Consider the following 144179-nt stretch of genomic DNA (forward strand, 5'->3'; position numbering starts at 1 on the left):
AAGGTTAGTGTCATCACGAGCAGAGCCTTATTCACTGCACGGCTTCCCCTTAATCCAAAGAGAGAGAAGAGAGCTGTGGGGAAAACCTAGAAAACATTCAACACAAACATTTGGAGAACGTGAAGCTTTCTCAAACTGCAGGATTTTTCTGCTGTTGTGATAGTTGGACATGAAGACTGGTTTTAGTATATCACCACAGGTTTCATTTCAGTTTTGTTATATATTTGTGAAGTGTAAATTATGTCATCTTATCATTACACTTTTTCTTTTGTCATACAATGGCAAAAATGTGCAATGTATGCATCATATTTTGTCAATTGAAACAGATATTACACAGCAGTCACGCTCTCAAATGACAGAAACTGACTACACTTGATGTCTATAATATGATTAGTATGTTTTCTGTAACAAAATCCTATCTACATGTTGCTCCTATGGAGAGTTTATGTGAAAAGATAAATAATTTAATTTAATTTAATTTAATTTACTAACTGAACAACGCGTTTCGAAGAAGAAAAGAGACTGTATTTCATCTGTACTGCACAGCAGACTTGGGAATCTGGTGTTTAAAAAAACTTAATGGTTCACTTTTGCATTGATTTAATATGACAAAATGTTAAATAAATAAATAAATAAATAAATAAATAAATGAATAAAAGCAGCTTCACCAGATTAGAAATGTAGGAAGCCAGAGGAAGTCAGTACATTGCAGTGGTCTCCCATTGGGTCCTGCTTTATCATGCCTCAGTCTAATGTTGACAACATCAACCAGCTTGTAAAAAGCTCAATAATGAGCCCCTCCTGCTGCAACTGGGGGAGATCTAAAACATGCAGGACACCAGCCCTCAAGGACCACAACTGGAGAACATGGTATATTATAGTATTTGTGTTAGTGGGACTTTTTACAAGCTGATCAACTTCAGTTGAGTGGTTAATGGTAGAATGGTAACAGTTTCAGCAGCCTTAAAGCTATTAGTGCCATTCCACCAGTGCATCAAGCTCCACTTGCTGTGCCTCCTTTTGAAATATTTCCATAGAGTCTTGCTAAAGAATAATATGGAGCCACGGGGGATCAAACCAACAGCACTGCAATTAGAACATGACTTGCTGAACCAGCTGAGCCACAAAGGGTCGATCATGACTGGTATAGCATTAAAACTATTCAAATAATTTAAAAGGCAAATAATAACTTATTGCCTAGTAATATTCAGAAACTGTTCTATAGCAGAAGTAATGGTTAAGATCTCAGAGGAGAGTTTCAGTTTGAAATTCACAATATCCTGTACAACTCTAAAAGGTTTCAGTGTTACAATTTGTGGTGAAAACTGTGGAATAAATTATGCTTGGAGGTAAAAGTATTGTCAAATGTATGCCAGTTCAAAAATAGGCATAAAGAGTTGATTGTGGCATGGTACAGGGTTCTGACCATGACATAACATGTTTGTTCATGGTGATATTGATCGTTATTCGGGTGTGTTTTAATGGTTGACACTATTTTATATCACAGTATTGAATGCATTGATAGTAATGACAATTATAAAGATTTGTTGTTTTGCACATTAAGATAACAGAGATAATGTGAAGGCGTAGGGGTACGGTGAATACGTTTTCTTCTTCCTACCCCTTTTTTGTTCATGTCTTTTTTTTAACAACAAATATAGCTTTCAAATCAAATCAAATCCACCACTGAGAAGCCGTGTCTTGGCATTTCCACAGAGAAAAACGTGACACTATCACACGAACACACACAGCAGAAAATGTTAAATTCATATTGAACAAGAAGAAATGCTTGCTGAAGCAGTGGCGGTGATTTTCTGCATCATGGTGAGGAGTTACAGGACAGAGAGAGAAGGACAAAAACCTGTGAATTCACAGTCCGGCATCCTGCAGGAAGAGACAGACAGAGAGAGGACAGAGAGGGACAGAGGACAGAGACACAGTGATGGTGACATGAAGTGGTAACATATGACTGCATGGAGAGAAAAGGGAAGAAACTGAGAGACATGAAGAAGGTCTCCCACAAGTCTGAACATAAAGCAGCTTCACTAGAAAATTAAATTTCATCAGTAAGATGATTTTACTTTTCCACGAAGTAATTTTGTCTGTATTTTTCCTGCTTTACCGTTTTTTTATTGCTTTGAAACAACTGGGCTCATTGAACAATCAGTCAATATACTGAAAATTTTATTATTATTTTTTTTAATCTCCACCAGGCGTCCTCCTCCAGAGACAGGAGAGCTCCTCCCACCCCCCCCTCAGGCCTGCTGAGGCTCAAATCTATCAGCCGGCCTTGCAACCCTCTGAGTCCATCCCCCCTATAGGTACTCAAGAAAATGCTACAGTTCCATTTGATAAATGCATACATGTTTTACAAGTCTTTTTTAGCCGAGCCAATGCCAGATATGTGTTGGCTAGATTTAATTGAACAGTGATGCATAATGTTTAGGAAAATGTTCCCGACCACGTACATGAATATTCACTGCCATCAGGGTTGAATGTTGCATAAATGACATGTTTGTGTTGCTTTCAGGGACCTACATGCTGAGAAACCAAGCAGGGGAGCCGTGCGTCAAAGTCACTTTAGGAGTCGAGTACATTGTGGTGGAAAAAATGGTCAGAGGCTGTGTGTGTGTGTGTGTGTATGTGTGTGTCAGTGTCAGCGTTTGTACAGTGTTCCTGGTACTTCAGCATTTTTGCCTTATAAAAATGTGTTTGTTTCAGCAGCCTTTTTTCGTGAGGTGTCACAACAGCTCAAACTGTCCTCGAACCTCAAACATTAAGCGTTTCTGTGTGTTTCTGGGGATCAGCTAAATTTCAGGGAGATTTGCATCAGATTTTCAAGGTACTCCTTTTAAGATAGAATGCACTGGTCACAGGGAAGCAACATTTCACAAGATGATGACCAAATGTGATCCTGTCTGACTTTTCAAATGAAAACTGATATTTTCAGTCTTTCAAAGTAACGTTGCTTCTTTTTAGTTAGGTTAACGTATGGTTTCATTTAGCTTAACAGCTTGAAAACGTTTCATTTTACTTCTTAAATGTCCAATTTCCAATGATAATATAATTAAAAATAATGAAGCAAATTGCTGTGACTTAAGGAACAATACCTTTAATAAAAAGCATGTCCATGCTGGAAATGAACTGTTAAGTGCAGCTTTGCTGCACTTTTTTTTTTTTAATCACTCATGGGATTTGTTGAACTATGACTGAAGCTTGTTTTTCCTGTTTTCTCTCAGAAGTCCTGGTATTTCAGCATGGATCCAACCAGAGTTGGGACCAGCGGTTACTGTACCAACAACTTGGCTGTTCTTTCCCTCATGCTGCCACACAGCTCTGCTGGTCTGCAGTTCACCTTCATGAAGGTGAAGTAGCAAACATCCATCCATCCATCCATCCATCCATCCATCCATCCATCCATCCACTGTACTTCATGTTCTTCAGATATACAGGTGGAAATCACTGCCAAATGCAGAAGAATGTGCAACTTGGTATATTTGTAAAGAGTAAACTAAATATATGAAAAATAGGAAGATTATCCGTGTTGTTACAGACTGATATCATCCACGATTTATCTGTATCAAATGCTGAAATGACGTTCAACTCATGTTTTATATTTTCATTTCTCAGGAAAAGAAGACTTTCTATGTCCAGCAGCTCGAAGCTCACATATCTCCTCAGCCCATCTGTGAAAAATGTGCCAGTAAGAGCAATAACACACACACACACACACACACACACACACACAAACACACACACACACAGACTGTGTCTTTTGATTCAATGTGACGGCCTTCTTCTCTACAGATAAGACGTACGTGGGGCTGCTGGCTCAGAAGAAGCTCTTCGTCACGTCAGACGGCCAAAGCTTCAAGTGCGCCTCTGAGACTCTGCTTGTGTTGTCGCCTCAGCTGAAGATCAAGCTGGTTCCTCTGCAGATGCAGGCCTTCAGTCTGCCCAGAGGAGCGTACGGAACAGGTGAGAGAGAGGTGGCATGGATCAGCTTTCACACCAAGCCTACTTGTTCATGTTCGTCTTCTTGTGACTGCCCCTCTCGTAAGCCTCCTCTTCTGCCACACCAGCCATCTCCAGCACCTCCTTCCTTCTTCTCCCACTGCTGCTTCATTTTCAGCATCCATTGTTGCAATATTAACTGTTTCTCGAGACGACAGTTTGCTTTATTCAAAGCAAAAGAAACGTAGAGGAAGAAAGGTCCAAAACCCAACCAGAATTCCAAATTTCAAAACCTAAATAAGAGACCAAAATTCACAAAGAAAAGGAACGCAGAGAGCAGAGAACAGCAAACCGACACAGGAGAGGAAGTCAAGGAGCCTGAAACAAGAGAAAGGAAATAAAAAAGATTACAGAAGGAGTTCAGTAAGGACACGTATCAATGTTATTAAACTGCTTAAACTTTTGCATGGTATTAGCAAAGCATTCAAATGTACATGTTTTTTTGGTAGATAGTAATCTTTGTAAATATTCAAAGGTGCAATATGAGAAACACAGATGATATCCCTACCCGGTGACAGTCGTGAGAGACTATTCCTGAGAGTCTGAACAGTTTTTTTGTTGCCAGAAAGAGCTTCTCACCTTGGCCTTCCTCGTTGTTAGCATCTGTGGGTGTTTCTTCTTTCCCTGGTCTTGAATCTAAATGAGGAGAGACTCAGACTCACTGCAACATCTTTCGGTATAACGTGGTATTACAAAACATACTGAGCAGTGCTTTGCCATTTGTCTTGCTGATATTGGTAGATTTCTCTGACTGATGATCGATTTTGGATTTGTTTTAAACTGAAAATATGATGACATTTACCTTTACCTGTTTTTCTGTAGCTTCTTTTGAATTCCCTGCAGCACAATGAATTTCTTGTAAGTTGGGATTTGCAGCAAATATGGGATTTTTTGCCCCCCTCCTGGTTTTATATCTGTGAGTCAGCTGGACAGAAACCAGGATCTTGTGACTGATTAAACCAGGTCAAATCAATGCTAAAGTCCAGATGGTGACCCTTGTTTTATTGCTCAATAACCTGTGAGCAACACATTGGTTAACATGGAAACTTTTAGGATTGAGTGTTTGTTTTAAATTATTTGATGAATTCTATTATTGGACTCACTTCAGGTCCGCTAACTTCTGACCCTAAATAACCCCTTTCTACTGTAACAGGAGCACAAAAAGTACAAACACAAAACACTGAGACTCGGCCTGAACTGCAGACTGAAGCTTAATTAAAGAAGCAAATGTTGCTGCCTGGTCTTTTGTTTCAGAGCTGGAGTGTTGGGCTGATTATAACAAGAGAGTAATTCCTATTGTCATCGGCGCCGTGGTGGTGGGTCTCCTCCTGATTGCTATGCTGACTTTCCTCTTCATCAAAGACCGCCGCACGCAAGATTATGAGAGGCTCTGAATGTGCTCTGAAACCACCACTCAGACTTACTTCCAGCCTTTTTTTTTCTGAGAAAGAAAAGAATCATATGAGGAATTCTTTAAAGAACTAGTTAAGTAACTTCAGAACTTTAAGCATTACTTCTTAGATTGTGTGTGATAAAACTTCAATCTGTTTTTAAAGTGGTTTTCTTTTTCAAGGTTTTTCTTTTAATGAACTTGATTTGATACTTTTTTAGATTTTTTTTGTGTGTCATCTTGTATTCTGTCTTAACTAATATTTATCTCATTTTTTTATTCTGTTTATGTACCGCAGACAGTTTGAAAAGTAAGGCAGACATACATTTTTCTACATTTTAATTAAAATGATAAATCCTCAAAGTCTGCATTTTCATTGTGTTGCTTATAAAGTGATCTATTTATAAAGAAAAGTTAGAGAAATTAAGAATGCCTGATTGTTTCAAGGTGTCTGACAGTTTTAAAATGTGAGTTTCAAAATGTTTGAGGATTTTTGAACTGTGATCCTCAAACTGTGGGACTCCCTGCATCAGTGTAGCTCCCTGTAGTGGCAAAAGGGCGAAAGTCATTTTAAAATATATACTATAATGAAATAGTATAAAACTTAGAATCAGCAAAGGTATTATCTTATTAACAAGTATTTAAGCAATAAGCTGATAGCTAGCATTGTCGTAGGACCCAATAGCGTTACTATTTGTTACGTGAGCAATTTGCTTTTTTGTGGGCTTGTTTGCTTTTTTTGTGTTTAAAAACTCACCAAATTTGGTGGTAAAATCAGACTAAGTGTAATCCTTCATTTCTCTGGATTCAGAAATGAGAAGGACAACATGGCTCCACCAACACACCAGGTAAAATATTTATGGAATCAAATGTGTCTATACATGTCAAATAGGATCATTGCAACGGTTGGGAAGACGCGATAAACAAGGACCTTCCAGACACACATTTATAGTTATTTTAGACAATAGCATTAATTAAAAAAAAAAAAAAAACAGAAGTAAAACAGAAACAGACATGAATTACTTTGAAGAGGATGACAATGAAGACAATGACAATGCCTCCTGGCAATGTCATGTAGTGGTAAAAACAAATAAACAAGATTTGCCACACAACCTTCTGGCTGAATTGGTCCATAAAGACAACCTCTGGCCATGCCTTTCAAAAAATGTAATTTAATGCAGGTATTGAAGGGAAAACCTAAGACATTGGTGAACGATGTCACATTAAATCTACACACAATCTATAAGTTACATAGGTTGTGGCCTACAGACAGTCTGTAGATGAAGAAATATATGCATTTAACACATTGTACTGACATTATTTTATGAGTTGGCAGACCTGCAAATGGACCCTTTAACTTGCCACTGACTCGACAGTCAAACCCGAAATCAAAAGTTGAGACACACATCAAAACTACGAATGCATTGGCTCCATGAGGAGTGCAGGTATGGTGTGGGCAAGACTCTTGCTTTGTAGACCAGCTGCACTGAAACGAGGCCTGAAGAAGTGGTCTCAGTGCGACTCCAGTCTGGCTCCTGTCGTGTGCACCAACTGCCTCACAGACTCACAAATTTGAAAGGCCAATGAGCTCCGAGTTGTGGCTTGTTCCCTGCGAATCACAACATGATCAAACGCAGTGAACAATAAGGTTACAACCCGGCATCCGAACCAGACTGAATGCCTCGTCCCTGTTCAGTGTAGAAGATGCTAAACTGCCATTTTCTTCACAGTCCTGTGGGAAAAGATCCTCCCTGAATGTCCCTGTTAATGTGGATGAGATAAAGTTTGTAAATGTCTCTGATGTGTGTATTTCATCACTTTGTCTCAATGTGAGACTGTAAATCCTTTCTGTGTGTCGTCCTCCATCCACAGGAGATGTCATAACACTAAAGAGCCAAAAAGCAACAGGACTGATCTTTTTTTAGTGTAAATTTATCTTGTTAAAAAATGCAGTACATTTTTCTTTTGGCAAATGTTTGATTGCTTGTTTGATTGTTTGATTGAAAATGCAGTGAGAATAAAAATAAAAGACACAATACACAGCCACTACCAAAATAACAGCTCTTTGCAATGGGTGGGCTTTGATGAACCAGGAGAGAAAACACTATCATAAGGGGTCGTCCACACTGAAACAGCCCAGTGGGCTCCGCCACGAGGACCGCCCTGACCCAGACGCTGGAAACAGCTGCTAGTAAAAACTGAACTTCCATATAAACACCACAAGGAGGAATCAAATCACCAACCATGGATTTGTAAACCGATCCTCTTCAACAAGCGATGGCCACTGGTTGGAATTTTTGCATATTTTCTTTGTTACCTTGTGTTAAAAGTCTCACTTCTTATGTTTTCATTTAATACACAAACAAACTTTGAACTATGACTTTCTGGCTTGTGGCGGCCAAGTGTTCATATTCACGTTGCTTTTTGATCCTTCGATGTCGGCTCTTCCTATCATTGTGAAGCAGAAAGCGTTGGATTGGAGGAGAAATGCTGGAGTAAGAATAAGCTTGACAACATAAAGTAAGAGCTTAAAGTTACACTAAGGAACTTTCAGTTTTCGTTGATTTTGGCGGCGCCAGTGGACAAAAGCGGTAGTGTTTTGCCTGAAGTAACACTACAGTTCCCATGAGCACTAGCGCGTGGCGTCGTCAAATGCTGCTCCCGGTCGCATGCTGTTGGGCTGAACTCGCTCACATGTGTTTCCAGTGGCTGTGAAGGATGGACAGCGACGAGGTAATGAATCTAATGGTGGCTAAACAATGTTATATCATGATGCAGAAAATAAACGTTTAACTTTGGTAAACATAACTTTGTTTTTCTACCGCTTTTCCCCCCTCTGAGACCACAGACATCCACCAAGCAGCTCACATAAATAGTGATCCCCCCATCACTACAGTCCTATATTTATTGTAAACGCACATTGTTGAATGATATCAATCTGCATGAAGTGTGATTACTGTGCTCCGCTGTGCTTCCAGCGGGCGATATGGCCAGTCTGAAGGGACTGTGAGTGAGCAGGGCCGTTTCTATAATGTTAATCGGTTAATAGGCAATCCGGATCATTACTAAAATGTAATAATTTGTTCCCTTTACCAATTAGGACATTTCCTAAAAAAATAATTCAAATCAATTTTGTAGTTTTTGAGTTATCTTGCAAACAAAGAAATAAACAGCAGACGGCAAAAACATAACCTTCTTGGCGAAGGGAGGGTTAGAATAATTTCACAGTAAACACACACATACAGATCCTGGCAGGAAGGTGCTGCGTTGCCTGATTATTAATCCTGCACAATTTGCACAAATATACTTTGAAGTCTCTCAGGGAAAGTGCTACTACTCCGTTTCTTACCATTTTATTTTTTTCTGTTATAATTGTATTATTAGGATTCTATATGGCTAATTCTGCATTCATTTATTACTAAAATGATTCTGATGTTGATTAAACATAAAAAAAATGTTACGTTTGTGACTTTTTTTTTTCAGGAATTCCCTGTCCCAGAAACTACCTCCACCTCTTCTGAGTGTGAGCCCCCACGCACTAGTGCTGGCAGAGGGAGGGGCAGAGGGAGAAGTAGGACACCAGAAGACTTGAACCCCGAGACCCAGCAGAGAGTACAGGATCTGCACGAACGCAGAAACAGAGAGATGCAAGCCAGAATACAAGCACTGGACCACAATCAGAGGGGAGAGCTCCTATAAGTGTTCCTTTCAACACCTGGCTTGGTGTTCGACATTTTGGACCTGCTGGAGGACCCTAATCGTCAGAGAGTCCCAGGTGGAGGTGATCTACATCGGTGCTCCTGCGCAAACTGTAACGAGATGAACACTGACCTGGAGAGAGTTTTCCAGACCCAAGGGGGCAGTACACCGGATTCCTGGTCCGCAGACTAATGTAGCGTGTCATTGTTTGACTGCACTGTAATAAGTTTTTATAGTTTTTTTTGTACAGAATTTGCCTTTAGACTGTCCACTTGTTGTGTGTGTGTTTCAAAATAAATACATCTGTGCAAAACAAGACAAACGTTTATTTATACACCATCTTTCACTGTTTTCAAATTTCAAGTACTTTGTCTTTGGCACTTGTTCCTTCACAGTAAAGTGAGTAAGTAATAAAACAGGACCTAGAGAAAAAAGGAAAAACAGGCACATGCACACTCTTAGCGTGAATGCAATGTGCATTTTTACAATGGCAGGATATGTGTATGTTTTGATTGAACAAACTATGACAGTATAAATAAAAAAATACTGAATAATCTGTGTGACAATGTTAGAAGTTACTGAGAACAATTACAATAAGTACAGTAGCAGCAGTGTGGGTGGGGGTCCAGTAAAGCTGTCACTATGTGTCTGTAGTCAGCCTGTCAGAGTGATATGTTGTATTGATGTGCATTTATGAAAGCAGACAAGGAAGGATCGTCAGTGTTCACTTTGGGGAACACCTTCACCATATTTCACGTGCGTCCTCACAAGCTCAGCTGTTGGTGGCGGCTGTGTTGAAGCCAGAACCACGAAATTCCGGGGGTCATCTGGCCTCAGGGTCTGTGTCTTGGGAAGGCCACCTCCATTTTCAAGCCTCTTCCGAAGAATGCCTCTCTGCAGGTCTTGAATGTAGGAGTACTTCTTTTCCTTCACTGTGCAGACACTCCAGGATTTGGACTTCTTATTGTAGCATCGTCTGTAACTGAAAGGAAGCACAAATACTAGAACACACGTATTTCACAACTACAGTATCAGGCAAACACTATGATATTCCATTCTGGAGTTGTCCTTAGATACGCTAACAGCTTACATCTTGTGTCCATCTTTGTTTCGTGCCGGGGCGCGGCCATTGTCACAGTTGTAGTCTATCGCAGCAAGCAGAGTCCGCGTCCGGTACACTGCTGGAGTATAGGAGAACCGCTTTCCTGCATACATGAGTATGTGATTCTGGAAGCTTTCCAGATCGGATGTTGTCCTGTATAGTATGACAAGAAACATTTACAAATCATTGTACACAGACCAAAGTACCAATTATTACATAGATATCGACATTTGATATAACAGCAAAAAACACCAACTTTGCCATTTTAATCGTGTTTTTAGTCAAACACAGACGGTTGTGTTGATAAAAGGAAAAGTGCATACCTGAAGTTGATGAACTTCACAACATTCTTCAATCATCGCTTCTCCAGGACGATGGCTACAAGAGCCTGGTGAGCTGCTGAACCTGTAACCACACATCTCGTTGTGAGATGGATAAAATTCCAAGTAAAGCAACAAAAACACCCCTTGAAAATACATTACAATTACCTTGTTTTATCCATGGTTTTTCCTGTGTATCTTCACCCAGTGGCTCATGCTCACAAGATCCAGTGGCCCATGTGTGCTGGTTCCGAATGTGATGAATTACAGCATGCCATTTCATCTACAGCATTAAGAATCATGTGTGAACTTGTGTGATCTCACTTGCCTTCTCTTCACAATGAAAGCATGTTTTAGTTTACCTCACAACTTTACTTCCTACAGACATACCTTGAACTGCTCGACAGTGGATGCCTGCTTGGCACAGTACCAGAAATGGTTCACAATGTCTTTAATCCAAGGCAAGATTTCAGACTGGTCTCTGGCTGCACCAGCCTGAAACAAGGATGTGCTGTTGTTAGAAAGCCACCATAGAAATGCTGCTGTTTTTCTGCAAGGTATGAACACGCAGAAGTCACGTCAGTAAACAAAAGTAATAATGCAGTAACACTCTCACCCGTCTGAGCTGTGATGCACTGTTTGTGACAGAAGTCCCTCCCCTTCTGTCCTGCACCACTCAGCATACTGTTCCATGTGAGTCCTGTGCAATGTGCCTGAGCCCATGAGCAAACAGCATGGGACCTTTGGTGAATGACGCAACTCATTATGCCAGTGTTGTGAAACAGTAGGCAAGTGTTCCCAGACAGATGACCAAGGGCTCACACCATCAACCCATTTACAGAAACTCACCTGGCCTCTAATACACCAGCTTCTTCTGCCCCAGTGCCTTCTTCCAGGATTTGGACACCCTCTATCAGTTCTCCCCTGAGTCAAAACAGAAAACATTTGAAAAATACTAAACTCTGCCCAAAACAAACAAATGCAGGCCCTGGGAAAAGTACCTATCATGGTCCGACCTCTTCTGTTATGCTGGAAACTATACGCTGCAGTGGTTGGAGATGTTGCTTGTGGGGAGTAGAAGTTACTTGCTCCTTTTGATAGCTGTAGAGAAATAAGAAGTATGAAACTGATATAGATCAAGAGTAATACAAGAGAAACACAAAAATATACACACAGGAAATAAAAGCACTACATAACAATCATCAAAAAAACATCTTTTATGTCACAGTAGAGAATTATAAGATAAGAATAACAATAAGTAGGAATACAACATCAAATATAACAATAATTAGGGAACAACATTGTATACCTTACACAACACAATGTCCAATAGGCAAACATAACAACAACAAAACAATATCTTGTTTTCATTCTGACCTGAATATGTCATGTTTACTGGCTAACTGAGATTGTAATCTTCAAAGTTAGGCGCTTGGTGCTGCTGAAGTGAGCTACATAAGTGGCCTTCAGGACTGACTAAATAAACGTTACATGTAGAATTGCAAACATGCAACAATCCCTGTAATTTTACCGACAGCGCAAGGTGCTATTGATGAACAGGACTTTGAAAAGTCATACCTCAATGCACAGGTGTTTTGTTTTACTGATTATTTAGAGCAAACAACACGGTTTGTCTTGTTTTGCGATCACCGTTTGTCAACTAAACAAAAAGACGACCAGAATTCAGTTTTTCTCTGAAATTATTGCATAAGAATCATCAGAAGCTACTATCACGTACATACAAAATGACACGATAATACTACAATGGTTCTGTATGGCTGATCTTTCCACAGCAGGAACTTTATATTTGCATTTTGCAGTCATCGCATTGTTTTTACCTCCGCCAAGGATGTAAAGTTTTCGCCTGCGTCTGTCTGTTTGCTACAGCTTGTAGTAGCATCACTGTGAGCACACTGACGTCATAGAAACATGCAGGCAGCTCTGCTCGCTGGCACACATCGCCGAGTGAAAGCATCGCAGTAGTTTGTAGTTTGCTGTGTGGCTGTTCGTGTCGGTGTGTAACTGTGAAATATCAAGCTGATGGCTAATTACTGCTACCACGCAATTTTCCGATCGCTAGCATTAGCATTTGATTTGAGCATCGAAAGCTACTTACTAGTCCAGCAGGAACAGAGCCAAGGCAGCGTCGGTCGGAAATCCCTCCTGATCTTTCAGCTCACGCCAGCGAGTGAAAGCCGGGCCAATGTTGATCCTGGACTGTGCTTTTATCCGAGTAGCCTCTCTTTTTCTTTTTTTTTGCCTCCTCAGACAAAACTTTTGGCTTCTTTCTCTGTTGTCCACCTTCCGCCATGTTTGCAAAATCCCACACTGGAGTTCTGTCCTTATAACGACAGGGGAAGTGACGCATGCCGTAAAGCAGTCCGCACATTTTGTAGTTTTTTAGCGTGCAGGGTTCCTACCACCCTCCTCACAGTTTCTTAGTCAAAGTAAAAACAATACTGACGTCCTCAGCCCGTGAAAGAGGGGCCATTCAACTAGTTGTAAGCCGATGTATCATCACAAAAGATATTAAAATGTTTTATTAAGGTTGAAAAGTTCCTTAGTATCGCTTTAAACTAAAACTCTGGGTACATCATATTAAAATAAGTTAATTGAATACTTAGTTAAAAGCTCAATAATAAAGTGGGGCCTTCAACCTGCTCTGGAAAAACACCGTCAGTCTCGGAGACCCTTCGGCTGGCAGCTCCTCACATATGAGCCATAGTACCAGAACACAGCCCCTCATCGTTCTAACGTCAGAAAGCCTTAATTAAAAGCCACCGGAGAGCCTCAGGAACCTTGAGGGCTCAGAATATAAAAACAAGTCCGGTAAATAAGAGTGGCCAAGACGGTGAAGACACTTAAAAACTAGTAGGAAAACCTTGAAAACAGTCCTGAAACGCACTAAGAGCTGACGCAGTGATTCTAAGACAGGAGTGATCTTTGGGTCTTTGTCAGCACTCGTGCCGCTGAATTCTGGAGAGGCTGGTGATGCTCTCCATGTGAAGATTAGAAAGCCGGCCAGTACAACAGGCTAAATGTCTGGAGATAAAAGCATGCATCGACCTGAGCGAGAAGCAGGTGAACTCTGCTATATGTTCTTTAGGTGAAGGTTTGTCTTTGTTGAGCTTGAGGAAGTTGTCCACCACCCATGACTGTAAATCTAGAATACAGTTAAAGTCCTCTATGGGCCCTGTGTCACCAGGAATACAAATCAGCACAGATGTCCTCCTATGGAGGTCTTGAGAGCCTTTTTGAGTTCCTAAGCTCAGTAGCGCACTCTTTTTGTTTCTCAGAACGTACCACGCTGTTGAATTGGCCACTCCTAACATTTCTGCAATCTCTCTGACGGATTTCTTATTATTTTCCAGCCCAGGAAGATCTTTTTCACTTCCAGGTGTGGCATTCGGACGCTGTTGCTGTAAACACACAACATGCGGTCAAAGGAGCACTGAGTGCTCAATGCTCATGTGTTTGTGAATGTTATTATCGGTGTATAAAGGACAAACACTCCCCTCTGCTGGTCATGTGCGGTAACTACAGGATCCTCCCCGCCTCCCCGTTGCCACTTCTGATTGGCTGCTGTCACTACGAGTCCTTGGAAAGGTCATAAATGATAATAAAAACATTTTATTGAAGTTGGCGGTGAGTTTTAGCGCAACCGTGGCTCCGTGGTGGCCTGCAGTGTCTTATTTATTGTGTAGGTGATAGTTCCAAAGTCATCTAATTGTAAGTATAGGTTTATCGTGGCGCGTTAATAATCTTCGCTTCGCCTTTCCGTCCCCAGCTGGTGCTTCAGGCAGCTAGCCTGTTAGCACCGTTAGCCTCTGCTGCTGGTCGCCATGGCTGCAGTTATTCTGACTTTCCCAACTCTGCAGGGTCTGCGGAACTTCACACAGTGAGTGCACCGAACGCAGAGATGCCTCTCTTTTCTTTGCAACTAAGTTGGCATTTGTTGATAATAGTAAAGTTAGTCTTTAATGTCAACTTTGATTTCTTAGGCTAACAATTAGTCGTCTGCGCACAGCTAACCTCGCAGATGTGTTTGAGCTGAACGATTGTAACATTGTATGCAGATGTTTGAGGGTTTACGGCCTGAATCACACACAGTCGTTTTTAATTTGTACCGATAAAAAGTTGGCGAAAACGTTTTTCAGTGTGCGAGCTACAAAGTAGCACGCGAACTGAGCAAGGTTAAATAAAGGTAGCTGACTGGAAGCTAACGTGGCTAATGTTTTTGGTTTCCTTAGATAAATTAAATATCAGTCTTTTCCAAATATCTTGTTTGTTTTGATAAGTTCCCCATCGCCAGTAAAGTAACACAGAAAGATATACATCCTTGTGTTTTGCTCATAAGTGAAACTGAAGATGTTTATGTTCCTCAGAAAACTATCATGGACCAAAAGAGGTGTGAGGCTTGTTTCAGGAGGTGAGTGAACAACCTGAAACCTATGATGGAGGTGAATACTGTTGACAAGTAATTCTTTATTTTTCAAGGTAATATCATGGGCAAATACTTTTTTTTCTTAAGATATCCAAGTATATATTGAAAGGGAGTTTAAACTCTAGTTTGTCTGGTATAATAAGCAGCTGCTTCATGATAATAAACATAAATTTAGTGAAGTTATTTGAAAATGTTGTCATTTTAAATGTTGCGAAAGATGCAGATTTGTCTTTTGAGTCAGTTTAAATGTTGTGTTGTCAAAACAGGCAGAGGGAGTTGTAGCGATGATTTGTGTATTAAAATACTTAAAACAAACTGTTTTTAATGAACAAGTCAGTCTTGTTGGGAATAGATCAAAGCTCTTACAATTTTATGTTGGTCGAATCTGGGTTTTGCCACTGATCAATTCATAGAGGTGTGTGCTGTTTATGTGGCCTCTGGTTATTCTGTACACAAAATTGCACCATCTCCTCAAACCTAATTATAATTTTAATCTAATCACAAGTTCTTATACTTCAATTGATGGTTTATTTCAATTTCTTTAAAGTATTTTAGGTTCCTGTGCCTTTGTTTGCTCACTTTAAAAAACATCTTTTGTTGTCTCCAGGGGCAGGAAGGATAGAAAAGGTGCTGATTGCCAATCGAGGAGAGATTGCATGTCGTGTAATGCGAACAGCCAAGAAGATGGGTGTGCGATCTGTGGCCGTGTACAGCGACGCAGACAGACACTCGATGCATGTGGCAATGGTGAGTTGAATAGTTTTTCTGTTTGTACCACACAAATTTGAATTAACTTTCTCTATCCCTGCTCTAATGAATAACAGGATTTGTTATGAAGATGAAAAACTCTTTAATCCGACCTTGCTTTTGTTCTCTTAGGCAGATGAAGCATACCACATCGGCCCTGCTCCCTCCCAGCAGAGTTACCTCTCGATGGAGAAGGTTTTAGAGGTGGCCAAGAGGTCAGGATCACATGTGAGTATTCCTGCTGGAGAGGGAAGACTTCAAGCTCAAAGATTCAGGTCTCTTTGAGGTCTCTGTTTAATTCTTTCACTCGGGTTATTTTAATTTATCCCTGGAATTGTGTCGGTGTTTGTGTGTGTGCAGGCGGTCCATCCAGGTTATGGTTTTCTGTCAGAAAACACAGAGTTTGCAGAAGCATGTAAACAGGAAGGAATCATCTTTGTTGGGCCTCCTTCCTCTGCTATCCGAGACATGGGCATTAAGAGGTATCAAACACACACACACACACACACACACACACACACACACACACACACACACACCACCTCCACCACAGATTTTGAAAGCCCACTTGAATGATGTCTGAGTGAGTTTTGATTTAAATTTTTTTTCTGTATTTCCAGTAAAAATATATTTTTAGTGACAAGTCAGTCTGAATTTTCGTTACACTCCCACAGAGATATGTGTGAAGGTGACACTGGTGTTGAGCATAAATGTGAGCGTATAGTTAGTGACTGCTGTCGAGTTCAGGAGCAGGAAACCGTTCAGCCAGAGAGACATGGAGAAAATGTGACAAGAAAATACTCTGAGCATTTTTGTTTTGGTTGGTCTTCAATACTTCTGTTACTTATTTGTCAGTAATACGCATACTTAATAATAATAACAATAATAATAATAATAATAATAATATATTTTTTTTTTAGGTCCTGTTTATAATTTCTTTTCTTTTTTTTTTTTTTTTTACAATGGCACATACTCATGTGTTACAGAAACAAACTATTGAGGCAAAAGTATCAATAACCAAGTTGGTTTGATATTGTTTTTTGTACTTTTTTAGCACATCCAAACACATAATGTCAGCTGCTGGTGTGCCGATCATTGGCGGTTACCATGGAGAGGACCAATCAAATGAGAAGCTGCAGGCGGAGGCGGCCCGGATCGGATACCCAGTGATGATCAAGGCAGTTCGTGGAGGAGGAGGGAAGGTGAGGGGTCACACTCAAGGCCGAATTAATTTACACTGAACTGAACAGAGAGTTCAGTGAGTGCAAATACGTGTGTTTGTCAGGGTATGCGAATCGCTCGGTCAGACGCAGACTTCTTGGAGCAGTTGGAGTCGGCGAGACGTGAGGCCAGAAAGTCCTTCAACGACGACGTCATGCTGGTTGAGAAATTTGTCGAGGATCCCAGGTAACGGTCGCCCCTGCAGGTCAACACCACCGACACTTCTGTATGATGTTTAGTGGTCTGGCTGACAGTTAAATGTGTGCGTCTGACTCCTGCAGACATGTGGAGGTTCAGGTGTTCGGAGATATGCATGGGAATGCCGTCTACCTGTTTGAGAGGGACTGCAGCGTCCAGAGGAGACACCAGAAGATCATCGAGGAAGCACCAGGGGTGAGTGAGCTCTGGTGGGGACAGATATGCTGATGGGCTGTTTGTTGATAGAACAGGGCTCACAGATTCGTTAAAGTGTTTCTCTGGGGATCTGCAGGTAGAGGGTTTTATTCCAGATGTGGCCATTGGCCTTTTTGGGTTTCAGACATACGATACTCCTTTGTAAATAGATTCCTGCTTTGATAAATACGTGCAAAATTTCATCTTATAAAACTTACACTTTGAAACGGTTAAATTCAGCTTTGCTGCCACTAATAACTTTCATTGTGGGTGATGTGGGGCTGCAGTTATGAGATACTAGCAGTTGCAGAGTCTCTGGGTGACTTGTATCACATTCCTTCACTGTCTTGACAGATCTGCTTGAAAAAACCCCGATAATATAATTCAACTGTGTTTTTCACAGCCTGGAATAAGCCCCGAGGTCCGCAGGAAGCTGGGAGAGGCTGCAGTGAGAGCAGCTAAAGCCGTCAACTACGTGGGAGCAGGTAAGACACACACACACACACACACACACACACACACACACACACACACACACACACACACACACACACACAAAGCTCAGGTTCAGATGACACAGCTTCAGCACCATGGTCTCGTGTGGTTTGGCCTCCTTTGCAGGCACGGTGGAGTTTATCATGGACGCACAGCACAACTTCTACTTTATGGAGATGAACACCAGACTGCAGGTGGAGCACCCGGTCTCTGAGATGATCACCGGAACCGACCTGGTGGAGTGGCAGCTCAGGGTGAGACTGAGCGGCGAGAGGAGAGAGCAGCTGAAGCGGCGTGAAGCGAGGATTGAGTTGTGCTGACACTTTGTACAAACCTCCTCCAGGTGGCAGCAGGGGAGCGTCTGCCTCTGCTTCAGGATGACATCATCCTGAGAGGACACTCTTTCGAGGCTCGAATCTACGCCGAAGACCCAAACAACGACTTCCTTCCAGGGGCCGGGCCTCTGCTGCACCTCTCCACGCCGGCATCGGACTCTCACACACGCATCGAGACCGGAGTCAGGGAGGGTAAAGAGCGAAGCTTAGCATCTGATCGTTGGTTATAGGGTTGAATCTGGGATGAGACATAAAGCAGCGAAGGCAGAGCGGAAACCACGGTCAGAGTAGACAGGCCTCCATTAACAATATTTATTGGTGAAATGCAAGTTGTACAGTAGTGAATCACTTTCAGAGCTCATCAAGCGATCGTCTCAGGAGTGTGTTTGTGATCGGCTGTCATTAACTTGGAGTTCAGCGTCTGATCTACAACTTCATGCTCAAACAGACTTTAATACAGCTGCAGTTTCATTCACTGTCACAGTAATTACTTTCTGCCAGACAGGGAAAGAAAAAGTTTTCCTGAACTCACTGATGTGTGCCGTGGCTCACAGCATCTGTTTTATCTGTGTCTGCGATCAGGGGATGAAGTGTCGGCACATTATGACCCAATGATCGCCAAGCTTGTGGTCTGGGGCGAGGATCGCTCGGCGGCCTTGAAGAAACTGAGATACTGCCTACGACAATACAACGTGAGAAAAACAGAATAACAAATGCACGCAGAGCCTCGGCTCAGTGTTCTGCCTGTCTGAACATGTGTCGTCTCCTCAGATCGTCGGACTGAACACTAACATCGACTTCCTCTTGAGTCTTTCGGGCCACCCGGAGTTTGAGGCCGGTAACGTGACCACCAGCTTCATTCCTCAGCACTACGCCGACCTCTTCCCTGCTCCCAGGGCGCCGTCCGGGGCCGTGGTCTGCCAGGCGGCTCTGGGTCTGGTGCTGCAGGAGAGGAAGCAAACTCAGAGCTTCACACAGAGCGCCTCAGGTCAGGACATCAAGACGCCGTGATCAACATGAAGTGATGACAGAGGTCTGGAATCTTCAACATAGGTACACTTCAACTGTGAGAGAGAGAAAGAGGGGAAAAAAATCCAGAAAATCACATTGTAGAATTTTTTTTAAAGAATTTATTTGTAAACTATGGTGGAAAATAAGTATCCCAAAAACACCATCCCTGCTGTGAAGCACGGGGGTGGAAACATCTTGCTTTGAGGCTGTTTTTCTGCAAAGAGGACGGGACGACTGATCCGTGTAATGAATGAATGAATGGGGCCGTGTATGGTGAGGTTCTGAGCCAAATCCTTCTCCATCAGTGAGAGCAGGGAAGATGGAATGTGGCTGGGATCTCTAGAGGAGATCTGCAATGAGGAACGGGCCAAAACACCAGCGAGAGTCTGTGAAACCTGGTGAAGACCTTTGACCTCTGTTTTTAACAACAAATGTTATATCACAAAGTGTTGAGTTGAACTTCAGTTACTGACCAAATACTTATTTTCCACCATGATTTACTAATAAATACATTAAAAATCATGCAGTTTTTTTTTTCACATTCTCTCACAGTTGAAGTGAAGCTATGGTGGAAGTCAGACGTCTGTCTTCATCTTAAGGAAGAACTTGATCAATCGGTGGCTGGCTTAATTGTTATATATGTTCAGTTTGTCAGTATTTTTCTATTCTCGTGACAAAAGTAGAAAGATTTGAGCAGCTTTTTATATTTTCTTGTTTCAAAGGTGAAAGCATCAATTCCAATTATCTTTTTATTAGTCATTTATGACCTTTTTACAAATACAGATAGAAAATAATGCAAAAAAGGACAAAACAAAATATCAACAAACGAAAGAATTTAATGTATTTTCTGAATGGAATAATGGTGAAAAAGAATAAGTGGACTGTACATCTCTTTTGTAAGTATTTGTTGTTTTTTTATCTTGGAGTGAATTGAATTAAAGCATGTTGTTTTTTAGCAGTTTGCATGAATAAAAACAGTTGTGGTTTTAGAGTGAATCTAACAGGTGCAATAATCAAAAGCTACGTAGACACACTCAGTCAGAAATAAAAACTTCGAACTACCTCATGTTAGTACAATCTACTTTTTTCTGTTCTTCCCGAAAGCTGCTAAAGTTTTGTACTTTTGTTTTCGTGTGTTTCTCTCATGATCTGCAAATTGAAATGAAAAAGTTTTGTACATGGCGCAAAAGTGTGTTTAATTGCAGTTAATTCACAAAGGTTGTGTGTTAACGCAGTGAAAAATGTACACACCTAATTAAATAGCCTTAATTATTTCACAGCTGGACACAGAAAGGAGAAAATTATTTTGTTTGAAATTCTGCAACATTGCACACCGGTTCTAGCAGAGAGATGGTTTAACAGAACTGCTGTAAAGCTGCAGAGTGTGCAGCATGTTCTGTCATTTTTTTTTTATCTTAAGTGTGTGTTTGTGTGTGCGTGTGCGTGTGTGTGTTTGCAGACCCTGCTTCTCCGTTTGGCTCCAGCCTCGGCTACAGAAACAACATCCAGTTCAACAGAAATCTGACGCTGCAGCTGGGAGAGAAAAGTAGGTAAAAAGCCCCCCTGTGGAGCGTTACTGCCCCCTGCAGGAGGGTCGGGACAGCTGGTCTCATCTGGTAAATCGTTATATTCAGGGTCTATAATAGCAGGTAGATGTAGTGAAGGAAACACAGACAGAGGAATCTTCCACGTTGAGACGATGGATTTCACTTCATGTCACGTTGGACGGTAAAAACTAAACACTCCCAACTTTTAGAGGTTATTCCTTCACTTTTATTATATGATGTTTTGGAAAGTATGAAGCTGTGTTCAGTTGCTCAGTTTTCATGGTTTAAAGTGATCGTGTTTAAATCGGTCTGCTAACAGCAGCCATAGGGAAACACTGCTGTTATTCACATCAACATTATTTCTTTCGTTAAAAAACATTGATGTGATTGATTGTGTTCAATCTTATCAGTCTGTTAACTAGAATTAACAGGTGAGAGCAGTCCTAACTGAGTATCTGGTGTGTTTGATGACTGTTTGAATAATTGAGCTAAAGGTTGGTTTCCTCTGTGACACTTTATTAATGAACTTCTATTCATTATTCAGTGGTCCTATTAGAAACGGTGCCTTGAAGCCAGAAATGAGCCCCGCAGCTGCTACGGCCAGTGATTTTCAGCTGCAGATCTGAATTCCATCCTGTCTTTTGTTTTGTTTCCACGGTGTATGGATTCTTTATTTTTTCCTGAGAACTTTTATTGGTCTGTGTTTCCAGAAGTGAAGGTGACCGTTGTGTACAACAAAGACGGAAGCTACAACATGCAGGTGAGCTGTGACTCATTTTAATATCGGGTTTCTAAATATTATGGTTTTTACCAGTAAAGGTGGGACGGCGATCAGTTTAAATACATGTTTATTTATTAAAATTATTTCAGATTATTCACCTTGTGGCCCCAACAGGGATCACATCAGGAGAACAAGCACCCCGAAAGATATTTAGTCCATTTATTTTGAAGTGTTTATAATATCTTTTACAATCGATATCTGAACTGCTCATCATACAGTTTAAACATTCCAATAGAGACAGGAAGTAGTGAAAATAAGAGACGGACGGCACATGGACTCGATTAGAGAGAGTGACGTATCCATGTTGTCCATGAGTGGCTTCTGTGTTTACCTCATGTGTTTTTCTCATGAGATGTAACTGAATATTCATGTTTACGTTGTGTGTGTGCGTGTGCGTGTGTGGGTGTGTGTGTGTGCGTGTGTGTGTCGGTAGACCCAGTTTATCCGGTTTCCCTGGTTTTCAGCGTTGTTGATCTCTTCAGGTAGAAGGTGGTATGAAGCCGCGTGTTTGTGTTTTCAGAAGCAGTCTGGTACAGTTGAGTGTTTCTCACACTTATTGCAAATGAGTAATAGATGCAGTTTTCCTGCATGTAATTAAGGAAGTGTATATCTTTACAAGTCGCTGTGTTTGAGGGCCTCTGTATTAAAATGTGACGGTACCGCCGGGCCGTCCACATGACTGCACACCTGCTGCGAATCTAAATCACGAGGAGAATCCGGGAATTACAACCTCGGCTCCTGGTGCTGAAGAAGGCCTCGTGTGAACTCTTTCAGATCGGCGATGAGGTTTACCACGTGACCGGGGAGGTGGAGACGGAGGGCGGAGCGGCTTTCCTGCACTGTTCCATCAATGGAGTGAAATCTCGTCCCAAACTGGTGATTCTGGACAACACAGTGCACCTCTTCTCCACGGTACGCTGCACGGAAACGCAGACGCCCCACCACTCATCCACTATCCACAAAAATGGAGTCTGTCACTGACGGGTCTCCTGGTCTGCGTCCTGCAGGAGGGGAGCTCCCAGGTCTCAGCTCCGGTGCCAAAGTATCTGGGAGCCGTGAGCGGGGCCAGAGCTCAGGGAGGAGCCGTGGCCCCCATGACCGGAACCATCGAGAAGGTCAGTCTCACTTTATGGGATTTCTCTCACAGTAACTTGCTTCAGGCCTTTTAATCCACAGTTTCTAGGATTGTATTATTATTATTATTATTATTATTTTTTTTTTTTTTTTTGCACGGCCCCTCCTCATATTCAGTATTGAGGGCAACAGAGCAAAACCACTAAACCGCTCTGGAAAACCGCCCAGAAAAATCTCAGGAATTTCTTCCTCTAGCATGATTTAAATCCTTTTAAATTAAATTTTGAAGAATGAAAATGTAAATCCTTTCTCTAAGTTAATATGCAGTAATAATAAATGATGATAAATCACTTATTCAAGTTGAACTTGGACGCCCTCATGCATGAAAAAATACTGGTAAGAGCAGCCGGTAATTTAATGTTGAGGAGACGGATGTCAGTGCCGCACGAGAAACCCAATCTTAAAGAAATACTGAGACGATCTGATCCTGTTTTTTCAGTACTGGGCCTCATGGGAAAACATCCTTTGATCCCACTCGGTGCATGTTTAAAAAAAAATTAATAAAATGTTTCCACCTATTTAAACTGTAAAGAGCCTTGGCTGTTTGTGCTCGACTTCACCGCGTGGCGTCTTACTGTCATTTATGAATGACGTCAAGGATCCGGTTTCCTTTGTAATATGACTGACACCTGTGTGTGTGCGTGTGTGCGTGCGTGCGTGCGTGCGTGTGTTTTTTCAGGTGCTGGTGAAGCCTGGAGATAAAGTGACTGTTGGAGACCCTCTCATGGTGATGATCGCTATGAAAATGGAGGTGAGTCTCACACACTCTCACTTTAACATCACAGTTGTGTACACACACACACTGTTCATTCTTCTTTTTCATTTTTCTTCCGTCTCTGCAGCACACGATCCGAGCGCCTAAGTCGGGCGTGATCAAGAAGGTTTTCTTCAGCGAGGGCTCGCAGGCCAACCGCCACGCCGCTCTGGTGGAGCTGGAGGAGGAGGCGGAGGGGGCGGAGGAGGCGGGGAGCAGCCAGTGAACCACAGCTGCTCTGACAGGTCGGAGGGAGGAAGCCAGCCAGTGTCGTCGATGAGTTTGAAGATGGAAGCGTGTCTGGACGGTGCGGGTCAGACAGAGAATTTCAACATGAACCGAAGAGCTCGGACAGAGGGGTCAGGGGTCGCGGGGGTCACAGGGGTCGGGGATGTGAGTTGAGTCGAGCGGTAGAAGAGCACACGTAGCAGCTAATGAACATAATCTTTCCTCCAGTGGATGAATCATCTGTAATGTTGCCTTTTTACACAGCGGATTGTTGCATTTATCGTTTGTCTTTACGCTCTTAGTGTTGATTTCTGTTAGTTTTAGTTTCTTCTTCTTCTTTTTTTTTCCTGATCAGTACAGGTTGATGCACTCGGGCGGTGATGGTATCGATTGCAGCTGCTCTTTTCTGACCACTTCTCGACACTGTGTGTGTGTGTGTGTGTGTGTGTGTGCACAAATTGTGTGCTGATATAGTTACTGATAACTGCGGGAGATTGTTTCACATCCCCTGATATGAACCTGTAAATTTTAACCAGGAGTCCGTGAACGCGGCCGCCAGCACACAGGAGCACAGAGTTTGTTGCTGTTTTTCTGAATTAATGAGGTAACTTTAACATTGTCTCCAAATCATGAAGTTGTGTAAAAGTAGACGAATCGGGAGGATCTGTGGAGAATCTCACTGTTGCCGATGTGGTTCAGACTGACCTTCGACTGTCTCTCATGATTTAACACAGCGCTTCCAGACATTGTTTTTTTTTTTTGTTGGAGTTTCCTTTTGATTGCCTCGGAGCTACTGCAGACCAGATATTGTTTCACCTGAGAGGAAGAACTTGATAAGCTGATATTGTGCTCGCCATTCAGCCAACTGTTTTCCAGATAAATCTGCCTCAGTTCAACTTTTCTCGAAGTTTTCATCTTCATCTCAGGCTGAGATTTGCTGCTGAAGGATTCAGTCCTTCTTACTCCAGCTGCTAACATAATGTAAAGACAGGAGAGGGGCCCGTCAACAATGAGATGGACAATTAAAGACCGTAAAGCTTTGGTGTAAAGCGGTCCTCGTTTCTCTCTACGTCAGATGGTTGTTTGAGCCTGATTTCTGATCCACTGAACATCAGTGACGAGACACAAACCCATCCTCAGCTGGCCTCGGCTCCCAGAAAGGCTGTCAGTTATCTCTTTAATTCAGGAATGTTTTGTGCAATACATTTCCACACTTTAGACTTTAAATTCCCTCACTTCTGCCTCCGAACTGTCTATTTTACTGCGTTGCCGTCACAGTGAGCTTCGGCGCCGTTGTTCCAGAATTGAGCTGATTTATAAGAAAAAAAACCACACACTCCAGAATATGTTTTTGCTCTGGTAATGAGGAGCGTTCACTATTTTTTTGTGACCGTTTTTAGCCTTTGGGTTCAAAAACAAGGATGAAATGTCGGTCAGCGAGAGCTTTGAGTGGACAGATGTTTTTTTTTTTTTTTCGAGTAAATCCGCAGAGCGTGACCGCTCAACACACACGAGTTATGTGAAGTGCTGATCTCTCTCCCTCTCTCCCTCTCTCTCTCTCTCTCCCTCTTCCCCCCTCTCTGACTAACCCGTGTGCTCTGAGGCCTTTCAAACTGAAGCTGTTAATATCTGCATTCATCTCTGGACTGTTTGTACTCATGATTTGAAACGGACAAAGAGCCGATCGTGGATTAATCAAACACTGTAATAAATGTTTTTAAAAAGCTGAAATGGCCTGTGGGTGTGTTTCTGGGAGAGTTTGAGACACAGCCGGACAATCTCGGGTAGAAACCAGGCTCACGAGGAGTTCAAAGTTCATGAGTCTGAACTGATTGATCAGGAAACGGTTTCAGATCATGTTTGTAACATTTTTAATATACTTCTCTGTTTTTAATATGTTTAAATCAAAATGTCAAATTCGAACCAGTTAAATACCACACATAGCCCCGTTAATGAGCTGCAGAACTGACTACAGATGTGGATATTTTCAGCATTTTGAATTCTGGACAGCTCGCCATCAGCCGATCACAACAGGCAACTTATTGCATCACTTTTTCAGACGGCCGGAAAATGGTCACAGTGGTTAAATTGTTTTCTCTCATTTGTTAAATCTTTTAAAGCCAAAAACATTTATAAAATTTCTGTAAATTAAATTATTTCTCTTACATCAAGTGAAAAATGGTGCAACAGTTTTTGTGTGTGTTGTGTGAAAATCTATATTACTCACTTCTGTAAAATCATCATAATGCAACTGTGGTACCTCCGCTGGATCCCTGGAAAGTTTATTATTAAATTTTTTTTAACTTTGATTAATGAAGTGTAACCAGTGTCTGATGGGCTGGAATGATTTTAAAGATAAACCCATGAATCCTTTATTGTTTCACCACAAGAGGGAAATGAAAGTTAACTGTTTCATCAGCTGAAGATGTGAAATAAATGTCCTTATTTGCACCTGATCGGGACTTACAAGTTTCACCTGGTTAATTCCAGGCTCATTAAATGACTAATGGTGGCAGATTCATATATTCTTTGGGCATTTCTGAAGAGTTAATGGGTTTTGAGAAATATAAAAACTTTGCTTTCCAAGGAAAACTGTATTCTTAAAGACTAAATATTTAACCGGAGAGTATATTATTTAAAATGAGCATCACAGACAGCAGGCGATCACTTGATATTGTTTATTTGAATGAAAGCTGAACAAACCTCCAGATTTAAAGCCTCCGTCCAGACAGAGGTGACCTGGCTGTGAGCATCCAGCACGGCTCCTCAATTAAACCCGGGACGGCGCCGCTGACGCAGGACGTCATCTTCAGAGGTCGAGGCGAGATGAAATATTAAGTAACTGATGTGAGCTGTGAGGCTGAGCAATCTCCTGCTTCTAGAAATACTCCCGACGGCTGGAGATGGAGGCGGATGTTTGAGACCCCAAGAAAAACGAAATCGGCCGTGCAGAGAGGGAGAGTGTACTGATGTCCTGATCAGTATTTACAGTACACGGCGGGCTGATAGAGATCCAGCTAGTTATTTAATCTTCCACTGGATTTCAGAAGACGTCCACACAGTGAGTCACTGTTACAATAACATCTGGAATCACTTCTTAACGCCACAGACTGCCGTCGGTGCCGGTCCAGCGGTATTTCTGCCTCGGGGACTCCGGACCTGAAAATCTGGGGTGTCAAACACAGGGCCTGAAGGCCAGAGGTGGCTGTGGAAACACGGCACCACATCTTCACAAGGTACAACGGGTATTTTCATAAAAGCGACTGCTGTTTTAGAAGCGTTTCCTGACGTTACAACAGTGAGACTGACCAAAGTTAAAAGGGCATGTGGTGGAATAGTTTTAAGCCGGGACCAAACTGAAATAAAGAGAAAAGACAGGCTGCAAACAGAGGAAATGGTTTCTGGACTCTCACTGGATGCTGCTGTTAAAAAAGATTAATGGTGAAACTGCATCTCAACATTTCCAGTTTTTGTAATAAATTATCTCATTAAATGTTTCCCATGCCGTCCTCGCATTAAAACAAATGGAAACTTTGGCAGGTGTCATTATTCATAGTTAATTACGCTGTAGTTCCACCCGCTGAGCTGAAACCGGGCAGTGTGTGTGTGACCCCCCACCCCCCCGGCACCGTTGATAAGAGCAATATGATTTAAAATGGATCTGGCTCCGCTGTGTGCAGAAGATTGGCTGGACGGATAAATCAACAACTTTTGGTGACTGAGGATGGCGCTCCCCTCCAACAGCCACTGGCAGGTGAGAATAAACCCTTTTAAAAGTACAGCGTGGTTCCTTTTTGTGACTGTTCTTCACTTTAAACCCCAGGCTCAGGATAAGTAGGAGAAGAGGAGGCAAAATCTTTCAAGAAGAGCTTCTTCAATTCAATGTACAAGTCAGAGGTGTTTCAAGACAGATACTTTAATAACAGATATGAGGTCAACTGATTTAAAACATTGCTCATATAAATGAGGTCTAGAGACAAACCGTGTGATCGTCTGCTGGAGGGAGTGATCTCGCTCCCAACTCCAAATATCAGCCCACATATCAACAGCTCCTTTAGAGATGCGCCGATACAGAAAACACAAATACAGGAGGAAAACAAAACAAAACAAAAAGTACAACATTAATAAATACACTTCCACTGTCAGTTGCTTCTGTGTGAACAGAAAGAAAGGACACGTACCAAACCGTGAAATGGAAACATCAATAATATTCACTGCACCGACTGGAAATCATTGGAGCGACTTGAATGTGGAGGAGGCCTTCAGACCTCGGCTACACGAACTTCCCGCGACTCCACCTGCGGTCTAAAACGGTTGTCTTCAGAGGTCTCTACACCGCACGTCTGGCAGCAGCCTTCAGGAGTCAAACCCCTGTCCTTCGAGCACAGAATCAACCTCTGAACCTGGCAGGCGGCGTCCGTCTGAAGAGCCGCCGAGACGGACTTGCTTCGACCAGCATGACCGCCGTGCAGAAAAAAAAACAAAAACACATTCCCAGGTACGCTCACACACAAAACATCTCAACAGCTGGTGGATTAACACACGCATGACGAAAACAATGTAACAGCAAAAAAAAAAGTGATTTAAATGAGTCGAGATGAATGACGGCGCTTTGCAGAGGAAAAACAACTTCATGAAGGTGACTCTTGATATGTGATTTGTGCAAACGCTCTGCTTTTCCATACCTCTTTGAAGAGAGCAAAAATATATCGGTATTCATCCTTCTGAATGTGGAGACATTCGGCCGTCTGAGTCGAGACGCATCAGCCACGAGCCGGAGAAACAGCACCTCCGCATTAAAGCCACTCCTAGACTAAAACCCAAGAGACGGTTCCGTTTTCAGGCTCCTTCGCCTCACAGTGGGCACGGCTACACCAGGCTGCTTCACTCAGAATTATTCAGAACTACGCAATTTGGAATTAAAGCATTGTTTATGTGGGAACGGTAATTCTGAATTGATGGATGGAAAACACGTGTACGGCCATCGCAGCAGGAAAAGGAACGAACATGAGTAGAACGACTGGAATTTACCGAAAGTGGAATTGACGTATTCATAATGGAGGAATTATTTATTATTACATATTTCAGAATAGTCATTTTCATTCAGGATTAGGAGTTTACAAGGTAGTTTTTAATCTTAATGAGGATTTATTTTTTGTTTGGAACTGAAGGGGAATTAGAACTCCTGTAAAGGTGGCCACTGGTCCCTCGTCGTCTCGGACTTTAATGCAGAGATGCTGTCGGTCGTCGGGCTGATCAAGAAAAGGCATTCAAAGGGAACGAGTACAGAGAAACAACTGGCTCAAACAGCTTCCAACTGCAGTACCGTCGGTAATCTATCAATAATAAAACCTCTCCGAAGTGTATTATGGCTTTTTATAACGTCCGGCCTCCTTCTGAGCGACGCAGCGGGAAAGAAAGGAGGCCCAAACAGTCGAGACGAGAGAGCAGCACGAACAGTAACAAATCTTCCCAACAACAATATATAAGCTTCTGTACAGTCAGGCACAAAAATAAACACTTTTGAAATTCCAGTCTGAATCCTTTGGTCTTTGGTGCCGCGGCACGGGCGACTCTCAGAGTCCCGACGGGGCCCGGGGGTCTGCGAGGTACGAGATGCTACGGGACTGCGGGCGCCTCGGCTCTTTCCCTTTCAGTCTGAACGCCAAAGTGCAGCAGGAGTTTTCAGCGTAGCGGTTGGTGGAAGCTTAATGTGGTCCAACTCCGCAGAGCTTCATGCTACACAGAGGAGCCTGGTTTGTCAAAGCGAGTCCTACAGCGAGGCTGGTCGACCAGTCCGGACCTCTCACTCTCCACGTCCTTCTAACATCAGCGGCAAGATGAGAAAAAAAAAACAGCTTGTCAACTGATGTGAAACTGGGAAACCATACAGCTCCAGTAAAATAGTATAAGGTGGAGCTGAGACGGGTGAAACTCCGACCCGTAAAGACGCTTATAAAGGTCATGAATTCAAGTGAGCAAGCAGCAGGGAAGCGTTGGGATCTTCCAAAGTGGAGTCTGGCTGAATGCATCACATTTCATCTCCTTCAGTGTTGCAGTTTCTGTCTTATGTTCCTCTCAGTTCTGCCGAGAGTGGATCCACCGCAGGAACCGACCGGCCAAGGAAAAGCAGTCGTCTGTTTCGGCATCCAGCTGAGTTTGAAATGAAGTAAATTTCTAAAATGATGGCGGGGGGGGGGGGAATGGGCCGGGGGGTGATTATGAGTCATGGTGGAGCGGCAGCTCTTCCCCAAAGGGCTGTGTGTGTGCGTGTGTGTATGTGTATGTGTGTGGGTGCATGTGTGTTACAGTCTGTGGCCCGGGGAGTCAGCAGTGGGTGGCCTCGATGGGCGACAGCGTCAGGATGCTGCGATCGTTGGAGTAGAAGTTCTCCGTGTCGCTCCAAGACCTGAAAACAGGCAGCAGTGACTGAGGGTTAAGAGCCTGATGCAGCTTGTGTGTGTGTGTGTGTGTGTGTGTGTGTGTGTGTGTGTGTTCTGGGGTTTGCAGTATGACCTAGAGGAGTGGGCAGGACGAAGCAGAGAGCGGTGAGGTGGAGGGGTGAGGAGTTAGTAATGGTTTGATGGTGTTAGTGGTGAGTATCAAAAGCCTCTCCTCAAAGACTCACTGATCCTGTTTATCAGATGACACCCCCCAACCGGACCCCCAAAATTATTAATTGAGACTGGGGTTGGTTTTGTGACACTATTAGAAACCACATAATGAATTAAGTTGCAATAAAAGGTCCAATCAAATCTGCGGAGGAGTTGAGATGTTTGAGGCTATTTCCCATCAGATCCTGGTTTCAGTATCTGAGGTGAGACTTCAGCTACTCAATACACAGATTTAAATGAACACAATAAGCATAAATAACCAAAAGGAAAAAAATAATCATGATTAACAAGCAATCAGAATCATTCTTCATTTATCCCCTCAAAAAAATAAAGCATCAGTATCTATTTCAGCAGGTAGAATATACAAAGTAAAGGTCAGCTGGCTATCTAAATATCGGCTTATTTACTAGAAAAATAGGTGTCATACTGGATTATGTGTCAAAACAGCAAAGATAAATGCTTCATATAGTATAAAATGATATATTCAGAGATGACAGAGGCACAGTCCTTTCCTGTTATTAGCTTAACGAGCTGGATCTCCTTTGGAAACATCTAACAGAGACACAACATTCACACCAAGGCTGGAAACATTCTGGGAAAAACCGGTCAGAAAACACACACACACACACACACACACACGTCGCCCAACAAACCACCGCTTGACACGGTTTAAATCCACTGCTGAAGGTCACAGCGGAGCCAACCGTGCTGTGCCGACGCACAATAAAACCTGACCGGGAACTGAGGATCAGAGCTTCTCCCTCCAAGGTTCAAACGTGGCCCGCCGTTCCCGATCCTCCTGTGTGTGTGTGTGTGTGTGTGTGTGTGTGTGTGTGTGTACTTGATTTGTAGCTGGCGGTCACACTTGTAGCCATTAGTGCATTTCCCTCTGCACGTTTAGTAAATATCTTTGTTTCTACCTCAAACAGCTCTCTTGTCTTTTCATTTGGCACCGCTCTCTGAGATAAAGACAACCGTTTTAAGACCCGCTGAACGGAAAACCAGGACCGCCGGGGGACTTTAAATAGGCTGGTGACTCAAATGGTGGCCGGACCGGAGGCACGCTCGCGTGCTGCATCGCTGGCTCGGCTGTCTGGCGGGGTCCGGGGTCAAACTGAAACATCTCAGTGCTAAAACCATCTTTGCTCCCCGGGTAACAGCGAACCAAGAGAACATTAGCACCCAAAACACTTCGGTTTTTTTTTCGTTTTGGGAAAGGGGGCGGGGGGGGGGGAATTGGCCAGCAGGAACATGAACCCAGGAAAGGAACAGGACAGGCAGATTTCTGACAAGATCAAGCTCACAGGGGACGTTAACAGCACATGAATAATTAATCCAGAAGGTTGAACAACATTATGCAGATTTCAGACACAGAAGGACAAAGACACAGAGAGGACAGGAAGAGACGAGTGCAGGAGTGTGAGTGTGTGAGAGTGAGTGTGTGTGTGTGAGAGAGAGAGAGAGAGAGAGAGAGAGAGAGAGAGAGACAGACAGAGAGGGGGCACGGATACATACAGGCTTACACTGTATACAAAATATCAAAGGCAACAGCTGCCCCCATGCAACAAGACAGAGTCTGGGCATTCTTGTTTTGTAGCCTCCGCCAGGTGAGGGGGGTGGAGCTCCTGCTCCACCCAACTGGAACACCCCTGGTTATAAAACAAGCATGCCCCCGATGTTGGCCTCTTATCAGAAGCACATATAAGGCTTCAGGATCAAGTATAAAAAGATTAGTAAGATACAGGAAGTAGCAGGAAAAAGGACTCTCTGGGACTACAGTTCCCAGCAGCCTCTCTGGTTTAGCGTGTGGTCCCCTCGCTCTGGAAGAATCGGAGCAAGACGGCAGCTGAGTCTCCATTCATTGTCAAACGACACAATACGGGATGTTATGATTCGTATGTAGGATTCGATCTAATGTAACTGAGCATCAGCTGCGGATGTGGAGTCAACAAAGCTAAAGCTCAGCCCTCAGTTCATTTGACAGTTACTAAAAGAAGGGACTGTTCAGGAAGAAGGTGAAGCTGAACTTGAATTAAAGCTAAAAGGAAAACGCGTCATGAGAATAAAAGGTCCCGCAACAGAAGAGATCTGTTATTTTGGACGAGCGCTGTGAGTCTTAATCCTACATTTTACTTGTGTAGCTTTCGGAGTCACTGTACGATCCTGAATTTGAATTTGCTTGTTTCAGAACCATTCATGGTGTCAAGACACCCAGAGAAAACACCGAACAGTATACTTAAATATATTAAATCAGCTTGGTGAAGTAAATACATAAATAAATGCACATATTTTCTGGACATTATATTCTATATTAGTCGTGTAGCAAATTCAGCATGTCAGTAATTTCATTTACTGGAGTCCAGAAGCAAAAAGTAACAATTTATGGTGCGTTCAGCTTCTAAAAGCCGAACCTTTTATCTCATTAGAGAAGGCAGCAGTGGCATAAATCCTTCTGCTAAAAGCTTCAGTGTTGTTCCACTGCATGCTATGATTTATAGGTTTCACAGGTGATCCAGAACCTGCAGCACAGACTCGCTACCTCTTCTATTTTGTACGCGGTATTCTGAAACATCTTATGAGAATAATTATTCTGACAGTTTATCGTTGCTGTTGGATCGTTTTAGAATATTTGGATTAAGAAATCTTTTACGACCCACTATTGAAGAATTTAAAGTTATTAAGACACTCAAGTATTGTTTTGTTGCAGGATTCTTTAGACCTCTGACGAACTCATGAATGCTTTCTTAAAAAAAAAATCCACCAAGTCTTTTGTATTGAAGGTGCTGCAAACTGACGAGAATAACCTGGATTTCAAATTCACTTGACGACTGGATGGAGACTCAGCTGCCAGAATCAAACTCCTGCTTACAGATATCAATCAATGTAACGACAGATATATCTGACTCATCGTTCATTCTCGTTCCCATCTTGCATTGCGGTAACAACAGGCCAAGTCAAGCAGCCAACTACAGTTTGGCTTCCGATAAGTATCAGATAAATACATGACGTATTATATATGTTGTAAATATGCTTGCTACATGTTCTTTCCACTCATTAAGCATAGAATACAGGAATGGGTGGATATATTCCCTTTCCCCTATGGCAGTATCCGAGCATTAAGGCCAAACATGGGCTGAGTCCCACTAATCGTTCAGGCGTTCTCAGCCACAACCTCCGTTTCCTCAAACCCAAAATGTGAAGGACGGGGACAGGAGGGACAGCCAGAGGTGGTCATGGTTTACCGGTGCATCGTTGAGACGGGGTGAGAGGAGGATATGAACGGAAATGTGAGGAGGGATCAAAAATAAACCTGCACATTCAGCCCTAATTCTATTAGTGGACCAAACCCTTTCTATTTACAGTGTGAAACACACCGGAGCACGGCCTTTTATGCACGCTCTTTGTTTATGTTTATCCTTGGGGGAGTACAAATTGCTGTTTGCTCACTTGGAAGATTCCGGTTGGCGGGCGCGTGCCAAGGTCAGAAAACAAATCAATCACTCCCACAGGAAGAAATTCATCTAAATTGAATCATGCAGTTAGTGACAATTTCACCCCGATGTTGAAGGGATTCGTTTCTCTCAGCCACAAAACCCCGACTGCAGCTGGAATAGATCGCTTCACACTGAATATCTCACTTACAAATGTCCGAGAGATAATGACGGGCATAAATATTAAAGCATACGACCCAATCCATGCTGCGCACATGGCTGAATCAAAGTTTAAAATTTGAGGCTAAAAAAGTTAATTAGTTGGATGAAACTGCAGTGAGTCTGGATTATATTTAGCAGGACTGCAGGGTTTTCACCAACTGACTGTCAGGGACGACACAGTCATGTATAGGCAACCATCCCGGGGGTCCTGGGGGGGGGTGAGGAGGCGGAACAGGCCGATTCTGATTTGTCCCACATGCTGACTTTACCGTCATGAACAAACACGTGTGTCGAGAGACACGAGTCTGCTGCAGAGCGCTCGGCACACCAACAACAAGAATGCTACATCTTCATTACTGATCGGATCGATACCGACTCCCGGGATGTTTTGGGGGGGGGATATTGATTGTTCAGCAAAAAAAGGCCGATCGGGTCAGTTAATCAATGACCCCACAGAGTCTCTGGCGTTCAGGTGAACAAGACACAATAGCAGTAAAACTGCCAACAGGGCAGATCAGCAAAGTGTGAACTCAGCTCACGGCCTTTAAAGCTGCACAGGCAAAAACCTTGAGAGAGAAATCAAACTGTTGATGGTTTCTCATTCATTATCACAAAGTGGACCTGAAGCACTGAACAAAGCCCAACCTGAATAAGCTCTGCAGCCTCTTTGTGCAGTGCACTGACATCATTTTCAGTATTATTACTGTGCACTGAAGGCCGTATGTTTCACTTCTTCTCTCACCGTCATCGAAAGCAACCGAAACCATTGCCAAGTGCAGCTCGAACGCCAAGTAGCAGGACCATCCCACTTCTTAAACACTGGTTAATGTGCTCATCTTAGGTGTTTGGATAATTTGGAATTTGGCGATCCATTGTCCGGCCTCTTTTAAGGAGAATTAACCCTCCAGCGATCAAGACGACACAATCAGAGGCCAACGTGGGGACAATACAGCATTAGTGTCATCTGATAAAACGCACTACAGATATGACAATTTCAATTAAAGCTGACTAATGAGGCTCCAATTAATGACACCAAACGTCATTATTAAGGAAGCGCGATTGAATAGAATAAAGGAATAGGTAGGGCAGCCAGAACAACAGATTATATCACATGATTAGGACACAGACACATGGGCTAACAGACAAATGCCCTGTTATGCATGGACGACACAGACAAGTCACAGTGTAGGACGGACACCGGCGCACGCAGATCGCTCAATGAAAATATTATATTTGTGATTCTCCCTGGCTTGCCTGTTAAAACATCTACACCTGCATGCTCGCCAGAATGGATTGCCATGGCCACCTCTTCAATCACGTTTTGGCTACAAGGTGTAACCGCACATATCTGATGTTACAATCCTGTGCAAACGAGGCGAAGCACAAGGTTCTCTCTGACTAATGAAAACATTGGGATCCCTCGCTCTCACAGCACAGGCTGTGACTGAAATTAAAAGCTCATAACAGTGCAGGTGGTGTTGGCCTGAGCCACAAATCTTCAGCCTCTTGCCCGCCTCTGGCTGAAAGCCCAAAGTCCTGCAAAGCTGCTTCCTGAAGCCAGCGTCCAGGAACATCTGAAACCCGACCTCCCCGCCACCATATGTCGAGACCGCTACGGCCGAACAGGAAAGGACTCGCAGTCAGGCTGTCGTCACAGCACCGGTTCTAACGGTCTGGACTGCAGCCCATGTTTGTAACACCAAGAGATGGCAAGGGTTCATCAGGATTCATTATCGGGGTCTCACGTCCTCGTAGTCCTCCCCACCTGTTGCTACGGCTGGACGCGTGGCAATTGTTGGCGCTGGCCTTGCACTGTCCGGTCATGTGCTCCAGGAGGCGGGCCAGGCGGGTACAGCCGCTCTGCCCATGTTGGTAGCAGCACAGGGACTCCAAACAGCTGAGGTCCTGCGCCTGGGGGGCTGATAGAGACTAGACGAGAGAAGAGATAGCGACAGTGTGAAAGAAAGACCAACAGGAGGTGGAAAGAAAGGGGATGGGGTGAAAAATTGGAGAGTGGGGGGGTAAAGGTGACAGAAGAAACAGGAATGTGGAGGAAAAAAAAAAAGGAGGACAAAAGCAGAAGAGTTGAGAAGAAAGAGAGAGGAAAAAAGTGTAAGTTAAACTTCAAATAATAAAAAGTTGTTTCTGAATGGATGACAGGGGCGACTTGGGGATGATATATTGCATGCTTGTCACATCAGCGATGGTGGACAGGAAACATGGAACACATGCTACATTAATGACTGCAACGCTGCAAATGAATCAAGAAGTCATCGAACTGAAAGCAAGAAAAATCTTTAGGAAAAAAAAAAAAAAAAGTCTGAGCTGATCGAAATAAGACCTGTAGTGTGTTTTACTGTGACGAATCGAGTTGTAGAAGTCAAAACATGATTCACACTCCTGCTGTCACCTGGATATTCCATAAAAGACACATTCACAACAGAGGATAATCATAACAAGAACTTTTCCATCCATAGAGGTTGGACGGTATGAATGCTTTCACTTCCATCACTGCGGTGCGCCATGAGGAACCCGTAGTGTTGTGAGATGAGGGAGATCCCTGGAGGCAAACGGAGCTGTCCCTGTGTTCGCGGCCTTAACAGCTCAGCTCAGGTTATTCTGCAGGGATGTCATATTTATGATGGATCACTCAGCATCCAATCCACATCCCTCAGCACAAACTAACCATGAACGGAGGCCAGGAGCTCAGATTCACCGGCAGTGACACGGGCCAAGTTCCTCTTATTTACATCTTTTTTATTAAAGTAACTTTTATTAGGCTATCTATGCTTGATATCATTAAATTATTTAATTAAAATGTTATTTATGGAACACCCTAAGTGCAATTACTGGAGCATGTTGTAAAACACAAGCTTAATTGTCCAATACAATTAATCAAATCACACGTGTAGTGAAGGACCAGTGATATTGTACAATGTTTACATTTATATAGAAACAAACAGCCTGGATCGCACAGAAGCAGATAAGTTCTACCTTCCTGATTTATGAATATATGTAACAGAGAAGCAGCACATATGTTAAAATACACAAATTCAAAACAATGCAGTAACTGAAATTACTAATAAACAGAACAACATGACATCCTGTGTTGTTTCACACTAAGCTAGTGACGGATTTGGAGATAAAGCTGAATGAAGCTGCTGCTATGAACCTGCGGGATCGGGTGTCTCTGTTGATCTGACTCAGCAGCTGAGAGACGGAGTGAAGGAGAGCAGAAAACAGATAGACAAAGAGGAAACAAAGACAGAGGGTGGGGTGAGGTTACACCCACCAATTCTGCACTTCGGCACAGAATAACGGGACAATTTTACCGCAGGCCTAATCTCTCTGACCCTACAGAGGATTTCACAAACAACCTGAGTGCCATCGAAAGCAGATCAGATCTCAGTAAACCCCGCAGTGTTTCCTTAGGATCTACAGTAAAAACGATTCCACACCAATATGTCTTTGTTGGAAACAGCTTCTAAACTTTTTGTATTTGATGGTATTATGTTGTCTCCTAATCAAATGAAAAACTGCCCTTTGCTTGAGTTTGTGTCGGCTGGTTTCCACAGAGCTCTGGCTCCTGACGCTGCTGCTGCGTTTCTCTGCAACAGATATTGGAGACACTGCTGGAAAGAAACCAACTCCTCTGAATCTCGGCCAGAAACCAATACACCGCACACAAAACAAAGTGAAGATGCATTATACTGGCAGGTTCAGGAGCTCCAATGCAATAAAGGCATAATGCTGAAGCTCCGACTCCATCATAGGACATTGCTGCTTTTTTTGTGTTCGGAAAAAGGCAAACAAATTTATCTCTCCTGCCACAAAACTGAACGCATCTCCACCAGCACAGAGAGGGAGAACGGCATTATCCTAGACGTACAGCCAGCAGAAACCAGGGGAAACCACGGGGAAACATTTCTGACAAGTGTTTCCCTGTTGCTAAAACATCAACAATGTTTCTACGATGGCATGAAGCAATAAAAGGGAATTTTATGGTTGTTAGAATTAATTCGGGCCTGTGAAGCAACAATAGGCTATCTTGATGAAGAGAACAGCTGAGCTGATCATTTCACCTCATTACTGCTGTTTAAGTGTCATTACTGTTAACGTCTGAAGATGCAGCAAGATCGACAATAACAAAACCATTCGATCCCATGTGATTGATAATTCTCTTGAAAACATGACATTTCTGAGAATCGGACCCCAGAATGGAGATCGTTGCTATAAAGAAGAGGAATGTCCCAATGACAGCTATATAGGTAACATAATTGACCTGCTGAGTTACTGCAACAGCTTCAGAACTGAGCTGAGCTCTTTGGTGCAGTCACTGGAGAATTTACGGTTCTAGGAGCATTTAAAACTGAGTTTCAAAGAGGAAATTTAGCAATATGTGGCCAGAATATACAATTATACCTTTAACTCCATACTATCATTATCATGAAATATTAATATTTGTAAAGGAATGTATTTTGAGGAAAAGACTACTCATAGTGCAATTATTTTGCATCTAACAATATAATAACCCTTATTTCTTGGTTTGACAGTGTCAAAAATGCTGTATTTGTATCAGAAAGCAATAAAACAAAAGAAAATCTGACCTAAAAAATACTGGATTAATTAAAAACAACAATAAATCAAGATATCACACCTTAAAAGGATTAAAATACTTACAAGCAAATGACAATATATCGGGTATGGTAGGAGGGAGATGGTGAATGAATGTAAACATGGGCAAATTGAAAGAAGCTAGCATGCCAACAGCATTCTCTCCGTCTACGCTCTGAACCCATACCTGATAATTAACACTGAGGGGTGAATAGAGACCGGGTTAAGGGGAAAGATGGGCAGTCATGGTTGGGTAAGGGAGAACAGGGTCAGTCACATCTGGGCAGGGAAGGATGGGGTTATTCATCAAAGCATAAAGAGGGATGACTGGGTGGAGGAACATGGGGCTCATTCAAATATAACATGGGTTTAAAAGAGAGACACACAAGAATAGTATTTTACGTGTAAAAAAAAAAAAAAAAGAAAAACAAAGGAGGGCAGTGTGGTAAAACTAACACAGCCATGGGGTCATGGCTGAAGATGCAAGTTGGTGTAACCAAGCATAGGCGCATGTGCAGCCGACTGCAGCTGTGGGGTGGGAGGGGGGAGGAGCACACGGCTGGCTGGTCCTCAGGTGAAGCCACAATGCCAGGGCAGTGACACAACAAGGAAGGGGGGCAATGGCAATGAAGCAGTCGTGTGGTACTACCTAGGGGAGCATGGGTCTGGGCCGGGGGCAGCAGGGGGAGGATAAGCAGCTAGCAGGTGCCAATTGTCCTCCCCTGGGCTCCGTTGGGCTTTAACAGGGTCATATTCTGGGCCGACTGAACCCTCACCCTCTTCCATCTGAAGGACACAAGAGGCTTACAGTGAGCCCTGCTGGCTGGTCGGACGGCACATCCATCAGTCGACCCGGTGGACTGTCGGCAGGCCACACATTGATACAGCAACAAAACCATCACACTGCAAAAAATATCCCCGGAAGCCACTGTCGAGCTGTAAATGTTCATGACAAGATTCACATGATCAAATCAGACAAGTCATCTACAATTTTGTGAGTACTTTTAATTTGGTGAGTAATTTTCAATTTTTGACTAATTTTGATTAAAAAAACCCCCCAAAAACTATATCATCCAACAATTGGCAAGGATTTATTACAAAAACTAATTAAAAAGCACTGTGCATTATTGATATGTTTTGTAGTGCTGGTTATTCATCATGACGGATTAATTAGTGAGCAAAGTGGTCAATCAGTCAGTCAGTCAATAAGTCAGTCCAGGCTGAACACTGCAGAGAGCCAGTTAACAAGAAAGGCCTGGCAATTACTCTACAGTGTTTTCTAATACATGGAACAGGAGAGTATTGGTGCTGGCCTAATCTCCAATACCCTTCACAATGAACTTCATCAATGACGACAAAATTGAAAGTGAAAATTTTGACTTGCAAAGCAAATAAGAGCAGATGGTTGCTGCTTTGCGTGCAACCCCTGCTCTTATTCCCCTGCTGCAGGTCTGAAAGTCATTTAAATGGAGCTGTGAGATAATCATAGATCACTAGTTGAGAAGATGTTTAGAAACTTTAAAGAGATTGATGAAGTTGCTCAAAGAGGTTCTTGATTTCCCACGAAAGCAGAAAAAAAAAAAAAAAAAAAAAGACGTGAACATTCTGGCTCGAGGGCCAATAAGCTGGGAATTAGCTGAAAAACTAGGTTGCAGATGAGCAGAAAGAAGCTTCAGGCGTGCTATGTCTCGAGGGAAGAGCACATAGCAGCAAATCCATTAGCATCCACACCAATTAACCTGCTGTTGAATCTATCACAGCCACAGAGTCAGTAAACTATGATAAACCCAGGAGAGGCCTCTGGGGTTTCTCTGTATTACGTCACTGAATCCAAGGAAGAAAGAAAAGAAAAAATGAAGACGCTGAGATTATTTCAAGTGAATTGCGTTCAAAATGCAGCACACTCGTTGGGATGTAGGCATTTGGAACCTATGCCATGGCTGTCTATGAATTCAACACAATGCTCTAAGTGAGTTCTCGGGGTGTGGTTTGCATAATTTCCCTCTTCTAACATAATGCACAGGACACTAGCAGCCTGAGAATCTTTAGTTTCTGCTCACAGACTTTTCTGGCTTCTGATCAGGATACACCGCCAATGGCTTGGAGTCCAATGCCGGTTCAGTAGGTATATCTAGACACACTGCTTTACATAAATACATATTTATATTTTCTAGCTAGTTCCAAACAACTATGAAAGGTGGGCAGCATAGGGCGGCAAACATTAAAATATGCATGCAGCAAAATAACCTCTAAAGAGTTTAAACAAACAATGCACAAATATTTAATACTCTCTACAAGAGTTTGTTCAAATGACTTTGGACAGCAAAATTTATATTGAGCTTTACAAAAAGCAATAACATGTTGCTAAATATTCAGCTACGTTTAGCAGGCAAGACAAAGAGCTGTCCAAGATCAAGAGATTCCTTCAGGATGTGGTGCACAGAGTCATTAAACTGAAGCTGCTGTTAGCATTCCTCTCGCAAGCTGTTTTTGGTAGAAATCATATAAACTGTATTGGTCTGATTAAACGACACCACCTTCATTTCTATAAACAGGTAATGAGGCACACTCGGGCATAAGGGTATGCATCCACACTGAACTGTTTTCTGGTTGCCTACAGGTGTGTAGCTACACAATCTCCTGGGTCTTTTCCTGTCACAGTTCTCCTGCCTTGGCGGTTCCGCCTGTTCCCTCTGCGGCTCGCCATTCCCATGGCCATGCAAAGACTTTGAGAGGGAGCATTTGAAAGACCTGCAGCTGGCTCATCCGCTATGATCACTAGCTGACACCTTGAGCTTGACTAGTCTTGTTTCTGAGGCCCTGTTTCTGTTGGGACGCAGAACTCTGGAAAACAATAAATTTTCAGACCAATACTGCATTATATGAGGGAACAAGACAGTCCAGGCCAGTTCACGGGTCTGTCATGCAGCAGCGGAGGGTCAACGGTCCCGCTGTGTGGATCTGCTGAATCCATGCAGGTGGATCACTCTCAGCTCAGGACGACCTCTCACCAGGTGAGACCAGTCAGCGGGGTTTGGGGCTGGACATACTCCAAGAGGATGGATCATGCTATAGAGTCAACGGAGTGGTCTGATGGGCTGCACCATGCATTTCACGTGTGTGTGTGTGTGTGTGTGTGTGTGTGGCATGCCGGGCAGCTGCAGTATGACAAGGCCACTTGGTGCTGATTGGAGTTCGGGTTCGACTGGTCATCCTGACAGTTTCCTGACCTCTGTGTCGCTATGCTGGTTTAACAAGATGATGAAATAAAAAAAAAAAAAGGTTTAAAAAAAAAAAAGTGTGGGGGGGGTTTCATATGGTCGTTCATGCAGGGATATGGTGGGTGGGGAAATGATGATGATCATGCTATGACAGGCAGGATCGGAGAAGGTCTCAGTCCACATTCTTTATGTCAGCGTCTCGCTGAAATGCAACACATGCAGCAGCAGAAATGCTTCATACCCCAATCTTCAGCACAATCTCCACCCGCAGAAGCCCCCCCCCCCCCTCCACCAAATAATGTTGATAGACCTCCCTCCATCCCACTCACAGAGAATGCTTATTGGCGTGTCCAGGTACATGCAGTCATAACGACCTACTCCAAAACTAACGGCACACTATGACAGTATGCAGTCGAGATACTGCCAGTGTCAGAAAAAGGCATTGGAAAATCTAAATCAAGATCAGCCCTGGGAAAAATAACTCGAGTTAAATTTGATAAACGCTTACAAAATAGAGCACTTTTTACCACAATGCAATATTTCTTTTTTAAGCCTTTCATACAAGGCTACAAATAGGTATTAAGGTGCACATTGTGCTGATTCTACAAAGACAGTATTTATGATAAGGGTCTTGCACCTTTTCTTTTTTTAATTTTCTTTCATTCGCTACGTAGTGTATGAATGTTCTCAATGCAAAGAAAGATTACGATTCAGAAATTATCCTTTTAGGGACAGTATAACTTTTCAATAATCACTATTTTGCAACTTCTATACAGCATAAGTTTAAACAGCACAGTCAACATTCCTGATATCATTGACAGAATCGGGTTATGAAAAAAAAAAAATCCTACATTGTGAGCCTTGGACTTTATCCTGTTGTCCAGAGTGTTGTTCAATATTTCTATATTGCATCATAAAAAAACTCACTCTGACAATAGCAAAAAATAACTTTCCACTGTTTAAGTTTTAAAATACAGAACAAAATATCCAGTCTAAAATGCTGCTAAAATGTAAAAGATAAAATATTAAACACATTTTTTTTTCTAAACAATGGGACTAAGATTAAATAAAGTAGTGCAACATCGATGCAGAGGAAAAAGAACAAGGCAGGCTGATGAAATATTGCATCTGAAAGAAGTGCTCCTTCGATACTGGTTAGATTTGTCAATGGTTTGGATCTATTTTAAGCCCAGGGCTGAGTCCTTCTGAAATCCTCTACCTAATTTTGCCCAGCTGGCTCTTGGCTCTGGACAAAGGCTGCAGAGCGATGAAGTCATCACCTATCGCCACGCGGTTGGAATACATCTACACCGGGAGAGTACGGGTGGGCGACGGGGTGAGAAACACACAGACAAGAAGAGGTTAGAGAATCAAGCTCTCACAGACACAACACATCAAAACAAACAATTCGTACGCAAAGCACACACACACACACACGCGCACACACACACACACACACACACACACACACACACACACACACACACACACACACACACACACACACACACACACACACACACTGAAAGACAAAACAGGACAAAGGTTAGAGCCAACAACACACAGGATTGGAGAAGGCAGTTAAACTGTTTTCTGAGAATCTGGTCAGACATTTCAGTGGAGGAGTGTCGAAACTAAGACAAACAAGCTCCAGCTGGACAAATCAATACATTAACAGCATGGCTTTTCCAAGGGGTGATCACACACACTGTGTGTGTGTTTTTGTGTCTGCACAATCAGCAGGGTGTCATGCGGTGTGTGTACAAATACCATGCTGTTCTTCCTCAGAAGCGAGCTTCTCATGACTACAGAGCCTGAAAATAAATTACCTATTTATATAATAAGTCACATGTTACATTTCCTTCAGTCTAAATTCTGTATTTTCTTGACATTTTAGTTCATTTCCTCCCTCCAGGCTCTGCTCGCCTTGCAGGAAATATAACTTCCACTTGTGTGATACAACTAGGCATATACGCTTAATCTAATAAAGAAAAAGACATTTTGACTGCTGGAGAATACTTTGGCCTTTTCAGTGATTTAAATTCGTTTTCAACCTGGGCCGGCACATCTTTTCAAAAACCTTCTACCATCGCTTGCTTCATTTTACTGATTTAATAGTAAAAGAGCTAACAAAGTTAAACTAAAACTTTTCAGAACAGCATTTCTATAGATGCTCCCACTATTTTATTTATAAGGAGATATTTCATTCATATAATTTAATTCTTGACAGCAGATCCGCTTTTGTAAATCCTTTGACTTTCAACCCTAACTGTAAGTTTCCATCTGTTTTTGTCAGAACTGGAAAGTGTCTATTTAATAAGTTTCTCTTGCTTTAACTTGAAGAGAGAAGCCTGCAGAACGTCACTGCAACCTGTATGACTACAAAGATAATTAATTATGTGCTTTAGTAGTATTCAGAATATCCAAGTTCACTGAATCTAAAGGTGCACTGAGAGAAAAAATACAGCTGTGGGGAAAAAGCACACATCTCTTCTGCTCTAAGAAAGCTACAACAGAATAAAAATCAAGAGACTTTTTCTAAATTATACAACTACTAACTGCTGTGAGGAAACGTTTGTTTCAGCTGGTGCAGAATGTTGAATTCTGAGCAGTTTTTCCGCCTGCATGTTTGCATTAGTTGTTTAAGATGCGAGTCCTCATATTTCAATATCAGAGTCTTCAAAGATGTCTGAGTTCGAACCCGGAGTGTGGAATTCAATATGGATGTTTGCAATTTCAAAGCTCTTTTCAAGTAGTTTCCTTGCTCGCTCTGCCATCACAGTTGTCTGTGGGTTTGAAACGAAAGTGGTGTTGTGAATGGAAAATGGCGCTGAGGTTTCATTTCTGCTCAGGGAACTAGTGCAATAACAACTTTGCCTGGAGGCGTCTGGGTCGTTCAACTCGCAATTTTGTGATCAACTAGAACATTAAAAGCCATTTAATTTTATGACATTATACCAAGTTACAACCTCCACTTTCTGAAGCAACTCACTCATTCAACCTGAGAGACAGGGAAATTTCAGAGTAGCATGTCAACTGGACTGTTTTACTGAGAAAATTTCTATTTACAACTAATCTAACCCGTACCCTCTGCACAGCCATGACCTGAGTGACCGTCTGCACGAAGGCATTTATTACACATTTATAGTTCTTCTGTATCCTGCGCTCTCTTTACCTGACTTTTCTGTGTGCTTGTGGGATGCAGGTGTCTGTAGAAGACCTTCTTCACCACATCTGGAAAGAGGCAGGTAATGACGATGATGATAATGGCGAACCAGGCCGAGCCGCTGGACAGGAGCTGCACGAAGACGAAGTACATGTCCTGCGTGTGCAGGAAAGGCCTGGGGGAGCGGAGCAGACACTGTTATTAGGCTTCTTCCACGATGATGGAAACTATCTAGCAGTGGGTTTGGTCAAAAGAGAGGAGAACATTTAATAAGAGCTTATGTAAACAAAAACAGAGGCGGGCAGAATGGCTCAGCTTCCCTCTGAATACAGGTCTCAGCGGCTGATGGAGTCGTGCTCCTAGGATGATTTTATTATTCTCTGACACAAGCGTTTAACGATTGGTGCAGATGTCAGCCCACAAATATCAATTATTGTCCAGTGTCATCATGGCGGCTCCCACAAGTCTGCGAGACGGCTGGGAAGGGCAGAGTGATGCAGATTGATCGGATGATCAATCCTACATACTACCAGATAATCACAGGGGATTTTGACAAAGCCTCTGTGTTTTTCTTCTGCCAACTGACGAGCCTGGTTATTCTATACAGAGCTCCAGAGCCATTTTGTGACAAAGAAAAACACACGAAACAGTAAAATAATCCACATGTTCCTCTGGAAACAAGGCTCTTATAAGACATCATGGATGCCTCTGCACAGCTTCGATGTGATGTCTGAACATAAGGGCCACTCTAATGAATAATTTCAGACCTGTTGTAAGAAACTGTTCTTACCAGATGATGCCTCCATAGAAGAGAGAGAAGATGAAATAGAAGGCGATCGAGCCCCATGTCACAAAATGGTTCATCCACGTCCAAAAATGTGTCTCTAATGCAAGCTGTTGTCACATACAAGTAAACACACGCACAAGGAAGAGAAGGAAAAAAGGGAGGTAGATGTGAAACACAAGCAGTGAATCAACAAACTGCCATCTGCCTCTGAGCTGTCGGACAGACCCTGACCCCAACCTGCGACAGACCGTCTACAGAATGACTTAATCCTCATCACTTCACACCATATATCATACGAGAGGAAAAATATGGAGACTTCATGCTCTGAGTCAATAACAAAACATTTTGAAGTAAGTGGCAGCACTTTCTACCTTTCTCTGGTTTTCTCCAAGCCCTCCCTTCTTTACTTTTCCCTTCGCTATACTTTTATTCTCTTTCATTTTGGATATTTTTTTCCATGTATATTTTGTGAACCAAGAATGGCGGGAAGGGCTCATGTTTTCTCCTCGATGCTGAATTAAACAGTGTCAAAAACATTCTGAGGCCTAATAAATGGATAACTATACAAAGTACAGATATTACAATGAAAGCATTCACTTTGATTTTCTCAATCAAAGTAAGTGTTCTTAATTTGTTCGCTGGGGATCCTGCTGTTGATGTAAGAGCAGTGTAAGAGCACAACGGTGTGACCTGAGCCAAACCAACAGCGATCCTGCATTAGTGAAACAGCATTTGAATCAAAGCCAAACAGTGAGGCTGGATGACTGAAAACATGCAGACTGAAAGCTGATTAACAGGCTTTTCCAATATTAGTCTGAAGAGACACATTGTTGCAGAGTGGGCAGCCTAATAAAACAAAATCAAATGATTTGTAGCAAACAACATTAAAAAAAAGCCTAATGATGAAATAGCACTTGTTTTACTTTTAGAAAACTCAAATTGTTCCGGTTTTATGAAAAGCTAGCTGATTAACTGAAGAGGCACTCGTCCCTCTTTGCACTAAAAAGGAAACATGAGAGGCTGTTGATATTTAAAGGTTAACATTATGCTATCATATTACTGCGATGGCCCACTGGAAATCAGATTGGGCTGCAAGAGGCCCCTGAGCTATAATGAGTTTCACGCACACATAATAAAAATCGTATGTATAAAATAACCCTAGACAATATCTTTTCCTATTCACTGTACGAACAGCATGTAAATTACCTTTAACGTCACAGTGATGACCATAACAGTAAAGACCAGTGTTCCAAAGGTCCAGTTCCCGAACATCTATAAAAAAAAAAAGGACGATAGTTAATAGCAGTCAAAACTAATGCATGGTTATTTTTCCATTACCTGACAGGAAATCATGACAAGCATACAGAAAAAGAAGCTCTGCATGCACTGATGTAGTTAGTAGCATCACATCTGGTCTGACACCATTGAGGATGGAAACCAATGCCAGGCACAGCTTCCGTTACAGATCATATTTTCCCAACTATCCTGGAATGTAATTATATAATAATCTCAGAAAATTTACACAGTAGACATATCTAAGCTTCAGTTCACTCAAAGAAATAACTTTTTCAAGACAACAGCCTTGGCTAACAAGTTGTGTGGTGGTTATGTTGCCTGTAATGAGGCCCTGCCCTCCGACTGTGTGACTACAGTCAGCAGCTCGGCTCTGAAGTGCTCTACCAATAAGGTGAGATCTGTGGGAGGCAATGATTTGTCGCCAGCCAATTCAAGCCCCTGCAGGAGTCTGAACATCGAAGGATAATAAAGAAGGGAACAAGGTGCATCTGAAACAGATCGAGGGAAAGAAGAAATGGCCCCCGTTTACAGTTTTCACCAAAACCCTGTTTTAGTATAACATAATTTGAGTGCTAACTTTGCTCATACATTAAATCTAAATGTCATAAATACGGTTTTGAATGTCACTAAAAACAATTATTATTACTCAGCAAACTTGATGAAACAAAAGCGGAATCAGTGAAGATTCAAGAAAACGCAACACGGTTCTAAAAATCTGCAAATATTTAAATCTGCTCAAGTTTATAGTTACTGAAATTCAGCATTGTTATCAATATTTCATCATCAAAAACATGTTCAAGATTCAACCTGTGAGCCCCGTCATTAACCCCCCATGGAGAAATGCATTCAACTGTAGAGCAGACTCTTACCAGCTGCCTGTTAGCTCGCAAGATCTGAAGACATGCACAGCATGAAGGCAGAAGGAAAAAGGTGTAATCAACAAAAGATGGAAGGAAAAAGACAACCGAGAGAGAGAAAAGAGCAATAAAAGTGAGTGTTTTCTGAAATACCAAACTTCTGAGCGAGAAAGAGATGGAAAGATTCCCAGCAGGACAGAAAAGCAGGAAGGAAGAAAGATTTGTTAAACTGGTAGACAAAGGGGATGTGGAAGAGACAGATAAGAAAAGACCAAGACCAAAGGAGGGAAGAAGATGCAGAAATGCCAGCAAGTAACCACTCCCGTCATAAAATGCAAAGAAAAACCCACTGACGGTGGTGAATGGGTGAATTTTCTACTACTTGTGCCTTAAAACTTCAAAATTTGTTTTCTATTAGCTTTTTTTTTTAACTACCCCTTTTAACTGTAGATCATAAAAGAGGTAAATGCATAAAAAAAAAAAGAAAAGAAAGAAATTATCAACCACACTGAGACAATCACACACCTGTCCATTGCCCATGAGTGTGGTGTCCTCTCCCATCAGTATGTAGGACCCGAAGAAGAAGACGAAGGCATGACAGAAGCCCAGCAGGGTCCAGTACAGGAACGTCCGGAAAGACAGCATTGCGTTCTTGCTGATATCCCTGAAGATTTCAAACAGTTGCTTTTAAGACAGGAGTACACTTTTGTACGTCACTGACTGTACTAAATACAAGTCTTAAAATCTGTGAATGATTCTTAAATTTTAAAACACTAATTTTCCAACATGCAGCATACAGATGACAACTTAAAATACTTCAGCCGAAAATGTGTGAAAACGGTGAATGTTGATGTCCTACATTACTAGATATTACACAGTAGTCTTACCTGTACAGGCCAGGTTTACTCTGCAGTACATGTGGATGGACCAGCTGTTCAAACAGGCTGTACACCAGGATGGGCAGCGAGGTGAAGCAGATATTGTAGAGTGTCAGATAAACACTGTCATAGAGAGTCTAGGTTGGAAAGAGACCACAGTCCACTCATCACAAACCGATTGGTTAAAACAAACACCCTGAACTTATCTTAAAAATACACAGGCGAACAGGAAGGAGGACCACCAGAGTCAGTAGAGCTGACTCTATATAGCAGGGCATAAAAGATAATGAAGACACATTATAGGTTGTAATGAGGCATAGCCTTTCCCTTTAACTGGACACCACGAACTCATCCATGTATTTAAAGACAAATTATTACACCATTTAAAAAAAAAATGATGCAAATGCAAAACAGGGAATATAAATGAGGTAATTCCACAAGTAAAATTTTATAATACATATAAATACATGCCTAAAATACATTCAATGCCATTTATGCACATTTTTAAATTAATTCACAATTAAAAAGATCAAGATATATTTCATTTGGGCCCTTTATTCCCGTTTGAGTCATGGAGTTCAGCTGATGCATATTAGAAACACTTCATTTTCTTTTATCTCAACAATGACACATAAATATCAAATATGGTAAGGCCCAATAAGCTCATAATAAAAGCACACTAATTGCACTAATTCCACATTTTTAGCAGCTTTTGAAAGTGCAACATTAAAATCAGAATGAGAACAACAAAGACATGAAGAAGTGAGGGAAATGGAGAGATAAAGGGACTTACTTGTTGTGAAAACAAACAGAAGAACTGGTATAAAAACTGGGGCGTGATAAAACACACATTCTAGAAAACAGAGTGAAAGAGCGCAACATTAAAATCAGCACTTGGAGATGACAAGCTTGGACAGACATTCACTAAAAGCTCAGGTAAGTCCTTAATTGAAAGCACCTAAGCGTTATGCTTTAATAACCTGCCTGACTAAGGAGAGGCTGGTTTAGAAAACACATATACCTTCATCAGGCATGACATCAGTACTGTGTAGGTTACCCCATGTGCAAAGTTTGAAGCACTGGATTGATATTTTGATATTTTTCATATCACGCAGGCGTCGCTGCACGTGCACATCGATGAGCGTTAAAAGCCCAAGACACACTCAACGGTCCACTACCTATCCTTCATCTAACCACTCTTAATAGATCCCGGCCACTGCAGACCAGAATTATCCAGCAAGAGCTGCAGCTAGAGAAATGCTCTGAATCAGCTGTCTGGCACATTTCGGCCCTCATTAAACTCATACTAATCCTTAAGCTTATTGATTTTTTTTTCCTGCATCTCTCACATCAATTTCAGGGAGAAAATGTTCACTTGCTGGCGAATGCTAGAGATGTCCTGATCACAATTTTTGGCTCTCTACCCTGTCCTGATATTTTTAGAACAGATTATTTCCACATGCTACACTTGCGTTTCTTTTGCATATTGACCTGTGAAGTGGTGACTTTTTTATATACAAAATCACATGAGCCACATGTGGGGCATTTGGTCAGCTAAACCCTCCGTACTCCTCCGCCGGTTCACTTTTTACATGTCATATTAACCTGATCGTGTTGAAAGAAGCTCTTATGCTTCCACCTCTGTACACGTTGGTGACCGTTGGACTATTTTCGCTTTCTGCGATACTTCTACACTGCTGTCCATATTGGCCGCTTGCTGACGCTGCGACAGTGATCTTGTCACATGGCTGTTCACAGCTCATCGCAAGTGGTCCTCAGTTTACTGCAACTGTCAACATTTTTATTTTTTTTTTTAAGTGAGCTAATTGGCTCATAATGCAGATTTCTGGTACAAAAAATAAGACTAAAATTGATACGATACTGCAGTTTTTTCCAATGCATCCCTTCCCAATACAGTATATCCTGCTTAGCAGCAGGTGCCGTGATGAACAGACGACTCTTGTTCACTTCACCTGTCAGAGTCATAATGCTATGACTGATCAGTGTCTATTTAAGGTAATTTATTTAAACAAACATGAGAGAAACACGAGAGCAGCATGAACATATACAAAAGACAAAACCATCAATTTACCTTGTAGAAAAAGTACTGTACAAGCGTAGCTATTCGAATGTAATAGAAGTGACCGTGGACCAGCAGAAGTTTTGCCAGGAACTTAAACCTGGCAATTGCATAGTCACTGTTTCTCACGGCCTGACGACCCTCTTTCCCCATGATACCTGGAGATAAATGCAAACACATATGTTCAAGACACTGGAGGATGCACCAAAAGGTAAAGGCACTCATTGTTTTTTATTTACCTATGCCCACGTGGGCTTCCTGTATCATGCTGACATCGTTGGCTCCATCTCCAATCGCTAAGGTGATAGGCTTCTCCGGAGAGGTCTTCAAAAGTCGTACCACCTACACAGCACAAGGGAGCATTGATACTGGTGATTAGGTGTAATGTTTTCCTCCAAAATCAAGCATGAAAACTTCTCAGGAGGAGGAGAAGTGTTCTCATGACATCTGTCTACATGGAATAGGGGGGGTACCTTGGCTTTCTGTAGTGGGGCCATGCGGCAACACAGCACGGCTGAACAGTTTTTGCACACTTCCATGAAGAGTTTCTCATGTTCCCTCAAAGCTAAAGACAGACTGGCTCCATCAACGACCAGACCGTGCTGTATGACATGGTCCTCCTTTATTCTGAAAGACAACACATTCAACAAGCACACAATGAGAGCGGATGAAATACAGTACAGAGTACAGGACTGATATCCAGCATTATCTTGAATCCCAACATTTGATTAACAGCATCTCATGTTAAACACACTGAGCATTATTCACAAAGTTTGTACTCAGAAGCTAAGAAAGAACTTATTAGAATTTATATTAGGAAAAACATAGGAAAAGTATGTTATGACAAAAAAAACCCAGTTCACTGATGACATATGCATTACGAAAGCAGGACTACAGACTCACCTTCTGGCAAGTCTGCGGAGCTGCTCGGCACACTCGTTGTCGGAGCGCTGCTGCAGGAGCTCCAAGATGTTCATGGTTCTGTGGAAGTGGCCACAGGACAGGCTGACACTCACTGCTGTCTCGTGTTTGTCGCCTGTCAACACCCACACTTTGATCCCTGCCAGCCGCAAAGCCTCGATGGTCTCCTGGACTTTGTCTTGAAGTCTGAAAATTTCAAAGACGAGAGTTTTACTGTGTATTCACGTGGTAGCACTTTCACTGCCAAAAATCAGGCAGTATCTGTACATAGATGGAAAACACGGTGAAAGTGGTGACCGATACAAACACTGAGAAGATGCTGCTTAACGTGGAAAACATCACAGTGTTATAAATCACTTCTGCACAGGGACTGTCAATAACGCTGATTAGTCTGATCCTCGTCAAACAACAAGCATGAGCACAAAAACACCTGCAGCCCATTACAGCTAAACTACCAGGACACTTTTTCAACAGCAGAAAACGACACTATGGGGTTTTGGTATCCATGGCTGCACGCATACCCGCAGCATCTGATGAGGGGATGACTGCAAAGGCCACTTTCCAAATACAGTAATGCTGATTTTCTGAGAACATATATCCTTATTTCTGACGGCGGGTAATATTCTAAAGAGATTTTTGAACAGTTGATAATCTCTAATACTACCACGCCTATTGGCTTTATATTCTTCATACTGAACTGATAAAAAGAGGGGGAAATATGTCTTGTCCTCATAATGGAGAAGATCCTTTGATCGTAACCATGTTGCCTGAGGAGAAACTCATTTCAGATAGAGACCGAGCAGCGGAGAGAGAAGAGAATGAGTGTAGAGATAAACAAATTGGGAGAAGCGAGCGGCTTATGTGAGGAGCAGATGGTGAGCGGATGCAAACACATATCAACATTCATTCCAGAGAGGCTCAGCGAGGTGACATCTCCCTCTCCCCGCTGACTTTAAATTGTTTGTTTATTGGAGATTCCTCTTCTCATCGTGTTTAGCTGTCTAAGCAATGTGCTTTCTACTGTTTTATAATGCCCCATTTTTTTCTTTGGTGTCAAACCATATTCAAATCCTGTGAAATGCCCTTTAAATCTCCAGCAAATCAATGACACATATGACTCTCTTTATATTTGAAATGATTAAAATATCCCAGTGACACAACATTTTGAAGAATGTTTAAATTGACAGATCTATGAAGATGTACCACAACTTAATCACAAGGAAAATCCTCAAGCTGAACTCAACAATAGGTATTCTTCCCTTAAACCCAAAACACTGAAGACCGATGAGCCAGAACATTATTACTGCTGCTGGGCGAAGTCAACAAAACAGTGTGGCTATTGGATGTGTTCTCCCTGTGTGTTTGGGGTTTTTTCAAGGCACTCTGATTTCCTTCAACAGTCCATCACTATGTGTTTGAGACTAACTGGTGTGAATGTGAGTGTGGGGAACCGTCTCTCTGTTTGTCCTGTAATGGCGGTTAACACTGAACAGAGTGTGTGTGTCTATAGTCAGGTGGGTTCAACACCAGCATGAGGAAACCCTAAACTGGACAAAATGATATCTCTTCATCATAAAACCTGTTAGTGGGTGTGATATATTAGGCAGCAACTTCTCATTTCCCCATATCAGACTTAACGTGTTGTTACGAAAATGCACCTAAGAGCAACATAAGAGACAAGGGTCAAACAGTAATGGCGATATGACTCCAAATCTGCAGTTCTTGTGGTCTGTATATATCAAAATGAACCCCAATAAAATTTAAATAATAATAATAATAAAAATAAGATGGCAACAGTTACAGTATCATGGGCAGCCGGACATCACAGATGGTCAGTGAAGACTTGCCCTCATTAATCCTGGTTGTGTTAAAAAGGTGAATACATGTGCAGCACAGACTGTTACATAAGGTAAACTTACAGAATTTAATGCCATTAGTCATAAACGGTAAAAAAGTAAAGCCATATCAAGACCTTAGTCACAACAAATGGTCCAGCATATTGGGAATACACCCAAGAGATCCCAAGAAAAGAGATGAGCTATGAGGACTTTTAAGTCAAAACGCCTCTACTGAATGTTGTAGAAAACCTTCATGTATCTCAACCAGCAGCTGATGTGCAATTCATGTGAATCAATGTGTGGAAAACAGCAACTTTAAAACAAACATGGAAAAATGTACAGCACAGTTCTAGTCGGTATGAAAGGAATTGCTGAGAAAGAAGCAAAATTATGCAATACTTTGAACTATCATACAGGACGCACTGCTGTTGAAATAAACCATGCAGAAATGAAACATATGTTACCTTCTATGTAAAAACTACGTGTTATTTAATCCCTGCCAGAGGGAACATATGAGAGGTGAAAATGTAGCTACATCACATCCTATGCATAATATAGTTGTAATTGGTTAAAAGGCTTCAAATGTTGGTGAATTAAATATTCATTGGACTTTGAGTAAAACCCAATAACCCAAAGACATCGTGGTCATCTTTTAAGTTCAAAAATCTTTCATACATAGATATCTTTAAACACATATCATCGTATGAAAGATAAAAAGCAATGCTAAGACTACATTTTACCAAACTGTGTTCAAGCAGAATGAAAAGGTGCATTGTTTTCATGGGGACAACAACATAATCTTTTTAATTTATATTGGAAACCTCCTTACTTGTCTTCCACTCCAGTTGCTCCCAGGAGCTGCAGGTCTCTCTCGATGTAGCTGAAGGCCTCCTGCAGTCTCTCCTCCCGCTGCTGCAGAGCAGTGCGGGCAGCATTCAGGCGCCTGTCCACATCGATGTACTCCTCCGGACTGAAGTGGCGACACGCCACCACCAAGGTCCGTAATCCTTTCTGCAACGGAACAAGGAGGATGGGTGAAGGGTGTGGGAAAACACAGGGTTACAGGAAATAACAAAAATGAAGTCAGACGAAAACAGTGAGCGGTCAAGTTACACGAGGGAAGAACAGACATAAGAAAATCATGAAGATGTGGAGAAGAAAAGACGAAAAGAACATAACTGAGAAGCAAATGATCAAAGCTTGGCTTTATATCACGGAATCAGCCTGGGGGGAAGATGACCACAAATCAACCCGGGCCAGAGCACAGACTCCTGGGTACTGACGTCTGATGGCCTGACGTGGGGGGCTGGAATTAAGTGTGTGTTTGTGTTGATGTGTGAAGGTGTTGTGGTGAAGAATATAGCCTGCTGGGAACTGAAAGCAACAGAACCAAATATAATCACTATAAGATGGTAAATGTCAGGTCTTGCACATGGGAACCAGCAAGCATTGTGGGAACAAAACAGCAAATTAATCTAAAAGTGTGGGCTTCAGTTAAAGTCTATGACAAGCAACGATAAATTAACAGTCAGTCACATCAAAAAAAAAAAAAAAAGTGCTGTTAATTTGAGCAAATTACAAAAAATAGGAGTATATAAACTGTCGTTTCGAGGTGTTGTGTGCACAAAACCTTTGGAGCGTCTCAGGCGTCAACAATTACATGACACATTACAACTACGTGACACAGTAGCTATAATCATAATCAAGGCACACACATTAACTTAGATGAGAGCGGCACGTCCAGCCTATAAAAATGACACAAGCTGCTGGAGCTATCAGAAGTTCAGGTCAATTAAACAGTAACCAGTAGATGAATCTATAATCGAGTATGATAAATCTGTGGAAGTGATCACTGCAAAGGGAGGTGTGAGCCTTTCAGCACTGTGGTTCCTCAGGAAATTATGCACTTGTTCATCATTTCAAAAAAATTTGAAAAGGCAGAATGGGTGACTTTGATATGGCGACTCACACCAATGTCACCTGAAACACACAAGAGCTATGTTTCAGTCCCTCGCTAAAAACAAAAAAAAAAAAAAAAAAAATAAAAGTGAAAAAAGTGGGCGTCTGGGATGACTTAAAGCAAGTTTTATTCAAATGTACTTGAATTTGCTTCACTCTGAAATGGCTTATGCAGAACATGAAGCCTATTCAATAAACCTCCAAGGACAGGCAATGTATACTTTTTGCCCTCCATCATACAAACTGAATGTAAGGTAGGTTGTCCTCCCCACATACCATTTAATAATGTAGCCTTTGTATGGCTGAAAGACCTGTTGGAAATTTTTCAGTATTACTTGTGGGACTCTATTAAGGGTGCACATTCAGAGAGAGAAAAAAAACCCCAATTAGATTTGAAAAAAATTTGAGGAATTTGAAACAGAGTGCCATGCACTGGGCAGACATGCGTTATCACAGCAAGAATAAACTAATGCGGAACATGGTGGTACCAAAACAAATTATTTCTCACCAAGGCAAACTCGTCGACATGCAGTCTGGTCTTTTCAATCTCACCACTTGTTGTGAAGGGCAAGATGGCAGACTCTGCGCCCTTGGTGAAAAGCACTTGACCTCCTAAAAGATCCAGCAGCAAAAATAACACATATGTGGTAAACAGAATTAAAAACCTACTTTTATAAATCACAGTAATCACAAACATGTTTATTGTGAATCCATTTATTGAATATTGTGGCAGTGCTCTTGATTAAAATTGGTTAGTTTTCAGTTTCTTCATATCTCTCTTGCCATATACGTAATTTGATTGTTCAAAGTTGAAGTCAATAATTTCTTTCTAAATACAGAAAAATGGTAGATTCATAGGAGAGTGTGCTACCTGAGGGAGTTTGGAGGATGACACTCATCCTCCGACGGTCAGCGTCAAACTCCAAAACATGAAGCAGTTTATACCTGCAAAACAATTTGAATACACCTTTATTAATTTCACTATATGAGACTACTGAACAAAAACAACAGACATTTGAAGGGAAGGTTTTCAACTTTCATTCTGTATTTTTTACTGAAACATTATCGGTTCAGAAACAGAACAAAATGTGCTTTTAAGAATAAGAAAATAGGTGTTTTAAATATTAAAATAAACTATGCTTAGTTATATGAAACATGAAAACTGGAGATCAAATACCTGATCTCAATATTATGCTGGAAGTTTTTCATTATGATGTAAATATTTGAGCATTTGTTGCTTATATATCCACAGGAGGGCTTACTTTTCGGTCTTGCCAAAAGTTTTGATTTCCATGGTATCTCCACTGGTGCCAGTGAACGCCACTCCAATCCTGCAGTGAAACAGAAAGCACACAACGCTACAGTCATGAACGGAGTGAACACTTTGCCCTTCAATCACCACCAGTTGGTGTATTTTCAATATGCTGTTGCCAAATTTCTCCTCTTAAAACATGCTAAATAACTAATTTATCCATGATTTGCCAGCTACATTATGATTAGGTAGTTAAAATTTAGAAAAGGAAATAAAAAAGAAAATATTTTTAAGTACATTTAACATTAAAGTGAATTTTGAAACCAGATAGTGATTCCTTTTAAATTAACAAATTTCACTGCCTGTCACTGTTTTGTTGGGCATAACATGTATGTTGAACATAATACGACTGCATTTACAGTCACAATGGTATGTGACTGTTGTCCCTTATGTCTTGACAACTTTATGCATCATGTTTTCAAAGCGATTTTAATCATCAACACCAATTAATCGCTCCATAAATTCCATAAAGCATCAAAATCTGTTCACTTGGTCCCTTATAAAAGTACTTTTTGTATAAAGGACGTTTAAAAAGAATGATTTCAGCTTCAGTTTCTAAGATTATCTCAGGTCTACAAGATGGATTTTAAGCACACAGGGCAATGGAAAAAAAAACAAAACAAAACAAAAAACAACCCTATTCCCCGCTTCTGCTTGATTTCTGTGTCGCTGACAGGAACATGTGTCTGGCAGTCCAAACTTGCAGCAGCTGACACAATCAGTGAAGGTTGTGCAGCAGCGATTCATATTACTACAACCATCAAGACGTAGCATTGGACAGCCTTGAAAAGCTTATTTTCACACTTTCTAACTTTCATCAATTTGCTCTATTTCTGGGAACTCTTCACTACTAAATCCATGAATTGTTGGAAAGTCACAGAAAAAGTTTAGTCAGCTGGAAAGGATCTAATGCTACTGTACCTTTTTGCTGCCTCCACTAAAGCTTTCTCGTCCGGCGAGGAGGCGTAGTACTCCATGTGATTGGAAGAGAAACCATTGACATGGGAAAACGGGTCCCCTCCCCCCACCAGGCAGTCGGGCTGGTCGTAGCTGATCTGAACCGTGTGGCACAACGACACCGCTTTGAGGAATAGCAATTCCTCACCAACCTGGAAGAAGGGACAGATGCACATTCAACAAAATATTTTGTGCACATTTTCCTCCAAATTTACAACTAGTAGCATTTTTAGGTCATATCAGCAGCTTTGGGTGAAAAAGACACATTCTGAGGTTGAACTGTTTAAGAACGATCTGTGTGTCTTCTTTATGACAGCAGTGAAAATATTTTGTATCTGACAAGAGAAAACAATCATGAAGTGCATCTAGGAGAATTACCAGGTGAGGCGTAGAACCATCTGGGGAATCGTCTGTCATTCCCTCTGGTACCAATTTGCCATTAACTTCCCGGTACTTTGTTCCACTGATCGAACACTCGCGGAACTGCATTTCATTTTCTGTTAACGTACCCGTCTTATCAGTAAACACGTATTCCACCTAGGAAAACAAAAACATACAAGCACACGCATATGCAAGCAGAAAATGAGCGAAGGTAAGGTTATTTTACTCATGAAAACATTGACATGCAAAATAGCATAACTAATAGATTTCAACAACCGCAATGCAAGTAATATTTATATTACTGGAAAAGCTTTGATCTGAATTCAGTATGTATCATTACGTCTTAGAAACACACGGAGCTTTCTTCATACTCTCACTTCCATACCTGGCCCAACTCCTCGTTGAGGTCAGAGGTGTTGACCTGAGCTTTCTGGTCACTTTCCTCGTGGTACAGGTCCAAGTCCCAGCCAATGAAAAATGAACCCAGAAATTTTTGCATTTCCACAGTAACGTAAAGTGAGATGGGGATGATGAAGTTATAGAGGACCAGAAATGCCAGGAAATCTGAGATGAACTTTAATATCTGAAGAGAAATAAGAGAATAATGTGATGCTGGGAGGTTATAATGCATTAAGTATAAAATAAAGAGAAATAAGGCAGAGCTGAATACTTTTAAATTCAACACATGAACATCATTAGCATCATTTGAATTATCTTGTAACACAAACCACTGAAACAAAAGAGAATAAGATAATTGAAAGAAAGGCGGGAAACACAGGGGGAAAAACCATTGAGGCTGCCAATCAAAATATTTTCTTTGTTAAAGTTTCAGCTACACACAAAATGAACAGGCTTCAACACTGATACTCCCAAACCAGAGCAGGCAGGCTAATTCATTCCCATTAAGAAGTTAATTAGTTAATGTGACAGGAAAGGAGAGTGAGAAAGGAGCTCTGACTGAGAGAAAGAGTATTAACAGCTTTACAAAACCTGTGCTTCATGACACATGAGACCTGCTATGAGCTGTGATTAATGCTTCTGAATGCAGAGTGAATGATGAAATCACAACCCAGAGAAACGCTTACATTAGGTAAGAGGAGACATAATAACACAGTAACATTTATTGTTAACATATTTCAATGAATTATACTAACATTTTAGTAATTACTTAAAATGCATTTTAGGCTTTAAGTGAGGAAAAAGGTCAAATGGATCTTCAGGTGAAAGTAACTGTGATGTAGTGACATGCCGTCGCCTGTTAAAGGTAGACAGTGTAGCAGGATCATCAGGCCCTCTGGAGCACCTGCTCAACCAAACCTTAAAACACTTGCAGTCAATATTCCTGTCTGCCTTCAGGGAGCTTGATAGGAAAATGATGTTTCTCTTCTTTTTTTCCTCACTTTCTCTGAGTGTCTTGATTCACAGAGGCTGCTGTTCTCTGACTGATTGGTGTTGGCATGTAGGCTGCTGTGCTTAGAAAGCCATGACAGGCACGTTTTTCTCATGCCTTGTCACAAAATCGAGATATGCTGGGACTTCTCCTCTACTAGGAGGAGGAGGCGAAAAAGTGGACGACGGTGCAGTTTGCAAATGTAACTCAAAAGACAAAGAATGTATTCTGCTGATAAATAAAGCCAAGTAGACGAACCGGACTGCTGTTCCTCTCCTGATCAGTCTTTTGGTTGTAGAAAGGCTCGTCCCATTTGTCTTCAGCCTGCCAGGCATATTTGAGGATGGTGCTGAGGACGGCCTCAGACAACAGGATTCCAAGGTATATGAGCAGGAAGGTGTTCATTGACCTGAAAGCAAGCATGTAAAATAGTTTTACATTAAGCATGATTTCCTGTAATAAAAAAGTTGTGCTAGCTCTAAAAATAAAATGAAAAAACAAAAAACAAACAAACAAAAAAAAAAACAGCTCACTTCTCTACCGCAGAGCGTTTCTGGGACTTGCACTTGTAGTTGAGAGCCATCTTGGACTCCATTCCTGTGTAAACTGCCACACCTACAGCAAAACAATACGAAGTCAGGCAAGCTGCTTGTTCAATACACAAGTAATTGATTTTTACAGAAGCTTTAGAAGGAAGTTACAACAACAAACTACACATGTATTCACACTAGAGTATTAGCTCTGCCACAAAACAAAATATCCACAGTACACACTGTTGAAACACTGATTATTAACCTCATTCCAGATCTGACAAAAACAATCTTTGGATAATATAATCAGATCTCAATCATATCATCTTCATGATATTATACTGCTCCTTCTACCCCCAGCTGAATGCAGCTGTGGTGCCATTTCCGTGGATATCTTTCGGAGGAAACGTCTTCAGCAATTTATCAACAGACTTCTCATTGCTTTCTTGAAGGGACTCACCAAAAATCTCTTTGGTATTTTTCAACCGGGCTCCACGCAGCAGCAAATTCTCTGGACCCAGCGGTCTGACATAGAAGTAAACAACATAAATACAGATAAGGGTGACTATGATAGCAGGATTCAAGAAACATATTCTGGTGGCACAGTATCACCATTCATTAATCGTGAGAAAGATTAACATGCTTTTAGGAAAAAGCTAAGCTGCAGGTTTGTGTTGATTGGCGATCAAGTGAGTTCCTGGAGATACTTCATTAAACTTCAAAATTTCAGCAGGGGCATTGTTTACTAGATTGTTTGCTTTGCTGCTCCACTCAACGCCTCAACAATGTGATCATTTTGAATCCCTCTAATCCTCATCCCATTGTATCTGTACATCTTGTAAGCTAGCTGACAGTCATTGGCTTCAGTTCAGGCTCACTTAGAATCTCTATACAGCAATTTGTTTCGATTGTTCAACTAATCATTAAATTATCAGTGATTACAGTCTGGTCTTACCTGACGATCTCTTCCCCATGCTGAGTCACTGTGACGCGACCGACAAATCTGAAAGACACCGGAAAACAGTAACGGTTAAATCTTGGTATTCCTTTTCATTTGTTTCAGTTCCATTTTTAAAATAGATGCACCATTGTCTCAGCAGCACTGATGGCTTTTTAACTCCGTAAGTGAAACACTTTACCTTTACTGGGTGGAAGAAAGCAACAAAAAAGAAATGTTCATGACTGAAGTTGAATTGTTTGGGTGAAATCACTTTAATTTCACAATACGAGTACAGATGGTCCATTCATTATGCTGCTCTACAGGCACCAAAATACTTAGTTTACTTAAAGCCTTTGAGACACAAATGCAAGCATGTAGTAACTCCAAACATCTGTGATTAAAAAGTGATAAAATCTTTTTCCCCCGGCAGAATGTTAAAATCTTAACCCTGATCCAGGAAACCAGGTTATTATTATGCTGCGGAGCTCAGATTACCATAGGCATAAGACGGTGTCAGGGTTGGCCAAGTGTGTATAAACAAAGTGAGGGTAAAAAGAATCAACAGCAACCAAAGAGATGAGAGATGAAAGAAAACTCCCACAAAATGAACTGCAACCTCTGAAAACACATCGATTGATCCAAAAGCGGCCAGCCAAGTGAAAAGAGGAAAAGAGGTGATGAAGCCATCTCAACCCACTGTCCATACAATAACACATCTCTGACCTGTCTTTTATGCAATGTAGTAACTACAGCTGTATTTATGGAGAGAGGACGCACCCTGATCTCAAACAAAATGCCTCATCTGCATCATCAATCTGTATAAACAGGAAGTGACAGCTTTGCATTGAATAATAAAAATAAATAAAATAAATAAATAAAGCCCACATGAAGGTCACAGAGGCATCAGCTGCTTAGCTGTTAGCATTGAGTACAGCATGCATCTATTAAGTGAGGGGTGGGTGAAAAAAAACTGAAGCCAGTTACCTGTATAGGTCAGCCTCTGGTTGCTGACACTCCACCACAGCCTGCAATGCCTCTAACTGGGACACTGACTGACACACCGAAGTCTCTGCAACAGAGTAGTGGGTCTGAAAGCATAGATACACAACATACAGAAAATGCTGATTAGTAAAGGGAAAAGTACATTTTTATTAAACAAAGGAGAAACCTTAATTCAAAAGAGAGTATTAATGAACATAAATTCTTGGAATATAAACTCACACTTACATTGAAGTCTGACCAATAGAATATTGCAATTAATAAATCTATTTACATCAGGCTTTTAACCACAAGTGAATTAAGGATCAATAGTGAAAGCAACGAGTATGGACACATGACATTTATTAAGATTGAATTTTTTTCAGACAGTTGATAAAAACCAAGTACATCTTTAAATGATCTTAAAACAGATGATTCTATCATGCAATGCTTTGAACAGAGAATAATGAACTATCCTATAACGTTATGTTCAGCAGTGCATACAACTGTTAGCATGTAGCATACACAAACAGAGGGAACTAGGACAATTTTTATGAAGATATCAAAAGGTGCAAAGACTGTACAAACACATTTTCAGGCCAGCAAAAAAAAAAAAAAAAAAAAAAAAGATCCAGTGTGAAAGACGCAGCTGGACGCCGTTACAGAGACAATTAAGTAGCATGGCCAGTGGCAAAATGGGGACGTGGGGTAAGGAGAGGAGCGATACACTGAAATCTGCCAACTAAAACTATTTCATAACTAATGAAAAGCCAATTACAATTATGTGGACTCAATTTCCACTTCAATGTTTATAAATGAGCCTAAATGAGGATATCAGTGCAAAGAATACAATCAGAGAAATGACATCGGCATGCAATGAACTCTCTTTTACCCTGCATCAGGAATATGATTGGGCAAAATCACCCATGAAAACTAATTTATTGTAGTTCCCTAGACCAAAGTTGAGCACCATTAAATGCAGCTAGCTGAGGCTTTGATTGCCAACACCATCGTGTTTCTCTGAGTCCATGAAAACTTTGCATCAATACAAGCAGTTTGACAGTCTGACAGATATCTCTCACACACACACACACACACACACACACACACACACACACACACACACACACACACACACACACACACACACACACACACACACACACACACACACACACACACACACACACACACACACACACACACACACACACACACACACACACACACACACCTACCTTAAGGTTAGTCTCTCCATCGAGACTGGCTGTGGTGATGTGACAGGTACCATCTGCACGATCCGACGAGAGCAACACAAGGTCAGCTGGAAATGTTTCATCTTTAGCCACGCGGACGATGTCTCCCACCTGTAAGGACGCAGAGAAACAGACGTCAACTTCTTAAACAAGACTTGGCAAGATGTTCATCATGGACTCAACAGTTCGACAACCTTTTCTGGAAGATGTATCCTTAAGATGCTATTTGTAACACAAATGTCACATTTTAACTTTAGTTAAAATCTGTATGTCGTCAACTTTCAAGTTTCCACTGACACAGCAACTCTGCTCATGTCTTGGCTTAAAATAAGTATTTTTCACTTGAGGTGACAGCAAGTCTCCTGGCTGAGACTGGATAATCAATATCTCATGTGCCCGACAAGCTGGAGAAGTGCATTTGTAGTGTTACTGAAGGATGAACGCCATTCAGAAAGTGGAGCATTAACTCTGGACACACTAGTTACAGTATCTCTGAGACACCTGACCTCATAGGATTTGTGTGCATTAGAATTTGCTGAGGCATACCAAAGCAGTAAAACCTAGATTTGATAACAGTTCATCTAAAGCTAATGGTTTAGACCCAGGACATCCGTTATGTTATGAACATCATCTGGGTCATCTGGGTCAAACCGGCTTTCTGTTCCCACTGATAGGACCAAGCATGGAGAACCGGTTTAGTTTTTTGCACGCAAGAAATCCTTCATGTCAGTATTCTTGAGATAAGTTTTCTTCAGCCAAAGCTAAAAGGCCTACCCTAAAGCTAAGTGAAACGGTAAGTAGCATATAAATATGGGTTTTGATGTAGTCTCACAAAACATAATAATCTCAGAAGTGCCCATTAGTCCAAAGTCACGTCAAAACTGGCCTTAGATGAAGGCTGGAGCTCATTCAGACAGTAAATCCTAGATAAAATTTACATTGCATCGGTGTTTCATTTACTTTTCATCTTTGTGTGTGTGAGCAGGTAGGCCAGTAAATGGTAAACAGTCATTTATTTGCTGTGAGCAAGAGCTCTTGCATGTACAGTTAATGAGTAGAGCAGACATTTAAAGGTCATGTGGCTGCCACTGCTGAGACTGCCAATCTTAAACTAACCAGTGACCTTTGTAGTTACTTGTGTTAAATATACCTGCCCATACAGGTTATAGGAAACACTGCAATGACAAGAAATTTATCTGTAAAGCAATGATAGTCAGCTATGAAGGCTAACTAAGGCTAATTTTTAATACCTTAAGACAAACATGTGGCCTGTGGGCCAACAGCAGGCCACCAGATTCTCTATTCTTACCTGAGGTGCGATTTTGCAAAAAGTAAAATTTACAGAATATCTATTAACTTTAATTCTTCAATGAAACAATGAAATACTGTTTCTGGTTTATTTACTGGGGATGATTCAACGTTTCAGGAGGGGCAGCAGACAAAACACAACACTGAAACTGAGCTGTTGATCAGTGAAAGTTTCCTTCCTGCTCACAAATGATCAACAGCAATGAATGAGGGGATTTCTTTTAAAAAACATGCACACGGGATCGTGCAAACTCGCATAGTTCCAGAATATTGTCTTTGAACACTGGGCGAATGTTGCACCTCAGAGCATTGGCTTTAAGCTTATCTATTTTCTTCAATATATTTATTCTGTCAGGATTTGTCATCATGCTGACTTTTTCAAAATGTACTTTGCATTAAGAAAACCAAACATTCGTATTCACAAGTTATTATCAGTCCAGGTCAAAACTGTGCTGTGTGGCCAATGAATTAAAATATGGCTGACACGCCTGCCTTGAGGTAAATGTCTCATTAACAAACTTAGTTCTTGACGTATGTTCTCCTTCTCTCCACTGGACCGACAGACACATGAGAGCTTCTGCAGAGCCTCGCTTTTCCAATCATACCCGAATGTTCTTGGATCTTGTTTGAACCAAACTTCCACTGCGAACCACAAACACTGGAGCGCCGTTCACTTCATTGTCGGCTTTGTGTCTCAGCCAGTCCTCATAGCCCTGAGAAGAAAATCAATCAGAAATGTTAGCTGGTTAAATCAATGGTAATAACTGACATGGGCACGTGTTACACCGAACTATCACAGTGCATCAGAAAAAGCCATGAACACACAATTTTAATGTTAAGTTATTTTTCATGGCTAGATTTTTCAGATTTTCCCCAAATTTCAGTGACACAGTATACATAATGTTTACTGGGACGGTTCAGAAACTTCTAATTTAACACTGCAAGAACTTCATTGAACACAACGCTAAAAAAAAATAACCTGGCTGTTATAGATCTTCGAGTGCAATTTGTCAACCTTCAGTGATACTGCAGAATTAGTTCCCCATTTTGAGGCCAACAAAGAGGAAGCTGTGCGTCTGAGATCTCACCTGTTTTATAGCAGTTACTGTGATCACAAAGAAAAGAGGCAGGCCGCTGGTGACTGGGGAAGTGGGGGTGTCTATCATTAACTGCAAAGACAAATACAGAATGCGCAGAATGTTAGCAATTTGGAAGTGAGAAACAAAAGCCAGACAGAGGAGGGATGGGGAGCCGTGACAGAGAAAACAAGTGAACTAGAAAGACAACAGAGAGAAGTCAAGGCTGATGTGTCAAACAGGAAACCTCTACAACTTCCTCCAAAAATTAACTGTCACATCAGAGGCAGTCATACATAGAAACACACACACACACACACCTTTTTTATGCAAGGAGTGACTGACGTACTGAGCCAAAAACCTGACTTCCACAATCACAACAGCCAACAACACTCAAACACGCCGTCATAAAAATGACATACAAACAAGATATGAAAACATTTAAAGCTTCAATGGATCCTTTACTGATGCAAACTTTTTGTTTTAGCTTTCCCAATCTGACCTCAACACCGTGTTCTAAAAGCAGGGGTCAAAAAATATCAAACGGTTTTCACTTTTTTGTCTGGCATGTAAATGTGTTTACATATGCTAATTAAGCATGGTGAAACACAGTTACCAACAAAGTATATAACGCATGAAATTTATGATACTAGGGAGAGAAAAATAAGTGTGTCTTATGCTGAAGCGTCAAAACTGAAGTGGCATGTGGAGCTATGCTTTGAAGCTATATCTCAGCAGCAGTAAATAATTTTAGATTTGTGGATGAAAACAGTTGAGACTGTTAAAAAAGGCTGAAGTTATGAAGTGAACTGCTTCCATTTTAATTGAAATGCAGCTAATAGAGCATGAAAGAGAACATTATCTTCTCTACATCTCCATTTGCAAGTTATTTATTATTTTTTGGGCATAACTAATGCAGATTAAATGTTTCTCTTGATGTGGGTCCTTGATTTTCCGTTAGGGGTGGTAGTAGTCCCAAAGATAGACCAGTTGAGAACCACTAGTTTAGAAGAACAGGTAAAGTGAACAACTACTGCATTCTTCTCAGTGTTGGTGTCATTATTTCCTGGTTTACACTACATGTTGTTGCTTTATGTTACAGTGATCATGTAGCGGTTTCTGGTACATTGACCGCTGTCACACGCGTATTTTTCAATAACTTTTACAATTATTGATAATATTCATACTCAGTTCAATTAATATCAAACAAGTGGGAAGAGCGACAGGGTAGCAACACTTGGGTCGTCATGTTTGTTTTTTCTGTCAAGCAGGTGGCACAATAAATATTCCTCCCAGCCCTTCACGCTGTGTTGAGCTGCAGGTGACTTCAAACACAAAAAACAGCGCTCCTGCAAAGACGAGAGAAAATCCAAACTCCTGCAAATTAAAATGAAATAAATGTCTTATTCAAAAACCTTTGAAAAGTTTGTGGACCGATTTGCACTGGAGACATCTGCTGGATTTTGGATGAATACAATGAATCTTGTCAGAAAGAGTTTGAATAAAACCTTTAGAAGGTGAATTAAATTCAGTCAAAAATGATTAGAATAATTCAGGAGTAAAAATAAACCAATGTTACAAAAACAAATGCGATTAATTATATTCTTTGCTTGTTAGAACACACAGCAGAGACCATAGGATGCATTAAAAATCACCTAAAACGGTCAAACTGGACGTCTAAGAAAACAACATGTTCACTATCGCAAGATGAAAATGTGAGTGGGTAAAAAGAAAAAAGGTCCTTTTAAGGCAGAGTCAGGTCGATTGCTTGAGCTTCACTACACAGTCCCAAATAAATCAGGAGAAGGCTGGAAATTTGGAAGCCAAATCCTTCTCCAGCATGAGATGATTGATTCGCAGTGAAGGCCTGGTGCTTTGGGCTGGCTGTAAAGACACACGTATTACAAAATGTGTGGGTGTAATGTTTTAATACAGCGGCAGACCTGTCTCTCCTCTGGTCCCTCGAAGTCGATGAGTCACTGACTCACACACAAGCACACGCACACACACATCTGTATTTAGGGCAGGAAAACTAAGGTCACACTTAACTTGCTACCATTTGATTGGGGAGACCTTGTACCTGTGAAAAGGAGCTGTGCATGTGTGTTGCGTATTATTACCTGTACAAGGAAGATGATGAGAAAATAGAAGTTGGCTATTCTTCTGAACTGCTCGAATAGATTCTTGGGTACAAAATTCCAGATTGTGTACTGAAATATAGGGGAAAAAAAGATTTAGAAGGATAAAACATTGTTAAGAGAAGTCTAGCTGTCCCTGTTCCTGTTTTTTTTTTGGACACAGTGGACAGCTCACATTTCAAAACAGGAAAATTCCAACTAGCTTCACAAATGGTTTGATTAAAGTAGTAAAAACCATGTCAGAATATTTGCATTGCTCATAAACAGCACAGAACTGAAATTATACATGCACGCATACATGTTGTGAAGATGTCCTGTTGACTTTGCTATGCACAGTAAAACCAGTGAATTTAAAACTTCCTTTCAACTCATTATCAAACTGCAATTCCAAAATTACTCCATACCCAACCGACTGAAAACCAGTTGGTTCTGCTCATATTATCAACAAATCACACTTCAATCTTATCTCTCTGCCACCGTGCCAGGGCTCCCGGCTAATTCATTCAACTCAAGTCATGCTGGTGGACAGAAATTAGTCGTCAAAGTGTCTCTGAAGGTGAAATGTGCTCTTCCGCCACAGCTTTCACTCACTGCTCAGCTGAGGTTTCATGCGATTTTATGGTTCGTCTTAGGAAAGGTTGTCCACCCACCTTATGTGGGAATTAATAAACAAACAGTTCTTCCACCACTCATCTTTTATGTACTTTGATGGTTTTTGCAAGTGAGGATGAGTCAGAAAAGCAAAATCTCACAAAACTTGAAAAGTTATAAGAACCTATGATTCATTCACAACTTCTGACTTACATTTTACACAAAACTAATTGCCATGCCGGTTATATGAACTAATTCTTCGTACCTTGGATGAGATGATTCTGTTGTCTGCAAACCGTTGTGGTATGTAGTGGCCATGCTGGGGGAACCGGTTGGCTACATAAACCGTCCTGGTCTCACTCTGATGAGGAGGGTCAAAGCCCTGAGGAGAGAGAGGAGACACGGCGAGGTGAGAAAAGAAAACAAGTGGTTGATTCTGTGATCTGTAGCATAAAGCAGCAATGAATGTGTCATGTTATGAATGAAGCATGAAGTTGAATGTGCCTAAATGTTAACATCTGAATTTCAGAATATAAATTGATCACACATAAGATAATCAGCAGAAATGTATTTTTCAGTTAAGGGTTTGAATATTCCCCCAGATGTGCTGATCATCACCAAATAACCAAGCTGAATCTCAGCATTATTGAGCAACACTGAAACAAGATTTTTTTTTACTATTATTATTACAATTTTCATAGATTACTGTAAATTCTACACAGGAGTAAATGCTAATACTAATAACAATAAGAAGTACTTAAATATAAAAAGCCAAACTAGCACTGGATGAGAATACAAAATCAAACTCTACACCACAGTGAAATCCACCTGATGTTTGTCCTGCGCTGTCAAAAGTCATATAGCTGAGTGTGTAAAGTTGCTTTTCTTTTGGCTATTGTGTTCCAACAAATTATTTGTTATGCGTTACATCCCACAGCAGTACGCAATATCATACAATGACGGGACTATTTGCAGTCAAAAGGGATGAATAGTAAATATCACTCATCCTAACACTTTCAATTTAAAAGCAACATAATAGTCAAATATGTAATGTGGAAACATTTTTAGCATTTAGAGTTTGCCATTAAAAATAATAACATGCAAACAGCCATAACCTTCAAAATGAAAGCAGTTCCTCAAGGCAGCAAGATTTCAACAAAGTCTTTGTTATTTTCTTCAGCATGTGGAAATCTGATTTTGCCAAAATATCACACAAAATAAAACTTCAAACCGAAAGTAAAACGTGGTTTAAAGAAACTGGTCGCTCATAACTCATATCACAGTGTCATCTCTTTACCGCTGTGTTGCATACTCAAAGCTGCTTTGTGTGGGCCTCGCATGCAGCTATACATGTAAGGATTATTATCTCGATCATGCAACTTTTGAAAAAGAGGTACTAGAGGTGATTTAAAAAAGTATTGGTTATCAGAAAATGTCTTTGCATGTCCCTGCCGAGTGCAGGCACCTTATTACAAGTCATTTTGAAACCGAAAAGCCAAGTGCATCACTATGAAACTAGCGCAGGTTATCAGAGCCCTGTCTTTTGGTTTTACTGGTACAGTGAGGGGTGTGTGTGAGTGTGTGCACGTGCGCGCACAACTTAAGCACTGGAGTTATCTGGCTATGGTTTAGACATATTCTGGTCCTGTCATGTGCGTCACACCCCACCCAACTGCTATGCTAAGAAGGTTAAAGCAGGAGCTTGCAATCATTTGCAAATGCTGTATGACGTAACTTTAACGCACGCCAGTGTGTGTACACACACACACACACACACACACACACACACACACACACACACACACACACAGGAACACATCCGGGCCACGTCACTCCCTCCCACACAGATTCTCCTCTGTTCACCAACATATGTAAACTATTAGTGCAGTCTGTACTGCTCTCTCAGGCCCTCCACCTCTGCCTGTTGTCATATTGTTCAAGAAAAAAAAACACACAGTATTGATTGAGATCAACTAACGAGAATTTTACTGACGTTTTCCTGTTTTTCTAAAGTGATAGCCACCTCTCACATGATTTTTAAAATTACAGGCTACACATTTCCAATATTCACAGTCTCATAAATACTCTTTTGTGCTTCCCTTCCAGACCTAACCAGTTAACCACAATTGTCACTTCATTCTCTTTGAGGGCAATGTAATTTCATTTTAACAACAGTGTGATTTTTGCAAAAGTCTTATTTGTCTAAATTTATTTACTTAATGGTGGGACAAATTTGACCATGACACAAAATAATTAAAAAGTGTGACTATTTTAGATTTTGCTTAACTGCATTGTAATGTAAGGCACTTTGGCAAAACTGTTTTAAAAACATTGAAAGACTACACACCCCATCAGACGGAACCAGTGAGGTCTTTCCTAGGGAAGTATCATAAATAGGACTCCTTTTTTTTTTTTTAAGAGAGCTTTACTCAATTTTTGTGTTGGTGTAAATGGGAAAGTAAAAAAAAGTGAATTAAACATGAATGTCAACCTTCATAAACTAACATCCTGTGTGATTCAAGTCCACATAAAGCACAGTACAACCATCAGTCGAAGAAGAACATGCACATCGCTACCTCTTTTCAACATTACTTTAGAGTAACACCCATGAAGCAATTATTTCTAAAGAGACAAGGAAAGAGCTACAATGTAAGTTAAACATTACATCAACAACTGAAACCTGCTTCCATTATTCCTTTACTCATTTGGCTCCATTTCAACCCTTCCTATGCCAAATGATGCACTGAACCGGTGTAAGTATTAAGACAGATTTGAAGTGGAACATCCAGGTTATCAACTGTTGAGACGAACAATGACTCTTGTATTTGTTCAACTGGGGTGAGTTATGTCCATCTCAGCAGCTACAAGCAACAGCAAACTGAATGCAAATCCAGCCTGGAGGAGACACCAGATTACCCTTTTTTGATATTTGTTTGCCAATACTGACAGGTTGTAAGCATCACAATTGGCTCAGCTTGTTATAAAATAAAAATACAAAGGAAACAGATTAGACTAGAGTAGTGGTAGTAGTAGTAGTACAGTAGACTCCAGCTGCACAATGATTCAAATATAAATTTTGATCATGACGTTGGCAATGTGCTATCTAAATATTATAAAACTATAAACACACTTTGTATTGTTTATTCATTTCCTGAAAGCACCAGCATGGTGTGTAGATCAAATTGTGGGTACTGAAGTAAATTATAGTTGACATGAACACCAACATCATGCGGTGGCGCTCACTGTCACATCCAACATTGTGAAATCCAGAATGTACAGTGCAGCATCTTGTTGTTAAAATCAGTCTCTGGTAACCTTTATTGTCACTTTTAAGCAAAGTCTGCGGCATTAGCAGCAATAACAAAAAGTGAAGATTATCTGTCCACATCGTCCCTGTAATTTTATTGGTAGATAAAAATACATAAGGAAAATTGATGAGTGCAACTGTTTAGATGAGCAACTCACTTAATAAGATAGAGTAGTTCAAATGAATATTTAAATAAACTCTCTGCTTTACATTTCATATCAACTTGTGAGTTTCACAAGACTGAAAACACTTCTTGCAAAGCAACTATTGAGTCACTGGCATTGAATGGCACAGAAGATCCATTACATCTTTGCTGATTGCTCAAGGTAATTTTGTACGTTGCAACAGTAAACAGCTTACTTAAAAAGCCTTTTCCAAACAGTTCATTCTCATTTACTTCCCAGTTTTTCAGACAGTCTAAAGATCAGCACCACATCAGTTATCTCAGACTTCAGTTGTTCAATCATTAGCACATTCTTGCATACAGTAGCTTTGGTTGATGTGACAGCTCGCCAAATACATGTCAACTGTCTGCAACACAGATGTGGCTTTATTAAAGTGAGAAAAAAAAACCCAAAGCAGTCAACGCTACGCTAAGAACAACAATGCTGTTTTGCTAAAGTCATGATATTGTGCTCAGCCACATGCGCACGCACGCACACACGCAACCATGCAGTTTCCCCTTATCATTGTTTTCATAAGTGAACCAGATAGAAAATATCTAATGTAGATAAGGCTGATAGCAATGTTTTTAAACAATTAGCAGGCATTCTCATTTATTCCAGGACCATAATTACAATCAGCAAGTACAATTCAAAGTTTCTAAAACTGTCAAACATTCTAAAACTCTGACGCATTTTAAAACAGTTTCTCATTCTGGAACTGATCATGTCCCGCCTGATGGCGTTCAGGTGTGGGAGGGTCGTTCTGGGCTGTTCACATCGCCGCCGGCGAGTTATCCGGCCGGGTTATTTGAGATCTGTCCGTTTTCGGGCATTAGTGGGCGGGGGCATGTTCTCGCCTTCCAAGTGGGTGGAGGGGAGATTGGGATGCTGTGCATCCTGAGACAGTGGTCAACCCACTGCTGACTTAAGGCCTTTGTATGCTTCTGCGTTGCAGCAATGCAGGACCTACACCTTTGACGCAGCCACTACGCTAGGGCTTGACGCGCACCTCCCAAAAATCCTAACCACGCGTCGTGTCGATGCGTGGTGACGTGAATGTCGAAGGCTGTGATTGGTCCACTTTCACGTTGTTTATAGAATGGAGTAGAACAATATTCTCACCCCGAATGCTTTTCTGACCCGAAGAGTGCTTTGGAAGAAATTTAGATCCAAAATCAAGTGGCGGACATCCGTATACAGCTAGCAGACGGGGCATGGCTAATAACGCCGCTCCTAAAACTGCTTTAATCATCCAAAAACTCATTAGTTTCACCAATATTTCATCATGGTCCGCTCACGCCACTCCTGCAGATATATGTTTGGTAAGAAGTGCCCGCGTGTCTAGATATCTATGTCTAGGTAAGCCGGAGCTATGGAAGCCGCATCGTTGTTGTGACTGCCGATTGCGAAACAAAGACACAGCCACGCCCGCCTAGCGGCTTGGCGGTGAAATTGCAGAGGAGGGCGTTCCCTTGACGCAGAAGCAAGATATGCTCAGTGACGGCGTAGGGTTGCCGGCGTAAGGTTGCCGGCATAGGCGTCGCCGTGACGGAGAACCGTAAATCAGGCTTAACACGGCTGCAGCAGTACGAACAGCACGTGCTGCGACTAGCTGCTAGCGTACTGTTAGCTAAATTGGCATGGCTCTGTTCCAGCCACATGACTGGTTCAGTGCAAGTAACTCATTATCGCTGGTCACTCATATTGTCTGTCAAAGCACAGAGGAATGCAATTGATTGAAAAGTCTATCAACAATATTTCAAATGTCTATTGGGGAAATGTTATTTTGTGATATAAATCTTTATGGTTTTAACATCCAACCATAAGCTGTACACGGAAACACAAACAACAAAATTAACATATTGCTGACTACCACAACATGTAAATTGTCAATAAACACCACACAATACTGATAAATACATCACAGATTGCAGAGACATGCACAGCAGGGTCCAATCGCATTATCCAGATCCCCAACTGCGCAGTAATCTTACAACTACTTGTATTCACATGAATTATTAATATGCTGATTATTTTGTCAATAACTACATGCCAGAAAGCAAGAACAGTGAACCTAAACTCCTTGGATGACAATTTAATGTTTTTTTGTTTTTTTTTTTTTTGCCAGTCAACACCGAAAAAACCTTCATTTAACTACAAAGTACAATATAAAATATATTTTTTTATTATATATGTACAAGTACAACTTCTTTGTAAATATTATCGACCCCTACTGTACTACCATACGCTAAACCAAAGAAAATCAAAGGAGTAACAGATTTAGGCCATTGTGATTTCATAGAATGCACAACTTAAATAATCATTTAGCTGTAGAATTATTCCTGAACATTTTATTATGCGTTCGAATTAAAGGGAATCAAGATGGCAGTCTTTATTCCTTCAAGTTCATTTTTGCCAATCCTAAAATAGCAGAGACACCAAACTAAAGGAGATATAACATCAAAACCTAAGAACTGAAGTTGGTAATATTGTGTGTACCGAATGCATAGAAGCACTAATAATGTAGTTTGCAAACACATTATGCAAAGCTGAAACAAGACCTTTTCTTTAGTTCGTAGACTTCGGTTTTCACATCAGTCTGAAGGCTGACAAGTAATTACACTATGAACAAGGCCTACAAAACCCATAGTGCCTTGGGGTACCGCACTATTGTAATGCTGCATACACACACATGCATGGCAGGAAGGTAGCTGGATAAAGAACAAGCGACAAAGAGGAAGACAAAGCAACACAAAAAATGACAGAACACACGATAGAGAGTGTCATCAGAGGCTGTAGGTGCTGCTTTTGACTATATGACTTCTGACAACAGGGATAATAACATAACTACAGGCGTGCCAAAAAGATATCTAACGACATGTGGCATAAAATGAGTAGCCTGAAGCACAGCCACAGTTGAGCCACAACTGGTTTATCAAGGGTGACATAGGATAGTTAACTATCAGATGTTTTACGGCTGCATGAAAACAGATTTTAAAGCAGATCCTCATAAAATTGTGACGTCACTGAGCCTCTTTACATGCCCACTAAAAACAGAGAGTTTGACTGTTTAAGAGATCATGGAAATAAGTAAAAAGCATGATGCAATGTGCTTGTCAATAATGACAGTTGGTGTGACTGATTTAGTTATTTTCTATGTTACATATTGAAAAAATAATAATAAAAAGCTTTCTAAAAGCTGTTTTCTTTTTTAATTGAATCTTTGTCATGTATTCCAAGTGAGGCACTAAGTACTAGCCATTTAAAAAAGTGTTCTGTCCTGAAGCAATGTTAAAACCATGTGAAGCCTGGCGCTTGTAAAGTTCTACATCTCTGTAGTTTATGTTTTGGACTGAATTGCTATACCATAATTAGGGACAGATGCCTTTACTCTCCTAAATAATCAAACGCACTCCTCCATTAATCAGCAATAGAGATATTGTTCAATTAAACCAATTCGTGTTTTATTCGTGTATTAGGGATCCAATCCAGTATCGGTTCCGTTTCCGATACCAAAGTAATTAACGGATCAAAAATTTCTGATCCAACCTGCGGAGATTTCCAAGCCACCCGCTATGTTTGTACGTTAATACTGTCTGCTGAAATTATTCCACAAGTGATTCCATGTGGAATGAATTTCCACATTTTGCAGCCAGCTAGCAGAGCAACTGGCAGCACTGTGGCTAGCTAACTTTAAAAGACAACAAGTCCGCTGCTTGGAAGTATTTTACACTTGAAATGCTGCAAAGCAGGACAAAAATGTGCAATGTTTGCAATGTTTCCAAAGCCGTTATACAGAGAGGCAGAAACTCTGTCGCAACCTATAATAGTAAGAACTTCAAAAACATTTGAAAGAGCACCACATATAAGAGCACAACGATGCTTAGCCACGGGGAGGAAAGACGAAATGAGCCGGCAGGAATCACTTCGGGTGGAGGAATAGCTACTGACTCTGGTGTTCAGCTTAATCCAGGTCAACTCTAATGTCGAAATTCCTACTGTACTGGACTTGTGCTGTTCAGATGAACACTGCTTTATTAATAGTGTGTGTAAGACGCTTACACTTATTGCACTTAAATTTTATTTCAAAAATGAGCAAGGATATATCTAATTTATACCATTCAGATGAAGCAGCCCTTTTTATTTTATTTGGAGAGGTGTGGTGATAGAGAAGTTTCCCCTTTGTGTCTGTCTTGGATAAATATTGACAATCATTTTGAAACCCTTACTGTTGCATATGTATTTCCATTATGGCAAGTTTCCTGTTTAATATAAAATAATATTAAAGCAAACACAGCTCTGGTGTCAGAATGGTATCGGCATAATCCAAATTCAGGTATCAAGATCAGATAGGAAGTGAAAAAATGTGGATCTCTATATCCCCAATATGTACATTGTCATATTAGACTGTGTGATATGTACATAGTCATTTCTTGTAATACAGAGACATCAGACACGTGTCCCCTTCCCTACTGCTGTGTGAATTCAAAAGAAGTCATCTCACAAAAACAGGACAGTTTGGCAGGCTATCAACAAGAAAATAAAAACAATATATTTTGCAAGCATTTTGATTTCAACAAAGAGCTGCTGGTGTTAGCAGTGCTAGCTCAAGTCAGATTGAAATTGTCTACCTGGAGATGCCGTGCACACACCCAGACAGAGAAGGTTAATGCAGTTCAACACGATGATCTTTAAAGATCTACGTCCACTTGGATTCGCTTCAGGACGTCAACACCCTGAGCCTGAATTAACAGTACTGGTACGCAAAATGCTAACCTCCAGAATATGGCAGTCAAATATTGTGAATAAGTGTTTCACGGGTCTGTGGATACAGGAAATCAGATTGTCGTCCAATAATATGTTCACAATAATTCATTATAATCTCATTTTCATTGTTATACACGATTTAAGCTCCTCTTCTTGAGGCATTATTGAACTCAGCATATAGACCATTATTCCTGTGTGTTGAGGTTAGATGTAAAATTAAAAAGTCATTAAAAATTGCTCATTAGAGTCTGGGAGGCCCTCGGCTCAAACTTATGACAGACAAGGGGCATTCAGCCTACAATTGACTGTGATTGTTGCTTGATACCACCTTCAAGCTTCACCAGTTCAGCTTTGCTTTCACACTGACACGAGCACACTGCATTTGCAACAAAAATTCAACAGGTCCATTTAAGTGTGGCTGCTGTGAAAGCACCCACAGCTTTGTGTTAAGTTAACGGCAAAGTTAATCTCCACAAACCTCCCCGAAATTTGTGGTTGATGGTTAATGGATTTCTTACAACCAACCTGACTGATGTTTCAGAAATGAAATGCCATTGAACACATTCTTTAAATTGCAAAAAAATATTATGTATAAATATATTAAGTGAGCATTATGTTCAATCGTGTCCTTGAATGAGTCTGAGTCAGGGCACTTCCAACATTGCTACTAAACCAAGATGTTTGCGATAAAACAAAACTCAGTTTTCAAAACTTTCGTGTTCATCCAGCACTGTGAAATAAACATTCGTAAGGGTAGCAAACTGTGATTTCTTTATCATTTACACAAATCAGGATCACTAGATGACATGAACGACAGTCATGCATGTTTCTGTAAGCACAGCACACAATGTCATGTTATGCCGAATAAAAGTCTAACATGAAGAACTACAAATCTGAAATACTGGATTTATGGAAACACAAAGTGGTATGATTGTGACCAATACAGCATACCTGCATGTCACATTGAGTAAATAAGCAAATATGAAAACTAATTGTTGGCATTGCCAAATTTGATGATTTCCTATATCACATGTGTTGTGTTATAGTGTATTACTCATACAGAAAACCATCACACCATGCAAAAAGTTTCCCTTGTTCCGCTTTAAGAATAATAGGCCAGTTTTCACAAAGGACATTGTGGATCATGTGGTTATTACTACCAATATATACTGTAAATGCAAAATGACTAACATTTCAGCAGTGTTTGCGGAACAAGGTTGAAGAATGTTCTACATCCTTTTTCCTTCTTTCATGTTGCCTTAAAGAAGCTGATAAACAATATTAAAGTGAAAAAACATCACAGCATCTTCCAGCTGATATCTTCCCACCACCTTCTGTTGCTCCTGGACAGACTTTTCGAATTAAGCCGGATGCATTAAGACCAATTTTAATAAGGCTTTTAATTAACTAGGAAGGTCAAATTATATGGGATGGGTCAAACGAACCCAGCTATCTCCAATTAAGAGGAGACTCTGTCACAATTTCTAAATGGAGACAAACTCTCTGTGGTACACTGAAGATGTGACAGGTGAAGCCTAATCTTTAATAGCTGACAGGAAACTTTAACTAACTGACTTCTGCTCTGCTGAAAGTTTTTCAAAGAACTTATTAAGTGTCAGTCTCACCCAACTTCAACAATAAGGGTTACATAATGACTAGGACATGGAAGTTCAACTGAACATTGATCTAACACTGATTAAACTTGGTGGTCATGTCGACAACAGTTTAAATGCAAGTTTTTTTTCTCTTGGGATGACAGCATTCACTCGCTGATGAAACTTAAGGGTGTGCTGTTCATGTTCGTCAAGTTCGGCTGGGCTGTAGCAGACCGTGGTACAACTGCTGCATTATTACGCTTCATTTGTGGAAGTATCAGCTCCCTGGTGCACACCAAGGAAGCAAGCTAAGTCAGCTTGAAATGCAGATGGAACCATACGATGGCTCAGTTCAATTAGTCTCCAATGGGACACAGCAAATACCAAAGAACAGTAAGCAGACTGTACACAAGAACGGGCAAACTTTTAAAGCGCTGTATATTGTTAGTGACGCATACATAACTGAGGTATTTGTATTGCTGACACTGTTTTAATGCCTTTCATTTAGTGCAGCACTCTGGAAGTTATGTTGCTGAAAATATGTCATAACAGATGTCTAGCAGGAGTTTTGTTTACATCTTGTTTTTCTAATATTAAAAATACCAGTGTGAGTAGTCAAGACACCAGACACAGATGCAAAGTGTTATTTTTTTTTTCTTCCTGCTATTTGGTCCAGGCCAGGAAACTGCACCAGATCATTTGACCACTGTCTACACTTTGTGATTTCAGGCATCTCAGATGAAAGATAAGCAATTAAGATAATATCTGTGATCATGGCATTAAAAAGTGTGATGATAATTTTGGAAAGTAAAACTGTTTGGCAGTCACTGTCATACAATCCGCAGACAGGCTGAAATTTTTTCCTGACAGTGTATGAAATTTCAAAACCACAGTCTTACTATGTTGAACTGTGTGGCTGCTGTTTCCAGCAGCTAACTAGTAGAAATGTGGAAATCAAAGCGACACCAGCACTGCACCAAAAACTATAGTTAGACTAGAGATGAAATGCTGAACCACGTCCACCTTGTATATCTAGTGCCATGTAGAATCTTTGCTCCTGACATACATGCTATTAGAACAACTGCTCAATTCTCTGTTAGCTTTGCGTTTATATATCTTGAAGGCACCTGCGGCATGAATAGAAAACTTTCTGGATAAAGCTGTAATTTTAACACGCTTAACTTTACTGTAGCGGTTGACAACACTGAATCAGAGGAGAAACACTATGCAGTCTGGTCAAACTGTCCTATCAATGTTTATAAGATCCATGCCACACATTGTAACTTGTGGAAGCCTCAAGATGTTGTCACCTGACACCAAAATAATATTATTTTACTGACTAAAATCGATTGTATTAAAAAAAAAAGTACTATTGTACACTTAGGGGCATCAGTTTCAACGCACATTTACAGGAGCTGATTTAGACCAAAAGTTGGAAAGAATCTGAGCACAGAACACACCAGCCTTTTATTAGGTATCTTTTATGACCTATGCCAGTGCCTCGAGTGGTATCAGAACATGAACAGTTCCTCTTCTTGACTCTGGTTGGCTTTCTGCAGCAGCAGAGCTACATTCATTCATTCATTCTCTCATTTATTCACATGCACATCCCCCCTTCACGTGCTGTTAAACCACCTATACCAGTCACCACTCCCATTTGGTGCACACTGACAGATCAGACTCCTCTAATAACAACACTCGGACAACCACAAAAATCCTCTCCTCGTATACCGAACCATTTGTGGCACAACCCGCACCCTCCGGGAGGATTCACACTTGAATCAGACAGGACTCCTCCAGAGATGGAACAGTATTGTGTTTTATAACTGCATTTCCAGATACCTTTTCGTGTCGACGCGACGCGACACAGACGTACTGTTTACAGACAAACAGGTGATTGCAGCAAACCAGGATGTTTCCTGAGCACAAGCAATCAGTCTAAAGACGCGAAGATTCAGATGTGGCAGACAATGAAGTAATGTCACGATACCAACGTTAGCACAACAGCTGGCCATCGTTTATTAAAACATTCAGCCTGCCGACGGACGTAAAATTATAAGTTGATTCAGTCGCCCTCCTGTCACTTCATAAACAAACATCAGTCAGACATGTTAACCAACACGAAACTCAGTATTATCAAACCGTTTTAAACTTTGTCAAGTTTCGGTGTTAGCCAGTTAGCTGGTGTTGAGTTAACTTTCAGGTGTATCTTTGCATTAGGAAAGCCATACAACGGCGGGTTAAAATACTGACAAACTTCACACCGAAACACTATTTCAAACTCAAACTCGTCCTGCCAGTTGAGGATCATTTGTAAATCCAGCTAATTAACAGTAGCCTAGCTTTGCTGTAGCTAACACAACCTTAAAATACCTGACAGTCACCAAGACGAGACATTGTTTGGGACACATCGGCAACAGCTAATTTGCTACGCTAGCTTGCTAAATTTTTGCAAAATAAAGTTGAAACAGTGTTTGCTTCAGCAACGTCGTTTCGTCTGGCTAAAGGGCGAAGTACCAGAGGTTAATGTTGATTAAAATAAAGGGAGAGAGAGGGCTCACCAGCTGCTGTCGTATCCACCGTAGCATCCTCGCAGGAAACGCTCCGAGCAGCCCGCACAGCCGCTAGCCCAACGCTAGCAACTAGCTACTCCGACAAAACCGTCCCGAAACATAAATATTTCCCTCCGAAGGCGACTCGTCCGGGTCGCATTACGCGGCGCGTTCATTCAGAGTCACTGTGCAAAGGCGAATTCCCTCGGCCGTCCCGCATTACGCGGCAAAGCCGGCACGAACGGGTTCCAGGTAAAAGTGACAGACGGCTGGCCGCGGAGTCGAAAGCGAGCTACGCTGCTGCTACATCTCTGCTCTCGCTGCCACGATCACTTTTCCCCTGCCAGCACACGCACACGCACGCACACACGCACGCACGCACAAACACAAACACTGCTCCAACAAGGGTGCGCGCACATACACATTGCCACTCTGTGCACACACACACGCACACTGCTCGTCCGTGCACGTGGGAGAACACACACATACACGCACACTGCTTCTGTGTGCACGCACGCACAGGACACAAACACACACGCACATCTGGTGGTGAGTGAGTGCTCTCCTGCGGCCTCTCAACGCCCCCTACCTGTCTGCATGGATAGATAGATAGATAGATAGATAGATAGATAGATAGATAGATAGATAGATCAAAAGGAAGAGTATGTTGATTTGCATGTATGCAGAAGGAGAGGTCAATGAAATGCCTTTTCTCAAGGATGAGTTTCTTTTTACTTTTCAAAAATGAATGCAGAATGAAACATAGTAAATAATTAAATGAGAATTAACTGCTGAATTTGTGCTAAGGGAAAGGACACAGGTGTAGCGAAAGGTTGAGACCATATATGAACATTGTCTAGATGTGACTGGTGCTTTTGATTATTGATAACATATGCTGTTGGCATTTTATGATATAGATGAAATTCGAGTCCTATTAGATGCTGTTCCTCCTTTATGACTTTATAGATAAGCATCACTTTTACTCACACTAGCCTGAAGGTCTTGCACTCTGCATTAACTGACCACTTGTATTATTATTACGTAATATGATTAACAAGGGCAGCGTGAATGAACTGAATACAAATTCAAATCAATATTTTATTTTATTTTACAACTCTTTGCCTTCAAGTAACGCTTGCACTTTTGCAGTTTATTTTCACACCAGCCCAAAAGTTTTCTTCTTAATTGTTCATGTCTTTGCATTTTGTGCCTGTTTGTCTGTAAATCTGAAGGTAACAAATCATATTTCTTGAGTATTACAATGTGGTTTGGAATTAACCCCAATTTTATAAATGATGATTAAATGGATGTTTGTGTTAAGTTTTTATGAACTTATAGCCAAAACACTAGTTTAAATGTTGAATTTTGTCTTCTTAACATTATGCTCAATAGCCTTGAACATGCACCACGTGAAATGCACATACATAAAGTATATTGCAGCACTATAGAACTGCAGAGCTCAGCACTTTGCAAACCACTAATACTCTATGCTATGAATAGGAATAATTCAGGCCTGTGAGTTAAAGCTGAGATCCCTTACAAGGCATTTCTATCCTGGTGAAAACTGTTTGATATAAATCTAACAAGATCCAAAAGTTAAAAAGTTTTACAAGTTATGGAGATGACATTAAAAAAAATACTTTATAGCTTATAGATTTACTTTAGACGATTCAAACATTCAATTGCACCCTTCAATAAACGTCCTTTATTTGATTGTTTTGTTCTTGACTACGATATCTTTCACTTTGAAAACGTACTACCTACTTGGTATGAGGTAAATGTGTGTGGCACGAGTGTGAGGTTAGAGTTAGATTGAGCTTCTCTCTCAGTGTGTGTGAATTGGCAGCTCAGCTTTACTTGTAACACATTTATTTGATAAGTGCATCTGGTCAAGTATTGGCCTTGACTTGAGGGGGGACATCTATTCAAATGACTCACTAAGTGCATGGCACAAATTGTGAGGACTTGTTTTGTGACCTTGGTAAAAAGTGAAGCTGCCAAATAGACACTGAATCAAATATATTTGGGTCATGGATCACCGCTGACTGAACATGGGCTGAAAACAGAGGCGATCTGTTTCATAGGTCTTTACCTCGCCCTTGATCCAAAACATGGGGTTACAGAAAGCTGGGGGGCTTTCCGAGCTGCCTCGATCCTCTCCAATCTTCATGCTGTTCCTGGATTTCTCTTGCAAGGCATCTCACATAAAGTGATGTCATCCTGGTTTTAGTGCTTCTCTCCCTGTGATCAATCCATTCATGGGTCCCCACCCCACCCCCTGTGCACACTCCACTGCTATACATCACAATTAGTCAATAATGCATCGAGAACAAACGACACCACACAGGGGGATGGGATAAGAAATGTCCAGACATTTGATCATCTTGTAGCTTTCGCTGCACTCCAGCTTTTTGAATTGATGTGGCGTATGATTGAGGACGCCGGCATGTTATTCCCCTCAATGGAAGGAGGAGCGAATGGCAAATGATAATGATCCTGTGTGATCAATGTGCAGCGGCTATATTTGGAGCAGAACAGCTGCTGCTGCCCAGGTAGTTCTTCTCTCCTCCTGGCCTCCAGTCAGGGCACAACATCGACTTCTATTTGCATGTTTTTGAATAATTCCCACCATGCTGTCACCTTTGCTCGTTAAGGTGTGATTCAGCTGTCTGTAACATGAATTCCCCCTCCACAGGCCTCTCAATCACAAAGTCCTTATAAAAGACATGGGGAAAAAACAGTGAAGTTAAGCCAAAAGCTACCAATGCACATTTATCTCCGGGATTAAGACAGCTTTAGGCCACTCTGCGACTCAGCAGAGTGAGGCACTGACTGTACCAGAGTGTTTGTAGCATCTTGGGTTCAAGGCCCTCTCATCTATCACATACAATATCCAGTGTCAACTTCCTTATTGTATCTTTCTCTGCAGAGCAAAATAAAAAAGCAGGAATGTTGTAAACTCGTCTTAAAAAGACAGATTTTCTCTGCAAATCCTGTGGATAATCCCCTATCTGTCTGTTTGAGTACGAGCCCTGAGGCCAGCGGTTATGCCCATGTGACTCTCAGGGAAATCTCTAGTTTACACTGACTTACACAACACCACCGCAGCAGCAACATCTGGGAGTGCCCACCTCACAGCTGGACAGGATGAAAACAGTGTGATCGTTTTTTAATGTGGGAGGTTGGCAGAGACATGCCTCACCTTTATGACTTTCTTCCAGGGGCTGGATATTAAAGTTGAATCATTCCACAGCAACTAAAAATAGCCATATCTGAGCCAGACTAAACCTTTTACCATATGTGAGACAAAACCATTGTCCTAATCCTCCATTAAGAAATGAATACAGCACTCCACAAAGTGTCTTTAAATCATTTAACACACGTGGCACAGCATAAGCTGAAGCACTGTCATATGCTTTAGGCTTCATGAGGCATAAGTCAGACCATGCTGCATGGTCACGCACAATTGCTGCCAGTCGAAATGTGTGCTTAATGCATGTCTTTGTACCTGAAACAGGAGAGCGCTGGTCAGTGATCCATAATGCCCTCACTGTCTGTCATGAAAATGGATGGCAAGACACCAGATAATGTCTGGCTGCTTTCCCAGCTCTGTATTGGATTTAACTTATACTGCAATTTTGCAATTGCTTGCCATGTATTGCGGCAGGATAACAGTTTTTTTTTCAGCATACTGCACAGATAAAGATGCAAGCACTTCTGCCTGCTATACTTTCATTTTATTATTTATTTTATAAGATATTTCAACAGTTTGAGCTAAACTGTGAATATGAGTGACATTTATTATATTTACCACATTTTTTCATTAAAACATCACATAAATGCCAATAAAACCTTGAAGTCTGAGATAAATAGATAAGATAGATAGCTATAGATAACAGCAATTTGTAGTGCCTCCAGAAGAGTTCATTTAATTCTTTATTTTTTATTTACTTTTTTTGAGTTAAGTTTATTGTTAACCTTGGTGCACGCAAAGCCACAGGGACCCTCTGAGGTTTATGAGAAATCCTGGAAACCATTGCACATGAGGGAGTATGACTCCTCTCCTCTCCTCTCCTCTCCTCTCCTCTCAGCCCATGTGCATGACAGTATTGAACCGGGTTAATTCATCAGGCCTGTTTAACCATGCTGTGGCTGATCCTCTTGGTAAATACACCAGCGCTAAGTGGCTTTCAATCATTACCACACTGAGTATCCCTAATAGTACTAATAGGCTTAAGAGGACTTCTCCTTCTCAATACTGGCCCCCACTCTCCATGTAATGCTTGCTTGCTCAGGCCCAAGTTAGCACTTTGTGTGTGCATATACGTGTAGATTAGTGTGTCTTGTTGTGTCGGACTGAATATCTGTCTCACTACACAGACTCGGGGGAGCCGAACTGAAATGGCGATCTTGTCTCTTAGAGAAATAGGAATAAGATGGATTGGCTTTTAAAATGAATGTCTGAGTCAATACCAAATGACTATTAGAGTAAAAGTAAAAAAAAAAAAAAAGAGACAGAATGCTTTCAAATCGAGAAAAGCATTTAAACTCACACAAAAGAGAACAGATGGCTGTATCTTCTAAGGATATTGAACTCTGACCCTCCAGATGAGCAGCACTGAGTGAACAAGTTTATTCTGAGCTTGATGTTATAATTGCTACAAATTCACAGCTCTCACTTTTAAATAATTCACTCAAGTGTAAACCGTGTGCACATCTGATATGTGGTGAGTGTCTCCCTCTTGAGGTCAAACTGAGGAATTACAAACAGGCTTTTCAAATGTCTGCTAATGCGTGCACTTTATGAGATTCACAAGACTCATAATGTGTTGAATCACAGCACTCTCTCTACTCTCTCTCTCTCTGTCTGTGTGTGTGCGTGTGTGTGTGTGTGTGTGTGTGTGGCCAGGTGGGTGGTATTGGGTTTCCTTCGGAGGTACTAGTTCATCACCTAACACCCTGACCTCCTTAGTCTGTGACCCGGAGAGACAAGGGGAAGGCAGCTCTTCATCCACTTCACTGGACCTGGCTATGGCTGACTTACTTTGTGTGTGTGTGTGTGTGTGTGTGTGTGTGTGTGTGTGTGTGTGTGTGTGTGTGTGTGTGTGTGTTATGGATTGCCAGAGAGAATGTACTGGAGTCCTAATAAATTATAGAGACAGAGGTTGAAAGGTGTTACTTTTACTGAGAAATGGCAAAAGAAGCAGACGTACGGCAGCACAGTATTGTCTATAAATAAATTTCAAAATAGTAAAACACATCTAAATAGTAAGTCTAACATGAGTGTGATCTTTTTTGTTAAATCCCTCTGCTTGATATTCAGAAAACTGAGAAGATCTGAAGCCCTTTTTTTTTTTTAACCATAACTGATCTTTTATAGACGGTATAACATTGTATAAAGTTGATTCTGTTTGTTCCATATGAAAAATTGCACATTTATAGGCATATGAAACTGTATAGATGAGGTCTTTCATACCTTTCTGAGTAATTTTATGAGGAGCCCTCGCAACATTGCTCTTGAAAATTGTGCTTATTATGCCTCCAGATGGGGAAACTCTGTCTGTCTCTGTTTGTGAGGCTCAAAGTCTATTCTCCCATATAGCTGAGTTCATTAAGTCTATTTTTCCAGTTTTAAAGAATATATAATTTTATACCTACAAACAATTGTTCAATTATATTTTTCAGTTTTATTTTGTTTTGCAATATTGTGCTTCTGCACCAACCCCATTCTTCAAGTGTGTGGAGTTAAAACCATCATGTGACGTCTCATAAATTACAATCAAGTTCTATTTGACTCCTTGGGCCAATTACTGATTCCTGAAAAATGAATCAGTATGGAACTTCTTAGCATGTCTGTGCATCTCAGAGCCACTGCAGAGTACAACCTGTGAAGTGAACATACAAATAAAGTGAGTCCTTTTTTATTGAAGATTGTTTTTAAAGATGGATTTTATGACAGATCCCATGTGATCCAGCATTTGATCACATGGGATTGTACAAGTGTGTTTTTTGACTGATTATTGCAAATTGGATCTCCTTCCGACTCAACTGATCAGGGATTTTGTCTTTGAATCACTCAGTGTGAGCATTACGGTTATCAAAGGGGAAAAGTTCTGAGGAACTTGGATATGCAGTTTCTAAGAGTTTGCCAATTTAAAACATATAGAATAGCCTTTATTAATCTTTGTTATTAATCTCACCACGTAGAAATTTACACACACACACACACTCACACACACACACACACACACACACACACACACACACACACACACACACACACACACACACACACACACACACACACACGTGACATTTGTTGTGAAACCACCGAATCTCAGCACAGTGAGTGTGATTGTACAGTTGATATGACAGTATTTGGGTAATAAAACAGTTGTAATTATCAGTTTTGCTTCTCCAGGCTGCAACACAGTTCCGAACAATTTGTTGTTCAGGCTGAAATCTCGCAGATTTTGGTGATAATGTTTCCACACAACTCCATGAGCCAGCTGCTTTGGTACAATCACCCACAGAGCGCTCAAACTGTTCAGTATCTCATGCCGCAAGGTTTCATCTTGAGCGTGTGCGTGTTTGTGTGTGCACATGCGTGTGCATGTGTGTGTGATTCTGCTGCCTGCGCTTTTCTGCTGTTCGACCTGCTCCATTTCTGCAAAGAAAAGCAGCAGCTTGAAAATGCAACCTTAACACCTTTATCATTTTGCCAAGCAAACACACACACACACACACACACACACACACACACACACACACACACACACACACACACACACACAGAGTGGTCAGAATTACAATCTTTGAGTCATAATAAATCTGCATGTACTCTGTTGCACAAAAAGATACAGGCTGGTATTGACAGGGAGAAGGTGGTTGAGCTACTTGTGTTTCCCAGTATGATTTTTATGTAGAAATTTCAGAGAAGAAAATGTAAAAAAAATAACAGATAAACTAATTCAAGCGATTTCAAGAGGGTCCATGTGTGTTCCCTATCTGCTTGGGTTCCCTTCCATGATCCAAAAGCATGCATTTAAGGATAACTCATGATTTTGACTACTGGAGTGAATGGGAGTGTGTGTGGTTGTCTGTCTTTCTGTGTTTCCTCTGACATACTGGTGAAATCTCCAGGGTATGGCCTGCCTTTACCAACAGTCAACTGGGATCTGCTCTAGAGCCGTATAACTAGTGAAGAAGACTGAAAGTAGGAAAGTAAAGGTATAACATATGACGGTTGCAGATGGCACAGGAAGGATGACAATTATTTATATTTTCAAACTAAAAGCTTCCAAAACCTGAACAAGATTGACATAATTACAAATTTTATTAAAGAAAAAAAAAAATACAATCCTGCAGTATTAAAGAGAGAGTGACTACTTGGCATGGACAAAACATCAGAACATGTGGATGGAGTTGAGCGCATGTTTCCAAAAAAGTATCTATCGTATCTAGTATCTATTTGTATTCTTGATATACTTATTTGGAGTGTTTTATCCGTTATGCTGGTGGATACAGGGATAGAAGTACACAGATTCAACATGAGGATGTCTCTAAACAGCATCAGTATAAAGGAGAAGGTGTGTAAAATGTTCTCTGTAACTACCTGTACCAAGCACACACACACTCACACATTCTGTCTTCTTCATGAGGTGTATGTGTTTAGCATTCGTTACCTTGGAAACCCCATAGTTTACAATGTACATCTGCCTGTGCATGTACGTTTGCATGTGTTTGACGTTGCCACGGTAGCGCCTGACCCCTGTGACTTCGACCTTTGCAGGGCCCCTATGTGCAGCCACTTCCCTCGGCTAACCGGCTGGTAACCGACGCAGCGGCAGCTGGTCTGGACGGGTGTGTCCACATGAGTTCAGACATGCTCAAATGTGCTTCACAAGATCAGCAACCAGGTGTCTCTACAGAACCACAGGTGAAGGAAGTCAATTTCACTATGAGCAACACAAAGTACAGATGCTGTTAAGAAAAATACCCCAAATTATGTTCTTAAAATGTGTTTTTCAACACAAATAATGTCACTGAAAGGTCCCTGATAGATTGAGCTGTAGTGTACTATGTTATAATATATTGAATTAAGATGGATTGAAATTATTTTACCATATCATCACCCTCTTAAACTAAAAAAAAAAAAAAGTTTTCTTCTAAAAAACATCAAAAACAAATGGGGATGTAAATCATCAAGTCAACATGTGGTGGACAGCATTAGCAAGGGCTATTTCAGAAAACATAACAAAACAAAAATGTTTTGGGTTAATCATTGATTTGAGCCATTAGTATGTTAATATCTCTCTATGCTGTGATTTTATAAAACTTTACAAACAGCAACAAAAAAGAAATCCTAATCTGTACAGTCCAGATGTTGTAAAGTTAATAAAAAACACAAAACAAGCAGGAATTGTATTTCCTTTAAAGTATTATAAGTTGAAACTACTACTATTATGGAAATTGCCTGAATATGTGATATTTTTAATGAAAAAATGTTTGATGTTATTGTTGAATGTAATACATGAGAACCAACATAATGCAGTTAACAATGAAACTAAATTTTTCTCATGATACTCCACACTGACATAAAAATAAAACTGTAGGTTGTATAATTTTTACAGTTGAAAGGTAACCAGCCAGGTAGCACATGTGCGTGCACGCATGTGTTATCAGGAGAACCTCTGGCTGAACTCTCATCACGGCAGGTGAGCATCTGAGTGCATCTGTGGTGAATTCATCAACATCAGAGCCACTGATTACCTGCCCAACACAGAAGTTTTAGTCTTCATATTATCATCTTTGCAATAATTTATCAGAAAAAAAGGAAAAAAAGAATGATACATATAAAACAAATGTGATATGTTCTATCCTTCACGAACAAACGCTGCATATATACCATCCTCTCAAGCTTTCAGGCCTCTGCAGCCTCCATGCCGGAGGCGGCATAAAGCTGTCAGCAATCACAAGCCTGCTCCTAGTGAGCTGTGTTTAAATGACAAGCCTTTCATCTGTCTCTGCTCTCTCCAGCTACATGACTTTAATGGCCCTGACATCATGTAAGCTGCAGCAGCTGGCTGTTTGCAGCATGACTTTCCTACGTGTGTGTGTTACACGTATGTTTGTGTGCAGAGGAAGAGGGAGTTGTTGGTACCTGCATGGTGGTGTGTCTCTAATCCATGTTTGTTCTGCTCCAGCACCAGGGGAGAATGTCCCCCCCACACACACACAGAGTAACAGCACAGCTGCAGCACACCACACACACCTACATACGCACGCATGGACACAAGCCTTTCTAGAGATTGCGTGAACTTTATTGTTTTCTGATGACTTACTGTATGGCATCGTTAACCAAAACTGACCTTACACAGTCTTTAAAACATGTTTTCATCTGGCCACAAACTAACTTTCAGGAAACTGACTTCATCTTTGTCCGGGAGCTGTGAGCAAACTCACATTCATCAACTGTGAGAAGAAACCAGAGTACCCAGAGAAAGCCCACATATGCAGGTCAAGAACAAGAAAACTCCACATGTAAGACTCCATTGACCACTGTCATGAGCAACTCTACACCGTTTCCAGCTGCTGTAATAGTGGACTGAGCTTCCTTTGCTCCCAGAAGAACAGTCGCTGCAGGAAACGCACAGGACGGGATTCTCAGTCACTCAGCAGACCAGGGTTTGGGGACGGCATTTGGAAAACGTCTAAATTCATGTAACCGCTGATGGCAGAGGGGTTTTAGCTCCAAGTGCTGTGTCATCGTTGTTTGAGTGAAACACGAACAGTCAGACACAGTCAAAGCAGCGGACTGGACTGACATCGAGTCCAGAACCAGAACCAGAACCAGAACCAGAACCTCCGATAGAACCACCCACTCTTTTCTGAAACTTAAAAGCATCCTTGATATCATGAGTGACCCCTCACAAGTTTGGATTAGATCTGCCACATGGATTGGCCCATCCCTGCAAAACTTTAAGAACAAACGCAGAAAAAATACATTGACAAATTCATGGAAATGTTTTTTCAGATTAAAATTTCAAAAATGGTAAATATGATCGGTCCCGAGTAACTTGATATATATAAGGAGATAATTTTTTCATGAGGAGTGAATTTGTTCAAAAATCTTATTTGAAAGGAAATGTAATGTTGGCTTTAGACAAAAAATGGCCGGATGGAAATTTGTAGGGCTCGATAAGACGAAAGCATGAGCGTTGGTTTCATCACTATACAACGAGAAATGGTGCCCCTCTTTTTCTGTTTCTGCAAATATCAGTATAAAATATAAAATATATATAAAATATATAAAATATGAAATCATACTGACTCATGTACCACATCTGTTTGGTCTTTGTAATGAAATACATTTTGTTTGTATGTGAACATGCTGATAAAAAAATAACATGTTAAGCAGATTTTTTAATTATTTGGGAGTGTTTTTTAACATAGAATAGACGATAAAACAGATGCAACAACTTTTAACTTGGTACCCAATAATCAGCAGTCTACTTGAACTTTCTTTTGGTTTTGCTATTCGGCAACTTAGTAATGCTGAAGTCTGACTCTAATGTCTGGGAATTGAGACGTACATACCAGTCAGTCACTGAGCTAATCTAAGAGAGAGGCAGACAAGAGGGGGGAAGGACCACCAACATAGTTAGTAAGTCTATCAGGAACTGTGCGTGTGTGTGTGTGTGTGTGTGTGTGTGTGTGTGTGTGTGTGTGTGTGTGTGTGTGTGTGTGTGTGTGAGCAAGGGAGAGCTGTTATCGCTCCACACCTTTGATATGAGACTGAGTTTGAGCTGAAGTGGAAAGATTTGCACAGTTCGTTTCACAACTTCTCTTATCTGCACGAGCTGAAGTAATTCCTGATACTGCCATTACAGCTGCTACTGTGTGTGTGTGTGTGTGTGTGTGTGTGTGTGTGCGAGCGTGTGTCTGGAGTGATTGCTTGCATTTGAAGAAACACATGATATAGTACCTTACTACCACTACTGAAATATATCCGTTCATGTTACAAGGATTTCAATTGCAGTTTAAAAGAGCTTTCCAAGTACAAAAACAAAATTTTAAAAACTTCTACCTTCAAAAGTTTTTCTCACAGAAATGTCGTTATCATGTAGTTGTAGATTCTGGAATGATAACACTTGAAAGAGCAACGATAACCTACCTTACAGAGGGCTCAGATCCAGGTGTGGATTTGAAATGTATTTCCCAGCAATGTCCGCACAGATTATTTTCCTAACAAGGAGCTAGAAAAAGGGTCAAAGTCAATTGCTTTCTGAAAATATCATGCAAACTATGAAATAACCAAGGACTAAGCTACCTGAAGCAAAGGTTGTGTTCGAATATGGTTCTCATTCTCAGCCAAGGCTCTTGGACAGCTGTCATTGCAAATCAGACAACAAACACTGCATAACTGTATTTTAAGGATATTTATTAAAGTAATCTCCATATGAAATCATTTCCATGGATGTATACAATTCAAATGGCACAAAAAAACCCATGTGTACTGATGCTGAAAGCCAGGGAGGTGGAGGAAAAGGAACTTTCATTAAATTTTTGTGGAAAAAGTCAACATTTTGACTAAGGAACATGATGTATTTGTCTTTCCAAGCCACCTGTACTTCCTCCACCTGGATGCTCGGCACCGCCCTCCATCAGATGATTCGTACTGGCAGCTAGACCTCATTGCACAACAACCTCAACTCTATCTTAACCAACAAAGTATGTGAATGATGGGCTTGGTTCGATAAGGGAGAATGACTTATTAAAGTATTTGATCATATGTGCTCATTTTCAGTATGTATTTTCATATGTATGTCATTTTAGATCAAAGCAGCTCTCAAAAGTAGAAGCAAAAAGTGTTGAAACTAAAACATTTTAATAAAAATACCTGTTAGCAGTAGCTCGTGGTGAAGTGGGTTGTCTTCCAATACAGAAGTTGGATGTTCTGTCAATATTTGCATCTGTACTTTTTCTGAATATACCTTGGAGAAGCTGTTGAAAAACAAATAACTCCTGATGAAGTGAACCGTTTGAAGGGCTGCTGCATCATCTGTGACGTGAACATGACTGATTGTGTAGAGAAGCATCTTGGGGAAAATGTGCTGTACCAAACTCCAAATGTTCACTTACGGTGGCCTGGTGGGCCTCTCTGGTACTGTTCTTAACTGCTTCAGTTCTTATGTCACAGATGGACGATGACGAGGACCAGGGGGCGGGCCCACATTACACCGGTTTTACAGTCACTGCATTGGCTCCCTGTCCGCTTCAGGATAGATTTTAAAGTTCTCTTATTAATTTTTTTTTAACATCTTAATGGCCTTGCTCCTTTTTATTTAGCTGATCTTATTTTACAATATCGACCCTCGCGGGCCCTGAGGTCCTCTGGCAGCGGCCTGCTGTGCGTCACTAAAGCCAAAACCAAGACGCATGGCGAGGCGGCCTTTAGCCACTACGGCCCCCGCCTGTGGAACAGCCTACCGGAGAACCTCAGGACCGCAGAGACCGTTGATGTTTTTACAGGAAGGTTAAAAACACACTTTTTAAATCAGGCTTTTAATTGACCTTTTACATTTCTCTTACTTTTATCTTTATTTATTTATAAATCATTTTTTTTTCATTTTATTTTATTTGTACTTTTTAGCCTCATCATACTTGGCAGGGATGGGGTGGCTGGGTGCCGGTAACCCAGCTGTCCTGACCCATCACTTCTCCCAGTGTGGTTGGCCCCGTTGGTGGTGTTTCCCATGATCCGCAGAGCCATGCCATGTCTCCCTATTGTAAGTGATGAACATGGGAGTGTGTGTGTTTGTTTGTATGCGGGCGCATGCGATCATGGTGAAGGTGTGAACTTGTTTTATTTGTATTATATGCTGATTTTTGTTTTTGAACTGTAAAACATTTCGTGGTGTTTTTGTTTATATGAAGAGTACTTTACAAATACATTTTGATTTTATTTGATTTGGTTGGATTTGATTTATGTGTGAGAAGATTCACCACCTCAAAAGTTTTTAGAAATGGTGCACAGGATTTAACTAAAAAGCACATTTTACCACTTCACCTGGTCTTCAACTGCAGACAACACTCACATTCCACTAAGATTTACACATCAATGGTGATAGTTGACTGTTTCCCACTCAAGGATTAAAAAATAAAGTTTGCCATCAAGGAAATCTGACAAGTTTTACAAAGTCAACACAAAATATTTTGCCTCACTTTACCTTCACAATAAATTCTCTATATTTCTTCTAATCAAACAGATTAGCTTCTTCCAGCAACTGTCAGTAAATCATAACTGCTGGTTTTGAGACACTTTGCAATCAAATGTAGTGGTAAATGTTCAAAATAGTGAAGATCCAGAATTCAAAGTTAAAATGATAAAAGGGGAAATAGAGTCACCAGGTGCCTGCTCCTTCCTCTCTGCTACATGTGGAGTCAGGTGTGTGTTTGGAGGCAAGATGGACCAGCATGTTTATATGAAGCCTCTATCAGACACAGACCAAACATGTGCCTTACCTGCCTCCCGCCGTTTCCCCCCTCTTTCCTCCTGTCCCTCTTTTCACCCCCATGTCTTCGCTTCTGAAGAGGCAGCAGGCCGCTAAACACCCACAGCTCAAGAAGGCGAAGCAGGAAAGTGAGGATCACAATGTCCGCGCGCGTGTGTGTGTGTGTGTGTGTGTGTGTGTGTGCACGTGCATGTGTCCTTGAGGGCCAGCTCTTAAAGATTTAAATACCACATTACCATCATGCTGTTTGCTGTCATTCCCTTCATGTAGATGACTACAAAGAGGTCAAACTGGCATGGGATTACTTAAATAATTGTTTTGTGTCAAAATAAATGAATGAATCTTCATAATATTTTATATCATGTCACACACACACACACACACACACACACACACACACACACACACACACACACACACACACACACGCTCACACACACACACACACGCTCAGTCTTGTATTTCTATCCTTGTGGGGACCGTCCATTGACTCCCATTCATGTCTAGCCCCTAACCCTGACCCTTACCCTAACCCTAACCCACACCACAATAAAGCCTAACCCTAAAGAAATGTTTTTGCACTTTTACTTTTTTCAGTAACAACAACATGGTCAAGAAAACACTGTTTCTCCTACTTAGGACCGGAAAAAGGTCCCCACAAGGCACGTCGTTTCACGTTTTGCTATCCTTGTGGGGACATTTGGCCCCAACAAGGATAGAAATACGAGAACGCTCACACACACACACACACACACACACACACACACACACACACACACACACACATCAAAATAAGCAACTTTTTACTTTCTTTTTAATTCTGGTAAAAACATCCATTTTAGTTTGAATAAAACTGAATTAAAATTTTCACAACAGTACAAAATGTCTTGTAGTCTTTTTATAGTCTCATTTTTATATTTCAGGTTTTATATTCTCTTACTGCGTATATCAACCTATGCCTATATTATATGCAATTAGCTGTACATTCAGGACACATCACTGGCTTTTACACTCAGGTGCAATAATTATGGAAAAAGTAGGTTTGAACATTTTCCAAGAGTTAAGAAACAAAACATAAACAAAGATATTATTGATGCTGATTTTAATTCGGTGTAATGTGATTACTGCATGGGTGGTGTTCTTTCGTGTTATGTGTTGTGACATTAATGCAATCCAAGGAGGGCCCAAATCTATCAAAACGATGCAGGATTGTCTAAAACCTCAGTGGAGCCATGATGTTAGTGACCTTCCTGACTTCCAGGTGTACAAACAGGAGTCTGAACAAACTCCACATTTAAATAAAGATGTATAAGATGGATCTTAATGTTATCTTTTATGTCATATATGCCAGATATCTTCTGGTTCCGAGTTTATATTGATGATTTCTTACTGATTTTAATCAAATAATGAGGTGGCTACATTCCAATTGTGTGCTAACATTAGTTATATGTGAAGTGTGTGACTCAAAAGTGCTCAGTAATCCGATTTTATTCAGCAGAGAACACTCACTGGACCTAATTTCTGTGGGCCACAGCCAGTGTTTTCAGGAGTTCATTACATACAGTGATGAGTTGACTCACTTTAATTCGAAGTTCTCTTTCCTACCACTAGATGGTAATCCATACTCACCAAAAAGGTTTGCCCGGGCCAACTGTATAAAATCAATGTGGTGGTATTTACCTCGATCTGTAATGAATACATTCTTTGCTGGGGAGGACAAAGTTTGAGCAAACAGTCAAATTGTTTGCTAGATCAGTATTCGCTAAGATGAAAACTATCAAAGGACGCTTCTGTTTGTTAATCTTCTGATTGTTTTTGTATCTAGGAGTTTCACTGTGGCGTGTGCGTGTGTGCGTGTGTGTGTGTGTGTGTGTGTGTGTGTGTGTGTGTGTGTGTGTGTGTGTGTGTGTGTGTGTGTGTGTGTGTGTGTTTGTGTGTTCCTGCAGTGGTCGCACCACTCCTCGGTCAGCCAATTGTTACTGTACACCTGTAGGAAGCTTCTCTCTTTACTCTGGCTTACATCTGCACGCCAGGAAACGGGCTGGAAACTCTCTGTCCCTGTTTGTTTGAGGCAGCTGTTGTCTCTTTGTAGTGACGATAATCCCAGTCCAAAGTGGAAAGGCACACACATGCACATACATACAGTAAAAGTCACGCCACCTGAGTCCATGAAACCTTGTTGTCTCGCCTTTTTGAAACTGAGCAAATATTTGATTGTGAAAGCTTCAAAGATGTTTCGGCCACTGTAACTTGAAACTTCTCACACACAGTAATGCAATATTTTTAGTGTCACGGAGACGGAGCAAAACAAATAAATCTGGTTAAAGTTGGGTTACTATCTTGATTTAAATGTATCATCGCGTCTCTTTCATGTGTTGCAAACTTTCAGAGCAGAGCATAGATGCTAGAGAAACTTCTGAACAGGTAAGCAATGGTGAAAGCCATACAACAATCCAGTGCCATTTCTTTGACAGTACAATAAATATTTGTCTTCTGACTTGGCTTAAAGTTTTTGTGCCTTTTGTTTTGACCTGACAGTGGACCGTAACGTGCTCCTGTGAAACAGCAGGATTAAAAGGAAATCTTTCATTGTAGTCACACTGCCTCTATCTTATAACATGACGAGGTGAACTGAGCTTTCCCAATAAATGATCTGCTTTGAAATGTTGACTGTCCACATATTGTGGAATTGGAAATAAGATAAAACAAACAAACAAACAAACAAACAAACAAACAAACAAACAGACAAGCAAGTAAATTACCATAAACTTGCAAGATTTTCTTTGTATGTCCTGCTGCTTCTTGCTTTTTAATGTTTTATAAAGCTTAACAGGATTGATCAATGGATGTAGTTTGATGTGTGTCTGTATCAGTTCAAACTATGAAAACAAACCAAGGACCTGAAGAGGCTTAGGAGAATAATCACGGCATTGTGCACAATTATGACCCTGGTTTTTGGGGATACTGACCAAAAGAAACATTTTTAAAGGAATACTCCGAAGATTTTGGACCCACGCCCTATCCCTATCATTGACAAAATGAGACAAGCTCATAAATACCTTTCTTGTGTCTCTGTGTCCAGTGGCTGGATCCCAGCTGTTAGCATCATAGTTACCTTAGCTCAATTGCTGGAGGCGGACAGGAGACAGAGCTGGACTGACGAAAGTGAACAAATACTCCTTCCAGTGGTCCAGGGGATGGTGTATTACTACGTGAAGTAAATTCGAATGGTTATTAAAACATTTTAAAAGACGTGTTTTCTTTTCAATCCGTTAAAATAACGTTTTGATACACACAGACCTGCACAAGCATAGTGCTCCGCAGAAGGATATACTGGCGCACAGTGGCTGAGTCTACGGCTTCTAAGTCTACGGAGCACACTCCGGTATATCCTTCCGTGGAGCACTGAGCATGCGCAGGTCTGTGTGTATGAAAATGTTATTTTAACGAATTGAAAAGAAAACACGTCTTTTAAAATGTTTTATAACCTTTCGGATTTACCTCACGTGCTAATGCACTGTCCCCTGGACCACTGGAAGGAGCATTTTGTCCACTTTCGTCAGTACGGCTCTGTCTCCTGTTCACCTCCAGCAATTGAGCTAAGCTGACTATGATGCTAACAGCTGGGATTCGGCCACTGGATGCAGAGACACAAAAAAGGTATTTATGAGCTTATCTCACTTTGTCAATGATAGGGATAGGGCGTGGGTCCAAAATCTTTCTGAGTATTCCTTTAAGATGACAGTCATTTGATTAGCTGTTAATGAAAATTGTTGTATAGCTGCCTTAAAATATTATAGTCTGGGCAAGAGCTTCACACTCTCACATAAACTGCACTATTTACCCTGAAGTGCCTTTCCAGTGTAAGTCTGCTGAGTCCTTTACTTCCTGAGAACTTCACTTCACTTTCCAAAATGCTAATAACATGGACAGGGAGTGGAATCTAGAGCCCATGACAGCCAACAGGAGGAGAAATTAGAAGTGGTGATTAAAGATGATGGTTGTTAAGGAGAGAGAAAACTCCCAACTCTCTCTCTCTCTCTGCCTGTCTTGCTCCCATCTCAGTCTGGCTCTGCTATCAATGGGAGCTTTCACTTTGCTTTGCATGATAAATATGATGGTCGGGTCTGTGTGTGTGTGTGTGTGTGTGTGTGTGTGTGTGTGTGTGTGTGTGTGTGTGTGTGTGTGTGTGTGTGTGTGTGTGTGTGTGTGTGGGACCGACAGAATCCAACAGTCCACTCCAATGCATGAGTGGCTTGGAGCATTGCCAGCATGTTAAACCTAGCAACAAGATTTGACTTGGCCTGCTGAGAGAGAGCGAGAGAGAGAGAGAGAGAGAGAGAGAGAGAGAGAGAGAGAGAGAGAGAGAGAGAGAGAGAGAGAGAGAGAGAGAGAGAGAGAGAGAGAGAGAGCTGGCATATGCACAGCATGGGCATATGGATCTTTGTTTGTCCGTTTTGGACCATTTAGTCATTCTGTCACTCCAACTGGACTACTTAGTGAATTGGTGCTACTTCTGGTTCTGTATCTCACACAGTCTCACACACACACACACACACACACACACACACACACACACACACACACACACACACACACACACACACACACACACACACACACACACACACACACACGAGGTGAGCCAAGACTTGACTCTGCTGCTTCACAGTCTGTTACTGTTCACATGGCCTAAATGAAATGAAGAACCTTTTCCAATTAATCCTTTTAACCAACATGTGTGATCCTTGGCTCATAACGACGTGGCCTTCAAGCTCACAGAGTCGACGCCAAATCAAGTCGGTCCATAGCCTCTGGGGCCTTTGCTGACCATCAGCACTGATCAGCTATAAAGGCTGGCAGCTCCCATATTGATTTTCATCTACTTCTGGACTCTGTACTATACATGTAGGATTTATTTAAAGATCTGTTTTTATAAAAGAAATCAGTTACTTCTATACAGAGTACAGCACCTTTTTCTTCATGCACTTATATGAGGTCAGTCTCAGCAAAATCAACCATTTTTGAACAAATGTAGGTTTTGAATGCTTTTGAACTCAAGAGGTTTCTTTCAGACCTGCATCATGTCGGATGAGTTAAAATTTGAACCGTCTTAAATAGTTCTTTTTAAAATTAAACACCAGGAAGGAGCCAATGTTTGTTTTTTTTTCTTTTATCGAGCTCTAACTTTGCAAACATCCACAGTTGAGGCCTCAATGTTAGAGGTCACAGATGTCTAATAACACAAAACAATCTCTGAAAATTATGACAGTTCTACAATGACTTGTAGAACTTTAGAATTCTGGAGGAACTTTGCTGCATCAAATAATGAAGAAGGTGCACATTGATCATGTTTTTCATCAAATAAGTGGAAAATTAGCCACCCAATGATATGATATGTTATAATATTATACAGATGGGCATTTTTAACTCACATAAAAAATACCCTGCTTGAGCCTTCTCTATCAATTTTGCATGTTCTCCTTGTGCGCGCATGCTTTTTAAAATATATTTGAAAGGCATACTGTAAATGTGAGGTGTCCTCATTGATTGTCGTGAACAGGATCTAGCAAACCTGCTTTTTATCCTTTATCACCTGGGTTAGCTTCACGTTGACATAACTGGAAATGAACGAACCCACTCTAGATAAACGATGGATTGATTCTATCTAGGATGGGTGGGTTGGAGGCCTCTCTTGACCTCATGTGTACCTCACCTCATATATCCAACACTTTGTAATTCATTATCTCTGAATATTATGTTGAATTGTTGCCATCATAATTTACCTCACTTTGGTTTTTCTCCTGTTTTCACAATGCTTCATAAATGCTAGCATTTATTTATGCCTCTATATTTTTGAAATGTTTTGATTTGATATGACTTGTTCAGCATCATGCTACATTTAACTGGCTTATTAAATCAACGTATTTTGGTTTGTAGTTTTCCTCCCTTTACTTTTAGCAGTCTGTATTTTTTGTGCATTTGTGTGGGTTTTGGATGCAATCATACACTTAAACCTGCAGAGTCGCATATTTTGAAATATTTTTACTTGCCATCTTGTGTCGGTCATTTGGGAAGCTATTTGACTTGTAATTTTCTGAGTGGTACTTGAACAGATTGCTTGGATTGAACCAATACAATATTTGCTGGAAGATAATAGTTTAGGTTTTTGTTACTATTGGTTGACTTCCCTGCATTTTTGAAGGTTCTATAGTAGACTAATCAACGTGTAATTTTAGCAATCATATGAAATTGAGAAACCAGTGCGGCTTTGTCCTCCTTGGAAATCTGCTAAATATTGTCCAAGTTTTTTTTTTTTTTTTTTGAAACCAGAAACACATTTACTGTGCAACATTTTGTGTTGTGTTTCTGTTGTTTGGAGGAAGTCGCGGGTCACAACAGCAGTCACACTGTGAGGTGCAGCAGGACAGCGGGCTAAACATTTCTGACACTGTCAAAAGATGATCTCAGGCTACCTTCGGTTGCATGACCTCACAAGACCAGGGTACAAAAACAAATCATCCAGGCAGCTCATGCTTCCTCTTCGACAAAGTGGACCAAAAACACAGACTGTGGACATTGGAAAAAGACAATACACACACACACACACACACACCTACACACACACACACACACACACACACACACACACACACACACACACACACACACACATACACGCACACACACTCCTGTGTGATTGCAAAACGCTCATGAAAAGTTGACTGATGACAATATATTCTTCAGACTTAAGATACTGATATTACTGCAGCTTTCTGAATCCAGAAGTCTCTCCTTACATATCACTTTTCAGCTTTTCAACGCTGGACTTTGTTTATCTGTTTCTTATGTTGTCACCATGCCATCGTGTTGCACATAGTTTTACATGTTGTGCCGGGAGCCTGAATGAAGCTGAGCATCCTGCCATTTCTGTAGTCAAAGTATAAATGTAAACAGTTTTCCTTTGAAGGACATTTCCACAGTTTTTTTATGCTTTGCTCGCTGAAAGACATTTTGAAAAATTTCTCTTAAATAACACCTTGGCCTGCTGCTCTGATTCTGCTTCATCATTAATGTTTATATTCCTCTGTCTTGAAATCCCACTTTCATACAGAAAAATCCATACAGTTAAACATTTTTGTAATGTTTTCTGTTCTTTTAAATGCACAGATAGATAGACTAAATGAAGAAAATATTTTATGTTTTATTTTTACCCACCAAATCAGTTCACCAAACCAGTTTAAAAATCAATAGGCAGCCAGAAAATGGGGAAAAAATTATTAGTATGGTTTATATTTTCTTGACCTAATATGCAGTCCATCTATACAGACAATAATAGGTGAGATGGATGTTCACCCATTCATAGATCAACCTTACTTGCAATTCACTAGCTGCATGCTGTCAGAGTCAAAACAGCTTTAACAAACGGAGCCCATTTCATTAATACTGAGAAATTTTGGGGCCTATACATTTACAAGCAATATGTCTCGCTAATATTGATGGAAGCATCATTGCTGTATGGCCACCAGTCAGTCTGTTCTTCCAGCCTTTATTTTGGCTTCATTTAGGTTAGGTTGCAAGCAAGTGATGGTAATTTTTTTGTAAGCACAGAGAAAAATATAGAGTATGCAAGCTGACAGACACACACACACACACACACACACACACACACACACACACACACACACACACACACACACACACACACACACACACACACACACAAAGTGTTCTTGATCTTCAGCAATTCTTCCTGCTGTGAGAAAGTTAACCACCTCACACCAAGCCATATTTCAAAGGTCTCAGAGTGAAAACAAATAAGCATGAATTTAATGGGGCAGAAAAACTGTGAAGAATAAAAAAATCCATTCTCAGACTAGCATGAGCAGCAAAAGTAGGAACATTCCGTCATCGGTGTATAAAATTATTACACAACAAGCATGTTTGCAGTTTGCATTATGAGGGGAGAGTATATGTTACCTGGAAGGTGGTCCTCGAAATCTGGGGTATCAAACCTCTGGCCTGCAAACTACTTCGGGACTATCTACTTTATACTTCATTTCATGTCAAACATATAATGCTATTTGGTTACTTTCTTTAATTGATACATTTTGAAAATAACCATTTCGTGTGCCATTTAAAGCTTGTGTCTGGAGTTTTCGTTCGTATCATTTTTTAACAGAGCTTCAATGTGTCAGTCTGGTTCGATACTTTAATATAATATTAGCATAAAGCAATATAAAAATTTATTTATGAGCCCCGCCTTCGTCTCATAGACCCCCGTATTATCCGAAAAAGTGCCGGTCAGCTTCAGCCAATAGATTTCGAGCTTCCGCTTTGTCATGCTGTCAATCTACGTGTGCACGCAGCCAGAGAGCACGCGCACTCAACAAACTCAACATGCATGTTAAATACGAGGTGCTGCCTCATGTCTGACCAGAAAACAAGAACCAGTCTGATTTTGGAGAAAATATCCACACCTACTGTTTGCAGATCAGTATTATTCTACAATTTGAAATAAAAGAAGACAATCTGAGAAAAAAATAATTTTGTTGACACTACTTGAACAGTCGCCCTTCATTGACATGGCAATTAACTTAACATTTTATCTGATAAATCTAAAATTTTTTTTTAATTTACTCATGAAAATCAAATTTTCTAATAATATAACTGAACAAAAAATAGTGCATCTGCAAATTTTTGAAACCAAATTGATCAAGCTCAAAGTAAATTTATTGATCTGGTCTTCTGGAATTTTCATATTGGTCTTTTTCCCCCATTACCCTCTGTTTTTTTGGCCAATATCCATCCCTCCATCCATTTGTCCATCTTTTACATCAGTCTGTCCATCCATCCATCCATGGAAGTTGGAGGGGCTCTGGAGCCGCTGACGATGGTTGAAGACAGGCTGCGCTCAGACAGACTATTTGGAAACATAAATACTTGCAGAAAACCTATGCACAGGGAGAACATGCAAAGTCCCTGCGGTGAGACTCATCCAAGCCCAAACATGAACTATGATTATTCTTTGTGTTTTCAGGCATCAGAGTGTTTATTTATGCTTCCAGAAACAAACATTTTGAACATGAATTTTGTCTGAAACCACCTGAGTGTAATTTCAAGTCCGTTCTTCCGATGGAAAGTGACTTTTAAAGTTGAGAGAACTTCTCAGTGCGTCATTTAGTCAACATGGCAGCATGTCAAACCATCCCCCGGGGTTCCTACCAGCTTCAAACCTCTGCTAGAATTAAACCATTTTTAAATTAGCCCCGTTCAGAAATACTCTAAATCTGTCATGCTTTAACGTGGTGTCACATTCCCTCAGATTACCATCATTACAGTAATTAATGCTTTAATTTCTGGCCATGTTTTGAAATGAAACCCAAAGTACTGTGATTTTAATGTAATATGGGACTAATGTGGTGTGGAACATTGGGTAATCTGGCTCCCACATGCCTCAGATCTGCCGAATGGGTTTTATCTGCTGTAATATGGTTCAAACAGTGAGTTCAGTTCGGCTGAGAGGAAAATAGGTTGGAGAAATAAACTTTGTGCACACGCAGTGAAACACTTCTGAGAGGTTTCCTGCTTTTTTGGAACATGTAGCGCACAGGAATAGAGAAAAAAAATTAATCTGAAAAATGTAAATTTTGCAGCCGATGGAAAGTAACTAATTTGGAGCTTTATTTCAGGGCTCTACCTGGTTTCAATCATCCACAGTTTATGTGTTTGTGGCTGATTTAACACCACAAAAAGGAAAATGGCAGGGAAATAATGGAATATGTAGATTTTTGAAACCTGTGATTTCTTCTTTTCCAAGTGAACCGGCAAATCTCTGAGTGAATAAAATGAATAAGCTCTTTTCTTGTCACCCACAGATGAATTGCTAACTAGGTTACAGTTTCACATAAATGACTTAATGGGCTGTACTTCCTGGGAGCTCCACGTGGCCTTTCTTTAGCCTCACACTGAGTGTCTAATATATCCCTCTCATTCGAACACTGTTAGTCAAAATGAATATTGCCAGTTGTGAGGCTACTATTGAAATATCCTATTAATAATCCAGAACACATGAATGCCTCTCTGTCTCATTCCATAGTGTGAATGTAATCTTTTGTCCGTGGTGGTTTGTACCTTGTTGCGCGGCTTTGTTTGGCTCTGATCTGTTCCTCTGCTTGCTATTCTTCACATTTACCACTCAGCACTTCTGCCGTCGGCACTGCATTGGTCTCAAGTTCCCTTGTGATTGGTTCTCGATAATCCAATTCCACACATAATTAGACGTCTTGGATGCAACAGGCTTCAGTGACAATATTCCAGAAATCATCTGGTCTGTCTTGTTTATTAAAGATGGAGCGGAGAAGTATCTTCAGGACAGTTTCCATCCATCCAGCTACCCTTCTTCTGTATTCACTACATGCAGTCGAGGCCTTCGAGGGATGAACTCAGTCTGGACAGATGGACAGGTTGTGTCTTGATCACAGGGTCAACACAAATACTCAGTAGTCAAACACTGATTGACAAATCATTAATTGAATTTCTTCAAGATGCAATCAGTCAAACCTGAGTTTCTAAGGTTAAGTGGGTGCAAAGAAAGAAAAAAAGATAAATTGTGATTTACTGACACTTGGGCCTGAGTCGCAGGAAAATCAGAGGAGGTGAAATACAAAAAAAAAAAAAAAAAAAAAGAACAAAAAACACAGAGGCACATGGAGAACATGCAAACTCTGCATAAGTCTTACAATAGTTGACTCTCAAAAATATTCTGACGTCAGAATTCATTGAAACACCTCAACGTTACACCACCACGGCACATCAAGGAAAGCATTTAACTTTTTGAATTCACTGAATTAAAATAGGGGTCAGTTTGCACTCAAATTCTTCACATCATTCATTCTTCACTTCTGGTTTGTTTCTGTAACAGTCTTGTGACAGACAGTAATGCATAATGTTGACCACTTTAATGTATTAAAGCCAAGAAAGTAATAACTTGCCAATGGTGCGTCAGCATCATTACTGGCCAGGATTACAATGATGGTTGCTGCAAGACTCAATACCACCATGAAATGAAACTGATCTGTACTGAAATCAGAATGATCGTCCACTTGCCTCTTCGGTTTTCATAATTCTTCCTTATGCTGCACCAAATACACAAAAGTTGTTTTCTTTTTAATGCTTTTAAGCCAGCATTTAAGATAAAATAATGAAATCTATGTCTTTGTCGGCATTGTGACTGTTTTGATATGCTCAAGTGCGAACAATTTTACTATCTCTCCACTATAAAACACTGAATAGCTGGTGCTGCATTGGATTTCATCTCAACGTTTTGTTTTTCACTCTGGAAGAGACCTGCAGCCCTCTGACAATACGCTGCCCAGATACTTTGGGTCGTGATCCACCATTTGGGAATGACGGCTTTAAATGACACAAAGACACTTTTCTTCGCTAAAATCGACTTGTTTTCAGAAACACACATTTTCATATCACTCGAAAAGCTTTGAGCATGCTTTTCAAACCATAAAACAAGATTGTCAGAATATTTAATGAAGCCTGAAACACATTCAACTTTGGAATTAGCTAAAAAAAAAAAAAAAAAGTATAAATTGTGGTTTTGTCATTGAAAGAATTGCTCGTTAAATCTTATTGAATCGTCAGCAGAAATAAATGAAATATGTCATGAGTTTTGCACGAATAAACATATTTGATGAACTTTTATTCAGACTGACTTGAACTTGATTGGATAATGTTACTGTAGAAAGTTACTCTGTTAAAATCAGCGGTTGTTTGTCAAACTTGATCATGCATAGTGTGTCTGAGAAATACTTCCACAATCAATTCAATAACCAGTGAGGAAACCATGCAGGAAAATAAATCCTTAACAGCCTTGAATCTTTATGTTTTTGGAGTGAAAATTACTTACTTAATGCACTTTAAATGCTTTTAGACTGACACAGTGTGTCAGGATATGCAATGTTTAATTATTGTGTGATAACCGATTGAAATAGTTGGTAAAATTTAGAGAGCTGACACACACGCACACACGCACACACACACACACACACACACACACACACACACACACACACACACAAACACTCATATCAACACATACTGTGAAATACTGAAAAATATAAATGCAAGACATGACAGCGCCCATAATAATTCTATTTCAATTACCACAACTTCCCCAACCATACTGCTTCTGTTGCCTGCTACATCTTTTTTTTGTACAAACAATAGTATATGAAACACAAAAATACTGTATTAGAAGGAAATGAGTTCAAGAAAATACAAACAGCAACAAAGGAGAGGAGCTTTAGATCATTCAAGGTCGTTTTGATTAAGCACTCCTCTCTACCTTCTTGTTATTCACTCTCGTCCTCAGATTGCTTTCTGCACCAACGTTGTGTCTTTTCCAAGTAGTAATTATATGAGAATGTTTCTTTTCCCCGTTATGTCACTAAATGCAATTATTATCAGGGGCAATGAGTCTGTTAGCGAAAGATCATATAATGAAACAAATTTGTTGAAAATTTTTGCAAATGTGGCAGTCATATAAAATCTATCAAATTTTTTCCACATCAACTCCAGGAAATATTAAACAGTAAGAACAAAACACTAATTTCCATGAAACATTGAGCTCATTTTGTCTTGGCGTGAAGGGAATTGATGAGCATTGAGGCAGACTGTATGCCTGAAGAAACGTGACCAAGTGATCACAGAGGCGAAGTTTTTGGAAAAGACTGTGTGGTTTGATGAAAAATTCCACTGAAACAACATCCTCCGGGGGTAATTAGCGATGAGAAGGAAAGATCATTGATGTGCTGTGAGTTTTATCTTATCAGGTGTAATTCTGAAAATTGCAGTTTCAGGAGATGACATTACTTGGAGATCAAGGGTTTTAGACAACGTGTGAGAAAAGTTAGTCTCAGGGGCTCAGTAACCTTGAACGCTCAAAGTAAAAGTGCAGAAAATTTGTTCACCATGAAGCAGCATGGCATTCACTCAAAAAGAGTCTTTGGGGAAACTTTCAACTGAACAAAATATCATCCTGCATGCCAGCTAATTGAATTAACCCCAGAACACTCTCTGGACTGATTTTTGAACAGACAGAAATTTCACTGCTGTGTTTTGAATGGCAGTGGCCCTCTGGAACCAAAGGTGACAAAGTACATTCAATTGAAAAAATAAAAAAATAAAAAAAATAAATAAAATGAAATAAATAAAAAGGGCGATCTCTATTTTAGTTTTGTGAAAACTGTAAAGTTGCAAAAAACCACAGCAACAGCTACTAATAGTTCAGTTGAACAAAAACCTTTAGAAAAACGTACTTCTACTTACATCGCGCCACTTTAAGTACTTCTTCGTTTGCATTTGTACCATTAACTTATGGAATACTCTACCAGTTAAATCACAAAATATTTCACTAGTGGAATGCTTAGTTTTTCCTTTGGTTATCAATAAAATGGACAGATCTACTGATCTTCCCCCTTTTTTTTCCCCTCATTCCTGTTTTTTTAAAGCAATGTTTTAGAGCTAGGGTCGGCGATCTTGGAAAACTAGCATGTAGCACGAATGTAGCGTCTCCCCAAGGCTCCGCCCAGCTCCCACCCCATTGGAGGAGCTCCCGTTGGGAGCAAATGCACTGGACGCGAAAGTGCCACACCACGCGCATGGAGTTTGTGATCGCCTCCAATGTTATTAACCTTTCTGACTGCCCGCACACAACGCGCTTAGGAGCGCAGTGCGCCCGCTCCGCTTCGTTCTATTTTTCACGCGAGCCGCGAGCGCCGAGAGCTCCTTGGCTCTGAACCAGGGCCAGTGCACGCCATAAAATGTACGCACAGGGGGCTGGTAGAAGGAATTTGATTGGTTTCTTAAGAGCGGTCCGCGCCTTACGATTGGTCGGAGTTTTTACTGTCCTTTGGCCGCTACAGTTGTCAGATTTTTTCCGCACCTTTTTCCATACGCATAATGTATTGACTTCTCCCAGGGGGCAAGGAGCATTTCACTCAGTATGACTAAAAGTGCTTTTGGACAACATCGTCTACCCTAGCTTTAAGACAAGCTTGTATTTATGTAACCCAGCATTTACATTTTTTTTCTTTCTTTTCTAGTCACTTAAAAAAGTGCCATTTCTAATGGTCCGCGCTCTCACCTCTAGCTAATAGCATTTCCTCCTAGTATTTAAAAGTTAATTAACAGTTACTGTTGCTTGATTGTGCCATTTGGTTCTGGTTTGGCTGTGTCTGACTTGTGATGAACTTTTGACCTGTACATTGAGTAACCTGCTTTCATGTATAGTCAGCTGGATTTGTCTCTTTTGAATGAAGCTGTACAGAAAATGAATGGATTTCTTAGAAGGTCTTAATCTTATGTGCACAGCTGTAACATTTTGGTACTGTGACAAAACAGTTGTCAGCAATGAGCAGGTCAATCCCATAACTGGTTGATTCATGATGTTCATTTTAAATTAAACTACCTAGTGTTAGGACGATGCTCTACAACCAGTCAAAGTTTGAACAAACCTTTTCATTCAATGTTTTGACTTTCTTGATTATTGACATTTCAGATTCTCACCAAAGGCATCAAACTATGAATGAACACATATGGAATGATGTAGAAACTGAAAAAAAAAGAGTGTGAAATAACTTCTTCCTGTGGTTGGGACTATCATTGTGTCAGGAGTCAGGATGGTTCACAGCCCTATTTGACAACTGTGAGAATTCATATTATGGCAAGAACCAATCAAGTAAAGAGAAACAACAGTAAAACAATACTTTCAGAACTGAATGTCAGTCAGTCTGGAAAACTGAAAAAACTCTGAATGCGTCCTTAAGCACAGTCACTAAGACCATAAAGTGCTACGATGAGACTGGCTCACATGAGGATCGCCCCAGGAAAGAAGGCCCAAAAGTCACGTCTGCTGCTGAGGACAACTTCATCCGAGTCACCAGCCTCAGATTAGAGCCCAGATTAAAGCCATACCGAGTTCTCGTAGGAGACACATCTCTGCAGCAACTGTTCAGAGGAGGCTGCCTGAATCAGGCCTTTATGGTCAAACAGCTGCCGGGAAACCACAACTGAGGAAAAGTAACAGACAGAAGAGAATTGTTTGGGGAAAGAAACACAAAGAATGAACATTAGACCAGTGGGAATCTGTGCTTTGGTCTGATGAGTCCAGATTTCAGATGTTTGGTTCCACCCTCTCTGTCTCTGAGCGACACACAAGAGGTGAACGGAGGGTTTCTACCTGCTCCAAGAGTGTGCAAAGTAGCAATCAAAGCAAAGGGTGGCTTTTTTGAAGAATATAAAATATGAAACATGTTTGGAGTTATTTCATACTTTTTTGTTGTCAATATAATTCCATATGTACTAATGTCCAAACGTTTGGCTGGGGGTGGAAGTGTGCCAGCTGTTTTAAAAAGCCTACGAGAATCAGCAACGACAAAAACTAGCTGACCTAAACTCACAAAAGAGCTGAAGAGGCAGCAGCTCTTTATCTGTTTTCACATTTGACATATTGATTAAGAGTAATGATGAACCTTCTGATGGTGTTATTGATAAGGACGTCACAGTAAATGTAATTTATTCCGTGTGTTGATGGGGCCACACTTACTTTCCAAACAACTTATGATTCACTCCAGTCACTCCACCACTTTTTGAAGAAGCAATTAACATTTATAATAAATAACCAATTTTCAGTAACTTGCACAACACAGGCGAAGACTTTTATTCTCAGATCTCTATTATTATAATGGTGGCCCTAAATTGTTGTTAGATTATTGTTGATTATAAGTCTGTGTTTTGATTTTTGAGGACATCTTTGTCCGACCTCGTCAATGAAATGAGAAAATGAGCAAGCCCTGTTTCTTGTTCAATTTCAGCGCAATGTTTTGGTTAATAACATTCAGATTCCTGTGTTGCAGGAGAGAACACAAGCCAAACAACTAACAATGAACCACTATTTCAGGTTCACTTACAAGATTACCCATGGCAATCAACAAAGTGTACCCCTCCGATCCAATGATTCAGAGCATGTCAACCTTCTTGCTGTTTTGTTCATTTGTTTTTTTTCTATTGTTTCGGGCTGACGGAGCAAGGAGGGGAAGGTCTGCCTCTGCGAACACTGGAGGAATGTGGAGGATACAGTGGGAGATGTGTGCTCTGATTTTAAACCAAGTGACACCCCCCTGAACACCCATGGATGACACAGCTCACTGATGCATCTCGCTCATTATCATCACACACACACACACACACACACACACACACACACACACACACACACACACACACTTTAGCTGTTAGGAGAAATGCTGCTTCAGTGAGGCCCTGTTTGTTGTAATGAGACCTCTTCAACCCCACCGACCAGCTGCTGGGCCTTTAAAATCTCATTAATGTTAACACAATGTAATTTGCTGGTCACACCTGTCCATGGCTTCAGTTAATACTATTTAAAATAAAACAACATTCATTATTTTGTTGTTTCTGAATGACAATAAGTGTCGTTCTATTTGCTTATTTTGAATGTGAATGTTTAACTCTGAAATTAAAAAATTTCTGCAATCTAAATATAGTTTTATACGTGCCTATATTTCTCAAATTAGGATTACATTTTAATTTAATGCACTGAATCATTTATTTTTTTGGTTTATCTCATGTAAATATTGTGATCCTACAATGCAGTGCAGTCCATCAAAAGGCTCAAAAGGCTATCAGTCAGCAGAACACTTGCTTCTCATGGTGAGGTTTGCTGGAGGTTCCTGGGTTCTCTAGGAGTAGAACGTGACACAGAGCTTTCAGCTGTCAGGCTCCTGTCATGTGGAACCAGCTCTAAGTTTCTAGATAGGGAGACTGACACAGTCTTGACTTTTAAGGCCAGTCTCTCACTTATTTTCTTTTCTTTTCTTTTTTTTTCAACTTTATTGCTGTGTGAACAGGGCAATTACATACAAACATTATCCTGACACTGGGCACAGTATATTACAAATAGATGCTTACAGTTACAGAATTACAGAATATTAAAAAAAAAGTGAGGAAAATGAAGCATAGGCTTGTGTCTTATTTGAGAAAGTTTATAACTGGCCCCGAACCAATCCCTTCAAACAACTGACTCACTCTGACGAGTCCTCATCCATCAAAGCCGCTGTCTGAAAAAGATGGAAGAAATTCAGTCTTCCTTTTTATGGACATAGCTTGAGATAGGGAAACCTTTCCCTTCAACTGTTTTTGGATCTTATTCAAAATCCTTATTGTATTTTTGACACATAAATTTGGAATTTTAGATTTTTTCTGAGACTGCAGGCTGAGGAATGGGAGAGGTGAAAGGGAGATTCCCAACAGAAAATATTCTTCCATAGAGACCCAGTGTGTTCTGGATCACAGATGATCCAGGCCGCAACAGCTTTTATTTGGTCTGCCCAGTAGAATAATACGGAGTTGGGTAGTCTTAGGCCCCCGTTTTCCTTGCTAGACATTACAATTTTAAGACGTACTCTTGGTCTTTATTCTGCCAAATACATTTTGAAATCAATTTCTCTTATAATTTGAAAGTACATTGTGGTATAACATCGGTTAGGTTTTGGAACAAGAACAATAGTTTCGGAAGAACGTTCATTTTTATACATTCAGTTCCACCCAAGACAGAACACGGGAGTAAATCCCATGTGTTCAAATCAGCTTTGATTTGTTTTAACAATTTATCATATCGTGATGAGAATAACTCTGTGGTCTTAGAATTACTCCAAATATCTGAACCCTTATTTAGAGTGTTTAAATGACAGAAAATTATCCAACTGAGATGTCCAATTTCCAGTCATCATTAAGGCTTCAGATTTGTTTGTATTTGTTTTATAACCTGACACCACAGCGTACTCCTTTAGAGTATGGAGCAAGGCAGGAACAGAAGTGCTTGGATCCTCCAAAAACAATAAAACATCAGAAAAAGTGACAATTTGTGCTGGGCATTGTCTTCATCTCTTGTTCTTTGTATGAGTGGATTGGATCTAATCAATTCAGCTAATGGCTCCACACTCAGAGCAAACAACACAGACTTCATCCTCTCTAGTGCCGCATCTCAGAGAAGTAAAAAAAAGAAAACAATGACAGCTAACAGTCACCCTTGATTTTGGATGTTTGTACAAGGCTTACACTCACTTCATGAGCATTTCATTGAAGCCCATGTGCCTCAGTGTTTGCTGTAGGAAGCCCCAGCCTGCCCCATCCAACGCCTTCTCAGCGTCCGAGCTGAGAGGCAGATTCCTCTCGTCCACCCGTACGTTCACCCCCAGATCCTGGAGAACGGGTACAGCGTCAGTCAACATCGGGTACGTCTTCATGCTATCCTATCAAAACACTCCCGTTGTGAGCTGAGTGCCCTCTCAATGAAGAACAGATTTACGCAAATCCTGCACAAAATGCTTGACATTTTGCCCTCTCAAATTGTTTTGCTGTAGCTGATTTTGTATGTCCTCACATCTTGCGGTCAGATCCATGTCTCTGTGTAGCGGGTACCGAAGGGCCCACTCATGGCGCTTGGCAGTACTGTCGTTAGTGCTAATTTGGCCCTCTGCCTCGGTGGTTCTATTTTGCAATTTGCTCAAAGCTTATTTTAACTGACTAAAAGACGTCTGCAGTCTCGTCAGCGAATGCTGGGTTTGAGCGTGCCCCTCTTGGTTATCGTTCCTCAATTTCTCGAGTTCTGACTAGTATTTTCGACTCGGAGTCAAACATGCTGCTAGCCCACTCGACTTTTACATCAGAGTTAGCTGTTTCAGATTGTCACTTTAATCCTTAGTTGGGTCCTGTTTGTTTGGTCCTCTGCCTTTCACAGAAAATGCCATGTCTGTTCAGTAAGAAATTGCCCATTACTGTGCTGGTTTTGGTTGGAAATAATCTTATTCAGATGGAGTGTATCTTTCAGGCAGCTACCAACATGGTGTCAGTGGAAGCTCCCTTAAGGCCAGACTTAAAGCTCTTATATTAGGGCTGGATCAGGTCGACCTGGACCATTTTCCAGTGAAGCTGCTCTAGGTTTAAACTGCTGGGAGAGCTTTACTGCACTGAGCTTCTTTCCTTTCACCGAACCACGTTTCACTATTGCGTGTCAATAACATTTTATCTGTCTTGGAGACTGCTCTCTCTGTTTCCCCTTTCCTGTTGGATCTCTGACCATGGAGCAGTAAGCTTGTGGTCTGAGTCTCCTGCCCCCATCTGCCTACAGCCAGTGGATCTCAGGCTGTGTTGGAAACCGCATACTTACCTACTACTCATGCTAACTTATTGAGTATGCAGTGCGTTTACACTGGCAGTATGCCAGTTGTGAGTATGCGAGAAGTTCCCGGATGCATACTGCATTCGCCAGAAATGTTGAGTATACATCGTGGGTTTGCTACTCATACTGAAATTACCCAAGATGCAACGCGATGGACATGACGGATGGTTAATTTCCCTCCAATTTTTGTGCTAGTAGGTATGTTATGTTAGAGATTTCTGATTGGATTTACATGGATTAAAAATAGTGAAAAAAACAAACAAACAAAAAAAAAAACCACATCTGACAACAAGTCCATGTTGAAAGCGACCATGATGTACTGAAGACGGCGAGCCGATCTTCGTTGAAGAGAAAAAACTCTCCGTCGCTAAGGCATCGTAACTGGTCCAATTCCGTTAACGGGACAACGGTCCAAACGGCGATGTTAAGCGAGATATATTGCTGAAAGGTTGGCTTCTTGTTTTCAAAGTAAAAGCACAGATTTATCACTAAGGGTTTTTTGCATGAGAAAGGAAAGGGGGGTGTTTTTTTTTTTTTTTTTTTGTGAAAATAACTGCAAGTGCGTTGAACCGGAAGTGCATTGCTCACTGCGGCTGGCTTAAATTTCGCCGAATTCGTCCGAACAAAATCGTAAACGGACAAATAAACGACACACTCGGGTTCTAAACGACCACTTTGTCGCCTAATTTAAAAAATCTCGATGAAGTTCTACATTTGAAGAGTTTAGAGCTAAAGTGAAATCAGCTTTAGCCGGTCGATTTCGGCTCGGGGAGGAGTGCAATGCATTGTGGGTTATTATGTAGTATGCTGTAGTGTAAACGCTTTGTATACTGTCTGATGGACTGGGTATGCAGTATGGACAGTATGGGTATGGAAGTATGTAGTAGGCAGTATTCGGTTTCGAACACAGCCTCTGTCTCCAATGGAGAATGCCTGTCCTCTACTGGAGCCAGGGCTTGAATCCCTCCTTACAATCTTTCTGCCTCATTTTCTCTCTTTCTATCCTATCCACTAGCCACAACTGTAACAGCAGAAAGTCTCCTCCTGAGTCTGGTTCTGCAGATTTCTTCCTGTTAAAATGGAGTTTTTCCTTTCTACCGTCCGTTGCTTATTCTTGCTCATGTGCAATTGTTCTGTTTTTTCTTGTAAAGGTAGCTAGAAATGACTGTTGTATTTCGCGTTATACAAATAGAACTAAATTGAATATATCTGAAAAACTTGGAATAAAAGGTGTTTCAAAAAAGTACTATTTTGAACTTTCCAGCCTATTCTTAAAAGAACTTACCTGGTGCTTTTAAGAAAGAAGCTTTTTCACAGTTTTTTCCCCCTTATTCTTACTGCTCACATGCAAAAACACACACTTGCACACACGCACTTACACACTCATACAGGCCTGATTAATGATACCTAATTAGCAATGGTAATGACCAGGTGTCTGAGAACCAGCCAGTTTCTTCCAGCGAGGGGGCAGACGGGGGTAGGAGTAGGAGGAGGAGGAGGATTGTGTGCATGTGTGTGTGTGTGCGTGCGTGTGTGTGTGTGTAAGTGTGTTAAATGTGGTGTGGTATTCATGGGGGCTCCTGGTTCCCAGAAAATCTATTCCCAGTGACTGTCACTGCCTCTTTCCTCTGTCTCACTCTCTCTGCGTCCAAAAAAAGCACACACAGACACACACACACACACACACACACACACACACACACACACACACACACACACACACACACACACACTGAACTAAAGGCCAAGATCAATTAAGGTTTTGGGCAACGACAATGGGAACGGAGTTGGATGGCGCTGATGGTCATGGCGGGGGAGCTGGGAGCTGCTGTTGGTGATGTTTATGTGTTTGTGTGTTTGCATGGGAATATCAGTCGAGAAGAAGAAATGTAGGAGCGTCAAACCTTGGAAAGTTGTAGATTTCTTTCAGCAGTTAAAATCACTTGAAGCGGTTCATCATTCACTGAGTAACAAAAATGGCAATAAAGAACTTTTTCTCTGACATTCAGACAAAAAGTTGAAAAAAAAAAAAGGATTGCTGTCTTTTCAAACCCACAAACCTCTTTTTTTTATTGTTCCACTGAACTATATGGGCTCCAGTAATGGCTTGGTTAAGTTGTACAAATGTCTTCAGGTCACAGCTTCAGATAAAACTCACTGTTAAACATTGCAAATAGTTCTTAACAATAAATAACATACGATGGGTGTTTTCCCTAAACCCAAGAGTTTTCATGTCACTAAAGCATTTTCTGAGTGTTTGGTGAGACTTCAGTGGAGTCGCCTGAGCTAGCCTTGTAAAGTGATTCCTACAGTGTTACATTCAAGAAATACACAATTGTCAACATGAAAAACTTTTTAAAGAAACTAGATTTTTTTTTTGTTAACATATATAACTTCATTTATTGATTTATTATGTATTCATTTATTGAATTATTTAATTATTGAAAATCAATTTGTATTTAAAAATATTGCCTCTTGTGACAAAAGCCAACATGTGACTAAAACACATATTGTGACTGTAAACATGAACATAAGCAAGTTATTTGTGCATGTCTACATTTCAGTTTAAAGAATTAATACATTATTTGTGCATTGATGGCTCCAAAGGACTACCTACAAGGACAGCAGTAGCTTGGTTAACCACAACACTTTCAATCAGGGCTAAAGATTATCGAGTCGCCAAAGCAATACATCCAGGCGAGGCTGAGTTAGATGGACAACCAGAAATCTGATTCAAAAACATATACAATTGATCCTTTAATTGATTCTCTGTACTTCTTTAACTACTTGAGGGTAAAGCTGGACCAGGCCATCAGTCACTCACAGGGCAAACACAAAGACAGTCAGAGACATCGACGGGCAACTTGGAGTCATCAGTTAAACTCAAATGTTTGTTTTAGGGCTGTGGGAGGAAACCAGAATACCTGAGGAGAAGCCACACATGCAAATGCCACACAGAAGGGTCATGCCTGAACTCGAACCCTCTTCAGCCCATGAGCTGAGGGCGCTAGCCACTGTGCCACCGTAGCTACCAAAGAGATGACGCCCACAGAAATGGATTAACATTAGTGTTTTGTTCCAAAGTACATCTTAAAAAAAGCCAAAAAAAAAAAAACCCCACACATTTCTGAGTATTATCTAAACCATCTTTAAACAAAAGCAACTCTCCTCACAACCGTGTTAATAAATTTAGTTGGAAAGCTTTCACATGTGTTTACTGCACAGATGTTTCGCTACAGGTGTTGGACTGTGTCTGTCACTGGGTCACTCGTCCTGGTTTTTCAGCCTGCTTCTCTGTCCTCTCACTTATGGAATCAGTCAGCCATGGGAAAGTGGTGGTCCATGGGCCAAACATGGGCCGCTTTTTCCAGGTGACAATTTTAAGCATATTTCGAACAGGTATTGACAATAAATATGAATTATAACTCAGATAACACATTACAGGCACACACAAACACACACACAGACACAGACCTCCTGCTGTGCAGGACTTGGTGATAACTAGTGCTGGGTAGGCAGGTGACAGGGTCATATGGCAGCAGTGGGAAAAGCTGTTATCAACCTACCCTGTTCCCATACACACAAACTTACACACACACACACACACACACTGGTTTATCACCCTCGCTCGTTCCCACACACTCACCTTACATCATTACCTGGCTGCATGAGCCAATCAGCCAATGGCACCCCGAGGCCGTGGTCAGGTGACCCGATCAGGAAACCCTAGCAGTGGGATGAGGTTACACACAGCCCTGCTCTGATAACAGCTCTCTGTCTATCCCTCTCGCCCTCTCTCGCTCGCTCTCGTTCCTTTCCCTGCTCTGCAATTTACAGATTCAGTTTCACCTTTGCTTTCATGCTAAGCTGTTGGATCCCAAAGCCTGATGAATCTGTGTGTGTGTGTGTGTGTGTGTGTGTGTGTGTGTGTGTGTGTGTGTGTGTGTGTGTGTGTGTGCGTGTGTGCGTGTGTGTGTGTTAGAAACCCAAAGCAGAAGTTGTTTTTTTTTTTTTTTTCTTTTTGCTCGGTCTCATGAATATCCCAAATAAAGAATACAAAAAAGAGTCCAAATATTTACAATATAAAAAAAATACTAATTCCATCCTAATTAACTTTACTTCATTTTTTAAAGGCTAGCAAAGGAGGAGGCAGAGATAAAATGTGAATTGTTTCAAAAATAGGATATTTCCACTGCTCACCCACAGTGTAAAATGACTATACATCTGGAATATAGACATAACAACACATAAATCTTTCAAATCAAAGCCTTCTTGTGTACATGACTTATACATGAATAGAAATAAACTGAAGCTTGAAAAGCAGTGAAATAAAAACCTATTATCATGATTTCTGTCTTCTATTAAGGGAGGAAATCATTCATTACCATCTCCATTTCCAAACAACATTACCTTTTCCCTCTTTCCACTATTACTGGGAGGAATCACTGTAAGAGTATATTATGCTGACTGTGCAGGTTGTTGCTGTGTAGAAACAAATATTACAAGTAGAAATGCAGGAAATGCTTAAATGCTCAGAAGTGAGCACATTTGAAGTTCTTTTTTTTTTCCAGGGGCCTTTTAGCACTAGAGGGAGACAGAGAATGAGATTATTAACAAGCAGGCTTTGAACTTTGTGAACTTTGAGTCGAGACAGACATTAATCTGACAGACTACCAGGTTGTGTGACATGATGTGATACATGGCATCACATGGGGCGATACAGTCGTTTTCCTCTTGTGGGACAACAAGTCTCTTATAGCGTTATAATACATGATGGACAGCAAGAGACCGAACCTTTTCCCTGTGATTATTTTGTCAACTGAAACCAATACGAACCAACTCTGACAGAAAGTCTAGGATTAAAATATGTCAATAATTAGCTTCTCAGTAGAAATAGTCCTGGATATGATGGATTTTTCATGTGTAAGTTGCTGACATCCATCCGTCCATCCTTCCATCCATCCATCCACCTATAGTGCTTTATCAAACTCAAGTGTTGCGACGGGTCAAGGTTCACCTTTGGCAGGTCACCCGTTCCTCCTGGGTCAAACACCCTGAGAGGGGCAAACACAGGCATGCACTCATTCACACCTTCGGGGTCATTTGGAGTAAATCTGTTAACATCAAATACAGGCTTATGGACAATGAGAGGAAACAAGAGGAAACAAAGTTGACATGGAAATGAGAGAAAAACAAAAAGTCTTTATCTGAAATTGGGATATAAATGCAAATTTGGCATTAAGCAAAAAATTCAAATCATTACACCGCTGTGGGTAAACATTCATATAATTTTGTGATTTTTTTCGGACGCCAGCTGATTACACGCTCAGCTTTTAGCTATTGTGTAATGAGCCAGCAGGCTCTGCTGTCAGGTTAGAGCTAAAACCACTAAAGCAAAATATTGGTATGATATTATTTACATGAAATGTTTGTGGTTTTTTTTTAAACTGTAAGAAGAGAACGAAAAGATCAAGTAAACTCCAGAGAAGAATCCCTGAGATTTTTACTGTGAGACATTAGTGCAAACTCCAGCAGGTATTTTCTCTTTTAATTTCTATTTTTTCTCACATTACACCACAAGATGTTGCAAGGAGTCACTCTGCCACATTTCCTACCTTCAAGAGAAGAACGGCATAAGCACCAGCAGATTCGAACACTAAAAATTAAACATATCAAAGCAATGACATTGTTGGTGCAAAATTTGTGCAACTTTAAGGAACGGTGACTCACTGCTACCACCCACAGCACAACGTAAGCATCTGATAAAAACACAAACTGTTTTTTTAAGTTTGTTATCAGTGTTGCTGTGTAGTAGTAGTTTACAAAATTTAAGGTTCATTCTAATGCAAGGCATCAGGAGTACATTTTTTTTTTTAAATAATTGGTTTCATGCACTAATACACTTTTGAAATCATTTTCTAAATAAGTGAATAAATCATTGTTAAAAATAATGCTGCTTCATCTGGAAATGTTGGTCTCAGTCAAACTGTGAAGGTGAGTAATTTAATATTGATCCATATTGAGACATGTCTCCTGGTCCTTGGAGGTGCAGCCCGCCATGTTGAGAGATTTGTCAGAGAGGTGAAGGTTATGGTTCAGTGTGTGATCTGCTGACAGTGAGTGACAAGACCCTTCTCCTGTCTTCTCATGTGTAACAGGACCCCTGTACCTGAGCACAGCCCTGACCCTGCAACCTCTGACCCCTACCTGCTGGGTCATTCTCATGCCACCCTGACCTGCAGTGAAACCAGAGAGCACCGCAGGGGAGAGGAAGTGAGCATGCATCAAACGATTACATCCAGTTATTATCAAATGCCCCCCCCCCTTCAACTTCCTCACTGAGATCAGACATTTGGTTGAGTCAAATGACAAGTACGTTCAATATGCAAGCTCTAAAGCTCCTTCAACTTGTCATAATCACATTTCAGTCCATTATCAAGACCTTAGATGTGGCTTAAAACATTAATCGTATTGAAAGGTTTATTCATTTGTAATACATGCAACGTGTTTTGAAATATGACACAGGGTATGAATAACAGATTAATTAATATAATCCTGTAGTCTTTATCTGGGTTGTATGTTCTTACAAGCATTTGTGAAAAATAGAGTGCAGTCCACACATTAGTAGAACTCAGTGGAGCCCTGAAATGTTTCTCCACATTTAACACTGCTTCCAAAAAAGTTGTGAATTATACTGACAAAACAGCAACACATAAATCCTACATCTACGATGTGAATCCGCTTCGCCGTCACATCCCGAACGTCTCTGAGGGTCTGACGTCTGCTGAGTGTGCACAATATTATGATAAAAATAGCCTGAAAAAATGAAAAAAACAAATATTTAAAATGTGTCGGAACAATATCCTCAACGCCACCACACCACCAGCTGAATACAGAACTACTGGGACAACACAGGACAGGGCAACATTCATGCAAAGTTTCCACCGCACCATCAAGTTGTAAATGAATTCATTTACTTTAATATTTCAACATATAAAAATGAAATAAGTATCCCGCTATCGCTATACCTAAACCATATTTGAAAGTGAGTGAGCCTGACACTTAATAAACCAGACCTGTTCTCAACTGAAGAATAATGTGCTTCACTTCTGTTATCAAAGCAAATTCCAACCTTTTTCTAAACATAGTACATTACTTTTTGTGACCTCCACCTGGAATGTTCTTATACTATTGTTCAGAAAGTGCAGAACAATAGACTGATCAATCCATAGTTTATTATTATGAACCCCCAGTTCCCATGATCCCAGGATGCACTTTTTAAAATTATTTTATGAAACAATGTGTTGGTGTCATTCAGTTATCCAACTTTATTTATAATCGTTATTGTTGAAAACGGCTGTGCGTTTCCAGTGACAAGCAGCATTAAACTCTCACCTTTTATACCCAGTCACAACATTATTATACCACCATATTACAAAAAAATGCAAGCCATTTCATCGGAGGGACAACGTACAACAAACTCCACTGGAACTTTTGTCAGAGTCACATTGCACACAACGATGAAGTCAGTTTCCACGACAAGCTGGAGACAAACAGACGCACAATGGTAATAAATTTAGTTTTTCACATTGAACACTTCACTAAAGAGACGAGCACAACCTCTGTTACCTCTGGTTCTTGAGAGAGAGAGAGAGAGAGAGAGAGAGAGAGAGAGAGAGAGAGAGAAATGGCAGGCGATCAATGTCCCTGTCCTCCGTGTCCATGGGAGCAGTCGGATGGCTCTGAATGTAACTGTCACCTTGATGCGCAGCGAAGCTGCGGCGCGAGATAAAAGGTCTGCATCTTTAAGTCAGCGCGGGGCTCAAGGTTAGCTGTTAGTGCTGTTGAACGTGTCCTTGTTACCGTGAGAGAGAAAGAAGCAGTCTATTAAAACTTCAATCCGACGTTCTCTGCAGTTTAATAAGTGAGGGAAACGCAGCACACACTGTAATTCCAGCAGAGCTGTGAACCTGTCCCTGTTCTTCATCAGTTAAACTGGTTCAGGGCTGAAACAGATTCACAGCTGAGTGGCATTCAGTGGGGTTTTAAATAATGCCAATGGGACGAAATACACCACAGCACCAGTGTAATCTGTGGCTGCAGAGAATACCTGTTTATTTATCTCTGAAAATCCTGACGGAAGCACTCGGCTATGATGGAAATGATGTTTGGTGGATGCCGCTGTTTTTTCTTCTTCTTCTCATGAACATAGTGGGTTCATATGATGCAGGAAATGTTTGACTTCATGTGAACACATGTCAACGTAAGATGGATCTTCCAAATGATAGATGAATGAAGTGTGTTTCTTTATCATTTTTTACGTATACGTCTCGTCAAAGGAATCCGCACGAGGAAATGTTTATTTAGGGTTTGTGTGTTTAACCCACCACAGGCTGTATAAACAGGCCATTGTTTTCTAGCTTGGCGTAATTTGTCAAACATGAAATGCGAATGGTAACCAACTTGTGTAAATGTGTACCCTCAACTTGGGACCGGACGACTCACATGTTGGATACTGGTGTCAGGGTTAACTAAGTGTGTGAGCATGAATATGTGTGATTATGAAATATTAATAATGATAAATTGATACTGCCAAGCAGTTTTTATGTGGTGAAATAAACAACAGTCTCTGATATGTGACAGGTAATCTTAAACACTTTCTGGTTTCTGTCGGGACTTGATCCCATAAGGGCTACAAAGTGGGACAGGAAAAAGGTCAGACTACCACTGATACTCTTCTTATCTGAATTTATTTTCTTGCTTCCAGGAGCGCAGAGGAGCAGGAGTAAAATAGGCTCTTATTGTTTATTTCTGTGTCCTTTTGATTGGTCAGCCCTGTTTCCATTTCGCTCTCCTGGGGTTGGGTGGAGGGACTGGTTCTGGTTCCTTCTCACCTGGTCAGCGTGAACTGACTTCAGCAGGTCTATTCAGCTCAAGTCTTCAAGATCAGCCCGTGTGAGTGTTCCTACAGTAAAGATTATTCAGTGTGTGTCAATAATGTCAACACAGGATGAGAACGGGACTATTAGCACTGTGACTGCATGCATGGACACTGTCATGTTACCAGAGGTCACCGCCAAGACCGGATCAATCTGCACATTGAGTCTGACAGAGTCTGAATTCAGCAGGACACATTTTCAGTATTTCAATTCTTACTCAGTTTTTATTTTGTAAGAATACAAGCAAAAAATAGATAAATAGGGTTAGACATTAAAGTCTCTCTGTGAATTTTGCGTCTGTCGTTTGTGTGTTTGTGGGGCAGCACAGCAGCTTTCGTAAGACTTTCCCTCTATGCAAAGAAAATTCGTCTTGGTATTTGTGAGTGGTTGCTTGTGCCACAAGGGGTTCCGGTCCCACTGACCTCCGAGCATGAAAAGCTCGATTGTAACACGTCTGCTCCAACATTCTCCATCTCCTCGTCTCGCCCCGTCCCTCCCTTCCTCTGCCTCTTGCTGTACCTGGTTTCCGCTGGTTCGATCCCGCCTTTGACTCTCTGTAACTAATATGACACATAAAAGGGTGCTGACAATAGGAACGGTGGTAAGCTCAAATCAGGCCTCACCTGATACCAAGCCTTTCCTCATAGGCCTCAGGGCGTGCACGCAGCCAGTGGCAGGACGGAGGAAGAGGAGGAGGAGGAGGAGGAGGAGGAAGAGGAGGAGGCAATCATGGCTTATTTATCTTTTTCATGTGGCTTTCTCTTTTTAAGAAGCTATCAGGCTCCCTCTTTGGTAGTTGTGCGATTGTTATTCTCTTCAGGAGGCTCTTTTGTCCGTGCGAAGGAAGAGTTTAATACTCAGACCCTTGGGGTTAATAATAGCTTTGACCTTGCAGATAAACCTGTGTGTGCGTGCGTGTGTGTGCATGTGTGTTTGGGTGTGTGCTGAAGTGTTTGTGCATGCCCGTGTCTGCCGCTCCTCCTGCTCTTTAAGTTGATAGTCTGTGTAATAAGTTGTTTTATAGATAATGCCAATTGTCTTTGAGCTGCGATAAGCTGCCAAACACTCAGCGACTACTTGACTCTAATTGTTCTGCTTGACTCCACCGGATACACATTAATATTATCATTAAGGTTGGATATTGTTAAGTGGACAACTCTGTAGGAAAGTAAAACAGATAGTGCTTTCTTTTTCACCAAATGGAGGTTACAATAATCCTTGTGTACTAGATAACAGTTACCAGATAGGTGCCATGAAGACAAGCAGGAAACACAGATTTAATATTATTAATATTAAAAAAAAAAAGGTGATTGAGAGAAAAGTGGAGGAACGATTGTAAACTTTTCTTTGTCAGTTTTTACTCTTGTCATTGCACGTGGTTTATAGCAAGAAAATGGCATTAAAGCTGACATGAATTAAATGTATTTGTTTGAAATAGTATTGTGTAAGACTATCCATCCATCAGTTCAGCTTATTGAGTTATGAAATCGAGCAGCAAAAAAAACACGACCCATTACACCAAATGCTAATCCATTTTATACAGCTTTAAACCAACTGAAATATAGGTGCTTTCACATCTGTACTTTTGTTTTCTATGAACAAATAAAGAGTTGAAGAGAAAGGGCTCATGGCAGGATTGTCAAACTGTGTCAAAATCAGAATATCAAAATCAACCCATCGGAATATCAAAGCCAACCCTCGGAAGATTTTACAACACTTAAAATGACCCATGAGACGCAGTTCTTTAAATATTACAATTAATATAACTGATAATCCTGTTTTTTTTTCTGTAAGATAACCCATGTTCATATGTTGACATAGACTGCAGGGCTTCAGCAGTTGTGGCTTTTTCAGCTGTGTTGACCCTTGTGGGCCACTGTAGTATATAGTAATCTCGTCCCCAAACCTCTATCACTCTTGAAAGAAAAAAAAAAGACACACACACACACACACACACACACACACACACACACACACACACACACACACACACACACACACACACACACAACTCTGTATGTTAGGATGAAATGGAAATGAGAGCTGAGTGAAGAAATCCCAGAAAACATGTAGAATGTTTTCTGCAAAACAAAGAAAACTACAACACACTCACAGAAATGGAGGGAATTTCTTCGAAAAAAATCAGATCCAAAGCTTCATCACATGCCAAATTAAAAGCAAACAAATCAAAGATCAACAACATTGTTGGAGGAGATCATGGAACCAAACCACACACATATATTTCCAGCCCTGTGCAAAATACAGCCTTTGTGAAAGAGAAACACACTCCGCTCTTGAAAGGGATCATTTTGAGTGGAGAACCAATATTTGTTTAAGATTCTCTTGGCAGCAGCCAAGAAAGCCATCACAAAGAACGGGCTCACGACGGAGGTGCCGAATCATAAAAAATGGGTGACAAGAGGACGTTTTCATTATGGAGAAACTCACATGCAAGTTGAAAATACAAGAAACCATCTTCACTAGAAACTGGGACAAATGGATCATTTACATGGAGAAAATAGCAACACAGGAAAGAAACTCGATTGCTACATAAAATAAAGGACTTGGCTACCCCAAATTCCCAAATTCTGATGATTGTTTTTTATTCATTTATTTTAAGTTTTTGTGTTTTAGTTACATATTAATTTCAAAATAAAATAAAATGTAGAAAAAACACTTGTTTTACTTTAGAAAATTCATATACTTTAGCATGGAAACAACCACAGAGTCAGTCAAAAGTGCTGTTATTCAAATGTTTTGGTTTTGCATTTTTATTGTGTTCTGACCGAGTATTCCACTAAAATGGTTAAGAATTGGTAAAAAAAAAAAAAAGAAAAAAAAAAAGGCTGAAGTTGCTGAATTCAGGAGTATAAGTTTTTGGTAAAATCCATTTGTCTCTCATGACACCTTGTGTTGTTTGCATGATGTGATGTTGCATTCTATACTTTCTTTAGAATTGAAAAATTGAGAAAAGATCAAAAATCACCCCTGATTTTGGTGGCAGCCTGTCACTGAGTGCTGATGGTCCTGAAACCAGACCAGATGAGAACCACTGGTTTGCAGCACTGCCTGTGTTGCTGATCCTGAAATGAATGAATGCGTGATGAATGCTTTTTGTGACACTGAACAGTAGCTACTGCTCTTTGGGGAAAAATTCATGGTATATCACCAAGTGAGTAAGCGTAACAATACAAACCATGCGTTTTATTGCATCCCCAGCTCTCCTCTCTTTATTTGGGCTGAACTATTGACAAGTAGCTTCATTGCACTGAGATGTTTGCTTTTTCCTTATACCTCTGGTTCGTCTTTGACCTCAGATTAGAATCAGTGCTGCAGAGACCTGCAGGGTTCGCAAGGACACAAATTCATGCATCAAATGTGATGTGCAAAAAAGTAAATATGTACAAATCCACACAGTGGGCCTAAATGAAGACCTTATTGCCGCAAGGGAAGCGTGCTAACCACTGCACCATCATGTGGTACCTGAAACAGCACAACCACAGTCACCGAAGCTTTGGATTGTACTTTCTACTTTAAAGCATTGTGGGGTCTCAAACTGCTCTTACAGATGCACTAAAAGTCAACAACTTCTTAGGAAAGTCGCTCACTACTCAGTCATGGTTGCACAAATATTTTAGGCATTAATTTTCCAGTTTGATTTGCAATCCCATGCAAAAAACACATGGGCATGCATGACGAGTATCCAAATAAAGTTTGTTGGTATTTGCCACGACTTTAACTTTCACAGAAACATTAATGAGGTGCCAAGACATAAGCCTTGTTATTTTAAGAGTGTGTATGTGTGTGTGCATGCTTGTGAGTTAAGTTGACACTGAGGTGGAGCGCTGAATCCTGTCCAACTGAGATAAGGCTTTTGATGACAGGGCTGCATTAACCTACCTGACACAACTCCCACAAATGCACACATGCAGCTCGGCTAGGGAGGGACAGGGGTGTGTGAGAACATGCTGTAAGAAGCCTTGGCTCTTTCTGTGTGACACTAAATCCCATTCATAGCAACAAACACACTGACAGAGCTGCAGGAGTGAGATGAAGGCGCAGAGAGGAGGTTTATTACACAGCAACATGACATACAGTAAGGGGGGTGGGGTGGGGTTGGAGGTGGGGGTGGTGGGGGTGCTCTGAATCTACCACGACACATACTTGGCTGTCATCTTCACACAGGGACGAGGAATAGAAGTAGGCCTGCTGCAAATTATACTGAGATACCTGCAGGACATCGCGTCTGCTGGCTATCTAAATATTAATGAATGGGCCTCAATGTGTTTTTTTCTACATTGACTCATTAATAACTATTTGATAATCACAACCATTCCAGTGATGCTGTCACACCATCAAGTGAGCACAACTTTAGTGGGCATACATAAACTGAACTGACCTGAGCTGAGCAGTCAGACTTTGGTCTGAACCAAAACAGCTGAGACTAGCTCGACGCGGTTAGCCGGGTGTAGCTCCACTGGCACTCTGGTGCTGAGCAAGTCAAGTGTGAACCCTACTGCACCAGCATGTGCAGTTAGTGTCAGATCTGTTGTGAAGAGCAGAGAAAAGGTTAGGCAGTTGCCTGGGGCTCCAATCTTAAAGAGGGCTCCCAGGAGAGCCCTCAGATTGGCGCATATCAATGACAATATGTAGTATGATGGAACCCTTTTAGCTGGACACCATCTGCAACCACATCAAGATGTACTGTAGCAAGTCCCCCTAATGGGGCCGCCTACAGGGTGTCGCTGTGTGTAGGATGGATGGGGGCCTCCCTGAGACGACTGGGATTTGGTCCAGGAATTCTTCTCATTGGGACCCTTTTTCCCCGTAAGTCTAGAAACGCTCCAGATAATGAGCTTTGGTAGCTTCTTAAAAAAATATTATTTAGCATATTATTACATACCTATCTGTAGCAAAAATGGGACCAAGTCCTTGTTTTGTCAGTTAAAATTGAGTCTCAGGTCCTTGCGCTTGAGTTCCGAGTCTATACAGTCGAGTTCTGAGTCAAGTGCTGAGTTTTTTCCTTGAGCCTCACAAAAAGTGGGGAGGCACCAACAAGGGAAGTTTTGGCAGAGATATGATACTCTTGTTGTGAGTCATGAACTTATAAATTGGCTATTTTCACAAGATTTTTCTGTCAAACACAACCAAGTGAAACAAATGTAATGCTCCACTCCTACAACTCCAGACTTCTGAGGACATGTTCACACGTCAGATTAAATAAAATAAATGTAACTTTGATGTTCCATTTATGTAAGTACAATACGGTATTATCGGTATTGCTGTATTTATTTATTTATTTGTTTATTTATCTATTTTTGGTTTCTTGAGACGTTGCAATTGAATCATACAAACATAAGCATATCTATCCATTGTTGTGGTCCACACTACAGTTAATTTTTTGATTACAATATAATATATAAATCCCGTATATGTATAACCATGCTTCCCTTCCATTCTGTGTATTTGAATATTCACACATCTATTTATTTGTCAAACAGTAAAAGCATCCTGATGTTGAATTACTGAAACATTTTGGTCCAAAAACTGCTTCACACTGGTTTCCACAAAAATCTGCCATGCTATTTTATTTTGACTGTTGCTAAAATATTGTTCCATATAATTTCCACACCCTTGCAGCCTGTTGTATTTGCATTCCACAGACTGCCCCAACCTTTTCGGAATTGTAGCTGTGTAGTGGTGCCTGCTAAACTTTGACACAGGTGTTCACTGGTCTCACAGTTCAGGACAAAGAGAAAAGGGAAAGGGACACAAAGAGATGAGTAACAGGAAAAGGAAGAAGGGTGGAGCGGACAGGGATTAGGAGATAGCTAATTCTGACTTAATCATCATTCTCCATATGGTGTTGTAATGACAGCCCTCCGCTTCCACAAACCTGCCCTACTGTGCTCCACCACACGCCTCGGGCTGTCAGTGTGTGTTTGTGTGTCTGTGGGCGTGGGCGACCTGTTACCTGTCTCGTTTACCTCCTCACAGCTTGCAAGTGTGAAGTAGCTGCAGGCAAAAATCAACTGCACCCTTTTTTTTTTTCCTTCACTGTTTTCATATTATACAAAATATGCAAAGGTAGACTGGGGCCTGTTGTAATTTACTTTTAAATTTATCTTTACCCCACAAAAAGCTGCATTATGAGGCCAAAAGTTTCACAAAGAGTAAATTTCAGGGTGAAAGCATTGAGGAAGCTTCTATAGTCATCAGGCAATGTCTAATTTAGGCATTTTTTTCTTAAAACACACACACACACACACACACACACACACACACACACACACACACACACACACACACACATGCAAAAGTTCAATAATTCGGTTGTTAAATCTTGAGTGGCTCAGCATTTGTTTAATTTCTTTGCTGTCTGAACAATCGTTTCAATCTTAAAACAATATCAAACTAGTGTCTGGCCAGGATAGATTGGACTGATTAACAGAGATCTTGCATGAGGCAGACAAAATTACATGTTCAGACAATTTCATGTTGTTTTCAGTTTGTGTGGTTTTGCGGATGTTTTACTGAGAACATCATCACAAGTGACACCACGCACAAATGAGTGTTTTTCATGCTTTAAACCTTGTTTACACACAAATGTTCTGCTGGAAACTTTTCCAACATGATAAAAGTAGAAGCAATCACAAATAGATTAACAAACGATCACACAGACGACATACAAAAAGGCCCTGTGAGTCAATCCAGACCCTAACCGAGGATGTGCGGTTGCTCGAAGGTGATGTCCTCTCATGCACTCCGATAGCGTCTGTGTTCAGTAGGTGTTACTATCTCCACGATCGGACGGAGGCAGCGCGAGGTGACAGTTGTCAAGCCAGCAACAGAAAACTCCCTTTTGCATAATTCATCTTCCAACGGTCTGTACTGCCATGAGACGTATCAACACGAAGGTATCACGACATCCGTGAGGTATAACTGCCTGCAATATTATTATCACCCCGTCTAACTTTGATCGTGCAGCATCAGTTAGAAGCACACAGATACGTTTCAGTCCATTTCTGTTACGATGTTACAATGTTCTTTGGCAGGGCGCCACAATGTGCTGAACCTAAAGCAGTACGACATGTTTCTGGCTCAATGCCTTGAAGAGGAACTCAAATCACTAAAACTTTGCAAACATATGTGCTCCTGGAGTTCTCTTTAAAGAAAAGTGAGAGAGAGAGAGAGAGAGAGGGAGACACTTCTAGGTGAACATACTTTACTCACTGCATGTAGCAGCCTGTCAGTAAGATTTCTCAGAATATTTCCTTTAACTCTCCAACAGCCTACAAAATACTTTGTTCACCTGGTCGGTTTATTAGATAGATAGATAGATAGATAGATAGATAGATAGATAGATAGATAGATAGATAGATAGATAGATAGATAGATAGATAGATAGATAGATCCAATATTAGATCTTATATATTCTATATAGTATTAAGCACTGTAGATCAGGATTCATTTTCTATATGTATGTTTTAAAATGAGTAAATATGAGATTTAATGTATTCTGCAATCTGGTTATGTCTTTGGTAAAAGTTAATACAAATTGAAGAGAGAAGTTCACCATCTTAAAGAACCTTATTCACTGTAAGGGTAGGTAGGCCGCCTTGTTTTTTTAAAGAGTCCAAATACGACCTACTGAATGTGCCTGCTTGAATGTTCTGGGCGTTTTGCTTTTCTGTTAGTTTTTGGAAAAAAGTGCTACTTATCAATTATGGTGCAGGGAGGACTCAGAATCGCTGCACTAAGTGTCAGCATATCCAAAACTTCTGATGACTGAAACCCTACTTTTTTTTTTCACGTTGCAGTTTTGTGCTGTGGTGTAGTTAAATTTTGTATATTTTCCTTTGAGTCAACCTCCGTCAGCATGGACTCTCCAAGCTCCCCTTTCTCGGCACCCCCACCTGCTGCATCAACACCGGGACGTCCAGCACAACTCAACAACAAGCGGCCAGCGCTGAGGAAGTTCACAGCATCATGTCTTCAGGTGAAAGTAAGACGTCATTAATTAGCTATCACAGATCAACTTAATGTAGAGAAGAGATCCTCAGAATTTTTTTCTGAAATAACACAACAAAGCAATTTGAAACATTCTACCATGGGCTTTTACATTTGATATCCGCCGATATATCTGAGGAACATCGACGACATCGCACTGCGGCGAGGCTCAGCTGAACGCCAACAGACAGCTGGCAGCGATTTTGAAACAAGAAAGTGATCTGACACACACACACACACACACACACACACACAGCAGACATATTTTAATTCCTAATAGTGATGACTGAAGCAACGCTATACGCAGAACTTAATAAACGGTGACTGTGACTGTAGCAAACTAGCATTAGCTATCATTAACTTAACAGCATTTGTTGTTGTCATCTTCGGCTTCATCATGCTGTACGGATTCCCAAAGCTGCCTGTAGTTTAGCACATTGTTTTGTCAGGCCTCCCGGAGCTTTCTCGGGCTGTCTTGGATCTAGCAAAATAGCTTCAGACAAAGCTGCAGACACACTGCTGCCTGTTTTCCATAGCTGTTTGTAGAATAATAAATTACGTCACTTGAGCAAGTTTGTGCTATGTAGAATATTTATCTGCCTTTAGTCGTGCTTGATAATAAACGCCATGCAGATGAGAAAGCCTGTCACTTTGTCTTTCCTGCTATTTGCTCTTTGTGAGGAGCATCCATTTGTGGGATGAGCAGCAAAGTTAGCTTCCAGTTGTGAAAATGCAAAATATACTGTTAAATGCTTCGGAACCCCCAGTGCAGCAGCTTCATCACTGGAAGCTTTCTGTAAGCAATCTCTGTAGAGAAAAATGCTGAAATGACTTCCTGTAACCAGTAGCAGTCCTACAGCTCCACAGTCAGGACCGAACTCAACTCTCCCCACATAGCAGGAGTTTCTTCAAGACAACATCCAGAATTTGGGAGTGGATGAAGTGACCTGACCTCAACACAAACTGAGGAGATCCGTCCAAGCAGGCTGGAGAGCACCGTGAGACCATGACTGTCACCGGAAGAGATTATTTGGTAAATTCAATGGTCGCACCCACATGCTCGTCACATTCATGCTCTTTAAGAATTAAACAGGATTCTCAACAATAAGATTTATCGCCAAGAATCATTGTTACAACAAATGAAAGAATCCATCAAAGACATGTTTTGTTAGTTTTTGTGTTGTTTACAATGAAAGAAGACAGACAAAAAGAGAAAGACTTTGACAAAGAGGAACAGAGAAAAGCGGCCCTCTAAGTATAACGGCTGTGACAAATTAGGGAACCTGACAGAGTTTGTAGGTTTACAAGAGGCATATATTTCTAATGCAAGTCTTTGTAACGCAGTTATTCTAAATCTATTTGTTTTTACTTAACACAAGTGTAGAGAGAGAGAGGGAGAGAGAGAGGGATGCCGGTTTAAAGAGAGAAAAATGAAGTGGTAGAAAGTAGAGAAGGGAGACGAGACCATCGTTCATGTATCAGACAGTGCTCTGTGACCACCAGAGACCTCCCTTGAGACTTTCTATTGGACACACACACACACACACACACACACACACACACACACACACACACACACACACACACACACACACACACACACACACACGGAGGGTATCATGGGCTATAGGCTGAGGGCCGCCTGTCTACCTGCCTGGCACAAAGTCACCTGAAACAGCTTCAAAGCTGAGCCGAGCTCCCCGCTCCCTCCCTACCTCCAGCCTCACGCTCCCTGCTCTCACTCAGGCCTCGGGCTACTGCTGCTGCGCCCTCTGTGACAAAGTGAGACTGTCACTCGGTGTCACAGGAGCAGACGATTTTTTTTTTTTTTTTTTCAAAAGAACAGCCGTGTAGAGAAGTAATTTTCAGAGCGTAATACTCTGTAATACTATTACACAAAAAACAAATGAGTAAACACACATATGCATGAGTGTATGAGACTCCGGTGCAGATTCTTCCCAGGCACGCTTGTCCTTTCATGCTTCTCCATTCTCCGTTTGGCTGAGAATGTGTGTCTCAACTTCCCACGTTAAAATATAATCGTCTTGAATTTCCTGTTGTAGATGTCAGTGCGGCTGCAACACAACACACACCCAATACCAGAGGGTATTAATAATAGAGAAGGCATGCTTGCCAACCCTGTAAAACAACAGGAAGAGTAAAATTAATTATGATTCTCAGCAATTTCCTCCTGGAACGGTTGAGCAAGACGCTGGCAGGACAAAAAGAAATTACACAGCAAACTGGTGGAAACCTGTGAGCTGTGTTGTGGACTGCAGGGACGCAGACACTGACAACAAGGCACAGTGTTTATCTTCTATGGGAAACCTTGGAGTATTAGACGAATGAATAAAAATGCTACAGACTTTCCAAAATGCTGTAGTTAGTGCCCATACCAAAATGAAAAAAAAAAAAAAAAAACAACCTGTCTCCACAAAATCACAAAGTGAAAATCAAACTTTTGAACATGTAATTATTTTTAAGGATTTTATTGATTTGACAAGTACATTTCATCCATTACCCTCCCAGTCCCAGCATGAAATCTGTGGCTCCGGCTTTGCTCACCATCCCACAGACCAGGTAGGTAAGAAAGAAGAAAAGAGAGAAAGAAAGACAAAATGACTAAAGGTAGCCATGTCCAAGCTACACTCTTTCACTTCTTCAGATGTCATTAATGCTACGTCACCAGCAGACCATACAAAGGACATAAATGTCTTTTCAAAGTGTAAGTAAAGCACTGCAATTTGAGAAAAGTCAATAGTTAAGCTGGTAGAGACATAAATGGATTTTTATTGACTCCACTGAAATGCATGTGACCAGAAAGATGAGGCCAAAGTCATGTGCTCATCGTGGTACTGCTATCATGGAGCTACCAATGCTTTTTCAACATTTCAGAAGACATAAATACATCGGATTAAAACAGTTTCCAGCTAACTCAGCTATGTGTGTAAGGAACAACTGAAGGAACATATTGTAACCATACATCATAGCAGCGCTGTATGAGCGTCTGTTATAGCAGTCTTCTGTAAGTGGCCCACATTGGGTTGTGGCCACATAGGGAATCAAACCTGTGGCCAAGTCCGACACTTGGAATGATGCAGGTGTGAGAACCTGCCAATATTAGTTTATGTAATGCCACAAGATGAAGTCCATAGGTATGAACACACATGTGTGGTAGAGTTTCCTTTTTTGAACCAAAGCTGAGAAATCAAAGGGAAATGTCCACACTTGGGTCAGGTTTGCTTCACAGATGTGCAGAAAACTGTGGCAGGACAGCTGCTGCAACACGTACGTTGGCGATGGCTTAAATGCGCCACAGTGCATTGTGAGATTAGTGTGCTGGGATTTTCACAAGCGAGGAAGAACTCCTTGACTGAAATATATTTAAGGAGCCTAAACAGGTCAAACAATCACAGCAGCACATTCCAGGGTGCTTTGCCGTGTCCATCTTCAACGCTGTGGTTTGAGCTGCCTTCACACTCCCGTCAGACTAACTGAAGCTTTCAGACCTATAGATATCTCTATGACTCTCTCTTATGCAAGGTTTGTTTCAAGTGGACCAATAGTGACAAGCGTAAACACACTCTTCGTGGGTTTCTAGCATATACCAGCATGTAAATGAAAGGGAACACATCCTTTTGTAGTAATTACTTAATCTGTTATGGTTCAGAAGTGACGTATCTATTACACTGCGTTTGTCTGACTTCCACGTCAAAGCCACGACTGTTCACAGAGCAACCGCCCCTCTGAACTTGCTCTTTTGTACCGAAGCTTCCTCCAATAAAAATAAGTATGCAGCACACCAAATTGCACACTTCCTCATCGTGTGAAATAAATCAGAACATCGGAGATAAAAAGCCACTGCACTGACACAGAGTGACTGACGTGGGATCTCTCGAAAGTGGAGCGGAATAAAGACGTAACCACTCTGACTTTGTGCCAAGAACAACATTAAAACACTGAGGAAGTCGTAGATCATAATTTTAATTTATTGCTCTGCCCCTTTGTTAGATGATCTGTCAATTACAGGAAATATTTCTTTCCGTCTGAGTCTGCGTTCAAGCCAATTCTTTGATGTTAATTTGACAAGTCGGATTACACCAAAATGTACTTTCCACCACTGATCTTAATGAAACAGCTCTCTCAAAGCGGAAACAGAATCTATATTTGGTGTCTTAAAGGGTTGTGTGTTACGTTAGTGCCACTTATTACATAGGATGAGCGAGTGTCAGAAAGGCAGCGAGAAAGAGAGTCAGAATTAACGCTAACAGTGTCCTGTAATAATACTTAGACGTAATTGAGTTAATCCAAGCAGAGCTATAGCTGCTGTTGTGATATGGTCCGGATTAAGAGACATCCCAAGGCTAATTGATCTCTAGTATCCATAGCAACATGGACGTATAGGGACCTGAGAGGCAGTTCAGCTGCTTGCATGTAATTAAACACACATTACCAAGTATGTGGACATCAAAACACATGTAGAGGGAAGCCTGAGGACAATTGTAACACGGGGTCAGCTTTAAGGATTTTAAGAGTTCACCTCAGTTCACTCTGAGCATGCTCAGTGGAGTGCTTCTAGCAGCATCCACGGGCCAGTTGAATGCTTTCTATTTAAACTTCTCACCCACTTTTTTTGTGTAGATAAATTCTTGCTAGTTGTTGGTGGTGGTTCACGACAAGAATGCGGATTATTTATAATAACAAGCCTGTAAAGAGTCTGAGCTCGTCTTTGTGAGCATGTCCTGTAACTTTCAGGTAAACAATCCAACACACAGTCACATTGCTCTTAAACTTTGCACATGTATGTCCATCTTTCTTAGTCTTATTCCTGTGAGATGTTTGTTGGGACCGCAGCTTGGTTCCTGCACACAATTCAGTAGAAAATGTAATGAAAGCACAAAGAAGAAAAAGTATTTTTATTGTCATGATGAATTTCAGAATTTCGCTATTTGTCCATATCAAGATCTTTTGCCTTCAATTCAGACTTTAAAGTGTTAAATTTGACCCCAGTTTCTGTTTCAACTCAATCAGACTGCGTGATCACTTGCAACATTTGTTTGCAAGCATTTGCGATTAAACCATTAAATGTTGAAGTGAACTTCAGACGAGGATAAAAAAAAGTCGCATACAATGTCACATGAGGCAATGTAGGTGAAAGTGAGGAAACTCCTTTTAAACAAGAGGAATGACCCAACTGAGCCAGACTCAGAGCTGAGGCTGAGACACGGGGCATTAAAGAGAGTAAAGAAAAATTACAGTGAGCCTATGCATGCTATATTTATGTATTAAAATATTGAAGCATAACTTTGATCCCAGCACAAACACACTGCAGGCAGTAAATTCAGTCTGAGCCTCCCAATAAAGTGAACTAGTTAACTCTACCCAACGATCTCTGTCTCACTCACGCTACCTGCTGTGATCTATGTCTCTGCCTTGGGGGAAACACAATCATCAGTCAGTGCATCCACCCATCCATCCTTCCATCGTGCCCAGGGGCCCCCAGGCCACTCCTAACCCCAGAACACTGCACCCTCCCTGGGATGAAACCTGGCCACACGCCCCTTTTCCCCTCCCTGGAGCCTCCAAGGAGCCGCTGGCTTCGACTCGTCTTACAGGGCGTCGATTCAGCCTGAAATCAAACCCTGGTGAGAGAACACAGGCCTGGACGACCAGACAGATAGATGGATCTACAGACAGTCAGGTGGATACGCGAGGCGTAGATGCATGGACGCATCCAGGCCAGGTTGAGAGAACAAGGAGAGGGTCCGCAGGGACGAGTGGCCCTGAATAGAGGCTGGAAGTGTGTCATCTTCCTGTGGGATGTGGGGATGAGAATTTCACAAAGCTCCCAAACTTGATCAAGTTCACTGCTTCTCCTGGACGCAGTTTTTGACCAAAACCCCAGAAATCAGCTATTAAGGTCTGGGAGGAGGAGAGAGTGGAACTGGAGATGGTACTATTTACCAGCTGTTGTTTCAGAGTGAGAACACACACACACACACACACACACACACACACACACACACACACACACACACACACACACACACAAACACTCACACACACACACATTCATGAGAAAGTGAAACCGATGGTAAAGTTCTCCCGAGCAGCACATGTGGGGGAAAGAGGAGTGTTTTTCATTGTAAGGAGGTCATGTTCACCTCTGACAGATTTTTAAACTCAGGTATATCAAGACTTATTAAATTTTACCAAGGTGTTTAAATCTGCGTGTAACTGATAGACACAGATATATTAAAACCAGTTCCTGCCATCAGGAGGAGTAGTAGTTAACACTCTCACTTCATAGTAAGGAGGTTGGAGGTTCAAATACCGGCCATTCTGTGTGGAGTTTGCATGTTCTCCCCGCCAGTGAGTGTGTTTCTCTGGTTCCCTCCAACAGTTAAAAAAATATGCGTGTGCATTTTTAGGGGTGACAATAATTTGCCTCTAGGTGTGAATCTGACTGTTTGTGACTGTATGTAATTATATGTTTTAACAATTATGAATAAGGCCCAACACTTAAATGCATGTAAGTGCAGAAGTACTAATTATGAGAACTTTTGAAAATAATGTCTCAAGGACTCAAGTTGTTGAAAAAAAAATGATAATAATTATTAATCAAAAAATATTTATATTATGGAATTAATATCAGCACATAAAATAAATCTAAGAAACACTACTTAGGAGTTAAATGGCTAAATATCAGATAGACAGATTCAGAGACATACAAACAGAAACAGACAAAAAAGACTTACCAACAGACAGGCAGACAGATCCAATCCAGACAGATTATATTTCTCCCAACATATTTTAAAGCACCCCATAAAGGACTGGCGAGAAGGTTTAAGTGAAATGTAAAAAAGTGTCCGAATCGGCTCCTCTCAAATCCTCAGAAACTTTTCTGCAGCTCGGAGCATTACGACCGGAGCCAACTCCACCAATCGCTTTATTCTGCTTTTTTGGAAATAACAAAACTGTGTTTGAAACTGGAAAACACAGACATACTGTGAGGATTTGTAAATTTTTCATGTACAAAGTGAAACTTTGGCAGAGGAAGCAAGTGCAACCAACAGTCATGCATGCCAGCATTGTTCCTCCGCCTCATAATTACAGCACTGTCAGATCATAAAACTGATTCATTTTCCAACAGTGATTTGTTCTTGCTTTGAACAGCACAAACAAATGATGTGAAGTTCCAATCATGGCATCAGATCAAAAAAAAAAAAGAAAGAAAGAAAGAAGGACTCTAATTACTGTTATGCCCTGAAGTTTGTTATCATTGGAGGTGAGAACGAAATTAGGGGAGCAACATCTGCACTTTTGTTAAAACCTCTCTATCTTTGATGTCTTTAATCCAATGAGTATCAGGGCGGGAATCATATCAATTTATGAAGTAAATGGTTGATTACTCTTCAGACACACATGTCTAGGTAAAGGTCCAGGTTTGTTTTTTGATATCTGAGCAACTGGAGTTCGAATAACAAGTCTGACGGACTCTGGGGTCACGATTCCTGGCTGTGAATTTATTTTGATATATATTTTTCAGGTGTTTCTCCTGTACATGTGCCTTTCTTTTTTCATCTTCCCTTCTCTTCTCTTCTCTTCTCTTCTCTTCTCTTCTCTTCTCTTCTCTTCTCTTCTCGTCTCTTCTCGTCTCTTCTCTTCATTTCAAGCATCCACCCAGAAGTTAACATGGAGGGAAATAAACTTTGAAGCTCTGCGACCTCCAGGCACGAAGGAAAAGGAAAGACAGCAAGAAATGCAGGTAGATGAAGAAGGAGTGAGGAAGAGGTAGACTTGTTACTGAATATTTCCATCCAACTATCAAGTGAATTTTACGCAAACTTTTGAGAAGTCCCAGAAAGTAAAATGTGAATTAGGCACGCTCCCATCAGCGGAAGTTCAACTTGATGAGAATAAATTGCTTAGATAGAAGAAAGCCACAAACCAAATAGGAAGAAGACTGAGTTTGTTGTTGTCTTTTTTACTGAAAGTCAGGCTCTAAACAACTTGTCTGTCTCTCCATCTGTCTGCGTAGCTCCGGCTGAAATCTTCCAGCCCAGGCTGCGGTATTGGGTTTCCTGACATTAGTAGCCCCTGTGGCGGCTCTGAGGCTGCTGCTCTTTGAAGCTTCAGTGGTGCTGCTCCGGCTCATTTGGTAACAGGTTGGGAATGGGCCGCTGGCGAAAAATGAGACCCCTGTCGCCTTGGAAACAGGTCCCCCACCCACTTTCGCGACATGGTTTGGAGGGAACATACAGTGACATTTAGCCGGTTTCTCAGGGCAAAGCCAGCGACACACGGAGGGTTAACAGGTGAGCACAGAGTAAACCAGAGAAACTAAGTCCACGGAGAAAGAGTCGGGGCTCGCTCCTATTGGGATCAGAGGTGGCAAAAATACATTTATTTCTCAAGTAAACTGGTGAAAAAGTAGAATAGCCAGTTCAACTCTTTTGCTCAATTAAAAGTGAGAAAATAGTTGCTTTGAAATGCAATCAGGCACGTGATAAGAAAAAAGTTATGATGTTTTTTCAACATATTAATACAAAACAGCTGATATGAGGCATCTTAAAGCTGACTAAGTTCACATTTTTGAGCTGTTATTTCCAGAGAGTTCAGGCAGTCAGCCGAATGTCTGAGGGACAGGCTTCATATGAGAGGGAAGAGAAAAGAGGCGTTCAGGGTTTGCAAGAAACTAACTGGTTTTCGAATTTGACAACATCCAGTGTGTCTTCATTACTGTGATTTTTGAGAAGCAATCAAGGTAAATAAGTTTTCAAACACAAGTTAGATCTAATATTACAAATGCCGTGACTGCAGATTTAAAGTTAGTGAATAGAGCATGCTGTAAAACTGTCCACATAACAGGTGAGAATACAGAATGTATTCTCTGACAAGGTAAAGTTGCATGAAATAGCTAAAGCGCTTTCTTTCCCAGTTTAAATCACTATCTTCAGTTAAATATTTTTAAAGAAACCATACAGTTATAGAACAGTTTTTTGGCAAAACACCTTATTATGCAACTAGAATTTGGCACTCAGAGAGCACAGACCTCCGCCACAGCTCAAATCAGTCACCGACAACAATAAAAAATTCCTGGATCCAGACAGTGATCCGGATCATCACCAAAATCTAATGGATTCTAAGTTAGCCCAAGACCCACCTTTCCACAAAGTTTCATTGCAATCCGTCCATAACTTGTTCCGTAATGTTGCTAACAAACCAACAAACCAACAAACCGACGTGATAACATAACCTCCTTGGCGGTGGTAACAAGTGTTATCTAAAAGCTATAAAATAGGCTGTGGTGTAAAACTGTGGGTGTATAATAGTTGTATTCCAAAAAATGGAGAATTTGATTTCCAGGAATTCGACTAGAATATTTCAGTTTGAAACAATTGTTTGGATTTAGTGTCCTGATGATAATAGAAACTGTAACTTTAAGTGTACAACACATAGAACGATTCAGCAAATTCATGTTTATTGTGAGAGAGCGAGATTAGTTTTGAATGTTTGTGTTTGCGAGCGGTCAAAACTAGTGCATGAATAAGTTCTTTTAACTCAACACAGATCTGAAACAGGAGTGAAATGCAGCTTGTTCCTGCTTGGGAAATGCAGTATTCTGTTACCCTCCTCTCGGGCACATACCCCAGTCTCACGCCACCGGCCCGCTTTGAATCCCAGCCTGCGGTTCAAGGGGAACCTGGTTTTGGGCGATTAGTTTCAGTGTAATGGGTTTGTCTTTTCCCTGCGATACCTGGTCATTACTCTGTCACAGCAGGGATGTAAAAGGGGCTAAATGTTACAAAGTGTTTAACCTAGCAGGCCTCTGCTAACTGACCAGCCAGCCGCTGGTGTCCTTTTACAACGCCGTGAGCCTGAAGGTATGTCGGTGCTCCAACCGAGGAAAAGCATCGCTCTGACCCATCTGAAGTCTTCTGCACAGCGAGCTGCTGCACTGAAGAATATTTCTTGATAAGTGTATTGGTTTGTTTTTTTCTTCAGAACTTCCCATTTACCTTCCCACCCCGTACCTTCTGCAGGCTATACCTGAGTGATAGAAATCAAGCTGTTGTTTTAGGAGCAGTGATGTGCTCGGAAATGTTTATGATGGAAGTATGTGAAGAACACGGTCCAACATTTTAATTCCTGCTAAAAAAAAAGAAAGAAAAGTTTGGGTGTCTCACGAGCTTCATTACGCCATTTTGTGCTGCATTTGTTTCAGTTCTTAGCTGTTGGTATCGGCAGTAACACTGTGCTCTGCCTTAAGGTGGTGATCAGAAGAATATCTAATATGCTTCTCTGCATGAGGAGGTAGAGCTGCTTTTCTCTTTCTTTAGTGCATGACATCCAAAATCGACTCCTCGTTTTTAAAATAACAACATAAAACGTTGCTGATGTTGAATCAGTCATTTTGAATGAATGAAATGATCCCAGCATGCTAAAAGAGAAAGTGTAACTCAACATTACCCAAAACCTCTCTGCCAGAGTGAAAAGATGCAGCTAATCACTAATTGATCATGTAAAAATTATTTGGTGTTTTCGTCTGTTATATCAAGCACAGAAACTGTAAAACAACTATTTTTCACTCAGTCAGTGTCATGACGTCTTTAGGATGGATAGAGGGAATTTTTCAGAGTGAGTTTGTGAGAACCAGACTTGGACATTCTCATCGTGAAACTCTGCAGAAAGTCATTAAAGCTGGCCACACTTTTGTTGTTTTTTGGGCTATTCAATTCATTTAAGATGCTAACATAGTCAAATGATGTGCCTGGGGCACATGCACTATTTCCAAAACCAGAACAAAACACAGACACATGCCTGGCCCTCGAGTGTGGCAGAATTCACAGCCAACTCAACTCAACTCAACTTGTTTCAAGGTAAGGCAACGTCTTGCACAGTCTTAGCATTCTGGTCAGATAATATCAGTCACATAACTCTAGAAGTGAAGAAGTGCATGGACTTCTTCAGCTGAGATAGGTTAGACCTGGTTTTTCCCTAAATACAGCTGTAAGCAGTGCTTCGTATGGAAACATTTGCACCATTTCTCTACTTTTGGTGAACTAATTAGAGAAGAGTTAACTGATGGAAAAGTGCGGCCCTCCTGGAAAGAATACTCAAGAATACTTGAGCAAATCGATCAAAATAACAAACACTAGCTTTGGCTATTTAGCTAAAAACACTGGCCGACAAACAGAAGAACGATGCCGTGGTATTGGAGTTGCTTCACACTTGTTTGCAGGACGTTGTCCTTCAGTAGCTCAGGTGGAATTGTGTTCCCCTGCAGTTTTAAGCTGTTAATTGTCGTCATAACTAATTATCAGCAGGCTGTGTCGTTCAGATGGGTGAAATTGTGAGCGGGCTGCAGGCATAATCAGAAACAATTTTTTATTGCAAACATCTTTTTCCTTGCAGTAATCAAGCCGGGAGCCATGAGATGCATTTAAAGTAGTTTACATTTCAGCCTATATGTTTTCCCCACCTCCCTCTTTACATATCCCTCCTCATCGGCCCCATCTTCTCCTCTTTTTCACTTGTTTCACCTCATCCCTGTGCATCGTCCTCTGTCTCTCCCGCGCTCTGTGCTGCTGATTAAGAACACAACCTGTTGTTTTTGCCACTCATTCTTGATTACCTGCTGCTATTTTTTTCATCCCTTCATCCTCCTCCTCCTCCTCCTCCTCCTCCTCGTCTCCATCTCCCTCTGGCCTAGCTGCTCGCTCAACCACACGGTGCGTGTGCGTCTGCGTGTATGCGTGTTTGTGCGCGTGGCGGTGCGTGACGGCCTAACGAGTTTGATAGCTGTCACCTGATCCCGGTGATGAGGGCTGCTGTAGTAGCGAGAGGAGAGTTAGGTTTCTCCGCTGTAATTAGTTTTCCCAGCCTCTAATTATACCAGACGGAATTACAAGCCTGATTGACTGTCATTTAAGCATTTTAATTCACAGAATTACCCTTTTTCTCTTTAAAAAAAGAGGGAGAGTTGCTGTTTTGACAAGCAGGCGTGTTGGGATGGAATTGGCAGCGTGCAGACCATACCCATACATACTGGCGGTTTTGACAGAGGTAAACACACTTTCCCAGACTAAAACAAAGAGGCATACAGTATCACAGTGAGTTAAAATGAATATCCTAAACTAGTAAACACACTGTGGGGCTGAGAGTGGATTCACAGCCATCCGGGGCGTAATATATGCAAGATCTTCTTATGCGAAATTTCAAAAGACGTAATAATCACCAACTTTAGATACTTGATCTCGCTCTCCTCTGCTCTTAACCCTGGAAGCTGTGTTGTTTTAACCCTCATCTTTAATTCATCCCGACGACGCAGCCTGCACTCAGAGCAGATTAGAGAAGCCGGGAGGCGACACCGAGAGTCAATTTAGGTTCTCTCCTGTTTCTAATCTTGTTTTTCCTCTTTTCTCATTCAACATGAGAGGTTTCAATAAGCTTCTGGAAACTTCATCCTGCACTCCTGCCACTGCTTATTGATTTACAATCAGAATTACTGAATTGCCTGTTGTGTAATTAGATTTTAATAGATTAGAGGTAATCAATCAGATGTTTGAGCCTTTCTCTTTCTAACACCTATGGTGGCTTATTATCAATCCTGATGCCAGATGGCACCTTAACCATTTATTATTAGCCATAAACTCCACATTTCTTACAAACTATATCAATAATGTTGATTTAGTCACAGCATAAAAATTCACACGTGTATAACGTGTTGTGACACTCAGTAGTGTAAATTATGTAATGACAGTCAGCCTGTGATAACTTTTCAAACATGAAAAGTATTTTTTGACATAAATGATAGAAAATGTGAGATTTTTGTTTCCATCCATCCCATTCTTTTGTTACATAATCTATATATCTATTTAAAAACTCGATTAGCATTTCATATGATATTTTGTTTCAGTTTGTGGGTATTTCAAAGAGTCTTAACATGAGATGTTTTCGCTATTCAATACCAAGCTGTTTGAATATCTGGTGTCTGAATTGAGGATTTGTTCATTTGAAACAGTCCTTTATGCATTTTGATAAATGTTCTCAGTCCATTTAGAATTTCCTTTTACGGTTAAATGTACCAGACTTTCAAACAGAAAATCAGGTCAGATTGACAATTCAGTTTTACAGTTGGTTTGTTATTAATTTCATGGTAACACAGTACTGAGGCTCTGTTGCGTGTGTAATTGCATTGTGATTTGACTTAATTTAATTGACATTATGTACAATATGCAAATTTATATTCGAAGCACGTTTCTGAGATAAACTAAGTAAACGCAAACTTAAACTATACAGCAATGTTTTTTCACATAAATGTAACTAAGAAGCAGGAATCTTCACTAGCAAAATATTAAACTGATAGACGACAAAATGCTGATTAAAAATGTTAGGCAGTTAATTCAGTTGGTGAGTGAACAAACTGAGAATCAATTTATCACTCAAAACTAATTATGGAACATCCTGTAAAATGCATTGTTCAAGTAACACAAAATGCCGCTTCATCACAGTAATGTATTTGTAATCGGTCTATACATACATAATTCAACATAATATATGAGTATTGTATTCAAAATCAATAAATTAAATAACTAATACTAATACTAAACTTTTGCTAAAAACGTTACATAGTTAACACGATGCAATTTTAAATTAACCATCACTGTAACTTCTTTGTAAAGCCTAGTGA

At 40.9% G+C, this 144179-nt stretch overlaps 3 protein-coding genes and 2 long non-coding RNA genes across 11 annotated transcripts in view; 3 read left to right on the forward strand and 2 right to left on the reverse strand.

The window, feature by feature from the left end:
• The window catches only part of lamp3 (lysosomal associated membrane protein 3), a 6185-nt gene extending 469 nt beyond the window's left edge, over positions 1–5716 (forward strand). Inside the window, exons 2-7 of the mRNA XM_030083484.1 lie at positions 2214–2321; positions 2531–2613; positions 3240–3365; positions 3631–3703; positions 3808–3978; positions 5269–5716. Of these exons, the coding sequence (XP_029939344.1) occupies positions 2214–2321; positions 2531–2613; positions 3240–3365; positions 3631–3703; positions 3808–3978; positions 5269–5408 (701 nt within the window). The 3' untranslated portion in view covers positions 5409–5716. The remainder of the gene's footprint in view (positions 1–2213; positions 2322–2530; positions 2614–3239; positions 3366–3630; positions 3704–3807; positions 3979–5268) is intronic.
• Positions 5717–7965: 2249 nt separating this feature from the next.
• On the forward strand, positions 7966–9419 carry LOC115382357 (uncharacterized). The gene is made up of 2 exons (XR_003930531.1): positions 7966–8137; positions 8888–9419. It is a non-coding gene; the product is annotated as an uncharacterized LOC115382357 (long non-coding RNA).
• LOC115382356 (uncharacterized) lies at positions 8875–12973 on the reverse strand. 2 transcript variants are annotated; one of them, XR_003930530.1, is made up of 9 exons: positions 12642–12973; positions 11527–11626; positions 11375–11449; positions 11142–11238; positions 10916–11020; positions 10694–10808; positions 10529–10610; positions 10194–10358; positions 8875–10085 (listed from the first exon to the last, which is right to left on the reverse strand). It is a non-coding gene; the product is annotated as an uncharacterized LOC115382356 (long non-coding RNA). The 2 variants fall into 2 exon arrangements; XR_003930529.1 differs by having other exon boundaries at positions 11142–11266; positions 12642–12972.
• A 1186-nt stretch (positions 12974–14159) lies between these two features.
• mccc1 (methylcrotonyl-CoA carboxylase subunit) lies at positions 14160–25331 on the forward strand. Its single transcript, XM_030083496.1, has 20 exons — positions 14160–14225; positions 14313–14423; positions 14911–14954; positions 15577–15716; positions 15849–15944; positions 16077–16198; positions 16771–16918; positions 17002–17123; positions 17219–17330; positions 17734–17815; positions 17952–18079; positions 18169–18352; positions 18743–18852; positions 18932–19148; positions 20631–20717; positions 21429–21478; positions 22274–22411; positions 22507–22614; positions 23313–23384; positions 23476–25331. Exons 2-20 carry the CDS (start codon positions 14368–14370, stop codon positions 23611–23613), a joined length of 2154 nt encoding a protein of 717 aa, XP_029939356.1. The 5' UTR covers positions 14160–14225; positions 14313–14367; the 3' UTR covers positions 23614–25331.
• Positions 25332–27520: 2189 nt separating this feature from the next.
• atp11b (ATPase phospholipid transporting 11B) lies at positions 27521–81097 on the reverse strand. 6 transcript variants are annotated; one of them, XR_003930428.1, is made up of 32 exons: positions 80751–81097; positions 68622–68738; positions 67748–67837; positions 65640–65720; positions 65157–65264; positions 63226–63354; positions 61994–62097; positions 61025–61072; positions 60530–60594; positions 60073–60154; positions 59798–59948; positions 58535–58732; positions 58147–58305; positions 57733–57920; positions 56762–56830; positions 56371–56444; positions 56008–56111; positions 54370–54551; positions 51685–51888; positions 51255–51408; positions 51021–51123; positions 50794–50939; positions 49495–49554; positions 48711–48838; positions 48349–48487; positions 47836–47859; positions 46877–46942; positions 45674–45777; positions 44893–45058; positions 39146–39282; positions 35648–35811; positions 27521–30024 (listed from the first exon to the last, which is right to left on the reverse strand). XR_003930428.1 is itself a non-coding variant. In XM_030083005.1 (32 exons), the coding sequence occupies exons 1-31, from the start codon at positions 80775–80777 to the stop codon at positions 39195–39197; spliced, it is 3444 nt and encodes a 1147-aa protein (XP_029938865.1). In that variant the 5' UTR covers positions 80778–81097; the 3' UTR covers positions 35701–35811; positions 39146–39194. The 6 variants fall into 6 exon arrangements, 4 of the variants coding, with proteins under 4 accessions (XP_029938863.1, XP_029938864.1, XP_029938865.1 ...); XR_003930429.1 differs by lacking the exon at positions 39146–39282 and adding an exon at positions 42937–43022; XM_030083005.1 differs by lacking the exon at positions 27521–30024 and adding an exon at positions 42937–43022 and having other exon boundaries at positions 35701–35811.
• Between the last annotated feature and the right edge of the window lie 63082 nt (positions 81098–144179).

This window comes from Salarias fasciatus, chromosome 23 (assembly GCF_902148845.1).
Source record: "Salarias fasciatus chromosome 23, fSalaFa1.1, whole genome shotgun sequence".
NCBI classification, from domain to species: Eukaryota; Metazoa; Chordata; class Actinopteri; order Blenniiformes; family Blenniidae; genus Salarias; species Salarias fasciatus.

Bases quoted from the DNA above. Each gene is read 5' to 3' on its own strand.
- mccc1 (XM_030083496.1), top strand. From the start codon at position 14,368: ATGGCTGCAGTTATTCTGACTTTCCCAACTCTGCAGGGTCTGCGGAAC. The intron at 21,479-22,273 runs GTGAGCTGTGAC...GAACTCTTTCAG, and splicing joins ACGGAAGCTACAACATGCAG to ATCGGCGATGAGGTTTACCA. The intron at 22,412-22,506 runs GTACGCTGCACG...TGCGTCCTGCAG, and splicing joins CAGTGCACCTCTTCTCCACG to GAGGGGAGCTCCCAGGTCTC.
- atp11b (XM_030083003.1), bottom strand. From the start codon at position 80,777: ATGCTACGGTGGATACGACAGCAGCTG. The intron at 63,355-65,156 runs GTATGATTGGAA...GCGTCCTTACAG, and splicing joins CAAGATCCAAGAACATTCGG to GTGGGAGACATCGTCCGCGT. The intron at 58,306-58,534 runs GTATGGAAGTGA...TTGTTTTCCTAG, and splicing joins TCAACGAGGAGTTGGGCCAG to GTGGAATACGTGTTTACTGA.